General features: G+C 37.5%; 2 protein-coding genes across 2 annotated transcripts in view; one reads left to right on the top strand and one right to left on the bottom strand.

The window, feature by feature from the left end:
- Nucleotides 1-9,431, top strand: part of LOC129370401 (dystroglycan 1-like) — a 15,054-nt gene extending 5,623 nt beyond the window's left edge. The window contains exons 2-3 of the mRNA XM_055046366.1: nt 2,501-3,064; nt 5,553-9,431. Coding sequence (XP_054902341.1) covers nt 2,645-3,064; nt 5,553-7,856 — 2,724 coding nt within the window. The 5' untranslated portion in view covers nt 2,501-2,644 and the 3' untranslated portion in view covers nt 7,857-9,431. The remainder of the gene's footprint in view (nt 1-2,500; nt 3,065-5,552) is intronic.
- A 25,124-nt stretch (nt 9,432-34,555) lies between these two features.
- Nucleotides 34,556-136,282, bottom strand: LOC129370374 (metabotropic glutamate receptor 7-like). Its single transcript, XM_055046331.1, has 10 exons — nt 135,103-136,282; nt 93,887-94,103; nt 78,142-78,277; nt 77,346-77,500; nt 75,660-75,797; nt 72,639-72,839; nt 60,896-61,035; nt 51,019-51,954; nt 40,808-41,060; nt 34,556-35,673 (listed from the first exon to the last, which is right to left on the bottom strand). Exons 1-10 carry the CDS (start codon nt 135,589-135,591, stop codon nt 35,624-35,626), a joined length of 2,715 nt encoding a protein of 904 aa, XP_054902306.1. The 5' UTR covers nt 135,592-136,282; the 3' UTR covers nt 34,556-35,623.
- Between the last annotated feature and the right edge of the window lie 7,897 nt (nt 136,283-144,179).

Here is a 144,179-nt window from a genome sequence, read left to right as displayed (position 1 = left end):
TTAAAGATAGTTTAGGCACATGGCCTATTTTCAGGTTAATGCTTGGGTTTATCATAAAGACAACAAACTAATTCATGTATAATGGCTGTTATTGGGTTTTTTTTCATCCTAATTGTTCTGCACCGTTAAAGAATCGGTCACTTAAATTTCTTTTATAAATTTTCAATAAAGTGAATAATGTTGTCTTTTTTGGACCGAGTTGAAATGCTGGGAAAGTAGAAGGGGTGAGAGACGATGAACTGTCTGAGATGAAAGGGGAAAAAAAATCTCAGATGCAGTACATGCCTCAGCTTGGTTAATGGGCTGGAAGAGTTGTGACTCATTGTTCTTTTTGTTTTAGTGAATAGATGGCAAATGGTGGAAAATCGCTTCCTTTGAGTTGTTTTGTTTTTTTAGTATGCCTTCCATGTATGGAAAGTTTGTACATCTGTTAGATGCACTTTGATGAGCTGCGAGGTTTATGCATTTATTTGACTTGATAACATCGCTTACTTGATAAAGTTTTTTTATTGATAGCTAGAAATGTTGACTGTCAACAATTGGAATAATAATTAAAGTGTTGATAGTATTTATGTTTTGAATATTTGCATTGTAAAATTACAAAAGGTAAGTAAACAGCAAAATCAATCTGGATTTTTCTATATTATTGGATTTATGTCCTTTTTTATTTGGAGGTATATTTTTTTCTGTCATAGTTTACAATTGTGCATGTCTTTTGTGGTTTTAATGTACAAACAGTTTTTAAAACAAAATTTTATGTAATGTTTTATTTCTGTTTAAAGTTATTGACCTATCTGAAAGGGTTTTGTTTGGCATAATCAGTCATAGCAGTGCAAAATCTTGGAGTCACAAACTGAATGAAGTTTTAAGTTGCGCTGAAGTTTCATGAGGATCAACAGTTTTTATTTTTTATTCGCAAATTTGCCTAAAGTTTGGTTTGTACTTTAAAGGATTTTAGATTAGGAAAAGACATTAATTGCATCACTTGATGTCACACTGTTGTGCCAAGGCAGACATTGTGATTCTAGGCAAATGGCTGACCCTCCTCTGCCCATTTGAGTGCTACAGGATTAAAACTGGCAAGGTCAGAGCATCAAGACTTTAATTCCAGGCCTGAGGTTTGCCTAATTAAAACTTTAACTGAGGAGGGGCAAGGAGAGGAAGAAAAAAATCTTGACTGCAGCAAAGAAGAATTGCTTTAAGACAAGTGTAACAAGAAATACAAAATAAAGTTGTAAATTATATAAGTGGTCTAACACAGTGATTTCCAAAGTGGAGTAGGTGGGGCTCTAAAGATCATTTTCAGAATTCATTGTGATGTATGAAGATTAATCATGTCAGTATTTTAGATGAATTAAAATAATTGTATTTTCTGGCGGTTACATGCTGAAATGTTTGGAAATTAACTTTAACAAATTACTAAAAATATGGATGTTTATTTCTGATTTCTGTTGTAAGGCTTTGGCCAATTGAATCACAGACAGTAACTACAACATGCACTGTTTGTAGTATGTTATATTGGTTTTAAATGGCCATTGATATGTGTTTGAAACACAGGAGGGCCTTGATTGTCCAACTTTCACAGGTGTCTGTACTTAACCACACCTGACTCAAATAATTTGGTCTGAATTAAAGGCAGTATATGTACATGGTCTGTTTTAATGTTTATTCTTGTGTTTTACATTTAGAGAAAAAATAACTGCGTGATTCACATGTCGTTTTCTCAGCCTACATATTCTGCACTGTTGCAAAATCTTTTCAGTAAAATTAATGTTTTTTCTTTTGGACTGTGTTGAAGAAATGATGGGGAAAGGGATTGAGAGACGGTGAAGCAGAGATGAAAGAAAAAAAAACTCTGATGTGGTGCACTTCTCAACTAATGGACTCAAAGGACTCTGACCCATTGTTTTTGTTTTAGTGAATAGATGACAAGTTATGACATTTCTATAAAATTTATTTCACATTTCCTCCAAATAATTCCTCTGAGGTGTTATTGGGGTGCATTTGCAAAAATAATCCTTTGACCCAGATTCTTGTTCTCAGCTTTAATCAATGCAACAATACAGTGCTTTATGCTAGAACAAAAACACTTATCGCCTAAGGTCATTACTGCCAGGCTTTTGTTAAAATGTGAAACAGTTGGGAATAGCTTTCCATGATAAACGTATTTGTTTAATAACTGTTGTCTCTAGCTGCTCGAAACAAAGTACATTTTCTCAACGAAGGTTTTGTTCGTAGTTTCCTTGAACCAACTCTCTTCTTGACAAAAACACAAAATTGTAGCTGCTGATACGGTATCAGGCCATCAAAAAGTAGAGCATGACATTACATCATGTCCTGCTGAATCATCATTTGATGCAGTCTAAATGTTGCCATTTTAAATAAAGCAATTGCCATGTAAGCAATGAATTTCATGCATTTTTGCACTGATGGCTTTATGTGCCAAAGCAGGTTCCTACTTATGTTTACTCTTCCATTTTTCTGTGTGTATCTCTTGCAGCGGGCTGACATGGATGTCTGACAGGCTGTCAAAGATATCTTCATGGATCACAGAGGACAGGAAAGAGAAACTGCTGCATTTGTGAGCATAGCCAATCACTAAAGATTCTGATCCATAAGCATATCATTGAAGAGACTTCAGTGCATGTGGCCTTCTCAGTTGTTCACTGACATCTGCTGTGCAGCCCAAAGGCCTCTTGATATGCACTATATACTTAGAGACATGAGCTGCAGGGATGCGGGGAGGAGCAGGTTTCGTTCATGCAGGACTGTCCCTGTTGTAATATGGCTTCTGGCTACTCTGGCCCATGGCGCTGTGCCAGATCAGCAAGAAACACTGGTGGACATGATATCTGTGGAACTAGAGGCCTCTATGCAGTCCTCTGTGATGTCTGAGCTCCAGACTGCAGCATCCTCAGTTGGTGAAGGCCCCCCTACAGCTATACCAGATTCTTCTGTGGGGAATGGAGTCCACACAAACATCCCAGATTGCTCAGCAATCGTAGGCCAGGTGTTCCAATTGAAGGTTCCTCCTGGACCTGACCATGCAAGCTGCAACGTTCAGGTACGTAAAGCTAAATCTTGGCGTCTCTGAAGCCCATGATCTCAAAAATGCTGGTGTTCAGTCAAGATGTCTTAACATGTTAGCAAATCTTTGTTTTTAAGACATCTTCAAGAACTGTTATTCAGGTGTAGCTCAATAAATTTGAATATTATGAAAAAGGGTGACATTCAGTTAAAAAAAATTGACAGAATTCATAAGTTATTCTTTTGATGATCATAGCTTACTGGTAATGAAAATCCAAAACTTAAAAAAAAAAAAAAAACATTAAAACAATAAAAAAACAGAAGTGTCAGTCGACTAGGAAGCGGGAAGCATCACATGCTCTGACAATTTACATGATTCTACAAATCATTACTGACCAAAACTTTTCACTGAACCTGAAGTCACTTGGATATTATTTTTGGTATACATTCCCTCTACATTCTTCCTCCAGATTCTGAAACTTTGTTTCTGAATCTGGAGAGGCTTAATCAAGGAATGCAACTTTCTGGTACATGTGTTGTGGCTCTTAAAATATTGGTTGCTGCCACTGCTGTGCCCAAACTATTAACATTTTCTTTACCTCTCAAGACTGCAGGTATCTCCTGTCTGTGTAGTTTTTTTCTTTCACTCAAATCTCCATTAAGTTGCCTACATGCAACACAATAAGTAGCCATCATCTCTATGTGACCTTAGCTTCCACACCTCCTCTGTGTAACTGTTTACATAATTGTGTTGACCATTATATGGGAAAAACATTACTATATTGTCAAATAAAGTAATTGGTGAAACTAATTTCTGTGTTTTCAATAGCTCGAAGCCAAAATGGTTAAAATTAACAAAACTTTATGTGAAACGTAGCACTGTTTGTGATTAATCTGTGAATGTGTTTAAACTTAAGATGCGACTGTATCCCTAAAGATTAACCAGATATATGAATTTAGATGTAGCTAAAATAGTTTTTCAGTTCTTGGGTGGAAATAAAATCGTTATAAAACTTTACAGAAGGATGAACTGATAGTTCAATTGAATTATAGCTCAAGGAAGTAATAAAATGTGTCTTTGAAAATGTGTGCTTGTCAAAAATAATGTTTTCTTGTATTCATTTATCTCCCGTGTCTTAGAGTTGCCATATTGCCTAGAGTTTTCTGTCATTATAAAACACATTTAATGCACTACATAGCATTTATCCCATCATTTTTGATCACTGTATCATTGCTCATTGAGGCAGACTCTACTGCAATTTGTTCCAGTCAGACTTATGAGTGACATAAGATTATTATTGGCCTGAGTGGTGATACAGAATGATATCCTGTCACAGTGTAATAACTCAAAATGATGAGTGATGACTCACACAGTTATTATGAATAGGGGCTCACTCTGCTTCCTGTTCGTCTTTGGCAAGATATGATAAACTGAAAGGAATGAAAGAAGTGTGATTGTGGCAGATGATGGGGTTCCTTTTGCCCTACATATTTCAATTTTACATTCATTATAATTCAGTGTGACTTATCAGAGTTCCCCATCATTGGCTGATGGCTCGGCATGAAACAGCAGACAGAATTAAATGGTTAATTTATGATAATTTATTCTGTACATTTTATATGAAACCATTAATTTCAGTTATTAAAACATTTGTTCCTTTTTTTTTTTTTTTTTTTTTTTTTTTTGGAAATTGAACTGGTAATTGTTTTTTTTGTAATGAAAGAAAATCATCTGGGTTTGTATAGACAGATGTTGGTTATTTTGAACATCTACTGGGGCAAATATAGATGCACTCTAACATACTAACATACAAGTCCTTCTGAGCCACCACTGACAAACAATGTCAATTATTGTCAAGTAGACATTAGTGTATATGTTTTTGGAAGCTTTTTGCCATGTGGTAGTGGTTTCACTGTGTTGAAAGGCAATATGCATATAAGCCTATAATATATGTGCAACATATTATTCACTCATGAACAGATGTTTTCAAGCCTGTATTTATGTTAACTGTGATGATTTTCTGCTTGCGTTACTTTTCCCTCCAACATTTTTGATTCAGAAAACTGGTGTAGTTTTGGGCACAAGCATCAGAGAAGTCCCACATGTCTTCCATAAAACACTAACAGTTCAAGTGTGTAAGAAAATTGTGGTTGATTGTTGCAGTCGGAAAGAATAAAAATATATAAATTGATAACCATGGCCCTGGTTAATCATGATTTCAGTAACCTCTCATAGCATTTGCTACACAAATGAACAAAAGGCAGTAAAGTGATAACTCCACAACAGAGAATTAATGATGAGCCACATGACGCAAACAAAACCTGATGATATATTTCCATTCTCTATTTTTTTTTCCAATGTTGTTATTTGCAACAAGAACTCTTTTTTTTTTGTATAAAACTGTTACTATATTGATATTAAATGTGAGGTGACAGTTATTAGATATGTTTATACTTCAGACCTGGCTTATATCAGATTGGCTCATACTGTACAAAATGCTAATAGTCTTTCTCTTTTCTCTTAGCTCACTGAGATGGGAAGAGAGACCTTACCCTCCTGGCTCTACTGGGACAAAGAGAGATGCACTCTAAGAGGATTGGCTCTGGAGCAAGATAAAGGTGTATATCATATCTTGGTGTCAGGGGAGCAGATAACTGAAGGGACAAGTAGCCAAGTGTATCCCAGTACAGTCTTCACAGTTGAAGTGTACCCAGAAGAACGGGCTGACACTGAGCCGACTCTGCTCACTCTGCAGTCTGATATCAGTGGCCTGCAGCCTTTCGCCTGTGGTTCAGAGGAGCCTGTCACAGTCCTTACTGTCATCTTGGATGCTGATTTGACAAAGATGGTTGCTGAACAGAGGGTCAGCTTATTGGGACTGATGAGGAAATTCTCTCATGTGCCTGTGGAGCACATGAGAGTGGTGCCTGTTGTAAACAATCGCTTATTTGACATGTCTGCTTTCATGGCTGGACCAGGAAATGCAAAGAAAGTTGTGGAGAATGGAGCCCTGCTGTCATGGAAAGTTGGATGTGCACTTGATCAGCCCAGCATTCCTGACATCAGCAGTGTGCAGTCCTCTGCAAAAGATGGGACAATGTCAGCCAGATTGGGTTACCCGGTGGTTGGCTGGCATATTGTCAACAAAAAGCCCCATGTAGTGAAACGTATCAGGCGTCAGTTGTACAACACTCCTACTCCAGTGCCATCCCTACTTCCCCCCACTGTCAACCAAGAGCCTCTTTCTCGTGTTGTTCCTACCCCAACTTCACCTTCTATTGCCCCAGCAACAGATGACTCTACAATCCCTGTCCGAGGCCCTTTACCTTTACCAGTGAAGCCCACTTTGAGGGTCAAAGATCAAATAGCTCATACACCTGTTTTTGGACCTCCTCAACCTACCAGAGTATTGGGAACTACGAGTACCATTCCAATCATGCCTACCATGACTCGACCGACAATTTTAGGGCCCACTGCTTCGCCAACGCCACCAGGTGCCAGCAAAAAACCAAAACCTTCAAAGAAGACCAATAGACCCAAAAAAACCACCCCTGCTCCCCGTGAACCAAAGTCCACCACTCCTAAAACAACCATACGTACAACTACTCTTTCTCTGACCACAGACTTGAATCAAACCCCGGAAATCCGCAACCCGATTGATCAAGTTACAGCATGGGTTGGCACCTACTTCGAGGTCAAAATAGCTTCGGATGCTTTTTATGACCGAGAAGATGGTACCACTGACAAGTTGCGTTTGACTTTGAAGAAGACCCCAAAAGAAGCCGTGAGTGAAACCTCATGGATCCAGTTCAACAGCAGCATCCAGCTTTTGTATGGCCTTCCTGATGAGGAACATGCAGGGGATCATGAATACTTCATGCTGTCCACTGATAAGGGTGGGAAGAGCATCATGGATGCATTTGAGGTTCGAGTCAACCGCTGGACTAGCAATGACAAACCATCAGTGGTGTTTGCTGCTCGTTTTCACGGTGACCCCAAAACTTTAAGTGAAAATGTTCACAATAAGATTCTTTTGACTAAAAAACTGGCCTATGCCCTGGGGGACCGAAATACCAGCACAGTGACTCTCAGGAGCATCACTGAAGGATCCATTGTGGTTGAATGGACCAACAACAGTATTCCGCAGACTTTCTGTCCAAAAGAACAGATCACTGCTCTCACCAAAAGAATCTCAGATTCCCAAGGAACACCTTCGCCAGCCTTCATCAAGGCCATGGAGCCTGAATTTAAACCCATAAACATCTCAGTCCGTGGTACCAATAAATGTCAGAGCTACACATTCATTCCACCAGGAGAAGTGCCAATGCCTGCCCTTCCCACAGCCTCTCCGTCTCCTGGTACAAGTCAAAGAAGTAGCGATGATGTTTACCTCCACACAGTGATCCCTGCTGTTGTGGTGGCAGCCTTGTTGCTCATAGCTGGGATCATTGCAATGGTCTGCTACCGCAAGAAGCGCAAAGGGAAAATGACAATAGAAGAACAGGCCACTTTCATAAAGAAGGGTGTTCCCATAATATTTGCTGATGAACTGGATGATTCCAAGTCTCCACCGTCCTCCAGCATCCCTCTAATCCTGCAGGAGGAAAAACCTCCTCTTCCTCCTCCTGAGTACCCCAACATGGCCGGGCCCCACAGTACCCTGCTCAATCAGGATTTGCTGGAGGAGTATTCACTCTACCAGGATGACGATCCCAATGCTCCACCTTATCAGCCCCCACCCCCTTTCACCGTTCCGATTGAAGGAAAAGGCTCACGCCCCAAGAACATGACATCCTACAGGTCACCACCTCCTTATGTACCTCCCTAACGCACACATCTGAGCTTTCAGTTTGAAAAGCTGGTCCGATTTAGGGATGCTTCTCAGAAACTACAACAGGAGTACATTTATTTGTTTTCAATGAACTGGCTTTGACTTTATAGAAGAGCAAGCAACAGCATATATCTGACCGTCATGAATAAAACATTCTGTTACTGTCCCTGGACAAACAGATAGAGGACAATTTGTAATTCTTTTTCCTTCCTGTAATTCAGATCTGCTTTTGACTTCTTGCATCTTATTTTTTTGTCTGTTTTTGCCAAGAAGAGCCAGTTTTATCTTCAATAATCTTCTATTTCTATTGTATAGAAAATAATAAAGCAGCAGGAAAGACTGAGGTCCTTTGGGCCTTTTGTGGCAATGTCACCATGACAGCAGACTCGAGGCTCTCCCTCCCGATGTTAATCTTTATGAGTTCTAAATCATTCTTATCTGCCCTTGAGCTAGGTTTAGTAAGATTTTGCACTTGTTATTTCTTGAGGGGATGAAAAGCAAAATGGCAAATTGAACGCATGATGTATTTTATTCACACATAAATTGATTTGTTTATCAGATATTGATCTTCCCTGTTCTTCTTCTTAGTTCCCTCTGGATAATAACATGCAGCCCTAGCACTTATGCAAATTCTTGTTAAACCTTGCACTATGTGTCTTTAGCATAATTGAAATGGTTTAGTGTTTGACTGATAAGAAGGTGCAAGAATTTCAGATCCTTGAACTTGCCATATGACTGAGATTCCTCTGGTACTTGACCACAAAGGACACAACTGTAATCATGCCTGTTGTAGATGTAGCTTAAACATGATTTATGTTTTCCTCTCTTTAATGTGTGCCACTAAAGCTGCCTGTGAGATAACTGGGCTTGCTGTTGCCAAGGTGATGTCTGTGGACACAGTGCAATTCTTATGGAGTTGCTACAACAATAACAAAGGGGCCTGTGGAATGCTGGGATTCACAGCAGGCAGAATATATGTCAATAAGGTGGATCCATTGTCTTTTATTCAGCTTTTTTTTTTGTGTGTGTGTTTTTTTTTTTTTTAATCTGTGAGGGGCGGGTGGGTGTAGACTACTGTAATACCACTGCTCTGACACAAGGGTTTGCACTACTAGTGCAGTGCCTGTTGTCAGTTCAGGTGAGGCAGGGGGTAGAAGGGGATGTACATATTTGTGTGCCTGTGAAATAAATCGACTCCATAATGTTGTTTTATCAGTAAACCTGGTTGGGAACTGGCACCCCTCCTCCCCCAAGTGGGACATTTTTATTTTTTAATTGTATGTCTAGATTTATGATCAGTCATTTCAGAAAAATATATATATAAGTTTGTAGTTTGAGGGTAGAAAAGATTGTTTACGTGCCCATCACATTAAAACATAAATAAAAATAAAGCATTATCTCGATGTGATGGGGAATAAAGGAACCACGACAATATGTGAATTATGTACAGTTCATATCACCATTAGAATAATGGTTAAAAAAAATCTAATGTTTTTACTGAGTTTTTGATACAGTCTTAAACTTGTTTTATGAAAATATATTAATAAAATGTAATACTATTTGTAAAACCTCCTACGTTGTATGGGCTCCTTTATTTAAGAAACATTTTTTTAATTTATTTTGTTAGTTTGTCAAATTTCTATTCAAATACAGCAACAGTACAGTTACAATAGAATGTTAAACCTATTTCAATAATTTAAAAATAATATTCATTCCCCACATAAAGTGTTTATTCCTGTTCATTTTGATGATATTTTACTCCTTTGCAGTGAAGCGTATTATAAAATCAGGTACTTGTGCTTTTTGTTGAGTGGGGAAGTCCTATGTCCTGTCGGAAAATGAAGAAGCATCCTTATAAAGCCTAAAAACACAGGATAACTAAAGTTATCTTAAAATTTTCTGGTGGACTGGAGAAGTATTTTGCTGGACCTTAAAAACTTGCATTCTGTGCACCTACACTCTGTCTCCCAGATCAGAAACCTTAATATCCAAAAATTTGTTTTGACGAGGAGTTTGAACAACCAATGCCTTTTCTCCTCAGCCCAGGTAAGATACTTCTGTTATCTTTGGTTAACAAGTGGCTTTTCACCAGACAAGTCTCATAGACGCGTCTTTTGTGTTAGCTCTTTAATCTCCAACTCAATCCACAGTCCAGGCCTTGTCAACCTCTTCTTAAACTCCTGAATGGGTTTTGCCTTATGATCCTCTAAAGTCTCAGATTTTCTCTGTTCTTTGTGTACCTCATTTCATTCTTCCACACACCATTCCATTTCTGAGCTATTGTGGCTTACCTGGCATTTATAGGATGTTAAAACATTTTATTTAACTTTCAGAAGACATTTCTTTGCTAGTAGATAAAATATATTAGAACACGTTTGTAGTATTTCAATATATTCCTGCTACATTGAGCTTTAAAGGTTGGTGATGTTAGATATGGCTGAAATTTTATTGCTGCCTACTCTCATTATGGTAATCAAGTCCAGAATAGGCAGCTTCTCCATACAGTATTTCAGGAGAAGTCTTCCCTTACTGGGCCATGTTTCTTTCTTTGGCTCTCTTCTCATGCATCTCAGGAGTAATCTTGATGCCAAAGGCATATTCTTGTTAACATAGCATGCAGTAATAACTGAGATTCAAAGTGCTAAACATAAAACTTGTATACTAACAAAACGCATTGGTGCATAAAGCTAAAAATTGCAAACATCTTGACCTGGATCTTTACAGGACCACTTGGCTGAATTGTCAGTGCGATCTTGGATTAATTTTGGTAGGCCAGCTACTCATTGAAAAGGTCACCACTTTCCCATGGTTTATCCTTTGTGAATAAGGGCAATTACTGGGGTTTGCTGGAGCCCCAATGGCTTAGAAAAGGTTTTATTACAATGAATGGCCCTCTCATATGTCTTGTTAAATTTCTTTAGATCAAAACATTGTGTGTTTCTTTTTAACATTTTTTAACCTATGTCATATTTTCAAGTTCTCTGTTTATTGTTTTTGTTTTTTGACTTGTTTTTTGATTGTATAGATCAGGCAGTGGCTTGTAAAACTTAACCTTCCTAAAAGAAATTTAAAAAAGGATTAAACAATTTAGCAATGAGGCAATTTATTTCTCCTCATACATTAGTTTGAATAGTTTTTTTTTTTTTTTAATTGTCAGTTTTTGAAAACTGCAAAAATTTGTAAGGGGCCAAATACCTTTTTCTCACCACTGTTTGTGTTTCGGAATTAATTTCATTTTCAAAATAATTGTATTAATTGAAGTTCAAAAATTGCCAACGACTGAGAGCCAGGGAATTGTTTGTGTTGTTAATATTGTGAATTCTTAGAGATATGAAAAATGTCATATTTAAAGTTGTGAAAATGTAATTCATTGTGCTGGACTGTGTGCTTGGAGCCCAGAAAACACCCAACATTAATCATGGACAAAAACAAAATGAGAGCGGTGGAAGCATCTGAGACTGGGAGAAAATCGGAAACTTAATGGGATCACATGGGACCTGAGAACAATGAATGAGGATATTATTACAGAAACAAAGAATTTCTCCTGATTTTCTTTTTTTTTCTGCATATTGTCTGTAATCTAACAGTACTTTATACATCCAACCACAGATACACATGTGGGATTATCGCGCTCCTTGTCAGTGCTGCAGTAATTCTGGCTGGCCTTCTCTCATTTCCTTGCTGTTGGTCGTTACAGCACATAATTGATAACTAGAAGGTGGATGATATTGCAAAGTGAAGGCAATAATCATCTATCAGCTGGCCAACAACCATCTAACAGTGGGCGGCTGATTCGTTTATAGGAGTCAGTCGCCCACTGACAGGGTAATTAGATCCAGCATGTTTTGCTAATGAACAGACAAGTTACTGTTGTGACATTTCACCCCTAGTTGCGGATGTTTCACAAGTTTCACTGAACGTGTTGCAAAGCAAATACGTATTTCAAGATAAATATTCAGTCCTTTTGGTGATGGCATCTTGCAGATCGCTCTCAAAATTGGCTTAAAAAGCCTTATTTTCAGAAATATTGAGAAATGGCAGACATTTATGTGAAATTACCAACACCCACATGAGGAGATATCAGGCGTTTGTTCAGCACTGCCACAGACTCTATAGAATGTTGTAGAAAGAAATACTCAGGAAAAACAAATATGCTTCCATTTACTGGAAGAGTTACTCCTGCTTATGTTGCTGTTCGGTTGACAGCAGCTCTGCGGAAGAAAGACAACACATTATGATAAACGGTACCTGTGTGTGCTGTTATCTTGCTGTTTAAAGACCACAATTATGCCAACATCTTACAAGTCAATTTATTGTTGCAAAAGGTGGTTACAATTTGCAATAAAGACTGCTTTCTGGAAAAACATTTTTAAAAATCTGTTACTTTATTGGAAATAAACGCAATGTGTCATGTTTTAGTCTCCAAATAAGGTTAAGCTGATCAGGCCTCTGACATGAGGAGAGTGCATAAAAAACTCATGACCGTCCAGTCGGTCTCTTGATTCATCTCCAGACTCATTAATAATGAACGGAGAATTGAACATCATATATGTGATGAAAAATATATAACCTGATGAAAACCTATAAGGTGTGCTGACCTTTACTCGGCTGCGAGTGCTTGAAGCTCCAGAAAAGTTACTGCACTGGTTTCTTTGCATCTGTAAGCTTCAAGCACTACTAGCTTCATCTGCTCACGACTCGTGACATGGGCCATGAGATCATAGAAGAAAATAGTGATGATTTCAGTCAGATGAACCCAGACAAACCAGAGCCTTGATTCAAACACATGTTAGGTCAGTGAGTTAGGAATTTTTATAGTTTAAAGAAATAATCCTCTGACCAAGTTCTTAGAGTAGACAGGGGTTTAATTATTTCTGATCAATAGCATTAATGATGGAAGATTTTCTCTTTAAAAATGTATTACCATGTACCTCAAGGGATCTGGAAGCAGTTAGACAAGCTGCTTTGTCGTGATGGAATTAGAAGTGAAGAGACCTTAATAATGGTGGGCAGCTGCATATTATATGGGCATCCCCAGTCATATGACTCACTACTCTATAGAAATATAGCACTTTGTCTCCCATTAAGCCAGAAGCACAATAAACATAACTTAATAATGAGGATGTCTGTCAGGGTATTGAGCATGTACTTTAGATAATATTACATGAACTCTTGCATAATACTTTCTGTGGCATCAAAGAATCTATTTTGACTACATTGGCTTGTTAAACTATTAACTTAAACATTTCTTCTGTGCTTTATTGCTGTTCAACCTTGAATTGATATGGATGCCTCTCTGTGAACACCGTGAAATTTCAGACTGATTTAAATTCTTTGTTTCTTCTTAGAACTTTACATTTTCTAATTTGATGGTGACTCTGTTCTAGTGCCATGTATGGTAATGTTCATAAATAGAGTGTTCTGTTTAATGGGAGAATTAAATATTATTTTCAGACTTGTCAGAGCAAAATGACAAGTCATTAATAAAGCATCACTTGCTGCTTTCTTATTGATGAAGAGTATGATATCATCAAACACCACCACAGCCTAATGTGGTTTCCACAGAACCATATTTTGGTTCTTGATACATTAAGATGTTAATTTCAGTTTTATACTTTTGGGATTTTTCTTGAGAGCGAAGTTGTTCATTTATTTATTTTTCGTATCACCACATGGCTCGTTAGGTCATGATGACAAAAGAGAGACACTATTTTAGCAACTAACTTTCTTTTCTTAATAAGACCAATTTAAGGCAAAAGAAACAACCATTAAGATTGAAAATAAATTCTAAGATATAGCTAACATCAATCATTTTTGTTTGGTGTGAATGTTTTTGAAAACTGAATGTGTACATGTCAAAATAGTGTGAAACAAAACCAAAGTAAACCAACACTGTCCTTGTGGACAGTGGTGTCCAAAAGGACAGCTGCTGGTATGAGATGCAGGCAGTTTTAAATAGACTGGGAACTCTGGTAACACTGGCCCCAGGTGTTCCCAGTCAGTAGCTAAATCCAAACCACCCGCATTTCACCCATGAAACAAATACGTAAAATATTAAGACAGGCAATGACAGGAGTTGTCACATTTGTTTGCTTTCTTTTTTTTTTTTTTAGGTTTTTTTGCTTGCTTATATTTTTCCCCATTTTAGAAAAGACTCACCCATTGCTGCCTGGAATCTGCTTTTCAACATTCACTGGAATTTAAAGTATGTATGAAAAATGTATTTTATACCGAAGCCCTCGCCTGTTCCTGAGCTGAAAAGCCTCCCTGTGTCTTAAAAAAAACAGTTTTGTTTAAGACATTTAACTGAAAAATGACAAATGTGGGAGCAATCCAATCTTTTAAATTCACAAGTAAGATTTTTCTTTTTTTTTGTTTTTAGAGATAAGTGTCAAGTCAAATCTATGGTTTTACCTCCCGGGGACGTACCTAATCGTATTTATTTTCAGAACAATCTCTGGGAAGGAAACCAGCAGCTTATGTGGAAGTTTTAGAAAGCAGTGAGCTTTGGAAAGTGGTGGAAATCTCCAGGAAAATATCCATCATGTTCTGGTAAAGTTGTGGGAGTGTAACTAGGAAGTAGCTATGAAGTTCCAGGAAAGTCCTCATTATTAGGGACAACTTCAAGAAAGTAATCTGTTTGGTACAATAACATTTCCAGCAAAATAGCCAGTAAGTTTCAGGAACATAACTGACAAAGTAAAAGAAAGGACCCTGGAAATTATTCAAATAGTCTCTTGTCATTATTAAGTAATTAACAATTAATCTACAAACTAACAATTTGTAGATAAATTGTAGTCAGTTTCACTTTGATTCTTTCTTGATAAAGTATAGCAAAGATAGCAGTATGTCAACAAAGCAATACATCCAAAGAATGTCAACCGATGAACCAGATTACTACTGTGTTCACAAAAAAATAAAAATCATGCAGATATCGAACTGCATCTTTCGATCTAAAATGCCAGCAGCGCCACCTGGTGAAAGAAAAAAATAAATCAATTTGAATGCTGCAACATGGTAAGAAAACTTGCGCTCAGTGGTGAGGAGGTCTAGTCAAAATAACGTTTTCTTATCTCTAAGTACTGATCGTTCAATCTGATACAAGATATTAAGTGGAAAAGCTCTGATGTAGGAAGAAAACAGTCATTACTGCAGTATCAGCAGATGGCAGTAGAGTCACACAAAGAGGCGTCCTGATTACTGCCTGATTAATGTGATCCTCATCTTCTTCCTACAGCTAATAAATAACCTTTGGCCACACGACAGAAGATGTAAAAACACAATTATTGTTTATCAGACAATGTCCTATTTAAAGATGTTGTTTTTATTTCACTTCATTACCCTCCCAGAAGGGTTACCAAAACATGCATTTGGAAGGTATTCCAAATGCAAGTGATGCTATTGATTAATCTAGTTATTTATTTGCATTGAAATGTGTTAAGTTCATTGACTCATTCTCGGAAAACCAGAGAAAATAGCAATTAAATTCTCATTCGGTCACAGATTTAGAAAAGCAAAGTAATGTTATTTTGCACCTTATTTTGATATACCCAGTAGAATCCAGGGCTGCAATGGAAATGTGAGAAATGTTTATGCAAAAATCATGTGTATACGGAAGCATGGCAACGCTAGAAAATATTGAATTTATAAATAAGCAAGTGTTGTTTCACAGCAGCAAAAACAGTGTTAGCAGCGTTTTAAGGTGAGGCTGACTGCATGGGATGCATACACCTGACAAGTGATAGGTCATTAAAAACATTTACTGTGTATCTGTGGAGCAAATGCTACAGCATTTAGGTCAGGTGGAAAGAGGAATATGCCCACTCACATTTTATAGCTCAAGGTGTTTCTGCACAGATACATAACTTAGGAGAGAAAACTGTTGGTTTATGTACTGAGCAGTACATTGCTTTTGTTTTAAACATTTTGCTGGAAGGTTTCTGCTCCTGGTCTTAATGATCTGCTTATTTTGCATAATATGTCATAAAAAGCTGAATTTAGAGATGCAGAACACAACTACAACTAGACAGAACATTTGCTATGTACATCAAGTTTATAAAACAGGTGTGGAAAAACTTCTATCAGCTACTGGTTTTTCAGATGTGTTCTACAAACAATGATTTTTATTGGAAAAATGGAGACAGAACATTCCTTCCTACTTTTTACAGCCAACATTCATTGCACCAAAAGCTTTCATCTATGTCACTATAAAAGCTGAGGCAACAAATAGTAAACTCATTTTATGACACCACATGGATATGCACAATATGTCATTGCATATAAAGCTCACAAGTCTGAAAAACAGAAACATTTTCTTGAATCACACAACAAAAGTCGAATCATCAATCATGTTGGACAGCAATTAATTCCCTTTAAATGTTTAAAATATCTTAGTCTGCATGCATTAAATGTTGTAGGAGAGCAATCCTGGAAAAGTCTTCTGTAGCTTCTAATATGTTTTCACATCTTTACAGTACCCAATACAAAATGATGTGATATTTCTTGTCGAACACACAAGCTGCACGTGTTGATCTTGTGCAGTACAAACCTCTCCTAGAGTATTTGAGCAGCAAATCTGTACTAGTAATGTCACAAAATTCTGCTTCAAACCAACGGGGAGGATCATTCCTTCGTTCACTCATTCAAGTTTTAAGAATCACTATTAGTACTTGCTTTGGCATAAGTAGACTGTGTAATTAATAATCAATTGTAATTAAGCCCTTCTCCCCTTAAACATCACAGGTATCCTTTACCAAATAGAAAAGTGAATTTCTTTCATGAAACCAATTTTTGATTTCGCAGACCTCAGTTCTGTTCTACTGTAATGACTCACAGACTGTTTTGAAGGCATTGTCTGGCATTGGTAAATTACATTTCTATTCACTACTTTACCTAGAGATAAGTCTGAATATTAAAGTAAATGCAATGGATGTAAATTTAATGGGACTATACCTTTGTATAAAAATTCAAACACTAATTTGAAAAAGTGTGCACGTTATAAATTTGCCAAAACAACAATCAGTCAATCAGAATAAATAAAGTTAGAAGATGAAACTGTGAAATATGAGCATAGTTTCTATAGATGTGAAGCAGCAAACACATAAAAAAAACAGCACTAAGGGCAAAGGGTTATAGTACAAATAACAGTCAAGTCTGCCACAGCAGGGGATCATTAAGGAGGCGGCATGGATTGTAAATGATGAAGGGCGGTTTGGTATGAGACCGCCTGCTCATCACTATCTCAAACATCTCCAGGTTCTGTCCAATGATCATTGCCTGCTTTCTTATTGGGTTCATTAAACCCACACATCTGTCGCAGTATGGTGTTACCCCTGCAAGCCACAGCACAGTGCGACTGCAACTAGAATGGTAAAAGATCCCCAGTGCATTATTGCATACACTGAGGAATCTGAGTCTTCTCAGAAACTCGTCTGCTCATCCACTTTAGAAACTGAAGGACTTAAAACAATCAATTTATTCTTTGCTGCGAGCCCGTCACAATCCAGCACAGACACAGAGAACAAACAACTATGCACTCACACCTAAAGACGATTTCGAGAGACAAGTTAATCTAGAATGGATAATTTTTCAAAATGCAGAAGCAATCTTCTCAGGGTAATTTATAATGATCAATTACAACAATATTTACACTCATATTCAATAAAGTGGACTATTATTGCTATGTTTATTATTATTTACAGTCTGATGCTTTCAAGCCTTTACTTCTGTTAATTATGATGATTTTTCACTGATGCAAACATGACATTTTAGATTGGAATATCACACAAGACCAAAAAAAACAAAAAACATTTTAAGACACAAATGTAGGCATGATAAAATATGTGTTTTATACCTACTTGAATAGTACATGCCTTACTACAACAAACAAACCTTTAAAAGGATTTTCAAATGTATTAGATATGACTGTATCTGTGTTTCAATAGAGCACAGAAACGGAGGAGATTGGTTCTGTTACTGATCACCCCAGTACACAACGTGCTCCCCAGTTTTATACTAGTGCAATGCATTACATTCATCAGCCTATTTATTTACTTTAAATCTAAAATCCATGTTATTCTTTTGTCGTTTATTATTATAACACAATAAATTATTTAGTACAAAAGTGAAGTTGGATTCATGAACGTAAACTTGCAGGTACCCTGCAAAGTAGCAAACATGTAAAGGCTATGTTTAGTCTGCATTCTCAAACTCATGCATAGTCTCATCCATCAAAGGGAGTGCAATGAAAAATTAAGGGTACATGAAATATGCACAAAGCCAAACCTGTGTCTGTTTAAAGAAACACGAAGCACCCTGCTCTGTCTGCAAATTAGCTCAGCCATTACTCAGTTGTAGTGTATGTAAAACAAGAGAGCTCCTCTTAATGTCCTAATGAGTGTTTGACTGAAACACAGAAACTGCACTGTGAGGCAGCCATTGAGCAACAGACCACATACAAGTTACTGAAAGACTTTTCTTGGCTGAGATGAAGCAGAAATGTCTGGTCAAATGTAGTCTAAGCTAACACATAAATTAAAAAAAAATTCTTAAGTCCACAAAAAGAAAATTGTCAATGGATTCTATGAAATCTATCTATCAAACATTTGAATTGATTTCAAATGTTTCCACAATTTTTGCTAATGCTATGATGCTTACGAGTTCAGGATCAGTAATTGTTTTTTTAACTCCTTTCACAAAAGACTGAAGACAAAATGCATCCTTTCCTGGCATCTCCATTTTGTTCTTTGTAAAAGGACCAACACAGCAAGGGAGTGTTGATGTCAGTCCATTCATCGGTTTTGCCCGACTTGCCAAGCAAGCACAGCCCTGTGTCAGCTGACTGGTATGGGGCAAACACAAGGGAGTGATGTAATGATTAATTATGTTTGTGTGACCAACCAGCAGTAGGATTTAAGTGAAAGCAAGAGTCAGAAATAATTTTAGATGGGAAGAGTAAGACAGTGATAAATGTAATGTAAATGTTAAGTATTTGCTCTGTCAATACAAGGAAGGTCAAACTGAGTTGGTCCCCTAATACTGTTTTGAAGAAATGATGTATGGAGACATCAATGTCTGACACCTCCTGTTGTCCCAAAACTCAGAAAAGGAACTTGTGATTAATGAATGGCAGGAGTAGTTCAGAGGTGTGGGTTTCTGATAGGAATGTTTTAAAGAGGTTGTTGACATTTCTCTGTAAAATGCAAGAGCAGAGAGCCAATGGACAAAATTCAATTGGTAATCCTAGTTATTTTGCATAAATCAATGTAATGTTGTTCCACTGCACTTTTCTACATTGAGGTAAACAGCCTGTCTTAGCCATTGGAATTGTAAAAATTTACAACAGATAGCAAATTATAAAAATCTGTGTTGTAACATGTTTGGCTCCGTCACTACTGCTCCTTTGACTTGTCCCAGAGGAAGATGTGACAGCAGGAAGGACAGGTATTGACATCTCCCCTGGTGGAATGACTGAGTAACTCTGACATTTATAGGTGCCCCGAACAGAGGCAGTAATGGGTTTAAATCTGGGCTCCATGGCTTTGATGATGGTCTGGTCAGGGCTTCCATGGGGAGTCTGAGATCCTGCTGGAGAATCTGTTATAGACTTTGATCGGCCTGTCAAATAGAAATTGATCTCCCTATTGATGTGCCTCAGGGCCACTGTGTTGCTGTTTTGATCACTGAGAGCAACAGCCACTTGTCAGAGAGAAAGAGAGAGAAAAAACCTTTCTAGAAACCTTTATTTTTTTAAAGTTTTAGACCATTAATTAACCTTTTTTAAATGCTGAGGATTCTCTACAAACCATTCCAAAGCCAGATGCCCCTCTTGGACAGGTCTGTAGCATTTCCCTCACAGCTTCTGGAAGAGTTATTTTTAAAGCCGAACTTTTCATCTGCAGCACTGATTCACACACTTAGTGTTTATTGACTCACCACTCACACTTCTTATGAGGACAGACAATTGCAGTACACCTACCAGTTTGTAATGATCCCAGATTATTTATATGTTGGAGTTTTATATTTTCCTGTGTTCTGACTAGAATCACTTACCTTTCACTCACCTGTGGTTGTACCAGAGCTTCAAGTAATATCTCTCACACATTTCTGAACTGGTCCTCAAATTAAAATTTAGTGGGTTTACAAAAATACCAGAGTGAAATTAGATGCATAACTTGCACTATTCAATATTTTTTTAAAATCGTAGCAGTCTGATGCTTTCCATTTCATAAGCCTCCTTCTTTGCTAAACATTGACTTTGTTTAGCTCTTCCAAATTGGTCTTTCTTATGATGCAACCCGGACAGACAATTACAGATGAGAATGCACTCTTAACAATACTCTAGTAGAAAATTTGTCATATCTAACAACTGTTCAATAAAGGCCACTAGTGCCGAAAAAAATCTTTAAAAAAGAAAATTCTTTGAAAGTCTTCAGGTCATTTTGTAGTGATGCAGCAATGTTCAAGCTGTCACCTTGTACCTTTCCAAGTACATATTCAGAAATTTGCACAGGCGACCCCTTAGTGTGGAACAATCAAAGGATCATCTGCACCATAATAATGAACATCATCATGCTTTAGGCTAGAGTGTAAAGAGCAATAGGAGTGTGAAAAAGGCAAAATATATCATTCATAACCTTATGTAACTATAGTTACATGATAAATGCAAATATATTGTTCTGAATTATTTCTTTGGCCAGATTAGAGTAAATAACTGAAAAAGCCTCAAATAAATCTTCAAATCTTCTATATAGCCTGGGTACAAGCTAAACTGTAACAAAGTAATTTAGAGCAGTTGAAATATTCTTTTGTTTCTGGACCTACTGTGTAAATGACAACTGGGTGTTTGATAATGTTTGAAACGGCACAGGCTGACTGAAGCTGAATAAATCAAGCTATAAATTACTGCCAATCCGATGTTTCCTCTACCTCCCAAAGACAAGCTCTGGCCGTACCATTCAGCTTATGAAATATCACCAAGTATAACCAAAGTGAGTTTCTATTCATAATAACAGCTGGGTAATTCATCACTCGTTTTACTCCATGGCAACATAACATACTCTGTCATTGTTGAAGCCAAGAATAATAACAGAGCAATCAAATCTGCAAAAATAACAGCTTTGGTTTTTTTTTTTGTATTTCTGCAGTGACATAACAATCCTTTGATCTATGTCAGCAGCACACAATTAAGGGTTATAAAACAAAACACAAGCAGATAAAAAACTTATTACATCGGAAAAATAAAGAAGTAGTAATTATGTTTAATGAATATGGGTTTTTCTTAGCATGTTAACCTAAAATCAATAAATATTCGTTATTTTGCAAGCACTAAGAAACCCAAAGTATGGCTTTCACTTTTTTTATATGCATAGTTCAATGACATATATTCTTATAACTGACTTCTCAGTTTGTTAAAATCTATTTCCGCAAAACATAAACCTTCCAAAGAAATGAGGTGAGAAATTTTCAAAAATTGTTGCCTTCCAAAACCACCGGTTATTTACTACCTCTGGAACATTGTAACCTAATTAATCAATTGGCAGATATCTGTAGAATTTAACCAACTATAACTCTGATAGAAGGTCTGTGCAGTTCTTTGAAATATTTTATGTCAGTGCTGGTAGCTTTAAATTTGGATCATAGTGGCAACAATTTGACAGAATTAGGCTCAGGCCTGCTTGACATTTTAATGTTAAAGTAAGAATATAATAAAATATGAACGAGTGAGAAACAGGTTTCTTTATCTTTATGATGTAATCTTTTATAGTCTTATCATAATGTCACACTAAAGAATTTTGCTGCAGGTATATTACAATTTACATGCTGTTTGTTGGTGGCTGAACAGACAAGTTTCATTTTTGTTGTTTCCCATAATTTTATTTATGTAAATATTGAAAATTACCTTTGCAGAAGATTTAAGATAAATACCTTAGTGTAAAAATCTTTAGATTTTCTTTTGCGGCAACTGTTATGCAAAGTTTAGATGCATAACCAAGATGAGTGTGGGACATTGTAACCTAATTACAAGGACCTATACAAAGAGTATATTTAATGTACTTGGGTCAAAAAGGGAAAAAAAAAAATCATAATATGGAGGCCTTATCTGACCTCAGCAACAACATCTGCAGCGCCATCTTGTGAAGTCCCAGTGATTCACTTTGATCCGACATTAGGGCCACACAGGGAGCTTGCTCACCCCGAACAGGAAGTCTATTCAGAAGTGCATTTTGTCATCTGCCACTTCTGATAGTGCTTTTCCTACAGTCTGAGACAGGACAGTGAGACTATAAGGCTCTAAGGTATGAATAAAACACAAAATGGATATTTGTGCACTTTCAATAGATGGCAGTAGTATCACACAGAACAAGCAACCAATATATATATATATATATATATATATATATATATATATATATATATATATATATATATATATATATATATATATATATATATATATATATATATATATTATTTTTATTTATTTTTTTTGTACCAAATCTTCATGTTTTGCTGTGAACAAATAATAACTATCCTTTAGCCACAGTAAAGAAAAGATAGAACTGCAATTATCACTCATCAGATCCTTCATGTTCAGGTAACAAGATCTTATTATAAGATATTTGTGTTTATTTCAATTCATTACCTTTCAGACGGGTTACCAAAACAACGACACAGAATTCAATTAAGGTGTCAGTGATGCATGTGATGTTATATGCTAACCAGTGCATCATCGGAGAGATGATCCTCATTCAATTACCTGTCATGAAAAAAAAAAAAAAATATATATATATGTGGGTTCTCTGAAGTTACACTGTAAATAAGAAATAAGCCAGAACCACATTGAGACTCTCCTTCTGTCGCAAATGTAGAGAGTAATTGCATTTTGCATCCTATGTCATAAATTAGATCCACTCTGGGGCTGCTGGAAAAGGCCTGATCATGAGAAAACTGTAGGGGGAGTTTTGAGGCATGATGAAGCCAAGAGGTTTGTATATTTTCACAGCTAACCAGGGGAGAAAAACATGACACATTTTCCCTCTTGCTGACATTAATGGGGTGAGCAGCGTTTTCAGCAGAGCCTTACTGCAGCAGACACTTGTTATATGAGAGGTCATTAGCGGCATCAACATGGATGTGCATGTTATAGGACAGAAGACATGGCGGCATTGGGGTCAGGTTACAACCCGCTGTCTTATTATGTGACAATGAACAAACCTCCCATTCATTCTGAAAGCTAATCGTGGAATTGACATGTTGTTTATGTTGTAAATTATGTACAGCAGAGCAGCAGGAAAACTGCCACTCATATTCCTCTCTCTGTGTGCAGTCAGTCTGGACCACATCCCAAAATATGCTCTGTATGTTGTTTGTGGCTTTAAAAGACACCGTGTGAGCCGCCAGGCTAATACTAGAGCTGGATGTCTGTAAAGAGCTTTGGTCTCTGCATCCTTCGCACTCCCTGCCAGCCTGATGAGCAGATGGGTCAGTGATTGTGTAGAGACTTGTGATTGTGTAGTTGAGACTTGGTTGGCCCCTTCTGTTCTCTGTGAGGGTCCACTCATGGGATCAAAACCCAGGAGACTTGAATTAGAGTCGCTGGGTCACAAGGTTCACAGTCTACAAGCTGAACAGAGACTTTCCTTCAAATCCAGAATGTACAAACAAACCCCACACCGGTACGTCACTATGCAGCAATCTTTTCCTCATGTTTTGCTTCAAAGAACGAGTGCTTCCTGGTCTGAAACATTATTTCTATAGGATTCTGAAAGTTAAAAAAGTTTCACTGTATTTGTGAAAACAAGATTGATCACTTGTGCTAAAGGAAATGTTTTTTTAATCATAACTTATCTTTATTTGAATCTTAGCTTATATTTTTATTTCCTCATTTTACAACCACAGTAATACTTTATTGGAATTTGATGTGATAGGCCAACATAAAAGAAAACAAAATATAGCCAGTCAAGAGGATATGTCAAATGCTTTTTAATGTTTTACCAATAGAAATCTAAAAGCGTTTATTTATCTATTTTGGTATTTGTCAAATGTTTTTACAAACTTATTACATCCACAGATAAAATGTTTTGTCCTTTTCTTGTGCAAAATGTCCCTCAAACTCAGGGAGGCTACATGCAATTGTTGGTAATTTTCTTGATTATTTAAAGAATGCTTTTTTGCACAATGCTGTCCAGATGTTCCAGGGAAGTCAACATTTAGGCTGTATAGTCTTCTTAACTGTCTGACTTCTGCCAACAGATGGTGGCCAAAGGTGTTTCACTCTCCACAACAGACTTACAGAATAGATGCAGCATCTTGTTGCAAACGTTTAAGGACCTGAGCTTAATCAAGAAGCAAAATCAGCTCTGTCCCTTCTTGTGAACATCATCAATGTTGCATCTGCAGTTCAGTTTGTTGTCCAGGTGAATGATGATGTATATGAGATGACTCTCCATCATATCCATTTCTTCTCCCATGATGGAAATATGGTTTGCTCAAACCTTGTTCCCCTTTAAATCTACATAATAGAATATATTTCTAATTTACTGAGTTACAAATTCAGTAAAGTAGAATTTACTCCTGATGAGTTTTATCAGATTAAAACCTTTTTTTAAGATGATCTTTAAACAAGTATTAAACATATTTTTCAGTAACACCACATTTCTGCTTTCAAAAATATTTTTTATTGGTTGAATGTAATATTCTAACCTGAAATATAATAATTAGTTGTCATAATAAACAAGAGAACAAGATGTTAAAACATCAATATTTAACTAATTAATTAATATAATATGTCTCACTTGGTGTTTTGTTCACATTCAGGATGAAAATATTTCCACACCATAACACATAGAGATTCACCCTGGGAAATCACCAATCAGGTGTTGCACAATAATGTTTCATTGACTGGATCATGCATGGCAAAATGGACTGAATGTGTTGGATTCTGCAATTTCCTCGAGGGCGGACATAAGGCAGCATGATGTGTCCCTCATTAACAGGAAAATTAACAAAAGAGTTTCCACTCATCTTTAATAAGCTGGAAGCAGACCTGATCTTTTATCATTCCAGACAAGCTGTTCTGGAGGGTTACATTATTGAAGTGATATTTTTCTTGCCACATCATGTGGAAATTTAGTCAAATCATCTTCAGCTGCTATTGCAGTCCATTAACTCCATTGTGAAGATACATAATTGATGCAGCCTTTGGCTAGAGCTTAATCAAATGGAGAGTGCTCCACACTCCACCACCACCACCTGAGAAATGAGAGACACAATGCTCCACAATGTAGTTTGCATGGCGAGACTATAATTCACACTTTGAATTGATTTATCACCCTTTGACTTTACCGCATAGTGTCCAGAGAAAGACTTACAGTATTTAAGTACTTCGGAGTGGAGTTGTGTGACAGAGTTGTGGAATCAACCTGAATTGGAATCAATTCTCAGAAGGAAAAGACCCATGAATCATTCTAGATCGAAGTATTTCTGAGACATCTCCATCCTTAACAAATGTAATACTTTCCTTAAAAACTGACTTCACTGAAACAGTGCTGTTGAAACCAGATATTTACATTGTAGGTACAAAAGACTGGGATGCACAGCAGCACAGCTGGTAACCGTGTGCCGTGCAGCAAGAGGGTCCAGGGTCCAAATTCAATGTTTGTCCTACATGCCTTTGTGATGCCCTGTCATGGACTGGTTGGGCATCTAATATTTACTAACATTGCTATGCCTTTAAATAATTTGGGAAAGACTAATGTCTCAGCTTCTGATATTGTATTTGTGTTAAATGCATGCACATCTATTTTTGTTTTTTCAAGGTACCATGCACTCCACATATACAGCTTGCTTTTGTGGTATGAAGGAAAAATCAAAAGAAATCAATCAAGATCGCAGGAAAAAAAAAAGAATAACTTCCACATATATACATATATGCACAACATTTGGGGAAGGAAGGAGCTTGATAGTTGCAAAAATAGACCAATTTAGGGCAAATCACTCTAAAATCACCCTAAAAAGGAAAAAAACAGACTGTGGAAGTTATCGATATCCACAGTCCAACAAGTGTCAATGAAGAAGGCATCCCTCCAAATGCAACACAAAAAGCAAGATTTCAGTTTACAGATACATTTTAGGACAAAGACATGTCCTCTGATCTGATAACAGATGAAACAAAAAAAAAAGCATGTTTTGCGATAACGACCATCATTTCAGGGGTGGCAGCATCGTGTTGTTTGGCTGGAGGGACAAAATAGAATATGTAATCAGAAAACGACGTTATTTGAAGCAGCCTGTCATGATGTCAGCCACAAAGACAAAGCTTGGGCACAAATGGTTCTTCCAAATAAACAACAACTCAAATCATACAGTCAAGTTATTTACAAAGTGGCTTAGGGAAAACAAAGTCAATGTTTTGGAGTGCCCATCAAATGGTTCTAATCTGAATCATTAAGAAAATAAGTGGGCTAAAATGGCAACCTTCAGAAACAGGAGTTCTGTTAGGAAGAATGACACATTTCTGTAAACTATTATGAGAAATTTATATCTAATACCTACCTCCAATTATATGTTGCTAAATGTAATTTACATTATTTCTAAAAATGCAACACACATGCAGAAAATGTTTGTCTTAGTTAAAAGAAGAACAGTATATGACCCTTAAAGCACAATGTAAAACAGAAAATACTACTGTATATGAATAGTTTAATTTCTAAAAATCTTAATGTTTACCACTTACCTTTGGCATCCTACTTAAAAGAGTTGAAGTACTACCACAAGCACATAATACGGCTGCTGGTTCTACCTACCAATTTAAAGCTTTTTTCTCTCTGAATCCTTTTGAGAATACATTTTTTTCCCTTCTCCCCAACCTGACGTGCAAATTTGTGATTGTAAGTCAATCATTTATTCATCTCTGTGTACTTTGCTTTTCCTTTGCTTTAGGAATTTGCTTTGTTGGGAAATAACAGTGGAAGGGATGTGGGATGTGTGTGATTGCAATTGCTATGCCGCTTGAAATAAAAGACTCGGCTCTCAGGTTACATTTCAAAGCCAGACACCACTTAGACATCTCTCCCTGCTCGGGTTAAAGCCAATGGTGAGATGCCGCGGCTTAAATGCTCCTGGCTTTTGTTTGTGCTCTCAACCTGAGCTTTGATTCACCTGAAAAAAAAAAAAAAAAAAGAAAAAGAAATATGCTGCTTATTTTTCTTACAAGTACAGGTTTTTGATCCTCTGTGCAGCCAAGGCAAAACAGATTTGCAACATATTTACAAGGTGTACACCAGTCTCGTGCATATTTTCTTCATGGATGCATTTCGGTGATGGGTGAAGTTTGGGGAAAATGTAAAAACAATTAGAGTTCCTCCTCGGCTGAAAATATTTAAGAGGTGTATTCATACCCCAGCAGTCGATTAAACCCACATATTCAGACTTGCACATTTCCAGTAATTATTGACATTAACTCGAATTTTGCACACGGTGGAGAAAAAGGACGGAGGAAACGGGGTGGGAAAAGACTTGAAAATCCCTCAGCCAGTGATGTCTCAGATGAGTGAAGATAAAGGAGGTGACTGAGCTAATTGTGAACTGTCAGAATTCATCTCTCTAATGACTGTCAAATGAGCAAATTTTCAAATGTATTCTCTCCTCCCACCCAGCTCCCTCGTCACAGGGGTGAACATGCCGAGATAGGAATAAATACCAGGAGACACTAATGTGATGAGAATGATGCCTGGTCTCTTCCGCTGATTAAAAATGCAGTAACACACACAGACACACACACACGCACACACACGTACGCAGACACAGGCAGAGGGATCAGCCTACAAACAGGGCAAGGTGCAGCTCTGAGTAGCAACAGATAAGAATTCAAACCCAGTGATGCCAGGGGACATGAGTTTTAAAGACGTCAACATTTTCCTGGGAAATATACAGTTAGGGCCAGAAATATTTGGACAGTAAGACAATTTTCGTGAGTTGGGCTCTGCATGCCACCGCATTGGATTTGAAATGAAACCTCTACAACAGAATTCAAGTGCAAATTGTAACGTTTAATTTAAAGGGTTGAACAAAAATATCTGATAGAAAATGTAGGAATTGTACACATTTGTTTACAAACACTCCACATTTTAGGAGCTCAAAAGTAATTGGACATATAAACATAACCCAAACAAAAAAGTTTTTTCTCAATATTTTGTTGCGAATCCTTTGGAGGCAATCGCTGCCTTAAGTCTGGAACCCATGGACATCACCAAACGCTGGGTTTCCTCCTTCTTAATGCTTTGCCAGGCCTTTACAGCCGCAGCCTTCAGGTCTTGCTTGTTAGTGGGTCTTTCCGTCTGAAGTCTGGATTTGAGCAAGTAAAATGCATGCTCAATTGGGTTAAGATCTGGTGATTGACTTGGCCATTGCAGAATATTCCACCTTTTTGCTCTCATGAACTCCTGGGTAGCTTTGGCTGTATGCTTGGGGTCATTATCCATCTGTACTGTGAAGCGCCGTCCAATCAACTTTGCAGCATTTGGCTGAATCTGGGCTGACAGTATATCCCGGTACACTTCAGAATTCATCCGGCTACTCTTGTCTGCTGTTATGTCATCAATAAACACAAGTCACCCAGTGCCATTGAAAGCCATGCATGCCCATGCCATCACGTTGCCTCCACCATGTTTTACAGAGGATGTGGTGTGCCTTGGATCATGTGCCGTTCCCTTTCTTCTCCAAACTTTTTTCTTCCCATCATTCTGGTACAGGTTGATCTTTGTCTCATTTGTCCATAGAATACTTTTCCAGAACTGGGCTGGCTTCTTGAGGTGTTTTTGGGCAAATTTAACTCTGGCCTGTCTATTTTTGGAATTGATGAATGGTTTGCATCTACATGTGAACCCTTTGTATTTGCTTTCATGGAGTCTTCTCTTTACTGTTGACTTAGAGACAGATACACCTACTTCTCTGAGAGTGTTCTGGACCTCAGTTGATGTTGTGAACGGGTCCTTCTTCACCAAAGAAAGTATGCGGCGATCATCCACCACCGTTGTCTTCCGTGGACGCCCAGGCCTTTTTGAGTTCCCAAGCTCACCAGTCAATTCCTTTTTCCTCACAATGTACCCGACTGTTGATTTTGCTACTCCAAGCATGTCTGCTATCTCTCTGATGGATTTTTTTCCTTTTTTTCAGCCTCAGGATGTTCTGCTTCACCTCAATTGAGAGCTCCTTTGACCGCATGTTGTCTGGTCACAGCAACAGCTTCCAAATGCAAAACCACACACCTGGAAACAACCCCAGACCTTTTAACTACTTACTTGATTACAGGTTAACGAGGGAAAGGCCTTCTGAGTTACTTGCAGCCTTTGGAGTCCATTGTCCAATTACTTTTGGTCCCTTGAAAAAGAGGAGGCTCTGCATTACAGAGCTATGATTCCTAAACCCTTTCTCCGATTTGGATGTGGAAACTCTCATATTGCAGCTGGGAGTGTGCACTTTCAGCCCATATTATATATAAATTGTATTTCTGAACATATTTTTGTCAACAGCTAAAATAACAAAACCTGTGTCACTGTCCAAATATTTCTGGCCCTAACTGTATTTCTGATGAACTAATTGTTATAAAATTAGCTCATAAATTAAACTGGGTATAATAAATTGGAGTTAAAATAAGAACTATTGAACACATGCAGGACAAACAACCATAAAAGTGCATAGCTTGCCCAGAAAATAATTGAATTTTTACTATAGTTAGAAAGCCTTCCTGCATCTCCAAATATATAGAAAAAAATATTTCTCATTTGTAAGGTACCACATAAGAAGCAATCCACGATTGTTAAGAGCAAAGACATTTGCAATTGCATTGCAAAACACTCCAGATGGTCCTGTGAAGATTTTTTACAGAGTTGTCAAAAAGACAATCAAAAGTTGTTCAAGAGCTGTGGGCTCTTGAACCCATGGCTCTTGGGTTCAAGAGCCTTTATGGTTTGTTACAACAGATGACTCCACTTAAGAAGGAAAAATCAGGTTGTAGCGCATTTAAAGTTTGATGCTGAACATTGTGATGAATTAGTAAAATGCTAAAAGTACATAGTCTGGTCAGATGAAGCCAAAAATGATTTCTGCATATCACCACAAAACCACCACCCAACGGATATAAGTGTGGATGGATAGATTGTGGTTTGGGTCTATGTTTCAATATATTGTTCATGAAATAAAAAAAAAAATAATAATGATAATAAAAAATGATTGACTGGGAAATTGAACCAAATATCTCCAAACTAATCTAAAGAAGAAACAAGGCTAGATTTTTGTTAGACAGACAGTGATGCCAAACAAACAGTCAAGAAGCAGGAGGCAAATAAAGATGCTATAGTTGCCTAAACAACCATCTGTCCTGAAGTGAAAACATATCAAAAGGACTGTAAAGTGCATACAATGTGCCACCAGAACATTCAGGATCGAAGAATGGTAAAGGAATGGCCTGCATCCCACCTGAGGAACAGAAGGGAGGAGACGTGTTGAAGTTGCTATGACCACAAAAAGCCTTTTCTAAGTACTGAATACATTTCAAATGTGTTTGTCAAAATGGTCTGGTAAAACTAACTGGCCTGTTTTCTTGAGATCAGAAAAGGAGAAAAATGCTGCAAATTATAAAAGCCTCATGGCGAGCTTTAGAGTACAAGATACAACAGAGAAGGAAAATAAGAGAACTGAAGAGTGCCTTCATGCACCCCATGTTACATCAGGCTTCTGCTGGTCACTGACGGGAAGCAGATAAGGTTTCACTCAGGCTGCACTTGGATAATTGGACATTTATGGAGAGATAGGAGAGTCTGAGGCCCAGGAGCCATGAAACAGGGCTAATCTAGACTCAGCATCAGTAAATTGTCTGTGAAAGAGCACATCAGGAGCCCTGACAAGATAAAGAAGGCTTTCCTGAAAGGCGGAGCCGGACCAAAGTGACATGAAACTCAGACAGAAGAAAGCCTGAGCCTTTGGAGCCGGGACTTTTACATGTCACACGAGACACACGTTGAAATGTGCCTTCCGCAGAGCAGCAGTGTCACCTTGTCATCAAAATTAGGTCATGCAGTCCTGTAATTCTTTTGACAGTGAGGACAGATGTGTGAGTAGACAGCGCTTAAGAGCAAGAACGTTTCGTCAAGGCGGCTTACATTTTTAAACAGTCAGTAAAACCTATTGTTCACATCAAATGGAGTAAAAATACAGCAGACCATGCTAACATGTAATTAAACCACGGCACTGCCCACAATACTCTTAGTCAAAAATAATAGTCGAAATTTGTCTTAAATATATTTCAAATAATAACTGAAGTACTAAAACATATTTCTATATTTCCTAAAATACAGAAAGACGTCTAAGAAATTTAAAGGTTAAGTAATTTAGTAGGTTGAACATACATTGCAGTTGAGGTATCTAACCAATCAATTCTTTGTAGTCAAAGATTAAATTTGAGATATTTTTACTGGCCTGGAAGGAGGGATTGAAAAATAATCCAATCTCACAAGACGATTGTTTTGAGGTTGCTTGTTTCCAAAGTTACTCTAAATAAAGAAAGGATGTGTGGGAAAAGTGTTACATGCCCATTATTAACAGAAGTTAATGCTCCATATGTGGGTCTTGCAAACTTGCAAAAAAATAAAAATAAAACCTACCAGGAGATTTTAAATAGAAAAACCTGTGACTCCACTAGAAAACAAAAGCTGAGTCGTCTCTGGGGTCTCATCATTTGGTCAAGTTTACACAGAAATGTTTCACCGGACACAATCAACCATTTCATTACTTCCACTTTTGCTCTGAATCCAAAGGAAGATCTGTAGAGCGATATATAAGAGTGGACTCTGGATGATCTTGTGAGTCGTAAAAGGAAAGGTTATAAGTACCTTTCTCTGCAAGCTTGTATCACAGGAAATGTGGGAGAAGAATAAGGCTTCTTTGCTTAAAACGGATCTTTAAAAGGGGGTTGGTGCAAAATGTGAGCAGCAGGCTTACAAATAAGTAGCACCAGTGATCTTGTTAAAATTATTACTTAAAATAAAGGCTTTATTTTTTTTATGTTTCAAAGCGGAATGATGAAATTGTAATAAAAGACAGGTTTATTTTAAATCCTTTACTCATCCTGCCAGGGCTGCAAAAAAGTGTGGGAGGTGCTGTATTTGTTACTCATCATTGATTTCATGTTCAAATGTATTCTGCTAAATTCTTAATAAGCACCCAAAATTTTCCCATGCATTTGTATTTAGATTGTTTAGTCTCTAAAGCTGTTACTCAGTAAATAGATAATGAGTCTTCATCGTGGCCTTATACTTGATGTTTTGAGAACAGTTTTTCTTTGATTTTTCAAATAAAATGGGGACACTCGAGTCATTTTTTATTCAGAGGCTCTAGCACAGCCATTAGGTGATAAATTGGTTTACCGTGGCCACATAATCGGAGATAATAGTTTCAAAAGAAAGACTGACAGTTAAAAACATAAGTTCTCCTGCTTGCTCGCTGTCCTGTGATTAGCTATAATTTCTTTGATGTATTTCCCATTTGATTCACCCAGGAAACTGCTGCCTCCAGAGCAGGTGCACACTGAGCAGGTGGACTATTACGTAGGAGCCTTGAGAGACTTGGGCTGATGGAGTCCATGCTTCATTTTATTTTAGGTGGATGAAAACCGTTCTTGGATCAGCCTTTCTAATATCTCTCTGTTTTTATTTCATACCCACATTCCAAGAGCCATTGCTTGAGCTGTTTAGCAGTTCTGTTCTTTTTGCTGAGCTGCAAATCTAAACTCTGCTCAGCCCCCACTGATTACTTGCACACAGACTCTGACACAGGCGATTAATTTGCCAGGGGAGAGGCTAGTCTTAATTGGGTATAAGTGGGATTTTTCTTGGCTGTGTGCAACAAAAAATGACAGACTGTGTGCATGAGAAGTGAAGACCATCTGGTCCCTCAGGAGGTTCGAGAGATGCCAGACAAATGGAAAGAGAAACAACAGAAAACCCGTGTGGGTACGGAAAATGTTCCTTCCCTCCTCTTCGCTTGTTCTCTCTCTTTGAGTCTCACAAACACACAATAAAGGAGTCACAGTCATTTGGTCATATTTCATGTGCCTGTGTAACAGCCTCAAGGGGTCGTATAGAAGCTGAATAAACTAAAGTGTTTCAATCGTGGCATATTTATACATGATCAATACTGAAAATACCAACAAAATGCTAAAAGGCACAAACAGATGAAAAAAAGTGGTTAATGTGTATGAAATGTATGACGGCCTGATAATACACAGAGATAATTATTTCGCACACTGTGACTTGCAAAAGTAGTCAGATGCTTTCGTATTTTTCAGTTATTCATGTTACAATCACAGTTACCAATGTATATTATTGGGATTTTACGTGATAAAGCAACACAAAGTATAATGCATAACTGGGAAGTAGAAGGGAGAGGATATATGGTTTCCAAGATGTTCATCTAATTAGTAAATAATACGATCCACCTGTGTGTAGTTTAACCTCAGAATAAATCCGTCTGGCATGTGAAGGCCTCAGAGAACATAAGGGAACAGAACACATCATAAAGACCAAGGACAAGTCAGGAAGAAAATTGGAGAGAATTTTAAAACAGCCTTGGGTAGAAAATAAAAGCTATATCCTGGTATTTTATAAAATTTCACAGAGCAAAATTTCAATCCATTTGTCGAAAATGGAAAATATATGGCACTAACTGAAAACCCGAATGACTGTCCCCCCGGAAATGACATGCAAGCAGAGGTTTATTTAGAAACATGACCACATTGCTCATTATAACTGGGGAGGAGCAACATCCATCGATGCAGCTAATAGTTCTGATGTTGACGGAAAACCTTAAAACGTCAATTTGCTGTTTGCCATAGGAAATGGAAAACACTGAGAAAAGCATGTATGGGTCAAATGAGACCATAACTCTCTGGCCGACAAGCAAATGTTATGAGTGGCAAAAAATACTGAAAACAGCATCCCCAAACGTAGTGGTGGTAGCGTCATGCTGAGGGGATGCAGGAGGCGGAAGCCAATAAATTTTCATCAAAATAAGCATGTATTATCAAAATATGGATGGAACTGCTGTATTTAAAAGAATAGACTATGTTAAAGTGACATAAAACAAAACAAAAAAAAGACTTGCAGGTATAATTGCATCAGAGAGACTGCATTTTTTTCTGAGTTTTTTTCTTGTAAAACTTTATGGAAACCATGAATCACTTTCCTTCCACCTCACAGATTTGTACTTGTTGGTCTATCGCATAATGTCCCAAAAACCAAATTCAGAGTTTGTGTCTGACATGACAAAATCTGATAAAAGATTGAGGGCTTTTCAAGGTACCGTAGTTGATACCTTAAAGAAGAGCATTTGATAAAGATGGATGAGGATGCACAAAAAAGATAGGGGTAAAAAGATTGTGCAGAGAACCTCTTCTCGTCAGGTTTGGTTTCTGCTCAGTGAGCTCACTAATATGTCCCACTGTGAGCTGAGACTGTCAAGCAGCATGTAGGATATCCATCAGCTTTCAGAAACAAACACCACAGCTCCTGCTTGTACTTATCCATTCCCTAGTTTAAACCATTTTGCAAGATGTCCAGCTAACACACAGCAGAGTAGGTCCACGGGGACTGTCCTATGCACATGCATAAAAAAGATTATGATGTTGTCCAATATGATTGTATAAACAATAACAAAATGATTTTATTACATGTTGGTAATTTGACAGACATCACAACATACTTGCATGATTGCTCCGATGTAACTGTTTCCCACACTTTAATTAGGCAAAATAAACCCAGTACAAAACTATATAAAACAAACATGCTTCCAGTTACACTTTAAAGCCATATTCCATAATCTAACGAAATTCACATCTGGTAAAGATAAAAAAAAAAAAAAAAAAAAAAACTGCAGAAGGATGCAGAAGCTCATCATCATTTTCTGAATTTATTTTTCTTCTGATTTTTTTGTTTTTTTTTGTTTTGTTTTGTTTACATCAAATAGAACAGACATACATTGGCACATGCAAAGTGGACACTTTGTGGTGCTTTTTAGTTACCATCCAAATCCAACTGAACAAAGACTGGATATCTATTTCTGTGCTCTTCAAACATGAAAATACTCTCAAATATTTACAAAAAAAATATACTCACAATGCCCATCACTCGGTAAAAATCATCTGGGACTGAATGGAGTTGAAGTTGATAAATCAAAAATACTGTGTGTGGCAGAGATCGCTGTTCAAGGTAATGAAATCAACTCCAAGAGAAAAAAGAGGCACAGAAGAAAATCACTTAAACAATACAAAACAGAAATCAGATAATGGACACCCCAAGAGAATATGGCTTTAATGACATTTCAAAAGAAAATTTCTTGAAGCAGATCAACGGTTCATCTTTATGTGTTTGTCCTCTTTCACAGTGACCCCCTTTTTCAGCAGGCAATGCGTTCCCCCTCAGACAAAGAGAAGAGGGCCACATCACAAGTTTACAACCCGTGGTTAGGTTCTGAGGGGCCGACATAGTCACACAGGCCCAGCGCTCTTTTCGTATCTGTTAGGACTCATGCATCATGTCTGAATGAAGGTTGGATGCTATCCACAGTCCTGGAGTGCATAGGTACCGCAGGATGTGCTGGGATGCCTGCACCCTCTGTCTGTCTTTCTTTCTTGGAACCTACAGCTTTCCTTGCTTTTTTTTTTTTTTTTTTGCTGATCACAAACAGAGGACAAAGTGTTTCTAAGCAGATCAGATCCTGAGGTTGTTGTAGCTCACATACGTTTTCTTTGTGGCTTGACCTGCGAAAAGAACATAAAATAATTGATTTATTTTGGGACGTTCTCACATGAAACAAAAAGCAGAAAGTAATGGCGCTCGCAATCGTAAACAGACATCATTCACTTTGGCGAACTCTTTCTGCTGTGCAGTGAATTCTTATCACCAGCTGTGTGCAATCAGTTGCAATATTTTCTGGACTAGCATATCATTTCAGCGTGCACTCCCCGCATGGAAAGATTCGGCTTCTATTTTCAGATGTTAACTAGTGATAGAAATCACAAACAACACTAAAGTGGGCACCAAACAAATGCTAGGGCATGCAATGTGATCCCAGTCTCCATTACCATGGAAACGTATCAGAACATGGCTGAGCGCCCAGATGCCGTTTGTGTTTGTGTGTCCTACTGCACAGCTTTCATAATGAGAACCAATTTGAGGTTTAGCCCTAGAGAGTGGAAGCATGTTTTGTTTTATTGTTGCAGGTCATTCAACCTCATTCTGACCTTTTTAATAAATTAGAATTAGAATTCTGTAGAAGTTAATTCTGAGGCTACGGATTGTTTCCAGTTTAAGCTCATATATCCCCCTTGATGCTGTACAACAGTGATTCACAAGCTGCAGGTTGTAAGTGAGGGAGTTTTTCATCAGAAGTTGAAGGTGAGCTTATGGAGACCAATTACCATTCAAAATGTTGTTGTGAGCAGCATGTTTAAAACTACTGGTTCTGTTTTTATCTTAAGTCAAAGAGTTTATAAAAATGTAATTGCTGTGCTTCTATGTTTATTTATTTATTTTCATTTTTGTTTTTTATCATGTCCTATCTTGACACTCCAGACATAACACATGGAGAAACTGCTCATTTAGATTTGCCATGGTAGCTTAGCACTACAAAAAGGATATCTCAAGAAATAATTTTAACTGCAATATTGATTTTATTAAATCAAGATTGCAGCATCGGAGGAGGCAACCATATTGAGGATATAGTAACCAGTGTTTGCACTGGTTACTATAAACCATTTGATTTATTTGTGTATAAGGCCATATCCTAATAAGTGAGCTAATACTTTAATGCAATTGAACAATGCTAAAGCAGACACAGCAGCATTTTACAAGTTGTTCTGTTTCTGCAATTAAAAGTATTTTACAAATTAACTATTACTTTGTACATTTTTATCAAAAGGTGCTGACTCTGAGAACCCACAGTGGCAATCAACAAGCACATTCATTATTTGAAATCTGTAACACAACAAACAAAAATGGGTTGCCTGTTTTATTAATTGGTAACAAGTACATTTATACCTAAAAGTAGTATAACACCTTAGATTTATGCAGAGAACATAAGATTCCTCAGACGCGATAAACTTGCCTGTCTTCAAGCTGATTTAATATGGAAGACAAACTTCTAGGAGGTTGACAACAAAAGGTTTTTAACTGTCAAAGGAGCAAAGCCATACTCAAAGTGATCAAACGTAGTAGCGCTTCAGCTTCGTCTTTCTTACAGTACACGTACATGCAGTAGTCTTCAGCTCCTTGTCAGAATAAAAGCAAAAGCCTGTAACCAGTTGCTACAAGAGAAACTGACATTTAATTCCTGGAAATAGACGTGGAAGATCAAGGTGGCTTTTAGTTTTTATGAAAGGCAAATGTCAACTTAAAAATATTTAAAATAAATAAATGATAAATCAGAATTATTCTTCCGTTGTTGCATCTTGAAGATGTTTGATTGTGTGTTAGGAAAGGGATGTGGGAGCAGGAGCCCAGACTGAAGTTTGAGAAAACTGGTGTAGAATCTATTATTCATGTGAGGAAATTGACTGTAAATCTAATCAGCAGGTCAACATTGCAAAGATACAAAACCTTTAAAAATTTTCAGATTCATATATATATATATATATATATATATATATATATATATATATATATATATATATATATATATATATATATATATATATATATATATATGGAGAGAGTGAAAGAGAGAGTCTGAAAAGTGTGGCTTGTATTCAATAGTTTGCTAGCACCACTTTTTGTCTCTCGATATGTTTTACTTTGCACAACTGGAGATTGAATGTTTTGAAGTCCATCAGACTGGATGGGGAGTTTTGGTGAACATCCATTTTCAAATCTTTATGTAGAATCTCAATTGGATTGAAGTTTGGACTTTGACTGAGACATTCAAACATATAAATATATTTTTAACTAAACCTTTCCAGAGCTGAGGTTGTATGTTTTTGGCTATTGTTTTGCTGGGAGGTGAACCTTCATCCAAGTCTAAAGTCTTTTACAGCCTCAAAAGTGTTTGTTTCCAGGACTGGCCTCTATTTAGTGCCGTCCATTTTGACCTAACCCCACTTGAAGCATTCTCAACAGTTTTCTACCAAACCTGCCAGTTGTGTTTCTTGGTTTTCATAATTATTTTTATTCACCAATTTCCTCTAACAAATCTCTGCGGCTGTATCAATTTTGAGATGAAGTTACACACGGATGAACGCGTCCTCAGTTTTATTCCAGGGTGTCAGAGTAATTGGGGTTTTAAATAGAAACATACACCTCACATTCAGATCTGTGTGCGTGGAGCAATTATTTTTATAAATCACAATTGTGCCCTACGCTGTTGTTTTATCATATCTAATCTCAGTAAAGAAACAGGAAAGTTCAAAGCGTGCAAATACTTTTGCAAGGCACAATATGTTTCTGCTTGTTCAGTGAAGTGAGTCTGTGGCAGGTCACTCAGTATGTAAACCTTCATCACACTCGTTCCTCTTAATTCCCATTCTGCTGTGTCAATGTTGCTATGGAAACCAGTCCCCAGGAGCTACACAATTAAAGTCTCACCATTTCTTTACAGCTGGATTTTGTAGTCTCAGCCTGCAAGTATGATGAATAAAACATTAGCAAGTGTACAACAGGCTCTCGCTGGTTACCATTAAAACTGTTCAAGACGATTTTTGGAGGGGGAGACATTTTAGCCCGTGTTTACAGGTCCAGGACTGATTCATTTGCCTTTACAATCCCATAATTTTTTAATTTTTTTTTACATTTGAAAGCTTATTATGTTGTCTCACCATGCACCTTCTATTATGTATGATTTTGGCTTTTGTTACACAGTTTTATTACAGCGTTATTCCTTGCTGAATAAATTCAATCTAAAAAGAATTAAGGCCTCCACACACATGCACATACACAAAGACACACATCCCCATTGGGAAAAATTGTGCTCGACACAGAATCAATTCAGCAGAATTACAGAGCAAATGCTTCTGTTTGAGAGCCGTAATCATGAAGATATTACACCTTATCAATACCAATGTAAATCTGAAAAACTGCTAATGCTCTGAATCCTATAAATCACTCTGAGTCATCTCGTGCCGGCCTGATGGGGGCTGGAGGGGAGGTGGTTGGCACTCTGACGGTTACAGGAACTGACGGACAGTCTCCTGGGATGGTCGAGGCACAGTTCAGGTTTCAGGGCGGTCATGCACATAAATTCGCCATTAATGAATGTCACTTCCACTGTTGCTAAAAAAGAAGGGTGAAAAGAAGGAGAGATTGCGCAGGGTAGGGGGACGAGGTGAGGAAATATTCATGCAGCAGAGGCAGAAGGTTAGAGACGCACAGAACAGATGACATTGTGTACTTTTGGGACTTCCCTCCAGAGGTTACACGTCCTGCTCGGGGACTTTTTAATGTGCTACTGCAACAGATGTTATGATTTTACCCTCGGTTCAGGGTTTGTATCCAGTCAATGAGCCACATGTGTGAAATGCGGGGATCTGTTCTCCTTCCATTGACACACTCGCCCAGTTCCCTGACTTACATGTGTTCACCTCGCACATTCCGCTTGGCACCGAGACACGCACCCTCGCAGTTGCACAGACACACCCGAACGCGTTGTGCTCATAACAGATGAGTATGACAACTGCTTGGAGAAATTCCCTGAAAAAATCTTTTACCTCAGAAGCATAATTCAAAAGAGGGGGTGAGAGAACGGCGCACCTGTGGGTGCCATGATTGCTTGACGTGATTAGAGGCGTCGAGGGGAAAGGGAGACCTTGAAAGCCATGATGTGAGATTTGCATGGGCTGTCAATCTTCTCTGTCTCCGTCCCTGACAGTTAAAGATGAGCAAACGGCTTCCTCTGCGAAGTGTGTCTGAAATGCAGGTTTTAAGTTTTCTTTGAAACTCTTTCTAGTATTTTTTTTCCTGTTTCTCATCCAAAACAAATGCTGCACCATCCAAATAAGGGAATACGAAGGCTGCCTTGCTCACCTACAAATACCCAGTATTATCTTTGCTAATAGGATCATGCTTACTGTTTCAGTTGAAGGTTGGCATGAGTAACACACAGCAACAGAAACAGATTATCTGGCTCATTTTTAAGTGACAGGGTCTAGTTTCTTTTTTTAAAATTATTTTAAATCCTCCTCGGAGCAAGGCCGTCATCTTCTCCCACGCTCGCTGTCATGAACTTGGGCAAAACGTCTTGCCATTTATCAGGATTTAAGATAACTTGGCTCTCTGCAAAGGATATGGAATATGATTCCAGCATCCAATTAAGTCAGAGGAATTGATTTTCTAGTGAAGAAAAGGAAATATGGAGAAAATCTGAGGTAGGATTTAAAAGAAAAGAAAAACAAATGCACATCTAATCCATATCTACAGCTCAGATCTGAACTCTTGGGGATTCGTGTTTGGTATCATTTCCTGCTATCACTGTCTTCATTAACTCTTTCAGGACAAACAAGAAGCTGCAATATAAATAATGTGAAGCGGATGTACAAATTATTTTGATTATATCAAACTAACATTGGTATTGACTGGAATTGGTATTTTTTGGGTGGATATTTTATCACTCCAATACTTAAACCTGGGCTGATGTCATTAAGCACCCGGAGCACGTTCAGCTCATGGTGGAAGATGTCAATATTAATGGTCATGGCAATTACCTGATATCAATCAAATGCTCATAACTTTCATATTATGCTTTTTTTCTACACACTCACGCCATTCATTGGTGGAAGTAATCTTTTATCAATCTGCATTATAAAGCATTGAGGAAAAGTTTTGTTATAAATTTTAGGTAAATATAAACTTAAGAAAACTTGTGTGTCTTCAAGTCTTTACAGAGTGACCTTTATGTTGTGTACTCACTCATGGGGTCAGCAGCGGGGTTCTCACACAGCTCAGTCTTGGCCTCGCCGTTGGGCCTCTCACTGGGTTTCTGAGACAGACGGGATGACATTGTGGCAGCGGTGACCACAGCCTTGAAGCTACGCTTCCTCTTCTGCACGTTCAGCTCAGGGTGGAAGATAATGATGTACACCTTGGGCATGTAGAGCATGCCCAGTGCGACTGAGGCACTGAGGTTCATGGAGACGGTCAGGGTGGTTGTCTGAATGTACAGCTGGAAGGAAAAACAGATAAGAGAAAAATACATGAAACATAATTTGTTACTCTTCTGTGAAGTGTGCAACATTAATCAAATTTTGATTGGCTACTCTTTGCGGTAGGTGAAGTGTCAAATCTAAACCGTAAAAATGTCAAATCAAAACATCAGTGGATGCTGTACATCTGCAGATTCATTCCTGAGTATCTTCAAGAGATAAAATTCAAAAACAGCATTCAGTCCACATCATGTGTAAACATGGAAGGGTTGCAGCAAAGGAGAATCTTATTGGTTTGTTTCTTTCTTAACTGTAGAAGGTAATTTCTTTTAGAAATGTAAATATATTAGAAAATAAATATTTTTTTCTGTGACTCAATTGAAATAATTTAACTTATGTATTTCATAGATTCATTACAACTTTTTATACAACACATGCACATCTTTTTTCTTCATTTCTTTTCTTTTCTTTCCTTTTCTTCCACTAAGCCTTATATTGTTATAATTTTCTGAAGAAATGAACTATGGACTGAAAGTCATAATGATCTAAATAAACACTTCAAATGTATTGCTCTGAAATCAATTAATCTATAATTACTTTGAATTAGAATCCTCTTATTAATTTTGATATTCTTATTTATTGATCCTCACCTGCAAATAAGGTACCATTTTTGATATTATAAGAAGTGTTATACTTGTAATAAAGTTCTGTTTTTTTATATGCTGTCATGGTTATTATTTGTGTGTCACACGGGAGCAGTGATGCATTCAGTAGAGATGCAGAAGCCTTTATTAAAGTCTGACCTGCAGCTACTCACTCACGACTGAGAAGACCGAGGGCTTTAAAAGCCAATAGCAGTAGCACTGCCATGACTGTATGAAAAATGCCCTTACATGACCTCTGTCGAATCATTCTGTTTCCTTTTGACTTGATTGATGGACCACACTGTCAGATAAAGATCCTTTTCTGTCAGGATGCACACTCTTTTCCTTTTCCCATGTTCTATTTTGCAACAGTGACTCCTCAGCCAGCAGCTTTTGCTGCTGGCTGCCTGTTAATGAATATTCTTGTGCTGTACAATAAAAGGCTAAATCGGACCTAGGGAAGCTGATTCTGCAGTTCACAGCAGGTCAACATTTGTTTTCTTCTGTTGCTTTCAACAAACCGACTGCAGCATTCTGAAAAAAACACTCCACAGTTAATCAAAACCAGATTATTTATAAGGTTTCCAGATATGTGATATGGGATGCTCCCAGCACAACCTTCTTATAAAGGGCTCACGTGATAGTTTTATATACAAATGTATATGTATAGTTTACAATGGTAACTTGTAGTTGCGGGATTGCATAACCCATATCAGCTCCATATCTCGAATTTTAAACTTCAACTTCATTAAAATATGTCGATTCTAGAGAGCCTGTAGAGACCTTGCATCGGCAGTCATGCAAGATCCCTCTCCTTACTTTTAAGTGTCCTAGAGGAGGATGAATAACATCAAGAAGAGGGCATTATTGTTTCAAGAGCTTCCTCACTAATCTACTGCACTTGAAAGCAGCAGATATCATTTATACACCGCCTCTCTGTCAGTCAACGAAAATGGGATGAGCGTACAATTGTAAACACATTATCCACCACCGCGTATTTGCAGAGGCAACATGCTCATTGAATCAGCAAGAGAGGGGGAGAAATGTCACCATTTGCATACATTCTATTTTGGTAGATATCATTAATGATAATTTTTTGATCACACTAGTCTCATTTATGTGTGAGGCATGCTCTTGTCTTTTAATCTAAAAAAAAAAAAGAAAAAAGAAAGAAACTTCCTCAGATGCTTAACATCAACATGCTGGTGCAATGAATTTCTCGCATTTCCTTTCACAGTCTCCCCGCCTGGCTGTGGAGCACTTTCAGAGGCAGTGATCTGCCTGGTATACCATGCATTTATAACTGTATAAATATCACAGTTCTGCACTCTGTTCTGCTGCTCTTAAGCTGAAAGGATGCAATGTCTTAGCTTTAAATTGGTTTTACTTATGGTTAAATTTTAGAGCACACACAAGCTATCAAGCAGAGAATCATCTTGTTTTTGTTTTGTATGCTTGGCAGCAGGTAATCGTAGAACCTGCGCTGCTGAACCTATCAGATCTGAGTTTGTGATCGAACTAAATCCAAACAGTACGAAACAATAAGTGTGTGTTTTCTCTCATTGCTCAAGCTAAAATGTGTAAACAGCAGCAAACTAAAAAAAATAAATTAAAATGTGAGAATATGGGCTTTCACCCTTGTTAATACTGCTACACATGAGCAGGCACACACACAGACATGTAAACATATCAGCGCAAATCCTTTTTTCTCACCGTCTCTAATCACACAGACAGGATTTCTTTTTTTAAGCGCTCCTTCTGTGAGCTTGACCCAAATTCATAGCCTCCTCTCTGCTACCACTCCAATGTTTAGCTTGTCACAGAACATTTATAATTAATTCCTTTTGCTTTAACATAAATAATTACATGAAGTCATTTTCATGACTCCTCGGCAACACTCTATTTATAGACGGCATAATGATTTATTAAAGTCCTCATCAGGAATCAAACGCCTGCTTTTAAATTTTACATCTCATTGACAAACCAAATGCCAACATTGAGCCGCAACAAAGCGTGCATCTTCCATCTCTGCAAAAAGCTGATGAGGGTGTTTCTCATAATTAGACCCACCCGGGACCCAAGCACTGCAAAGGCAATTTAGTTGAGTATGGTTTAGTACTATAAATGCACACAGTGATAACGACTTGATTCAGTAAGTGACAATTAGGATGCTCTCTGGCCCGTCAGAGCATGCTTAAATAATGAATCCAGGGGATTTGCAGTCTCCACTCAGCTACCTGGATGTCTCTGGTTGTTTTGGGTGGCCTACTTTTTAAAAACCAGCTCATGTCATGAATAACTCTTGGTGGCTTTTGTGCTGCAAAGCCCCGTCACATATTGCAGACAATGCTTTTTGTGTGAATGGGCTCTCCTGGGTTTGAACCCTCATCTCTGTCTTTTAGGAGCAGTGCTTTAAAGGATTGTGACAGATTAACTCCCTGAACACTTGTTGGTGTAGGTCAGTAAAAGTCAAAACAAGCTGAGTAAGTCGCCTGAGAGGGATAGTTAACGATCTTTCAAGAGAGGTGCTGATTAAAGGTTATACAACAAGCAGTGAATGTTTTCCTCCCATTAGATAATGCTCTTTGAGTCTTCATTGGTGTAATTTCGATAGAATGGACCCAGAGGCTGAAGTTAATAACTAGAGCAAAAGGGGCCAGACTTATAAAATCTTGAAACTACTCAAAATGTAAGTATCACAAGTCTTTCCATTCAGAGTGACTACCTAATAGAAAGGAAAGACAGTGTAAATATCAATGGCATAGAGTTCACTTAATCCTCTTGAATTTTTTATTTATTTCATGTATTTATTTTGCTTTTTTACATCACTGGGTATTTAAATTAGACAGTCATGTTAAAAGAAAATGGTTTGCATGCTCTGAAGTTTATGTTTGTGTTTCCAGTAGTGTTTTTTTATATGGACAAAAGTTGCCCGGGGCAGCATTTGAAGAGGGACACACACACACACAAAAGTGCCTTTTTTCACTTAGTTACACACTGAAAGAGTTTTGTATTGCTTTCTTGGAGCCATAAACAAGGGCTATAAACTTTTAAAATTTTAACGAGAAAAGGACAAAGGTGATGTTTTTATTTTTTGTGGTACCACTTACACCCTCACCTCCAAGGAGATGCTGAATATATCATTCGTATTTATTTTTTTATGCTGTTTTCTAATTGTTGAAATTGCATAGCTCTTTTATGTCTCTAAATCTCTTGTATTTTACTCTTTTATTTTGATTTTGATTTTCTGAACAGCACTTTAGTCCACTGTGGTTGTTAAACTGCATTATAAATACAGTTGGTTGGATCAGATTGGCAGCAGCAGCCGGTGAGGATTTGGCACGCCCTGTGTTGAGGAGGCACCTGCTGTTTGCTGCTTACGGTTACCTACATGTTTGGGTACTTTTCTCAGCCCGATCTGAGAAAGTACTTCCCAGATATCGATGATGTCGATCAAACAGAGCTAAAGTTCACAGAACCAGAGGTGTTTCTGTGAGCATTATTGTCCTGGAAATTGCATTGAAAATTTTTAATACACTGATGGCAATATCAGAACATAGTCTGTGATCGTTATCCTGTCAATTTACATTGATTGGGAGCTCAACTACAACTCAACCACTACTGAAAAAAAAAAAACATCAGACTTATTTTTCTGTCCATTAAATGCCTGAAAGATTAAACCTGCTACTTTTTCAAAATGTGACTGTATCAAGAGGGAGACAGCAAAGTCTTTAAAGTGGCTTATTTTTAATGTAATATTGATTAGGTACAATTTAAGGACATATGCTAATAATCAAATGGTAGTACATTTGTAATTTTAATTAGTTTACTTGTATTGTTTGTTTTATTGTAATTACCAGTTTAAACAAAGTAATTTGTATATTTTGCAGAAAGGTTATTGAAAAAAAAAACTTAAATCAGACAAAATTGTAGATGGCAGGACACGGATAATCAGTAATAGTCAATCAAATCCTTGAACATCAAGTTCAAGGACGTTTAATAAAGGAACGCTGATTAAAATACAATGCTTTGGAGAAAACAAAATCCTTTTTAAAACGGATTTTGTACTGGTGCAGCAGAGGAGGAAGCTATCCATCTATATGGAAGCAAATGTCCTCCAAAAGCTGACACTCTATTGAAATGAGAATACTGCAAGATTGCAAAGCTGAGGATTACATCCAAACCAACAACCCTGATAATCAATCAGTTTGATCAAGTGCTATTAGTTTCATGCAGCGTGGGAAGGCAGCACAGCCTCTCTGGGTGGATAATGACTAAATACCTTCTCACATTGAAGTTTACCTCAAAGAGACTACTACCGTTTAATTAAATAACACTTTAGGGCTTGAATTTGACTTTCTAAAGGAGGGAGTTTTATTGATGCAGCACATAAATTACCATTCACTTTACAAGAAAGCAACATTGCATGGTTATATACAAGTTGTATCACATAGCAAATCCAACTGATTCACCTGAATGTTTGGGTACCCGCTGACTTATAAAGCATTTCTTTTGCATTCTTAAAATAAAATGTTACTGTCCATTCCACTTTTCAGCTAGACACTAAACGCTGCAATAAAATTGTGGTGGTCATCGCAATTTGAGTTCACAGCTGTAAAACCCAATGTCACTCTCTCCTGTCCTAAATAAATAAATAAGGACTCAGGTTAAAATCAAACCTACTAACTTTCTCTCTCTCCATTACTTTAAACATTTGGCTTTTTTGCTCGCAGTTAGCTCAGGGTTTCATGCATAAATCAAGTGACAGACAGGGAAATTTCATACAGAAAGACTGGAAAGCTCTGAAGGAACTGTCAAGTCTTGCACTTAAGTGCAGTTGTTTGCAGAGAGAATGAGGAATTTGTGAGCCCTTCGTAGCTGAAGAAACACAAACAGTTTTATGGAAGTATAACAGTGTTCATGACAAATTAACTTTGATGCAAATATAGAATAGAGTTGTTGGAGGTGTTTGTATTTGAGTGTCTCTATGCTTCGGGGAAAAAAAAATTATTATACCACCCGACTCTTCCAAATCCCGTTTTGACACAGTGGCTTTAAAGGCTTGAATAAATATATTTATGCTTATTTTGAGAAGTTTGTTTTAAAGCGTGTCAGAAAAGTACAACATAAGTCTAATTTCTTTTTAGGAAAAAAAGAACGCAATGGCTCTCACAGTTGAAAACAGAAAGTAACTGACTGAGCATAAGTAGGTCCAAAAAGACTGAAGGCAAGCTATCCATGAGTAAAACTGTTTATGTGTTCTAGAAATAGGGATTGAACTCTGTCTTTCATTGGAAAGACAGAGTTCATATGATCAGGTCATGAAACAAGGTAATACACAATATTGGGTTCATGACAATGAAATTTTGCAATATCTTTGGGGAAACTGGGTTTACTTACTATTTGCTTCCACAAAGAAGTAAAGCTTTCCAATAAAACAATAGTGTTTTAAGAATATATTAGTGTACAGTTGTGTAGTCCAGTTCTTACTAGTCCATATCTCAAGGTTTTAAGGTTGGCAAATTACAAGGAGTCTAATGCCAAAATGCATTTAAATAATAACATTCTGTGTTTTAAAAAAGGTGAAATCTGCAACCATTCAGATCAGGTTTGGTCAGAATAAAGGTTTTAGGTTTGAAACTGGAAATGAAAAAAAAAAGATTTTTAAACTCATTTAAGAAAAAGTTAAATTGGACCTGTAAGTTCAATGACTTTCAGAATCCCAGGAGATATCAATGTCAGCCTGGTTAGCCAGCGAATGTTTAGTCATGGGGTCTGTAACTCCAGTCTTGAATGGCACTGCTGTGCAACTTTTCGATGCATCCTTGCTTCATCAAACATGAATCAAATAAATGATTTATGACTCGGATTTTTCAAAGCTTGCTGATATGCTGAGGGGGTAACTCATCCTTTTCATTCAGGTGCGGTGGAGAAGAGATGCATGCAAAATGTGCAGTATTCTGACAGTGTTTCCAAATTAATTAATTTGTCTGTCAGTCACCATTTCTGTTTTCAAGAGGGAATCCAAAAGGTTTAAATGTTGTGGATGCTTCTATTATGCTGCTTTAATCTATTGTTGTCAGTCAGTCTTAGATGTCTTTTTCAGCTTGATCTGTGCTAACAGGGAAATTCAAGAAACAGTTTCTGTCTTTGCAGTAAGAGTTTTCAATAGAGTGTCAAGACCTAATAACCAAAACTCTTATATAAAGACATGCCAAACTGTAACTTCAGAACTGAGAAATGCGCCAAACTCAGATTTGATGTACACCCCTTAACCTATGTGTTCTTTTGTAAGCGTTTCAGAACATTTCTCTTCGTTTAAAGTTAATGAGGTAATCAAAGTCAGGGAAAAAGTATGTTAAAAATGGACATCAGCATAGTATGTTTACAGGAGAAAATGTATAAATACATTTAGTGGCATTAAATGTTTATAAATGTATTTGTTTGCAAACAACAATATCTGCCTCTACTCATATAGCAAAAATCGTATGTTTCAGACAGAAAAAAGTACTTTCATATTCTCAAGGCAAGAACTGTTGTTACAAAGATTGGATAACAAAAAAATCTAAAAATTAAAAAGTTATCATTTTTATCTTTCATTAAAGGGATACATCATTCCACTGACATGAATTATGAAGTATATTGATTCATAACCACCATTCTGACATCATTATTCCAATCAGATGTTTTTTCTGACACTTTTGAGAATTACCTCACCAGCTCAGAACCTGCACTGATAAAACAAAAGTAGAATAGTTATCTTTTTCTTTTGAAGAACTTTTATGTCTAATGTTTATGTTTAATGTTGTAGAAAAAATGCTTTGTGAATTTATCCATCTGGTTGGTTGGATCTTTGGTTACAACATAGTGCTTGGGCAATTAGGAGTGGCTGAAAAGTAGGGGCTGCCAGAGGCAGCTGGCATGGTGAGTTTTGGGTTTTATAAATCATTTGATATTAGACAGCCTGGTGTGAGTGAGATTACTCATGTCTGAGTGGGTGTTGATTCACATCTGCACATAAAAATACAACACAGGCAAGAGACTTACAGAGCAAGACCACCGTCAAATGCGCAACATTAATTTGTGCAAGTTTACACACTAACAAATGCACACATCATCAATCGAATCTAACCTCTAATTAGACTAATTCTTTACTCTCACAATTAAGAAGAGGGATAATTTGGGAACTTATGAAGCAGAGAATACTTTCAAAACAAAAGGCATGTTAAAAATGCACATTGAAAACTTTAGCACATGTAGACTGAAACGAGAATATACAAAATCTCTTAAGACCTCAGTGGGTTTGGCTGTTAACATGTGCAAAGGCACTTCTCACTATCAGTGGCTGAGAATGACACTCACTGAAGACCTAGCGATACTCAGAGATACTGTGCTGTGATCCAGATCAGCATGTGAAGAAAGAGTTAACTGCATAAAGGGGAAAGATAAACACATTACTGCTTCACTAGTTGCCGTGAGTAACATAATGAACTCCTAATCGCTGCTGAGGGTGTAATTCATCTATGAAATCAGCCACAAATTGAGATGAGGAAAATCAGTTTCTGATCTATCTCAAGCGGGAGCTTAGCAGGAAGGATATTGAGCGGTGTGTCTCTCAAAAGGTTAGGAGTAACACTTTCCTGTCTGCATTGATATTCTACCGGTGGAAAACTTCCCTTTGGCTCCGTCATGTAACTATGAATTTCGCCAAGCGGCACGCGAGTCAAAGCAGATGAATGCATCTGTATGCTGCTCAGCCACAGCCCGGATAAGCAGTGACTAACACAGAAGGTCAGAATGTCATCCTCTCAATCAACTGCAGCAGCACACTATGTCAAATGCTTCGTTGAGTGCAGTTGTCAAAAGACGGACTGTGTTCACCCTCCCAACTCCACCCCCATTCTCCACATTTTCCTTCTCCTCTAGGTCCTCATCATCCTCCTCTTCCACCTCCATTTGCCTGTCTGCCTCTCCCGATGAAAGCAATAATAGTATATGCTGAGCCCTGGGCCTAAGCACGAGGCTAATGGCACCTCAGGCGCTCCAAGAATTTGGTGTTTGACATCCTCTCCTCCACCACTTTCACAGACCCCCTTCATACAGTCGAGAATCAAGTGTGGGTTGCTGCACCGGTCAGAGCAGTCATCATCCATGTAGACTCTACTGTGTCCCACAAAGGATCTATATGGCTGAACCTTTGTCACAATGACAATTGTGTAAAACGAAGAAATGCACATGTTGTATACTGGAAGAAAAATTATGCATCTTTTGTCAAATTTCTTGATAAATAAAATGCAATGTGTTTATTGAATTTATATCCGGTCACCGTGAGCTAATACTTAGTAAAACCAACTACAGTGACCAAATTTTGGGGGTACCGGTATGTCAATTTGAACATGTGAACACTTTACTTTTCTTTCACAAAATTCAAGCTTGTTCAAATTAGACGGAGAGTGTCTGTGAACATCAATTATCAGATTTAACATCGGTCTAGGTCATTCTGTCACTTGGCATTCTGAAAATCCACTGTTTTTTTTTTTTTTTTTTGTAAATATAAAAACTATGAGATCTTAGCTTTAATTGTTTTTGTTCCGTTGGTGAGACCAAATTAAAATGCAAACTTTATTTTATTATATTTGTTTACATTTCCTTAGATGCAAACAAACCATTTAGAAACATTTTGGTGGAAAATAAGTATTTTAGAATAATCAATACACCAAAACATTAGTCACTCGATCAATAAAACATAATCATTAATGGGAAATGACTTTTTAGGCTTTCTTTACACAAGTTAACATCCAAATCATTGTACCATAAAGCTCAGAGTTGTTGAGTGAACAATTGACAAATTTATCCTATTAAATTCTTTAGTCTGAGCCATCAATGTTGTTTCTCCATAGTTGTTGTGGGTCATGCGGGTGTGTCTCATTTTTTTGCCACATTTGCCATAACCTTAGTCTCATTTCATATATCTCATTTCAAATGCTATTTTTGGCGGTAGGAATACTTTCGTGCATACATGTATGTGTGACACACTGCAGATTTTCTTCAGCTTTCTTTCACTTCACACTTGTGTGCTAAAATACATTAAAGTGTGACTGCTCTGCAACAAGATGAGAAAAGGTTGAAACAGTATTAATTTTTCTGCGAGGCAACTGTAAATGTGTGTCAGTGTGTTTTCAGGTTGTTTCATCTTTTGCATGCTCTTATGTTTGGACACAACATAACGAGTCCTGTCAGAAATCAAAAGAAAAATTGTGAAAGAAAGAAGGGAGAGATACAAAGGGACGGGTAGTGACAGAGTGAGAAAGCACAACAGAAAGAAATGACTCACCTTCTCCGCTGACTGGGCTGTGCCAAAGAAAATTGGGATGAAAGCCAGCCAAACTATGCAAGTAGTGTACATGGTGAATCCGATGGGTTTGGCTTCATTGAAGTCTTCTGGCACATCTCTGGTCTTGATAGCATAGATGGTGCAGGTGACCATCAATAGGATGCTGTAGCCTAAAGAGCAGATTATTTGCAGGTCTGTGATGTCACACTTAAGGACTCCTCGAGCCAGCATGGGGTTTATTGTCTTTTGCTCGTCGTAGTCAACAATTGTGTTTGGCGGATCAACGGCAAACCACACCAGCACCCCTAGAAGCTGCACGGAGATGAGGCTGGAGGTGATGGCGATCTGTGAGGTTGGGCTGATGAAGCGAGGGGCTGTGACTGTCTGCTTGCCTTGCTCAAAGATGCGATAGATCCGGTTGGTCTTGGTGAGGAGGGCGGCGTAGCTGATGCACATGCCAAGGCCCAGGAAGATCCTCCTGAAGGCGCACACGGCTACATCAGGCTTGGCGATCATGAGAAAGGTGATGATGTAACAGAGGAAAATGCCAGTTAGCAGCACGTAGCTCAGTTCTCTGCCAGATGCCCGCACTATGGGGGTGTCATTGTAGCGCACGAATGTGGCCATCACAAAGATGGTTGCGATGATTCCAAGCATGGCCAGAAAGACGGGGATTATTGCCCAAGGAGAGTGCCACTCCAGCTTAATGATGGGGATGGGCTGGCACGCCGTTCTGTTGGAATTGGGTCTCATGTAGTACGCGCATAATCTGCAGGAGGTCTCGTCATACTGGTACTGGTAGCCATCACACAGCTCACAGATCCAGCAACACGGCATGCCCTTCACTTTCTTCTTCCTCTCTCCGGTTTTGCAAGGCAGGCTGCACACGGAGTTGGGCACCTCCTGCTCCCCATCTGGCCACTGAAGCTCCTCCAGCTGGGAGAGATGTGACACAGGATGAGGAGTTAGTGACTGTGAGATATGCAAGAGATTGAAAAAGGTATCTAAAACTTTCTGGACACATGGCATCGATATGCAGCTCAAACACAACACATTAACCTCCCACTGCTAAAAGAAAGGATTAATACAGTACAAGATCTCTCCTGCCAATTTATTCAGGGGATTGCCTTTTCTAATACTTGAAAGTAATTGAAATCACCATAGCAACAGAGAATACCTTTGTTCAGCGAAGTAAAAATAAATGTGAAATGCAAAAGACATTAAGGTTTAATACAAGACCCGGTGAGGTATGAAATACGTGATGAGGAGGAAGGAGAATGGGATTTGGTTTTGTAAAATGCTACCATTCAACTATACGTCATTTCTATTCAGAATCTTGTCATGAAAAGGAAAATGCAGGAAACATTAGCAGCAAACACTGTGAGAATGTCATAAACACAAAGGGCTTGAGGTGTTTTATGATTTAAGATCACGCCAGAGTTGAAACATACAAGTCAAACTAAAACGCAACAGAGGGGTGGATTTACATATTTTGCAAAGGCATTAATAAATTTATACCACTCTGAGCAGATCTTTTGATTTATTTTGAACATGCTTCAAACTTTGGCTTTAAAAGCACCAGGAGGATAAAAGCTCTCTCAATGAGCTTCACAGCAATTCAGAACATCAACAGAATTAAGCAAAAATCTAACATCAACAGTAAGATATGTGATACTAAAATAAATTGCTTGATCTCCAACAGACTGGGGACCTGCTTACATTTGACACCAACATGACTGATTCAACATTTTTAACTGAAAGTGTCGCAAATACTCCAGATCCCCTCATGATCGGTACAACCATAGTTTTCGATACTGTGGTAAAAGGTTTCACCAGCGGTACTTAGGCTGCCTTTGGAGCACTCACAAGAAATTCTGGTATCAGTTATTAGCTCGATAAATGAGAAGAAATTAGCTATGTTGTGAAGCTAAAAGAGAGCAATAGCACAAACACTGAGTCATTGTAGCACATTGATCTTTGCTTCTGCAGAAATTTCTTGAAAGAGAAGTGCAGTAATTAACATAAAAAAACTCTCCAGTTAAACAAAAGCTGATGACAGCGAATAAGGAACAAGCACTGCTGACTTCAGCCAAACTCATATTCGCATAACAGTGTATTTATCTGGCTTTTTGATATTATGCAAACACTGTCACCTCATTTTCACAGAATGAAGTTATGTGAAAAATTGAATGAGAGAAAAATTGTTGATGTATTCTCTATTTTCTCTTTCAATGAACGACAGTCATAGTGAGTGATAAATCTCACATTTTGATTCTAGAAATTTCAACTTTACAAAGCTTTTTTTTTTTTTTTTTTACAGGTTTTTACAACTCCCTTTGTTTTTATTAGATAACACACACAGCAAAAGTCCAAGTTGGAATGCACTGCAGTTTTAAAACTCCTGCTGATACAGTGGTATTGTGACTGTTTTTATTCACCAAGATTGTTCTCGTGCTGCATCTGATTAATCTCAGAGGTTGGAGAATGATGCTGACAACGAAGTCACACTAAATGAGATAATTCTGAATGAATGAAGCAATCAATGAATGAATTAACAAATTAATGAATGCCTTTTTGAACATATGAACCACAAATGTCCAACTGGTTGATGTAATGAAGACACCATGTGTGTCTATCTGCACACGGATGAAGAACTGTCAGAAGAGAAGATTAATGCCTATTAAATTCAACACTTATTTGAATAATCTATTAATGCCATAATGTAGAAACTCCACAATTGATAAATAGAGTTCCAGTTCAGAAATCAACACTAAATGTGCAGCAGTGATTGCTAAAAGAAAATGTAGCTACATTTGCCAAACTGGTGGCCGTGAGAGTCTTCGGTAGTACATTTCTGAAACACAATGTTCACACATACTGCAGATTTTTATCTATTTAGTTGTAGGGATTGTATTTATATTGTATTTATAAAGTATATAAATAAAGTATATTTATAAAGTATATTTTACACTATACTTTAAAAATCATAGATAACATTACTTACAACACATTACAGATGTTGTTGCTGTGGTTACAGCTTCTAAAGAGGACAGTGATATGCCTGACAGTAATAAGTCTGATGATGATGGTGATGATGATGATGATGATGATTGTTGTTAGAGCATTGAGACCAACTCCAGGAAATTAGAAGACTACTGTTGTTCTAATTTCAGTGTCTTCTTTGACTAAGAAATTATGGTACCTTCATACGATTTAAACTTTAATCTAATACAAGTATTTAATGCCATTAAAATTAAGTTGAGGTCACACTTACGTCTTATGAGTATCGCTACAATGATCTGCTTAAATATTTGGAAAACAAAATGTGATTTCTTAATGTGGTTTCATTTTCTATTATGAGGTTTGAACAGTCATTCTGCTTTGAGAAATAATAAACCATCTCAAACTAGGTCACTTCATTAATCCCTCCTGTTGAGAAAGTTTTATGTGGATATTTTTAATGAATAAAAAATAGCTTCAATTAGTCAGAAGAATTTGTTGTGTTTTAATTATTTATTTTTCTGTCAGTCTTTGACCTTCATGTTATAAGTCACTCACTTGGATGAAGTGTTTCTTTTTGCCAACACTTTCAATAGAACACGTCAATAATGTTGAATTCACAATAATTTGCTGTTTTTTTTAGGACATGCCCCATTAGTTTTGCTGTGATATCAGTGTCCTGCTCACTTTTTTTATTTTTATATTTTAAACCCAACTGTCTGGGAAAGTAATTTTAATGTTCTGTGAGTGCCCATCAGTTTTGACAGATAATTATTAACTGATTCAACCAGAAAGTAGGTCATACTATCAGCTTTGCTTTCAGTTCAAAGAATCTGGTACGTTAAGGTGAGGCAAGTGTCTACATTGTGCAGAGTGAGATTAAATACTGTTTTTGTTGCTGCAATATTCAGGTGAGTGTGTAGCACTGGCACATAGGGCAGATATACATGGCTTTTTGTGAAAGTAACAATGTCCATGTCCAGAAAACTCACAGCAACTCAGGTTATTATTAAATTTAGCATGCTTCAATGCTTTGTCCATAGTGTGATGGACGTATTCTTATTTTACTTTAAAAAGTTTGAGCACCACAGACATGAATTTTATTGAGACGTGAATGCAATATTAGTTTCTTGGTTTACACTGATTGACCACCTACTTAACTGATGCTCTGTAAATTGGATTATAAGACACATACAAAGGAGGCATTTCTATGGCTTAAATTTAACTGCACAACACAAGAAAGCAAACCTCTTACATGTAGCTTTAGCAAAAAACAAAAAAAAAAAAACAAAACAAATAAAAAACTTAAAATGTCTTCCCTCAAGTTCTGGGTTGACTTAATATTCCTTTTACATTTCTTGGATAATTGAAAATAGCAAATCTTTGATCTTCAAAAATGCATTTCAGCAGAATTATAATTAAAAAAAAGCTAAATGACTAAAATTAACAAGGCATCCTTATCTTTGGTTTCAAAACAAGTATGGTTCAACATGTCAGACTTTTAATTACTTCTACTCAGGTGGTAAGATTTAGTCAAGTTTTTAATCAAGTAATTACAGTCATCATGAAAATATAAGCAATAAAATTCATACTTCAAGAATATGCACAAACAACTTCTGTGAGAGAGAATTTAAGACTACATCCTTCGACTTGCCTATCACCTTGATGTTGTTACACCTGAATTGCCTTGCTGATGGGCCATGCAAGTCATTTCTATTATATTCTAATTTGAACAATAACAATTCATATTCATTCAGCACAATGCCAGAAAAAAGTATGTAAATAACACTTTGTCAAACGATTAAAAAAAAAAAAAAATCTACTCTCAAGCTATTTAAAGAATGCACAGTCAAAAGTAGGATTCTAGGGAAAAGTTTGACTGAGTTTTAAATCTGCCTGAAATGATTTACTCAGCTTTCTGACACCTACAATGTCAGAATTTAAGAAGGGCTCAAAATCCTTGCTGCCTATCTGTTGGAGAAATTGTAATATTATTCATCAAATATTTGTTATTCTCATATTATCTTATAGTATTATCTTTCTTCTGCCTTTATTAATTGATCTCATTATAGAATTAAGAATGTTTCCAGTATTATTGATTTACTCTGATTCCTTTCTCAGAAGGCCTCACTGACGAAAAAGCAGAGACAACAGTCTTCCTGCAGGGTTATCTCTTGGTGGAAGAGCTCTGCTTCATTTGAGTTGCTGGATTGCTACAAAACTGTCACTGTGAAGATTGACTACATATTCTGTTTAACTTTGTGCCTGGAAGGAGATTATCTAGTGCAGAATAATTGTGTTTAGTGAATGACATTTGACGCTGTAGCTGTGTGATGAGTTGTTTCCCCTCCCCTTAGAGCTACAGCGTCCTTGTGATTAGGGATCCTGAAAACAATAAAAAGAGAGGAGCAGCCAAATGTGTTTCAGAGCGGTAGGAGATTGTAACTGAAAGCACATCTCTGTCTGTTCTCCTCAAGAGTGAGCAAGAATCGAACTCTTTTGTCTTCCCTGTCTTTGTTAATGTATGTTCAACAGGTGTTAACCCTAACACTATCACTTTTTCATAAATTTTTTAAGAAGCAGGAGGGCAATTTTTAAAAACGATCTGATAGTACAATGAAAAAATGTAAGTATACATTTATATTTGTTCAGAGCTCTACTGAACAAAAGGTCAGATTCTTCAAAATTGTACTGCCACAACTGAAAAGAATATGAATACAGCTCTTAGACATTCAGACAGTGAGGCAAAGATTTTAAGTGGCATTATAGTTTCAGTAACTGCTTCATGGAATTTTTGGTTGTGTATTTTTTATTTTTATTTTTTTATAAAATAATAATTGTGTTTTCTATGGCAATTTTAATTCTTCCACAATCTCACAATCTGTACCTGTGAACAAACCTTTTCATACCAATGCACTTAACTACTGTGTATCTTTGTTATTAAGTGTTCAAAAGAATTCTGAAAATTAATGACCAGAAAATGTTACTATCTAATCTCATTTCTTCTAGACTGAGGCAATGTTTTTCAACCAGAAGCAGGTGGATTGCTCCTGCTGGACCATCACTCAGTCTCTGCCTCAAGTGTAGCATAGAGCCAGAGAAGGATAAATGATTTGGTGTCTTGTTTTTCTGTATCATGAGCAGCTTAGTAAATAATGAAAAATTAAATTGCTGGTTCTCAAAGCGCATCCAAGTTGAAACTTGGTTAAAAAATATTCTGTAGTTTATTTTTTACACTGTATCCTCTAAATTGAAATAGCACATATTACTCAACGGAAACACTGACTCTTACATCTCTTCATATTAGCGTTATCTGAACCTAGGGACAATCGACTGAGAATCGTAATCCTTTCGTCGTGCAGATAACATGCTTGGTTTGATCTTCCTGTGTTCAACCCCATCTCTCTCTAGGGTTAAAGTTTTTGCTCTCTCTTTTATCCCATAGATTTTATAACTGGATAGGATCTTAGATATTTAGCTGTATTGTCCCCAAAATGGAGCCACTAGAGGAGCTACTGTTGCCTTTACCGCTTTACTTTCTTTGTGAATAAAACAAGAAAAGACTTCTCACACTCAGTTAATTTTTGATAAAGGTTTGTTCCAATTAAAAGAGAGTCTTTCCTTTCCACTCTTCCCTTATGCACGCCAAGTATGAGGGATTTTTGCAAAGCCAGTCCCTCCTTGCAATCGGCTGGATTTTCTTAAATAAATTAACTTTTTTACAAATTCTCATGCGGTCTGATTAGAATCAAGTTGGAATATATGTAGTTGACTTTGAATCAATTCATTTGACTGGACTGAATTTACAGTATATTTCTGTTTATAAACTGGATCTTCTTTTGTAAAGATGCTATGCAAAACAATTACACTGAATTGGAATCAGGAGAGTTGAATCAAGTTTTGAAGGCGTTCATTTGAGATCAAACATTTAACACAATTATCCGAAACAATCAATGATCTCAAACAATATATTACTTTGTTAAAAGACCTGAACAAACAAACTTTTAACACTCACTGAAGTGGTTGCTTTGGAAGTCCCAGGATTTTCCCCCTCATGTTTCAGCTGCTAATTTGGTTGTAATTTCAATGTCACTGTGACCAACACAAATGCTTGGTTTGTGCAGAGGTATAAATTGAACTAATGGTGGTTAATATGAAGATGTGTTCATTTATTTTTAATTACTTGCTGATTAAAATTCAAAATTAGTTCTGTAATGTGTCAAAATTATTGACTGCTTCAGAGCAATCAAATTAACCTATTAATAGAAATAAAAAGAGAAAAGAAAAAAAAGAAATCAAACAATTTCATGTGAATAAGAATGTCCAGGTTGAGGTGCTCTGCTATCGTCAGATATCACTGACTGAATTTTAACATGGATTTTGTTATATAATAAAAAAAAATGTTTTACCCATCACTGACATTTTAATTGAACTTGATTTAAGACACACAAACACACAGCATGGTGTAATTAATTTCCACCACCTGTTGCTGCACTGAAAGTGCATTTAAAATAAATAATATCAGGTGAAGCAGTACACAACACGGGCATTCACAGTAGGATGAAACATATGTCCAGGTAGGAAACAGGATGCCTCCTCCATATGTAGCCAGTGATTACAGTTACTGACATACACCTAGGTAGCACTCACACACACACACTCCCCCCCCCCATACACACACACACACACCCACTCACACCTGCAGTCTGTCTGTGATGTGTGTCTGTGTGACAAATGTATTATTTCTCAGCTGTCCGAATAGATTATCATCTGTCATTTATCAGGGGCTATGAAGGTGCCATTTGTTATTTGGACGATGAATGGTGGTGTGTGGGAAAACCTCCTGAACGCACACAATGTGCAAGCAGTAATGAGACCAGTAGCCATGTTGCCATGGAGGCCAGAAACAAGGTTTTTTGACACTTTGAACTGGTAGCGTTTTTTGGGGGGGGTTGCTTCATTTTTACAGATAATTTGAGCTTTTCCATGAGCAAAAACAGGATTATCCTGACCTATGAGCTCTAAACTCTGAACTCTGAACTCAGTGATTGGTCATGTTGCAGAGAAGGCATGTTTATTTATCTTGTAATGAAATATATTTTTAAGAGAATATAAATTAAATATATGAAATTACACTTTTTCAAATTACAAAACACATTTTTTAATAATACATACCATACTATGAAAAAAAAAAAAATCTATTTTTCATTAATGAGACAAACAAAATTCCATCCAAACCAATGTCACCATATGTGATGAAGTTATTGCTGCTCCTTGGTAAGCCATTCAATTAATTGTCAAAAAAAGAGCTCAGAATACAAAACTTGTTGCAGAGTGGCCTGCTCAAATCTGGACTTAAATCTGATTTAGATATTTTATTATAACCTTCAACTTCAGCAAGCTGTCCATGCTGAAAAAAAAAAAAAAGCTCCATCTGCAAAAAATGACTGGATGAAAATGTGCTTTGGCAGTTATTGATAACATCCTATAGAGGTATTATAGAGGTGTTTTTTTCGGGGCTTTTTCCTACATACACACATATCTGTAGGTTTACATTGTCGGCCTCCATCTCATAAACATTTAATAAGAAATAACAAAACAACAGGAGAAAATATGATTTATTTCTTGTTGGCTATGAAGATAAACTGTCGCATTTAAAAATCTTAAAATAATTTAACAAATCTACTTTTGCATTCAATGCAAAAATGAATGACTGGAAATGGATTTTGTTGTTCTGGCAGCAACTCATTTGGGTTTAATTCCAAACATACCATTTTTAAAAGCATCCTATTTCCAGGTCGAAACATGAATCTATACAATGGTATGTTTATTGGTTAAATAAATGTACTCTGTATTTTAATATCTTCAATACCTTCAAGGTTTTTTGAGTTTATATATGTAAAACTATGTTTTTTTCCCGAGCTTCCAAACAATTTTATCCTGGCAGTGTAATTTCATCTGCCAGAATGCAATCAGAGCACCCTACTATAAGCCGTAAAGTCTGAAGGAAGTTAATGAGCTGCACAAGCAGCATAGAAGGTGTGTGCAATATTTTAGATTTCAATTTCAAACAACATCAACATCTTCAGTAACTCTCCTGACTAAAAAAAACTGAAGGTATAGTGCATGGACTGGCATCTTTGTTGAAAATAGGCCCTTTCTTTTTCCTTACTCTTTTGCAGTTAGTTTTTGACAGATGCAGCGTAAGCATAACGAAACCCTCCTCTCACCGTTACCTTGCTTCCACTTTTTAGAGTCAATCACTGTTATCAACGTCCTACTGAAGTCTTTGCCAAAGATTCCTTTTTGTGGTCAAAACGCATCAGAACTTTTATATAACATGCTGAATGTAACCAACTGAAATCCTTTTATCCCTTTTCACACATTAATTTTGAAATGGCCAAGTTTCACATCGTGTTTCTTTCCCCTCTTCCTTTTTTTTTCTCTTAAAAGCTGCAGATAACATTAAAAATTAAATTATGCGTGGAAACATTTTCTTTAAAGTCTGGACTCTGTAGGATTTGGCCTTTGGCACATCTCAAGACAACATGTGAACCAAAACATTTCTGTTAAGATTTCTGGGTTCATATGTCAAGAAAACAACAGAGGCTAAAATTTCAACCCCAAAATATTTATCTGCTGGGTAAATTTATTCAAATAGGTTGGAGAATGTCTTTCTCTCTTACTGGATTGCTCATTTTCTGCATCTAAGAACACACAGACTGCAAACAAAGTCGGAAATGTAAATAGTGTACGCATATTGTCAAACTGGATGCTTCAGTTTTTTACATGAGCAACCTATGTGTCTTGATTAAACAGAAACATTAGAAACTATTTGTCAGTCTCCTGCTTTATGAGCCTCGGTGAATCACCATACCCTGAGTTGAAGGGTGTCCGCCCACTGTCCCACCACCTTGTACTCTGGGCCGGAGGAGTTGGTCACCTGGAACTGGAACAGGTCGTAGCGTCCTGGAGCGTCGCCGTTCTTGTTAAACACAACAGATGTGCCTGCGCTACCTGAACAGGGTAAGAAAAGGGAATGGAGCAAAATAAACTAAATGAAAAAGAAAATCACACGCAGAGATCAGAGGAAGCAGTATTTCTTCTCACTGCAGATAAGATGCCTTAACCTTTCGATTTAAACTACAAAGTGACCTCAAAGGAGGTTTGTTCCTGCTGCACAACAACGGCTGAAAAATAAGTCGTCACATTCATGCCATGGTTAAATAATGCATGTTTTCAGCTCTGCACATTCCACCCCTTCCCCATGTTTGGCACCTTTTATCAGATTTGTTAAAGACTTTAAAACAAATTCATCTGTACTTCAGTGGCATAAAAAATTAAAGCTTGGATTTGCATATACTTATTCTACTTGAAAACCCCTCGCAGCTGTGAGATTCATTCAACATTTGTTTGGTATGAATTGTGGTGGGCCATCAGATGTTAAAGCCACTCTAGTGGTTTGGTGTTTTCAGCTGAGCAGAAATCTGTGTATGCCTGTCTGCAGCTCCAAAGAAGATGATGACTTTTGAGATCTTTTTATGCATAAATCTTGGATATTTTTTAAATAAAAAATTTGTGTTGTCACTAAAGTCCTGTGGTTAGAGTTTGATGTAATGCCAAGCAAACCACAAAGACTGGGTGGCTTTCTTAAAATGTTTAAATTTTCATATGTCTAGTGATAAGTCGGATTTTTGCTGAATAGCTGAAAGTATAATTCTCTCAAAAATCACTTCGCTTTCATAAGTCACTGTTCTGTGCTATTCTAAGGAATATGGTTACACTTGAAGAAGTGAGGGAGAAATACTGAAACCTTAAGTAGTTGGATTAAAAATACATAAGTAAAATTGATATCCAAGTCTTCATGATGTTGCGTTTATATCAAATATATTGTATTGCTTATGAAACTATCAGTTCAGTTTTCACATGAGTGCATTGTGTGCTAACATTTTAACCTAGATATAGAAAATTTGAGCGTTTCAGTATGTATTTAAACATGTACCACAATTTTAGGTATGGATGTAAAATAAAAGCAAAACTCTACTGTTTAAATTTCAGTCTACATTTTAGTCTTTGGTCAACAACGGGAGACGTTGGGAGGGTAAACAGGTCAGCCAAAGCATCATATGGTCCCCATCTGTTCTCGGTGTGCACCGGCTTTCTCTCCATCCCAGTCCAGAATATTTCACTAATTAGTTTAGTGAGGACTGTGGAAAACCTAACAGGTTCTGTATGTTAAAACATGTCTTTGAATTTCATTTCTCAGCCAAACAGAACGACTCAGTCCTTGTCGGGGCATATGCACATTTTGCCATTATACAAGCCTCATGAGAGCGCATGAGGTAACATGCCGTGGCAGTGATGTCATTCAACATGAAATTTCTTGTAATGGCATTAACATAAAAATGTCTGCACTTTCTTTTAGCCATGAGCTCTGCATTGCTGAAGAGGTCATTCTATGTGTTTCACAATGCAGGGTGAAAATGAAAAAAAAGTATGTTCACCTTGGCGAACAGATACAAACAGAGCAACCATCTTTTAAGTGGGACAGAGTAGCCTAATGACTCTTGGCAGGGGAATTAGGCACTTTTAATAGCTCTGGCTATAAAAAAAAGTGTAGCGAATGGACCACAAGCATATGTTGAAAACACTTTGGGAACACACAGTGTTATTTGAAGAGCAGATTGTTTGGCTTTTGGACAGAAGGTTAATGCACCTCACCCTTCATCTTTAGACTTGTTTTTTTTTTTTTTTAAGCTCAAGGACATTTGACCACTAAATATTCAACAACAATTTCAGACCTAACATCTACTGGAATCTGTGAGAGACAGAGATAGCATGAGCTAAAGACAGCAAAATAAGATGCCAACCAAAATGTCACAACAAATTACCACCACTCATAATTTGGGTGTCACACCTCCACCCAAATTTGAAATTGTAACATTAAGTGCTTATTTCCATGTTGACACAGAGCCACCAATCAGTGAAAGCCTGCGGTTATGTAAGGTGACAGCACATTCTGTATGTTCCATGTCAGCATTACAGTTACAGCGCCGTCTGACCCAAGCCACTTAAGGCGGATCACTAATTTGTGAGTTTCAATTTGTCAGCACAGAAAATGAATCTGGACTGAACTATTGATACCTGTTCTGAACGCTGCTGATATGAAAGCCGAGCTAAAGCTCTGTGGGTGGCAGTCGCATTCCTGTCACTTCGGCTTCCAGCATGTAGACTGAAAACTTGTTGACATGGTGTATAAAGATGTTGACAAAGTATTGACTTCTGTAAGAAAAAGTGATGCCAGTGTTGCCGTTCTTGCTCCTTGCCTCAGCACAATTCTGCATTGAGCCCAGAACGGCTCTGTCACTCAGCCGAGCGCCATGGATGACTGGATGCCGGGCGCTCCTCAGGTTTAGAGCAAATAATTAAGTAGTGTTTCTGTGGGTGCACATGAAAAAAAAAAAAAAAAAAAAACTACCTGAAATTTATTTCTTTTCTTTTATTAGCTGATATTTTCAGGGGAACAAAATGGTCTTTGCAGACTTCTTAGCAAAAGCGCCGTCTAAGATGAAAGATTTATGCATTTGAATGTGGCTGTGAACTAAGACATGACAAAAGTGCACTGCTGCTGAGCTGTGCAAAGCAGCGTGGGTGGACCAGGGATCCACTGCTGTGTTTTTCTCGCATCATTATTCTTTCCTGTTTTTTTTTTTTTTGTTTTTTGTTTCTCTGCCTCTCACTCCTCAGCTCTGTGACTCCAGCACAGTGGGGAGATTAGCTAAGAAGGTTTACACTCCTTCGCTCTCAAACATACATTAGCAGGGGCACATACACAAGATAATTCACATGGTTCCCGTCCAAATGCAATAAGGGGCACTGAGAGATGCCTGATGGAGCACCAGCGGAGTAAAAAGGTTTGAGTTAGAACATTGAGACAGGAAGAGAGCTGCAGGAAGCTTATTTTTGGCTGAGGTGAAATGAGTGTGTCGCTGTGATGCTTATGTAAATGTTTTTAAGAAAAACCAGAGAAGTCAGCCAAGTCCAGATTGTTACTGACACCGGAAACTTGACTCTGGAACCAGTGCATGAATCTGCACTTAGAGCCTCCAACAAATATCGGCTTGAATGCAGGCAACTGCCTACGTTCAGTTTGCTTGGTTCCACTTTAAAATAGGTCTTCGCGCCTGCTGGAACTCTGCACTGCTGCCATAGCGACCATGGTAGAGAAAGGCAAGCAGCTTGTTGGGCTTTAGTTCAAGTTTTTTTTTTTTATGACTGTTTATGAATTAGCCAGACACATTACTTGATTATTTAGTGCGTGATGAAATCTAGATAAATGACAAATAAAATGCTTCTTTATAAATCCTTATGGAACCATGTGGCAATTTATAAAATAGGCTAAGTGCTGACACAATACGAGGTATTGTTTGCATCCTATATCAATAGACTATTACACTTAACGGATCTTCTTCTTCACTATGCTTCAGTGCGACTGCTCCTGCCCTAATGCATACCAGCCTGCCACCGTAAATGCGTAACCTGCTGGACCAGATGGTCTGCTACACAGAACCATCTGGGAAGTCATCATTGGTAGGCATTTGGGAAGCGAGTAGCCACTTTGGAAAAACACAACAAAAAATTTGGCACGTGATTGAATGTAGCATCCATCGCAGGCAACACCAGCTAAACTGAGCCGGTTAGTCCAATCAGGCTCTTGCAGAAGCTGCTGGGAAAAGATTTACAACACAGAAAAAAAGCCTCATCATTGTTCTTTTCTCTGCTTTCAGTGAAGAAGAATTGGTGGAATAAAACAGCTGCAGGAAATGTTTTTTTAAATTTGCATTAATGCCCAACGTGGCTAAGAATCTGCAATTTATAATTGTCCTAATGTTGGAGAATGAATAAGGGCAAAATACCGGAATGAAGTTTTGCCACATTAAATTAAACACTGACAACATATTTTTGTATGGTCTTACCCTGAGGAACTAAATGTGATCTGATGAGGAACAACACTGGGACTAATTACTGATCACATTTTGTTAAGTAGGCGTAAGTTAATGACTGGTTCCTAATGACAAACTCTTGATCATCCTGACCACACTGTTAAATAGCCACAGACGCTATTGTTTGGTTGTTTAAATAAGAAAGCATTAAATTGGAGACTAATTGCAAGTTAAGCAGTAACCAATTAATAATTGCTATCCAAAGTGTAGAAGAGTGTTTTTTTAAGGTTGATAAAGAAATCTAGAAAATCTTAGGATATTTGTCTTTTAATGGCTCTCTCCAGATTCAGCTCAATTCAATAAAATGTTATGTGTTCCTCAGAGGCAATTTAAAGGCACAGTGAAGCAGCAAACATATAAGCACCCTCACAATTAACACAGAAAAATACACAATTCGCAATAGATTGGTTAAAATCTTTTGGTTTTCAGTCATCTAGCCTGCAATGTAAGAACTGATAATTAAAATGCTTCTGAATGATAATGTGTCAGTTTTTCCTCACAAGCATTTATAAATTATAGTCAAGTACAGATGGTTGAGAAAGCATTAACTACTCTGTATGAGGTTTGGCATTAAGCAAATGAAAGAAGGATAATTACCAATCATCTTTTTTTTTTTTTCATCAGGTAATAGTTAAGATTTTTATAACCCTCTTGTGTATTGGCCTTTAGTTTTAATGGTATAGGAGGGCATGGGGGAAAATAATTCTCCTACATGCTTTGCTACACATTTATGATTAAAGTATAAACAATTTGATAACCACACCAACCAGCGTGCCTTTGAGCATGTCACCACATTTTTTCTACAGAAATAACACATCTATGGAAGATTACAGCAATCCACAATGAAGTAAAACACTTTTTTCATTCTGGCACCTTATTTGCAAATGTTTCACAAATACATTTAAGTGACAATGGCACTTAAAACAGACATCGCAGGATGTGATGTTCTGCAAAATCTTTTTGTTTCATCATAATTAGATCAACTTAAATTGTTTTTTAAATAAACTATATACATGGGAGGACAGGAAACAGTTTGACATTTGATAACTTTGTGTTAGCAAAACCTGATGAGGAATACATAGTACACAACTTGTATGTGGATCTTTCTCAAAAGATAAGAACATTGTTACATTGTATGAGACAGTTTTGTGATTATTAATACCAATATTTTTTTAATGTCAATCTTTGCTTTTATTTTACATTGTGTATGAGTAATCTCTGCAACAAACCAAAACTCTCAGATTTATGCAAAAGCAACATAATTTAGAAATACTCAGCAACAGCCAAGTTGCAGATTGCAAACAAACCCCTCCTGTACCCTTGTCTTCCAAATGTGTAGGAGAAAAATAGAGTGGCCTGTAAAACCTCAAACAGCCCCCAGAAGAGCCAGTGTTTCACTGTTTCATGGTCACTGCAGAAAAGCAGCAGTGCAGTATTGCGAAATCTAAAGAAAAGGACCCAGACTGCCTATATGTATATATGCTGCAAGGTTGGGAAATTACTTCCAGCATTTTGAATAAGATGCATTGGGGAAAAAAATCAGTAATAGTTTAACCAGACCAATTTCTCTGGTACAGGGTTGTTTGAAGGTTGCAGCCTATTCCACTGGTTGCCAATCCATCACATTACTATTATAGAAAAATGCAATTGATCACATATATCTTCTGTCCTACTGACATGCCAACAGCAACAGGAAGAACATGAAAACCCTCCACCACCAAGATTCAAACCTGAAACTTTCTTGTTGTGAGACACATTTACTGAAAATTGGTTCCTACAGTGGCTTAAAATAACACATTACATAATGTCTGTAGATTACCAGTTTACACTTAAACTTAAAAATTTTATTTTTCATTTCAAATGAACAAACAGCATGCACTAAGAACTGTACAGATGGGCTGAGTGCAATAGCATACAGTTTAGAAGTTGTCATTGAAGCAAGAACATTGGATATTTTCAGTTTCATTTAAAAAAAAATAAAATAATAATTAGTTGTTAGAAAAGAATTCAAATTAAACCTATTTTTGACTAAAAGTGGTAACACCTTATTTGACGTGTTGTCAATATGACTGACATGACACTGTCATAAACATGACATAACACCTGTCATGAACATGAAAGTCTTCATGAATATTTATGACTGTTGTCATAAAGTGTCATTCGGTAAATCATGACACTTTTAATACAAAGTTGACATTATTCAAAACTTAACATTCTCTTTCAGATTTCATGATAGTCTGGTAATTACTAAAAAAAATAAACAGACAAGTCACACTGAAAATTCCCACCTAAAAATGTGGCTTCAAATCAACAGGCAGATGGCTTTGTTGTATTACAGTTTCAAGACAGTTCTCCATTGTGTGCAATCATTTGATTTTCATAAGAACAGTTTAACTCATTTCTAAGATTGCTCCTGCAAGGTTTTAGTTCAGACTGTAAGGGATAACTGTGGGGTTAATATTTGAACTGAACAAAACCTCCTCCAACTGTTTATTTCTGATGAAAAAAAAAAAAACAGACACACAATGGAAACTTAGCCTGATTGGCATGCCTCTCAATTTCCTTAAGTTATGCTATTTGAATTATTAATGGAAATACAGAAATATTAGAGGATCAGGATAAACAGTATGACTCATTCTCTTCTGCCTTCAGGTCTCCTTTAAGCAACAGACGGCATCAAACTGTGACAAAAACACATAAAAAAAGGTTTTATTCGTTTGTGACCAAAATATCAGCATTTTGTTAATTTCTCAAACCAGGCAAGTAGCCAAATTTTATAATTCCCCCTCTTTAGTCATAGGATGTGTGTGTAATTTTCAGGCTAGGTCTATAATTTCTGAAAAAAATACCAGGTTAAAAATATTCAGTGATATTAGCCCCAAAAAGAAGAACACTCCTAAATATGTACCGACGCATACATATCTGGCACATAACCAATCAAATCCTACATTTTAAACAGCGGAGAGTTAATTTTGATAAAGACGACAGAAAGAACTAGGTTCACCTCTTTAAGTCGAGATGTTCTGAAAAGATTACAGTGATGTATAATTTAATAAACGGCAGAATTGTCTTTAGAAAGCTCTCTAAAAACCCAGAGTACTTCAAAGGACCCTTTAATGATCACTGTCAGACATACATAGCGGAAAATTTGTAGTGACAAAGGTTCCCCTTGTTTTAAACGTATCTCCCTGCTGGGTCTTCTTCTCTTTTCACTTCTGAATTTTAAAGCAGCTGTCATTATGAACTATCTTATGCTGTCTGTACAAGGCTAAATAATGTAGTAGTTCAGCTCAAGGCACAGCCAACATACATTTTGCTCAAAATGTCTAAAAATGTTACTTTGACGTTTAAATGGAAGTGAATGTAAAGTTAAATTGTGTCTTGTACTCATGAGACTGTATATCATGTTGTGTTTTTTAGGTTTTCTACTATTAACTTGGATTTTTTTTTTTTGTTCCTTTCCTTTTCCCAACATTAATTTGTGTTTTGTTTTATGTTTGTGTCTAGCATCCATCCATTGCCATCTATTATCCCCAGTGGGGCACCAGGGGTAACCTCAGGGGTAACCTCCTCTATCTCCTGAGGGCAACAGTTCACTGTTTTAACAGTTAATAGAAAGTTATCAATCTCTGCCTAACTCTGGTTTTCAGATCAAGTCGTTGAGCCAAGCATGTTTAAGAGTTTGGCTCAGCGTTTTGTTGCACCTCACCAACACCACATTAGGTCACCAGGTCAATGCTATCCTGAGAAACCCAGTAACAAATGCCTCAGCCTTCAAGGGGTGTGTCCTCCATACCTATTGCCAACCAAATTGTGAAAAAAATAGCATTCTTTACTGGAGTAGAATAATATTGCACTGAAAAGTGTTGAAATTCAAATCTTTTTATGTGACTGATTTCATTTTGTGAAGCCAGATTCTACAAATTAATGTCTCAATTTCATCCTGAATTCATTCTGAAGCGTCAGGCAAACAGTCAAATCTCAACATGATGTTGATGCTGTTGAGCACAAATCATCAACCACCAAGACTTTTAAAGTCTTCAAGATAAAGTTATTTACATACTTCTCCTGTGAAGCAGAACAGTACTAATTAAACAAACTTTTGAAAAGAATGCACTGATAACAGAACCACTGGCCTGTTAATACTTTTTGCAATGTATAGGTCATTGCCCTACTGTTCGCCATTTCCTGTAACAATTTAAATTCCTTTCTTCCCACTCCTCTGATTTATTTTAATGTTGTGGCAGGCCGCTTCCAAAGTTAACAAGGAGCCAAAATGTGCCGAAAGATTTGTATGTAATAGACCAACTCAAAGTAACACATAATGGTGTGGGGTAACAACAAGGATACTTCTTCTTTTTATAGAAATCTTAAAAGTATGGATGGTGTAGGGAAGGGGGAGGGGAGGGCGCCCTACATTAAGTAGTGAAAATACTACTTTTTTTTTTTTTTACAAAAATACCAAAGTCACTCTTATCTACACCACTGCTATTGGTACTTTTCTCCTTTGCCAGTAGGTCAGCACTTCATTTTTTCCTGTAACATTTTCTGTGGTGGAAGCACACAGAGAGAAAGATTTTTGACCATTTCTCTGTTCACAGTCTTTCTTTTCCAAAGTATATGACACTTTCATATGATCTCTTCTCTTCAGTAAACCCCTCAGGCTTTCTATAGGAGTTAGTACTGGTGACAGTCACGGCCATGACAGAGGATTTGTTTTCTCTTCTTTGAACCATTTTTGTCTTGATTTTGCTGTGGATCTTGGATCACTGTCATGCAGTAAGACTTGTTGAAGACCCATTTTGAGTTTTCTGGCAGAAAACCACATCTGTTTATTTAAACTTAAGGTATCCTTTTATTTTATAGAGTTCGTGTGGCAAATTACTCAAACAAGCTTTCACAGGTATTAGACTAGAAATCACAGTCAGTATCACAGATCCTCTGTTTTGCTTAAGAGTGCGTATCAGTGCTAATGGTTTCCGTTCCACCACAGTGTTGGTGTTAGAAGGATTAGTCTCATTTGACAATAAATCACATTTCCACATAAAAATCCCAATAATGTTTCCCAAAGTTCAAGATATTTTCTCAGGGGGCTCTCCAAAAATGCATTTGGCACGTACATAATGTCTGAAGATGGTTATGAAGACCCGAGGATGCTACTAATCACAGCAGTGAGCCATGGGATTTTTTTTATTTCTTTTACATCCCTCATAATCTTCCTGGGCGAGGAAAGATTGTGGAACATTTTCATTCAGCTGTTTTTGTCTCAGTTCCACTTTAGTTTTTGCTTTGACTGTAAATACGGGCAACTGTCATAAATTAACACGTTAAGACGAACTCAAAAAAAATCCATCTATAAATTGAAAATATGATTTCTTTATCTATTTATTAGGGATAATTATGGGTGGTAATAAGTTTGCCATAAGGAAACTTTTAATAAACATGATCTTTACTGAAAGGCCTTTTGCATTTCTCTACCATAGGCGACCTGATTTTGTCTCCCAAAAAACATTAATTTCTAAAGGGCTCTGCAGTTGTTAAGTCCAGTTGGTTCTGTAAATGCTGAAATGCAGGAATTGGGCTAAATGGTATGGGATCCATCTCTGTCGGATTTTTTCGTGGTCTTTTTTGCCTTCATCATCATATTCTGACTCCTGCTGATGTTCCTGTTGCTGAGGAAATTTTGAACTGCTTTGCTCATCTGGCGTGCCCCACGGCTACTTCCCTGAACTGCTTATCTTTTCTTTACCGTTGTTTCCAGTTGGGCTCTTTATTCCATTAACCTCATTTCATCCACTTTTGGCTGGACTCATTTTTCTTTATCCAGACATCTGGGAGCCGTCCCTTAGAGGGGGTGCTGTTACGGTTCTTTCGTTTTCTAGAACTTTTTTGTTCTGCTGTCTCTGAATAATGCTATTTTTGGTTTCTCATTTGTTTGTATCATTTTTATTTTTTGTTTGCATCGCATCTGTTTCCTTGTCTGTTTTGCTTTGCGTTCTCTGAGTCACATCTGTCCTGAATTTATTATCAGGACACCAGTTCCTCATGTTCACTGTTTCTCTATGTGTGAATGTTGTCCATGTTGTCCTTTGTGAATGTTCCAGATACTCATGTTGTCACTGCTGCGGTTCTTTTTTTTAGTTTTTATTTTTGTTATGATTTCTTTTAGGTTGGGTTTTTCTTTTTTTTTATGTTCATGCAAACGTGGCTATTTGAATTCCTGCTCGTATAAAAGCGTTGTTTTTTGAGGAACATGTCATAGACTACTGTCTGCAAGTGTTCTCTTTGCTTCGCCTTGACTGGTCTTTATGGCATGTTGAACATAAAACATGACGGATGTTGAATTTTATTTCCTGGTTTTTATCATCTCACACTGCTCTGGCCCTTATGTGCATTCTTTTGTCTTTTTGGTTTCCCCTGAAATGAATGATGATGCAGCAATGAACAAGTGTGCAGGATATAATGGTAGATGAAACAGTATATTACCAGTTTTAGAAATACTGCCTCTTGCAAAGTTACTTCCATCAAACATTTTAACCTCTTTTCACATTACAACCATGATTTTCATTGACTAAAATAGCTACCAAGTGACTGTGTGGAGTACTTGTCTATTCAGACCTCTTGACTCAATACTTTTTAAAACCACATTTTGCTGCAGCTGCAGCTTTTGGCTTGGATTTCCATATCTACACACAATTTTTCACTCAGACATTTGTGAACATCAGGGAATTTATGTCTGGATTTTGAGTATATTATTTTGAAATATGACTTGATCGAAAGCATCCATTATAACTCAGGCTGTGTGTGTAGGAGTCATATTCTCCTGGAAGTGGAAATTCGCTCTGCCCCGGACTCTAACATGTTGTCTCACATCCAGTTTCCTTTGTCCAACTTTAAAAACATTGTTGCCACCACAATGTTTTCTCCATAGTGATGTGATCAAGTGATTCTACTCCTTCATCTGTGAATCTCTGCAGCTCCTCTAGGGTCACCTAGAGGAGTCTGACAAATGCTCATCTTGCCTGGCCTGCCAACTTAGGTAGATGGACAATAGACATGTCTTTGTAGCTTTTGGTCCTTTATTTTTTTCCATTTTCTGGTGACAGATGGAACAGTGCTCTTAGAGATGTTGAAAACTTCAAATATTGTTTTCTATCAAGCCCTGATTCAAACTTGTCCACAGTTTTATTCTTGACTTGCCTTATGTTTTCCTTGGATGTACTCTAACAGTAAATGGTAAAAATGTATTTTATTTAGTTGTATCACAGTAAAAACCAGATATTTTTCAAATTATAATAAGAAAAAAAATCTATTCTGTTCCCCTTTTCACAATTATGTACTACTTTGTGTTCGTCCATCACATAAAATCCTAATGAAACACATAGGAGTTTGTTGATTTGTTGATATTTTTTATTATCAATAAAAACTGAAGTTCAATTACAGTGGTCATATTAAAAGCTGGGTAGATAAAATTTTCATTTTAACTTGGTTATTATAGTGGACATGCAGTTTAAATGTCATCAAAACCTTAATTACTTAAATAAAAGCAAGTGATTTTTGTTCTTCCACACAGTCTGTGCACATCTGATGAGTAAACTTTTACAATTTGTCACTCACCGTTGAAGCTGGCGTTGCGTATGTACTTGAGCAGCATCTTCCCATCTGTGGACTCCATTTGTGGACAAACGCCAGGATGATTGGGACATAAGTCTCTGTGCATGTTGTGCAGAGCGTGGGCCATAGCATACACGGCGTCAATCACAAACTGCACCTTCCCTTCCTGCTCATACTTGGAGTCGATCCCAATCCGCTCCTGGCCTGTGGGAAGAAAACGCCGGCTTTTAGCCGAATGCATCGAGAAGCTGTTAAACTTTACATTCTATCAGCTATGACAGCTTCTGTGCTTCTGTTTTTATCCAGCTCCTCATTAACTATTTGCTGCTGTTTGTTCAGTTTAGATTCTGAGGGAATTACAGCTAAAGGGGACAATGTGTTATAGGAAATAAGAAGACGTGTTTAATTCCCCAGTGGGATATATGAGCTCTGAAGCAGAGCTGTGAGCGGAAAAAAGTGTTTGTGAAAAAATTCAGCAGAGTTAGACTGAATTACTGGGGTGTGCTTCAAAGTAATAGGCAGGCAACAATGAAGCTCATTTGTCCCATCTGAAAGGAGATGAAGATCACCATGAACTTTAGTTACAGACTCTGCAACACTAGTTTTCTGCTCCTTTATATCCTCCTGGCCGCACGCTGCCCTTTCACTATGGGCTGCTGTAAAGGTTTTGCCTTATTCTGCTGGAACACTTTTTGAATACCTAATGCACAACCTCTCCTCTTGTTTTTGTTGCAAGTTGAACTTTCTAGGGGATAAGATCTGGTTTTCAAAGGCTGCCTAAAAGTTATAGCAACAAATATACCCCCCTTACATTTTATGGTGATTTTTATTATCATCATTGTAATTATGATTTTCAAGCTCCCACTTACCAAAAGAATGCATCATCAAGAAAACAGAATATAAAAAGATTATTTTCTCAGTGGTAGCTGTCCGCAGGAGCTCAGTAATCATGTTAATAAGAAAAGCAGAGTAATGTTGGAGACTTTTTTTGGAGACTTTTTTTTTTAAAGAAATGAGCTTGAAAGCAATCTGCGCTGACATTTCAGTTCATTTTTTCAGATCTTAACATACATCTCAGCCCACACATAACCTTTTTGATTTTTCTAAGCTTCACATGAGGAGTTCGGTGAACAGACCTCGAATGAAAATCCCTCGTGCTAGAGTTTTCATATTCTGGATTACTGGTTTCTTTCAATAAATGAGAATATGCTAAGAAATATGATTTATTTCCTTGATTCAAATACAAAACTGAACTGCACAGATTACAGAGATTTAACTTAGATCTTGCTCAAAGATCTACGTGGCTTATTTTCCAAGCCACGTATTCAGTGGCTTGGAAAATAAAAAAATATTATATGGTCAGGATGAAGAGTTCTGACTATAACTGTCTAGCAGAAACTATCTGTACCTTCCAGAAGAAAGGTAAGCCACAAAAGGTAATTGATAAAAAAAAAAAGAAAGAAAAAACTCTTAGTTCACAAGAATTTCATAGAAAGTTAAGTGGAAGGAAAAAGACACACAAAGAACAAGGATAAATGTAGCCTTTGAGTCGGTTGTGCACTAAACCTTAAAGAGTTTGGTTGGAGACCCATAAAATATGGAGTATATAACGAGTCAGTATTTTAAGAACCTCAGGACATGGCCTACAACTATTGATTTCTCTGTGTTAGGCCACTCTCGAGCCAGAAGAGCGTCCTTCATGGGCAAAAAAGCCTGTGGCTATTGGACATTAAACCACAGTCCTATTTTCAGATTACAATCATTTTTAAAAATCTCATTTGGAAACTAAGGTTCCAGAGTTCCGAGGCGCATTTGAGGGAAACTGTAACCCTCTTGATTGAGGTCCAGTGTAAAATTTTAACAGTAAGTGTTTATTTGCATACTTTTAAGAATGCCAACATGTAATGTTGAAATTTTCTAAGTCACTGCAAGCTTTCATTTGTGGCCAACTGCAGCTCGGTGAGAAGAGTAGTTTTCTTATAACCAGAAACCGATTTACCAATCTGCACATCAATATGTGAAAGTAACTATAATGTAAAGTACTTTGAATGTATGTGTAACTCCAAAAGTACATACATATTCTTTGAAATTGATATAAAAAACAAAAAAAACTATTGAAATAGCATTAGCTCTGTGTATCAAACGGTATATAATAAAAAAAAGTTTTATTTTTTTAAATTAATCTGTGAAATATGCCAACTTTTAGATTAGGTTCTGGTTTATTAAAAAGCATGCATTTCAGCTTGAGTGCAAGTTAAAAAAGCAGCACCTATTTCTGCATTTGTGCATCTGTGTGCAGAGCAATCTATGGAAAAACAATTGAAAAGTGTTTCACTCTCATTTTGCAAGAAGGCTTCTTGGAGTTCAGCTGGCGGAAAAGCATCTATTGTCTTTGACACATGATGAAAGACACCATACAAGAGATTTTAAAGGAAACAAAATCCCTCAGCAAACTGTAATTTGTGTCAAGGCGCTATTGCCGTCATCAGGTATGGAAGGAAGATTAATACAGCATCCCACATTGCCGGCCGTCATCCACGCAGATAATTCATGCAGTGAAATGCCTGTCACACCATTGGCAGGTGCAGTTTAGGTAACATGAGAATGCATCACCACTGGAAACAACACTATCATTAATAAAACACAAAGACACTGCAGGAGCAGGTTTTGTGAAGAAAATTTATTCAGATTTGGGAAGATTCTCCTGTAATTTCAGCTTTGAATAAAATGTACTCCGACTCTGTGTGTGCTGAGATGTCAAGGTTACGGGGGAACAGAGAGACATGAAACCCAGGAGCAGACGGTCTGCTACAGCAGTGTGACAAATACATGTAGAGCACTAATTATTTTAATCATACAACTTAACTGTCCAGCACACGCAGGGTATCAACACCTGGTCTTAGACAAGATGATCAAAATCAAACCACAACAGCCCCCAGCGTTTGTGGTGTTGAATTTGCTCATCATCTTCATGCCAACACCGATTCATTTCCCTAATTGCTCCATGCCATTAAACACATGTACCTGTACACTTGCGGCTGCTGTCCTCTCTTTTGGAAGCACTGAGCAGCCGGCAGTCAAAGTTTTCCTCCCAGAACTCCGCAAACCACACATTCCTGCGATTGTTCTCCAGGGTGAGGCCCGTAAAGTATTCATCAAATCCTGGAGTAGAGGAAAGACGGGAAAGACTCAGTTCCGGACCAATTATCAGTCATATCTGACCTGCAGGAAATGAAGTAAAAGCTGTGGTGGTAGCAGAGATGCACAGCTCGCCGCTAGGTGTTGGAAAAAACCCTTGTAAGCACTTCCTCATCAAATTTTGACCATGGTGGATCCTTTTCCTCTGAAGCCCCATAGAACTTTAATCACAACTTTCATCTAGGAAATTACATTAATTAAGAAACAGGATGCATTATAAATAACGCAGACTTTCTAAGTAGTGCCTCAGCCTGTGCCTGAAGCTTGAAGGTGCTGAACAGGTTTTCCTACTTTGTAAAATTCACCTAAACAGACAGCTTTTTTGTGAAATTACAACCAACGTAGTTCAGCAAAAATATTCAGCACACCTCACAGCTAAATGTGCTACAATGTGTTTTTGTGGCCATCGTTCTTTATTCTTTATCTGCGCAACCAACAATTTTCAAAGTGAAAAGTAATCTGAATTTCACTCTTGTCCAGTCAAACCAGCTGGTGGAAAAGTGGAAATGGTTCACTGAAGCTAAATGATTCTGCTGATGTTAATTTCAACAGTCCATCAATGATGCATGGCGGATAACTAACGTCTTCCTTGCCTACACAGGGAATATTTTCTCATTTTGCGTTTGGCTAGACGTCTCCTAATGACCAAATGCTTCATAAAAATTAGGCTTCCTTTTGTGATTACGAGCCTCTTTATGGACAGTGACACAGATCAGAGCTTAAAATAGATAGAACAGGCCGGGAATGTTCCATTTAAGCTTTGAATTTTGCATAATCCCTGAAAATGCAGATCTACAATATCCTCATATGCTTCATTTTGCATGTGGGTAGAAATTTAGTCTACAAAAAAAAAAAAAAAACTGTTAAGAATATGATAGCAAAAAAATAAAATATAGAAATTAAAGCCTTTATAGACTTTTATTATGCACCTGTTTTGGCAGTCTAAATCCATCACCAATGTTGCTTTTTAAGAAAGTAAAATAAGTCTCTCACACTAAGCCATTTAAATTGTCTGGTTTTATGGTTAAATATAAAAAGGAGAGCTCCTCTTATCCAAAGTGGTTTTTAGTCTTATCACTTCAAACCCATCAAGCTTATAATTTTTTTATCTGAGGACTGTCAAGAGTTATTGGGATATGTATATATATATCTCTATATATATATATTCTATATAAAATACAACCACTCACACCACTATATGCTGCATAATACAACATATACAGTGCAATGTTTGCACCATAAATATGTTGCTCACTCTGATTTTTTTTTTAATTAAAAAGTAATTCTGATGTCTTAATATCAGACAGTGGGAAAAATAAATCTTTTTTACACAGTATATGTAAATATCAAGTTTTATATGTATAATCCATCATATTATGTTTATTTTGTATATTTTTTTTTGGTTACAGATATAACCCACAGGAAATATTTGAAAGGCATAGATTTAAAAATCATAGAACCCACAGGAAATATTTGAAAGGCATAGATCTGTGGTGTTCAAGATGCAGATACCTTCAATGGAGGAGCGTTTAGGCAGAATTGTGACTGCTCCCACTGCTACGTCCTCCAGCTGGTGGATCGGGCTGCTCTTGGACCCCCAGCTGTCAGATCCAATCCACAGGAAATGGCCCACCTGGTTGGCCCTCTTGGTGGCATTGAGAACACCTCTGCAAGAACATCCATATGGTTATTAGCAGAGAAAAAAGAGGGAGAGAGAAAGAAAGGTGCGCAATCATATGTTTATTATTGCGCACACAGCTGAGGCACACAGCTAGCCTTAAGCAGCTCTTTGGACATAAAAGGCCTCTGATGGGTTTTTTCTCATTAGAGCACAAGCCAAAAGAAGGTTATTACTGTTCTTATTTTGCAGTATGTGTTCTGGGGAAAGCAGAGATGGTAACGTTTAAATAATACAGCATATGTCTGCAGGGAGTCACGCTTATTCTCTTATCATTCGCACTTCACCTCTGGATTCTTTATTCTGAATTTACATGTGTTAAATGTTTGATTCTGAGCTTCAACATATAAACATTACTCAGGGGCTATTGTAAATGAAACAATATCTCCTCTGCTTTGTTCCGACCCGAATTCCCTGCTTCCTCTCAGAGCCATGTTTGTCTTGTTGCAGGTATGTTTGTGCAGCCAGACACAGAGTGTGCTCTTGTTAAAACTGCACTTCTAGCCTTTTTCTTTTCTTTCTCTTTTTTTAGAAGCTGCTGCTCAGAGATTAAAACACCCCAATGTGGCGAGTCAGCGGCACGCCACAAGAAACACGTATGACTCCAGATTCTGCCGCTGTGCCCCTCACCGTATGTCTTCTTCACTGGCGAAGATGATGATTGCCCGTGCGTTGTGGGTTTCCAGCAATTGTTGGATGATTTTGTCGTAATCCTCCGTCTTCGGGTTGTGGGGAATTTTCAAAGACTGGGCAATGCAGATTCCACCTTTATAATGGGGAAAGAAGGTACAAATGAGTAGGCTCCACGGATTCACATTATGCACAGTTTCTCAAAGCTTCAGGTCACAATAGCTGTGGCTTTTTCATGGAAATCTCTCCCAAAGGGAAAGAAAAAGAAGTCTAAACACAGAAGGACTTTGATAAAGCTGCTCTGCTTTCTACAGAGTCTAAACAACATCCTTGCAGTGTATACATTTACATTTTGGCAACAATCTCCAAACCACAGAAGCCTGCAGTCGAACACTTACTGTATGGTGAACCTTCCTGCTGAGAGCCGCCATCATTTCACAGACAGAGACAGTAACGAACACATCTGCTATTACAAATCCAATAATCCACACCCACTGGGACGCAAAGCTACAGATTTAATATTATGGATTTGAGAAGAAAACACCAGCTCGGCATTGAATTTTCATTTTACGTCATTATCAAACATCTCTTACTGAAACCTGAACCGATCAGATAGCACAGCTGGCAATAACAAACAAAGAGGATATTAATACAGACGATAAATCACTCTCAGACAGGTCACCGCTGATGAGCCTGTACAGGATGGAAAGCGCTGATTGCCACACGCCGCTCTCAACACGGTACATATTTCCACATTTTGATTTAAGCAGATCATCAGATGTCGCGACACTCAACAGCTCATTATTGGGTAGAGGAGTGAAATCCTCTCTTTCAGAAAAATAACCTGAAACTGTGTTCTGTTCCTGTGTGATGTGGTAATTATAGACGTGGAGGACGAGCTAACCTTTCGAGCGCCGGAGATAAACAAATAATATGATAACCTGTACAGAAGGATGTTCAAACTACTGCAGGCCTACACTGAAGCAGCAGCTCGTCCCGAGTCAACAGCAAAGCTTTACCCAAACCAATTAAATTTCTCCCACTCAAGCATTTTAATAGTCTACCCAATAACCTCTCAGTTTGAGTTTCCCTGAATAGACGGGGATATGGAAGGGATCTCCTAATTGCCACTCTCCTCAGGCTCATTACTTTGATATAAACAGCTTTTAGCTGGCAGATCAAACATCTACAGTCACGAATATTCTGTGGCATTTCTTAAGGCAGGAGAAAACCAAACGATAACTGTTGAACATTTTCTTAGATGTTTTTTTCTAGCATCAGCAAGCAAAGACACAGCAAGTGTCAAAAGGCTTCTCAGATGGTTGCTGTTATCCAGCTGGAATGAACTGAACATAAAGATGGATATCCTGCCAGCGGTTATGTCACTGCTTAAGGGTTTGTGGTAACTTGTTTTGAGGAAAATGTGCTCTGTGTCATTTGTGCAGGGAAGGCCAAGCTGAAGGTCTCCGAGGATGAACACTAAGGCTCTGTTTCAGCTCAGAGAGTTCAGATAATTTAAGCCAGAGTGCACACTATATGAGACTGCACTTTCAGGTTCCTGTTTTCAGAGCCATGCAGAGAATTAAGCAGCGACTTCCACTTCTGGGCTGATTGTTTTCTGTTTGTAGATTTAATTCACAAGTACTACATACAAAAAGAAAACTGTTCTGAAATATGATCTCTTACAGTTTCTAATATTTCATCTCAAGATAGCCACAAATTCCAGTTTGTTTTATTGGTAGACGGACCCAAAAGTAGAGCATAGCTGTGAAGGTGAAGTAAAATAATGTCTGTTCTAAAAATAACTTTTGAAATAGAAATCGTAAAGATGTGGCATGGATTTGTAATTTTACCCTATGATAAAGTGCTTTCACTGAAGTTTCAGCTACAACGTGGCAGTATGTTGGAGTATCTCTGTAATATTCACTCATATTTTTCTTTTTTTTACTTTTGTTTCTGTGTTTCTGGTGGGAAAAATGTTTATTTTTCCTTTTGTTTTTTACACTATAGTTTTCTCTGGTTTTTGATGTGCAGCTGGAAGGGTTTTTGCTAACACTTTTTATGCTTTGCTCATTTATTATGATGCAACCATAGCATCAAGGTGGTTTACAACAGGAGAAGCTGATTAACATTGCAAAAGCTGAAATGATGCCACAACTTCAAGCCACAAATCCCAAAGGGGGTTGAAAATGAGGCATTGTGGGTTTTGAGTAGGAGCAAAGAGGAGAGAGAAAAGGAGGAAGTTCAAGCCATCTCTTCCATCATTGGAAATATGAGATCATCAGTTAGCAAGGTGGATGAACATGCAAGTAGTGACAGTGGAGAGGTAAACTCCCCTCTAACAGGAAGAGCCTCCAGCAAATTCTGGGTCATTGTGAGTGGCTGCCATACAAAAAGAAACAACTGAAGAACTGATGTAGGGTTATTGTCTATGTTAATAAAAAGTAAAAAGCTAAAAACAGGAGCTGGACAACGTTTAATTGATGACAGATTAACTAACCTGAATTCTGGGTCTCTGCAGCTCATCCAGAGTAAACTTGTTGCTTCTCTGATGTTCTCCTTGAAAGTTATTTTAGTAGGTTTGAAGTTTCATAGAAAACTGTTCTTTAACAGCTTTAATAACTCAAAGAAAATTGAAGCTTGAACATAAAGGTACAGTTGTAGGACCAAACCCTCCACAAACCTTAAAATGTTTTTCATAATATGTCTGCTGTGGACTATCTGTAGTCTGTTTGTAGTTCTCTAGCAAACTACTCAGGTCTCTATAGCACATGTGGGATTAAATTACACACAGCTAGAAATGTACAAATTAAGTAACTTCTGAAGGGAGTTCAGATTGCCTTCTGAAGTTCATTTAGAGAATTTAGTGGAAGTGGATTTCATTTAGCAGTAAAGGGGATGAATGTACATGAAGACCACACTATTTATTAGCAAAGAATTTTGTTAAAATCACATTGTTTTTCAAATTTCACAATCATGGGTCGTTATCTTGCTCCATCACATAAAATCCTTGCTGTTACATTGGACGTTTGTTTTTTTATTTTATTTATTTTTATTGATCAGTCAATAAAAAGTAAAAGCAGAAAGGAAAAAAAGTAAGAAAAATAGCCATGCCAACTGATATGCAATTTTAGACAATTTGCTTGAAACGGAGCAGGTTTTAAAGTGAAATATGTGAGAAGGTCAACGGGTACAGATACTTTTACAAGACACTGTAAATATTATCTATTTGAATTGCAGTCTTGTGAAAATACATCCTCACCAAACCCGGCTGAATCGTGTAAAGCGTTGCAAGATCTTGAACAAAGACGAATTGCAGGTCACAACAGTTAATATAGGGACCACCCAAGCCACTGATGAAGATAAAAAGCATTTGGAGCAAAGCCCATCTTCACTGAGAAATGTGCTGTGAGCTTAAAACTACCCCGGTGGTTGTGCAAAAGGGGCTAAATTATTGAATACCTGCGGAATACCTCATCTGTCAGTCAGTCAGATGGTCGAGCAGAGAGAGGCAGGGAGGCTACCATGATGAAAATGCAAGTGTAGTGTCAGTAGTTTCAGAGTGCTGCGCAGTATGCCGGGCCGCCTTCTGCTGTCGCTGGAATGGAAATGGACTTGAAAGAGTCTTCATCTCAGAGAATAGATTTAAGGGAGTTCTGCGGGCCTGTTCTGGTTGCTGATGTCCAATGCGAGGCAGTGAAATGTCAGGCTCTTTGAGATAAAAGTGTGTCAGAAAAGCCAAGTACACAAGAACCCCTGGTCCCAAGATGCTTTAAAGGCCTGTGTTTAAAACAATATGTTATTTTTAAAATGTTTGTCTCTTTTATGAATTTAACATTACATGCACTATGTAGACTTTCCATTACCATTTTAGCCTCACTTTATCTCAAAAGTGAAAAAAGAAACTCTTTAAAAAAAACCCGCAAACCTGGCTTTTTCTTTTTGGAACAATGATCCGTTCAGAGTTGGAAGGCACTGGTATGTCACAGCTTATAGAAGAAAACAATGCTAAATATGTTTGCTTATTCCTCATTTGTTTGATTTTTTTTTTCTTTGAGGGGTGCCTTGAACATTTTTCTTGTCGCTTTCCTAATGTCTATAGGTGTACAAGTGTCATCAAACGAGTTCAGTTTTTACTCAGGTGAATGTTTACTTCAGGCAACCATACATCTTCCTCGAGACAATTGTGAGCCCTTTTTACTCTGATACCGCTGAGGTTTGTTAGAAAACATCAGAAAATCGCGTAAAGCGCTAGCGGCTGAAAGTGATGCTGCTTTGACAATTTACAAGAGAAGAAAAATCACAGAATGAATCAAATTGTAACAATTTCCAGAAGACTGTGCTCCATTTTCAAAAGTGTAACAGGAAAAAGAAACCAACTTTTGCCCCATCAGGTTTCTGATATGGAACTTGCCAAAACCTATTTGCTATAAAACAGACAAAAAGTAGTTCTTTTTTTTTTTCTGTTTCTTCAATCGTATTGGTCTGGTTTATGGAAAATATCTGCTGGGGAAATGTTTGGTCACAAAAGTTATTTTTGAGTAACAGTTCTACCCAACTAAACACTACCTTCTGAGAAAAAAGCAGGCAATAATAGGAAATGTACATCTTGTGAAACCTATGGTTCACTTGTCCTGGATCTTTTCTTTCACAAGACATCCCTGGTGTGCATCGTTTCTTATTTTATTTCTGATCATGTGTACCCTAACTTTTTCTAATGCTTAAAGAATGTCTTGTTTCGTAACACAAATATTAAGAGTAAACTAAATTCTCACTGCCATGTTACTAACATGCATCTTGTACTGATCAAATGTCATATCTAAGTGTAAAGCACATTTTGTGAAAACAATGTCAACTGTAGCTTCTACACCGATTCTGTACAGCATATTTTATCAACAATCAACATCAAGAAAAAAAAATGACTTAAAGATATGTGATTAAATATTTTAATACATTTTACAGCTAACATTTCAGAAATGGTATGTGTTAAAGCGATTTGAAACCCCTAGCATTTGGTGATCATGGTATACTCAGATTGCATTCTTCATACACTTTTCTTGTTTTTATCAACTTGAAATGTGTCATGATCTGTTTTCTTCTTAATAAAGAATTTAGATTTTGAAAATTCAACCTACCTACAGATCTCTGTGAATGACAGTGAATTAATTTCCAGAGTCCCAACGAGTGATGGCTTATCTTTCCAATATGTACTTTGAAGTAAAAAAGTTCGCTGGTTGTTGCTGTTGTTGAAAGCTGAAGTTAGCATATAATTTGTAGCTTCTTAAATAACTCCCTTTACTAATTTAACATTGGATTTGAAAGCTACAAATCAGAGGTTAACTTCAACATTGTGTTTTTCAGCTGAAATGGCATTGAACTGTTGCTAAAGTAGCTTGCAAGTTTACCTGTTGAATGGTTGTGATGGCAGTATTTCCTCTGTACAAGAGAAAATACATAATAAGAGAATAACATATTTTATTTTATTATGTCCATTAAAATGGATAGTTTACATCCTTGTTGTCCAAAACACCAAACATTTTCACTTTGATTTTCAATTTATGTGAAGCCACACACATAAAGTTTCTGTGCTCTGCCTCTGAAAGAAATGGGAACACTGTATTCTCATTTAAAGTAGTTGGAATGGAAAATGTGATGCTTTTCCTCTTCAGTCTTATTGTTACATTTCTCATAATACATTTATAATACATTAATTATCATGTTCTTAGTGGTAATGGGTCAGGATAACAAAGCTTTGAGACATTCTTCAAAAAATAGTTGGCAGATTAAATTATTGGTTGCCTCGTAATGTTACAGCCAGTTCTTTAGCTGCTGTGCAACTATATTAGAGTGTTGCAATGCCTTTTATTTAATATTCTCTTTATTTCATATTCTCTATAAAAAATGCTATGTTGAACAAATCAAGTAGTATGTCTGTTCCAGCTGCATATATTGCTTGTGCTATTCAACAAGAGGTAAATCTAATCTAGAGCTGTCCTGGACAGGTGCACTGATGTTTATTTATTTATTTTTATTTTTTTGCTACATCTGTCTATGCATAATTGCTCTAAAAGTACATTTTTCCTGTGCCAATGAAATCACGAAGCCTTTAAAGCGTTCTAAACTTCCATACAGAAATCAATATGGACTGTATTTTCCACACTGATTCAAATTTTCTTTTTAACACAGATGTGCCACATATTCAACCTTCTCCAAAGGACACAATCTTAGAAAACGAACAGTATCTATAAATATTAGGCTCAAGGTTGTGAAATAAAATATATGGAGTACATAATGTGAATATTAATACCAATGCAAGTTTGTCGAGGTAACATAATAAAGCTTGACTATCCTGTTAATATAATTGAACCTTTAAATTATACAGTTGATTTCTAAGAACCAACATTTTATTTGAATGTTCAATATGGATAGGCTGTTTAAAGCTGTATCATTTGCAAACTCTTCTATAACATCTAAAAATATAAAATTGATGCAAGACTTGATGTATTTGTGTGTTCTTTATGTGCGTATGTGACATGTGTATTTATGATTACACATTCATTCTTATCTTTCTATTTTTTTTTACTTCCATCTATCAAGATTTGTTCAAAGACAATAAAGAAGGAAATTGTGATTTAAATCAAAATACTACTTTGGTGGTATGGTTAAAGTTAAATTCCAGACCTAAATCAAGAGAATCTGTCACTACACTTGAAAATCAATCTCCACACACTTTCTCCTTCCAGTCTGACACAAAATGAGCTGTTTTTCAAAGAAGGTGCAGATATCTTTGTGTCTACTTGTGCAAAGCTAGTAGAAACCAGAAAATGTTTATAAGACATTTTTGCAAGTCTGATGAACAAGAAAGCAAGATCTCGCTAGAAAAAAATACAATTTCTTATCAAATACATATCTATGTCAAGTCTACTGTGTGCTGGGAATCCAAACCTGTAATGCATATCTCTAAGCCTAAATCATATCACAAAAATTGTAGGATTACATTTCAAATTTCTAATATTTATAAACAATTATTTGATCTTCCATCCAAAAAATTGCAAAAGTCTACTTTATACTGTTTTTATTTAGATATTTTCAGCCAGACGTGTGCTTGAACTATAGCAGTTAGCTTAACAGAGGGACTCTAAGGTAAGTTATGTTTATTTAGTTTTCTAAATAATGCAGTCACTTAAAACAGCATTCAGTTTTAAGTGACTACCTAAAATCTTTCATTATTACAACTAAAGTGCAACTTGAGTCTCAAACTAGAGTGGCCGTCTCTCGTAGAAGCATTGCCTGAATGTGTCACAGCTTAAACTGCAGGGAAAGATGGTTCTGACTGAGGGGGACTGAACACAAATCCACACATCAATTTTCACTTTATTTGTAAAAAGACAAAGAAAACCACATATCCTTTTCCTTCCAATGCATACCTGCGCTCTGCTTTCTGTGTTTCTTTTATTCAAAATCCTTCATTAGTGTATTGACGTTTGCAGTTGTGAAGTGGAAAACACAAAGAGGATCAAAGTGTAGAAATACTTTTGCAAGATGATGTATACCCTTCAATGGCTTTTTAATAGTTTGACTTTGAGTCAATGTTTCTGTTTTGTTTCATAAACCAGGCCATTTAAGGCCGTGCCCCCAAAGCGCTCCAAATTCTCCTGTGTGCTAGTTTGAGCTTGTGTGGGAAACAAAGGCTCTACAAGCTGATAACTATGTGCTTCGGGAGTTTCGAGTCTATTCTGTTTTTTGTGCAACTGATGTCAATATTGATGAGAGGGAGAAAAAAAAGGAAGATCTTATTCATTTTTTTTTCTTCTTTTTGCATTGATCATATATCTGCTTTACAGTGCAAATGTAAAATCATACAGAAAAGTTGCATTTTGCTCTTGTTAGTCGTAGTTCGGATCTTCCCATAAGGAGGACTTGGAGTAAATTTCCACCTCTTAGCTTTACATAAACCTAGAAGCAACCAATGTAGAGCAACTTGACGATTATCCGATTTAATAGCGAACCAAATACAGACTTCAAGGTTTTAAAAAATGCAGCTTCTAGAAGATCTAAACTCTCCAAACTCCTCTTATCTTTTGAGACAAATGAACCCATACCACTCTGCTAGATAATCAGTAGAAATTAAGCCCTAGCTTTTATTTGATTTATACTGAACCTGGTTCTGCTGCTGGAGTTTTTTTTTTTTTTTCTCTCAAAAGCAAATGATTCTTCTGCAGTGTTGCCATTTGTACTGAAATCTCCTGTAAAGAAAGTTTTAAAACCTAGAATCTTCTTCCCCCCCTCTCACTTATGAGGTTCTACATCATTCAGAAGGAGTTATCTAAGCCAATGAAGACAATGTGACATAACCAGGTCTCTGAATTCGCAGAAGAGCCATTAAAAGATCGCTAAAATTGGTTTATAGTTCTTTGTCTTAGATCATTCTGTGCATGATCCAGTTGGTGAAGTCATCCAGCCTGCTTTCTGCTTCTATATAGAAAATGTTCATCAACTTCATGCATTTGCAATCATCTGCTTTTATAACAGAAAAGGCATGAGATTCCATGGTCAGTATAAATTTTATTATGATGCATGAAAGTTATAAATTTATGTGCTGTGGCCACAAACAATTTTATGATTCTGTTGGAGAGATAGGGTATAACTCTTTACATGGGGTAGAAATTTGTTGTGTAATTTTGCATATGAGTGTGTGGTTGTTATGCGCCATATAAAATCCCCATCACATAAAAAAAAAAAAATTCTTGCAGTGTAAAAAAGGAGGAAATAGAGTAAAATTATGCATTGTTGAAATAAAGCCCTGTAATACCCGTTGGAATGGGAGAGAATGCTTTCAGTAAGCAATATAGTGAAATTCACTTTGGTCTTTATTTAAATTGACTACCAATTTATACATATATTTCACTTTTGTGGTAAAGATAAGGCTTTGGTAAAACCACTGAAAGCCAAAAATAAACAAAAGTATCAATTAAGAAAAAGTTTAGAAATTTACAAAATTTGCTTACTCACATGTACACGTTTTCACACTTTCACATCAAATGATTCTTTATGGATTTACTCCATAAATTTTTTAAGAGCCACTATTGTTCTGACAAATGTTGCACATTATGTCAAGTCACACTGGAGAACCTATATTTCTCAGCTGGCCTGGGGATGCCTAGGGATCATTTGTATCATTATTGCCATTCTACTGTATAAATCTCAAATGCAACATAGAAAGATAGAAAGATATTTCAAAATATTTAATTTCATTAATGTTCTATTTAAAAACTCTCCTCAGTTCTTTATTAGTTTGTATCAAGGTTAAAAGAGTAACCAGTGCAACCAACGCTGGCAAATCGCTGCTTTAGCCAAAGAAATTATTTTTGTTTTGATTAATGAAAGATTGAACTCAACAGCCTGAATTGTAAACATGGGCATAGTGATATATAAAAGTGCTTTCAAAAGGTAAATGAAAAAATAATTATAAAATTATCCTATGTCCTTATAGAGCCCATTTTAAAAAGTCAACCTTAAAGTGACTTTTATTAAAATAACTTTAATAAAAGAATAATAAAAATGAAAGGAAGTTAAAAATTCAGAAGATGCTAATGGAAGGGACTATCCTGGATCATTTTCCTTGAAAAGCAGAGATCTAACTATTATACAAAATTCATAAAACCCCCAAATGAACGTGGTTCTTGGAAGTAGGAGCTTTTTCGTAGCAGAAAAGGAGAACAAATTCCAAAGAGGAACTAGATGCTATTGCAAGGCCATTTTTTTCAAAAATGTAATGACCAATCAGATGTCATGTCAATATATTTTTACATTAACAAAAAGGACTGTTGTACACTGCTTTGTTTTGCTCCCACTATAAAGTGATTTGCGGAACATAAAATTATGCACTTTCTTTCACAAAAAAACAAAATTGAGTGGGAATGCAGGTACCACTACACCCCTAATATCTGTAAACAGTTGATCTTACAGCTATAAAAGCAGCAATCGTAACAGAAAACCCCAACATATGTTATGCTTTGCTGTGTGTACATTGTGTAAAGGTGCATTTATGTTGTGTCTGCATGTTTCTGTAGACATATATCCACCCAAGTGAAGTGAGAAGTTTTCTAAAGTCAAAATGCGGAGGTAGTCACAGAGGAGAGAGTTACTTCCACCACGCACACTAACAGCCCCCTGGAGTCCATCAATGTGGAGAGAAGCTGCACAACGAAGCATAGATGGGCCCAGAGCACAATGTGGAATGTGGGTGGACAGGGGCCAAGACCCTGCAAAGTGCATGAGCCATCCCCCAAACACCTATAAGACTAGGTAAGGAAAACTGTTAGGTTCTGTTGAAGCTCATGGTGCTTGTGAAGTTGGATGATGCCAAGGTGGTTCTGATTAGGGATGGGCAGCACAGACGTAGATTTTCATCATGATAGATTGTGGTGCTTTCATGATAATGGTGAACAACTATTTGTCAATTCTTTTCTGTCTTTTTCTGGGCTACTGTATGACTGTGACAGCATGGCACAACAATTGTTGGCCCACAAACCCAAATACTGCTCTGGAAAAATATTACCATTTTGAATTTGGCTTCATCAGGACACCACTTTCATAAATAAGTGCATTTTTTCCCCTTATATTACACACAGTAACTGTACTTAATTATATTTTGGAATTTATTGATGCTTTCTTGGAACAAAGGGTGAAGAAACTATAAGAAAAAAAAACAACTAAGTCAGTTTTTGAACATTTCAAACATGGCACATTTGTCATTGTAACAATAATGACAAATGTCATTAAATCTCAGAAATATATTTTTTTACATTAATGATACAATAAATCTCCAACTATAGTTAAGACTGAAAATTATTATTATTATTTTTTAAACTTGCACCTCAATAAATCCAAACACTTTTAAAGGTTTGTAGGTGTTTAATCTGTTAATTTTTTCAAAGTAATAATCCAAACTTAGTGAATTATTTTATTTTTAGTCTAAGATTTACATCATATATTTTCTTAGACATTTAATAAATATTAAATGATGTTCGTCATTCTGTAAACGTTCATATATTTTAACTGAAAAAAAAAGGTGTTGACTTGAAATATACATTTTTCCACTTGTCCCAAATCAACCTTAAAATTCAGGTTGACATCTTGTAATGTAATAAAGTTCACTCATCGATTGCCTCTTACAACTGATTTCTGAGGATTTATGTAAAAAAAAAAAAAAAAAAAAAAATCTTTATGCATAACAAAGTAATTTAATTTTGATTTTTTAGTTACTGTGATGTTTTGTATACACTGTTTTATCAAAACTTCATCTTTGTGTTCTCAAAAGCCAAGCCAGGGAACATCTGCTTTGTGTTATATTTATTATGTAAAACAATATTTACTGAATCTCTGTTCAATAAACTAATTAATTAATTAAACAGTGGAGGTCATATTCTTGTCCTGATTTAGACCTAATCTATTAGTTCCTCTTCTCAAACAAGTTTGCCATCAACTCACATACTTATTCCTTGTAATAAATATTTTGATTAGCAGTATGTTTTAACTGTGATTTAAAGTCTGCCAAGAAAGCAAGAGCAGAAAGTGAGGCTATTTGCACATTTATACACAGTTACTCTAAATGTTGAATTTCTCCCTGCAGCAGATGGGTGTGATGCTAGTTTGTGACAGTAATAGCTGCTCATTATTCACTTACTTCTGGTAATACAAAACAAAGCGCAGTATGAACCTGTGACCTTTGCTCTGCATTAGATTAAAATGTCAAAGAGAGTTTCAATAATGATCATTGCTAATTTCATTGGACTCCTGGAAGTTCTCAGCTTATCTGATTGCCACAGGTCATGCACCGCATTAACTTCTTCAATTATTCATCTTCAGTGCCCTCGGATCTAAGAATGCACCGCAGGATGAGAGACCCGGCACTCCCATTTCGCTTGGTAATATACAAATCCCTTTAAATTAGGAGCAGTTGATGGTTTCAGCTATCCAGCTTTCCCGCCTACTCACCAGTACCCTCCAAACCAGAACCTCCAGGGTGTCCATAATGCTGCAATTATATTTATCACCTCGACAGTCAAATGGCAGACTTAATCCCTCTGGTCTGCCTGCCTGAACACTTGGGAGCACATCAAATTGGGCTGACATGCAGCCTATATTCACGTTCTACATCTCGGTGCCCTTTCATATTCCGCTTGCCTTTTCCACTGCTGGCCTGGGACACGTCAATGTCGGAAGGTCCCAGCAGAAGGATCGCGGTCTATTTTCCAGATGCGTCATACCTTTCCCCTCCACTGCTACATATGAGCTTAATATGTTTTCAGGCGGATCCGTCTCTCGTCATTGTTAAGGACAGATCTGAGAAAGGCTTAGTGTTGGAAAGGTTCTGCAATCAATTCCACAGTAATACTTTGTGGGAGGTTTTCCTCGAATGCAGGCTATTATTTATTTTTATTTTTTTTGTGTACCTGATGGGAAAAACTGAACTCCATCTCTCTGGCCTGAAACCAGACAGACACAGAAAAGTACAAACAAGATTTATCTCTGCCAGATTCACCTCGAGCCAGATGGAAGGTGCGGAATGCAAGAAGAGACAGTGGAGCAAAAATAAAATAAAAAGGATGGAAAAAAACCCCGGAAAAGATCAATACAGGCTGACCATCACTCTAGTCTCAGCTTGGGGTAATGGGCACCCATATTGCATTAGCACGCGAGATGGTTCTCCTTGAAGTGGTGAAGCGAGAATCCTAATGCATCTGACATTTGGACGCAAGAGAACAAGCAGCTGCGCAGAAATGTCTCAGGGCCTTAAGGATGAGCTTGCAAGGATCCTGTAGTGTCAACCAAACAATGCTGCTCTACTTTCTACATTGATTTACAACAGAAATGTTGAAATAAATGTGCTGTCTTTCCATAATAACAAAGATGGCTTTTTTTTTATTCACTTCAGTCCATTTCAGTCATTTCAAATGCAGATCCCCTGCCACTGAATGAATCCTGTGACTGTTGTCCTATTACATAATTAATGTGTTCATTAAAGATAAATCCTAGGGTACTGAAAATGTTCCTTCAGAGCATCTAATTCTCATTTGTGTATGAATACAAAATAATGTGGCGACTGGAGCTCGGCTTGAGCAGGAGGAGAGCAAAACAACAATAGTCATAATGCCATACCTCTCGCGTTGTTGTTTGGGAATCATAATTATATCACTCTGTTTACGGGTCTTTGCATAAGAAAGAATGAAACATTAGCAGCAATGCGTCTGAGAAGCCCAGCTGTTGGAAGCTGTGTTTATTTCAGGATGTGAGAAGAACTGAGACAAAACAAGCCTTCAATCAGGACTTTTCCTAATTTGCTACAACACTGCGCTCTTCATTTCTCTCTTCTTTCACCATGCCCTCTCCCTCTATCGATGCAAATTGCACAGCCGCAAACAGCTTCTTAAAGTTTTAGTGAGTGATCACACTGGAATGAATGCACACAGATAAAATATTCATGCATGCTGGACCTCTGATCGAGGGCTTGTGAGATATCATTAGCTTTCCATATTTTTGAGGGTTGTCCACGTTAGTCTACTCAAAAAAAATATAGAAAAAAAAAAAAATAGACAGAGCTTGCTCCTAGCAAATGCGCAAGAATTAGACTGGGATCCACAGATGTGTAGGTGAGAGAAAGCATCGGCGATGTTTGGTTAATCATCCAATACTTTGTAATGAGGCATCTTTGGCTTCATGTTGCATACAAACTGCAGCAGCCACTGTGGAAAGTCTCTGCAGACTCATGTATGAAGACCTCTGAACCATATGATTTGATAAAGCCAGCTGACCCATCGAACTGTATAAGCAGAGTTTATTCTGCCGATAGCAGTAACTGTTGACTGACACAACTACATGCCGTCGGCAACACCGGCCTTGGAAAAACAGGTGAATAGAGCGTGTGCACAATTGTCAGGTTGCTTTCCGAACAAAAACATGTGAATGTCTGAATACAAATCACTTATCTTCCAAACCGCTTCAGACATAACAATAAACTTGTTCAATCTCAAATAGAATAATTTCCTCTTAGAAAATCTCTATTATTCTTCTATTGCATATTTAGACAAGTGAAGCAAATGTTTAAAGGCTTTTTTCTTCAAAACCCCTGAATTTGATCATGTTTAATGCATTTTCTAAAAGAAAAAGCTCTTTCTTATGATGGACCATCAGCATAATTTTGTTTTCATGCACATGTTCACCACCAAATTAGTAATAAATGAATTATTTTATATTGTTGAATCCAGAGTAATAACTACTGAATAGCACATCATGTCTAATGTGAGAATAAGTTTAGTGACTCTATTAAGTCTGCTTCAAAATAAAAAGTAAAAATTAACAGTGCACATTTGATGTCTTTAAACAACTTCACACAGCCTGATCTAGGAACTTTTTTACTGAGGCGGGGTGCTGAGGATGGCTACAAGCTCTCGAACAGCGTCTGGAGATGTTACCTAATGAAGGGTTTACACAGAAAGTTAACAGGGAAATTAAACAGATTAAAAACAAACAAAACTGTCTTACTGACTAATGTCTGCATCAAGTGACTACATGGGCCTATTTTTTTTCTTTTCAAGAGATGATAAACACTTGATTTCTTGATAAACCTCAGTACTTATTTACATGTAAAACAACATGTCGATATTAACATTTTTTTACATAAATTTCTAATATTTTGTCTAAGTGTCACGGCCTGCAGTAAAGCAGTAGGGTGGACTTTTAGTGAATCAGATGAAAACAAGTGGAGATCGCGGTCATGACTTTACACTGCACAAAAATGTTGAGCTTCAGTTGAAGTCTACCATTGAGATGGCCATGAAAAATTGCTAATTTTGTGTCTGATGATCTGTTACTGAGTTCAGTAAATTATCTGTTTGGGGTCACTGTTCTGCAGATATCCAATTTTCAATTTCTGATAGAGTCCATCGGATCTTTCAGTTAAATCTCCTCAAATTTAAAAGGGATCTTAATGTCATGCGCTCCAGCATGCTTCCTAAGGCTGAGGAAAGAACAACACCATCAAAGACCCCCCATCATGCTAAGCAGTGGGATGTGCTTTACCCACATAGCCTCTACTTTTTAATGGCATCTCTTCAATTTAAGTTTCATCTGATCAAAACGTATAGTTTCTGTTAACATCTGATTTTGGAAGGAGTACCAACACTTAAACCTTTATTTCTGATCATTTATGTTTTAGGCTTTTAGTGAATGTACGTAAACTAAATGTTGCTTTTTCTGTCTTTTAGTGTGAGACTATGTTACTGCAATGAAAAATTCATTTCTGTTACGGTTTTTAGACATGTTTACCAGCGACACCAATAAATGTGGCAATGTACGTCCTCGACTGAAGCATGAAAGAAGAATTTAAAGTTAAACACCCCCATCAGCCAGCATTTACTGTTCTGCCTCCTCTCTTCCATATCTCATCTGTATCTTCATTTTGGGGAAAAAAAAAAAAAAAGTGTAAAATGACTACAAGAAATTCTCATTACAGAGATTTTCTGTGCCACATGTTTCTCCATCTACATTTCCAGTAACACTCTACAACTCACTCAGAAGCTAAACAGATCAATAATTCATGCACCCAAAACAGATTTTATGACCAACAGGAACCTCAGCTTGAGTCAGTAAAGTGCAAATGTAATTTTTAATCAAAAAAAGACATTTTCGGAATAAGTATTTCATTCTCTGCATTGCCTATCGCAAGACTCCCATGGCTTACCTGCTTCCTTGGAGAGCTGGGTGAAAGCCTCCACTCCCTTCTCCCCATAGCTGCCTTCTGAAGCAACAGTGGAGACATAGGTCCAGTTTAAGGCTTGGATGATGTCCACCATGGCCTGGGCCTGGAATGAGTCTGGAGGAACCACCCGTGAGAAGAAGTCGTAACGCCTGTCGTCGCTCAGCTCCGGGGCTGTTGACGCGTAGCTGATCTGAGGGATCTAGAGGACAAGATAAGCAGGTGGAGAAGGGAAGAGGAAGGTTACAGATGTGATTTTGCTGCTCTGATGCAGCGTCACCACAGTTGCTATGGTCCTCGCTCTGACAAATCACATTCTTGAAAGGTTGTGTTAAAATTCTTTTCTGTTTGTTGTGTGGTGTACTGCGCCAGCACTAGTTCCCATTTTATTAAAGCGTTCTCAGATTAGTATCTTTAGTCAGATATTTATATACTCCATAACCTCAGCTCACTGCTCATGGAAATGCCCTCGGTTGAACGAAAAAAGTATTTTCCACTTCCAGTCCCACAATGCACACTGCCTCATTTTACAGTTGCAGTCAGGGTCAGCTATATACTTAAAGGCTAAAGAAACTGTGCAGCACAACAGACTCTCTTGGAGAGAGTTAGATAAGAATGCTGATTCACTCTGAATACCAATTACAAAGCTGCTTTTAGAGACCTAAATTGGAAGCAGGAAAACTAAACTTTTAGCTGTCAAAAAAGGGAAGAAGATCTTCAAGGTAAAAGCAATAAAAAGAAGATATTACTTACATATTTTTAACCATTCTGGAAACACCCATGCATGCAGACAAAACAGAGTGCTAGAGAGCAGGAGAATCACATTACCAAATAAAATGACCAAAAAATCATCCAACCTTTCAGAGTTTGTTTTCACTCGGTGAAACACATATAGATTAACTACACAGACTATTGACAATCCTTTGCGATTGTTAATTATTGTTATTAATAAAAACATGACATTCAAAATGAAAATATCACAGACAAAAAAGTATACACAAATGTGGGCAGAACAAAAAAAAACTGTTTAACCTTAGGCTCAGTTTCCAAAATGTACATTTAATCTGACACTACGCATATTATACTTTTTGAATGACTTTACAGTTACACCTAAAATAATTCGAACAGCCAGTGCCAATATTTCTGCTCACAGAAAAAGATGAATGTTTCAACAAAGATATCATAAAATTGTCTTCAACATAAAGACTGCTGCAAAGTGCAAATGTTTAAAGTCCCTGATGTGCAACACATCTTATCCAAATACATGGGGGCAGGTCAGCTCCAAGTCGCTCACAACTGAACAAATCATTTTGGGTTCCTCTTCTGTGAATCCGCACTGGAACTTTTGTAAGCATTTGCTGTCAGGAGGAGGACAAGTGAACCATACACTAAAAGGGACACCCCTCACCAACAGTAATGCATGGTGGTGGATCAGTGATCCTTTGTGACTGCTTTACTTTCTCTGGCACCAGAAGCCCACAGCATGTGGAGGGCGAAATGGATTCTGTCAACTATCAGCGAATGCTGGGAGGAAATGTCATGCTGCCTTTGCAGAAGCTGAAGTTTGGGGATCAGTGGTCCTTCAAACAGGAAAAAGATTTTCAGTATATCTGAAAGTGCCCCATGGCTGGAGTTCAGAAGTCCTTGAAGGTTCTAGAATTGCCAACACAATTGCCTGGCTTGAACTGTGTTGAAAATCCCTGGTGGGATTCAAAAAGTAGAAATTTACAGTAAGGGTACTAAAGCCTATTCATGAACTGGAACCCTTTGCCCATAAGGACTGGATCAGGATTCATCAGAAACACTGCCAGAAGCTGGTGTCTGCCTGGGTAAGAATCCCATTTGCAGCAGGCCATAAAAGCAAAAGAGCACTTTACTCAGTACTAAAGATGTTTGTCCTGAATCAGTTCACTGCAGTAGTCACTAAAATGGCCATTTTGTGTTCATGTACATGTAGAACATGCAGCAATCACTTGTAACATTTGTTGTAATGCACAACTTAAATAGGTCAATTTGTTGCAAGCTGTAGTTATTTTGTAAATTTTACCAATAAATCCAATTTGCAATGACGGATGTATAATTTCAGATGCAACTGTATGAGCAGGAAATGTATTTGCATTACTTTTTATGAACTGGCAGCACAGAACAGTTAAGTGCTCCATCAGAGTTACCCCCTGATGAGACCTTAATCTGTGTTAAGAGCGGAAAATTTCGTTTTACACCTCTGCTACTTACCTCACTTATGCTCATACATACAGTAGACGAGACATGTTGTAAAACAATACTTTGTATATATTGCATAATATATATATACACATATATAGTTAGTGTGTTTCATTCCTGCTCCACTGGTTCAGAGTCCATTTGCTAGCCTTTATACTGCATGGATATTTTCAGATGTTGCCAAGTTCATGTGATCTATTTGATCCCTCAGATGAGCAGGATAATTAGATTTCTTTTGCCAACCAAACTTTTACAGTTTAGTTTAGTGGGCACCTACGTTAATAAATGAGTCTCAAGTGGATATAAAAGCTCTCCTTTCAGTAAAGCTGTGAAAAAATAGTGCATGGTCGTCACTTTTCCTAATGTCCTGTCCTGTTAATAGTGTGCAGGTGCTCTTCCAAGACTCTAGTCCCTTATTGGATTGACAGCCATAAAATTTGGTGCTATTATGAAGAGCATGGCTCGCCTTCGCTTTGAGCAGGCCTCACCATCAAGTGTAAAATTGGAACTGCGCAGCATTCTTAATCAGAAACTTTCACACTGATGATTAAAACTCGGAAAAGCAGCACGGCCGTGAGTGATTGTTGAAATGATAAACACGCATATTTCCTGAAGAGACAAAGTTCCACCTGGGAAAAAAAAAGGCAACAACAACAACAAAAAAAAAAAAACTGTCAATGTCCACTGAATTTCAAGCAAGAAAAACAAACTCATGCAGACACAAAAGAAGTGGATCACAGCCATAACAATTAACCGCTCATCCATCAAAACAATTTCAGATGAAAGTCTGCCACACCTGCAATTATAAAAATGCCTTTACTCTTATAAACTTGATGTCCTTGACCAAAGCTCAGCTGGTAGTGCGTATGCATAATTTAGTTTCTATTCTACCTGATTTAAACTTCCAATAAGCAGGGCGGCAATGATACATGTATCAATCCTCACAGTACAATTGGCACTCTGAGCACTGGGCAGTCAGTTAAAGAATAAATCAGTCACAGGTAACCAACGCTCACGTACTTTAATTAGTCTGTGTTGACAGCTCCACTAGAAAATTACTGAAGCTACTTTCCGAAGCTATACAAAATAACAGAATGGCATAAAACACCAGCTTTTTGTTTTTAATCAGCATGATCATTATCAGCATTATTTCAGGTGACATCTTGGTATCAGTGGAAATTTAGAGGGGAATATATTAATATATATGCCATATATATTCAAACTTTATGACACCTTATTGAATTGAATTAATTTAGTTAAGCATTCAACCAGGGATTTAATAATCTGACAAGACACTAAATAAATGTCACCACCTGTGGGGGTCCACCAGAAAAATGGGAAGTGTTGAATATTTTGTATCTCTGAGGAAAAGTTAAATCATTCTCTTTTTCATTTTAATCTATGTGACATTAAGGCTGGATTAGAAATAAAACAAAAATCTCAGTTTATACCCAAGAACGGACCTTGTTTCTTTTCATCATTGTACTGTAGCTAAATTGATTCAGTGCTCATGATATTCCCTCTGCTGGTTCCATGTTGGTTCTGTTAGATCTTTTGACACGCATAACTAAAAAAAATAAATATTTTTTTTTTTTTCACTTGAAAATATCTAGATCAAGAAGTTGTTTGTGGTCTCAAAAAATCCGAAGAATCTTTCAGTCATGCAGTCATTTCGGAAGAAATTTTCTCTATACAAAGAATCTGGGACCAGTAAATTTTCAATCTCAATAACACAGGTCAGCAAAACAGCAATCTTTATCTTTGTAAAATAAAGAACATATTCTTTCAAAAGTGAATAACTGCTTCATGCTTTTCTCGCTTGCAAACTACTCCAAAGTAACACCATATTACATGGATGAACAGTTGCTTAAAAATGTTACTACTAATCACGATTCCTGCAGCCACACTCCCTAATGCAACTCCAAAGTGGGAGCGCTTTACTTCCCGTTCTGGTATCTCTTTGTTGAAAACCTGAATATCTTTAGATCCATAACAAAATACTATCTAACATAAACAATGACATAAAATTGTCCCCTAGACAATTGACATAAAATTAGCCTCACATCTTCCTGTTCAGTTTATTATCCTTCACCTATTTTTGATTCTTTTTTTGTTCAGTTTTCAGCTTTATTTTTAAATTCATTTTTATGCTCATCTATTCTTTGTAAAACTGTGCTTGGTCTGTTTCAGATGTAAAATAAAAATAGACTTTAGATTTACAATGCCTGCAGGGCATTGTTTTGTAGAGGTGGAAAATATGGAGTTATTCTTCAGTGACATATGTTGCGACACTGATTAAAGTAACAATAAAAAATATTGTTAAAACAATCACAATGCTCTTTTGGTTTTAAATCGATTTCTGCATACAGTCAGAACCTTCCAGGCAGAAATCGTCCTATAAAATAACTCCATTACGGAATAGGCTACTTCATCACAACACTTTGTAATAGCTGCATCTTTGTGTTTAAACTGCACCTGCAAGTTTTTTGAGCTATATTTTTTCCTCGACAAGAGACTGACATTTTCACTCATCATTTCATGTAAAAAAAAGACAATGATCAATCTTATTGCTGTACATGTTGAACATATTTCTAAGACTTGCCAGTTGCTGCATATTCTAAATCAGGTTTAGGCTTTGACATTTTAAAACATGACAATGTTTCAATTGATAACACTTTATTGACGGGTTGTCAATAACACTGACATGACACTGTCATAAACATGACATAACACCTGCCATGAATATTGTCATTTGATAAATTGTGACACTTTTAATGATTAAACTTATAATTATGTAGCTTTGTGTTATTAAAGCTAAAGTTTAATCAGTCAGACTTTTAGAACAAATTTATGTGAGACCATGATTTCTTGGTTAATGACAAGTTGTCATAACAAAGACATTTTGAATACTGTCAACTTTGTATTAAAAGTGTCACGATTTACCAAATGACACTTTATAACAGCCAAATATTCATGAAGACTAAGGTGTTATGTCATGTCTATAATGTCTCATGATGGTCTTATTAACAACCCATCAAATAAAGTGTTATCTTTCAATCTAAACCATTTCACTGTAGCTCTGACTGTTCTTCTCAGACAGAGACGAACAGTCTCCAGACCCACAAGTAGCAGTTTGAACCTCCCACAGTGTCTCTTAATCACTTAGACTGAAAATAACAAAGTCATAGATATTTTAAAACATACATATAATTACAAACTGTTTTTAAACTGCTTTACTTTTTTTCATGGAAAAGTAACATTGAATTTCAACAACAGAATAGTTCTAAAAAGTTAGACATATTTTTATTTTTTTCCTTGAAAGTTGAAAACTTTTCATTTACAAAATTCAACATTACATGCATCCTCTTTTAGTCAAATGTTTTGTTTTCTTCATCTAAATACATGGAATTGGAAATAAAATGGCGATTCTTCACAAATGACAACTAATTTTCAATGGAAGATATTGATCAAAAGTTAGTATTGTTCTTCTAATCACATTTGGCCAGCTGCCTTGTCTCTGCTAATGAAATCCACCCAGCATGATAGTACCAACACCACGTTTCACTGTGTGGATGCTGTATTCAACATAACATGTAGAATTGGTGTTCTGCCCAAAATATTTGGAGGCTCAAAAAATGAATCTCATCTCATCTGACCTTGGCACCTTTTCCCGCATGTTAGCAGTGCTTTTTACATTGCTTTCAGGGTTGAAAATGGTCACCTTCTATTGAGTCGGAGGACATACTAGCAAAAAGATCATTTTCTCTTCAACCTGGCACAGCACCCCATCTCTGAGTCTAATCTGAGCACTGTATGAATGCCATCCATTTCTGTTGGCGAGATCAAAAGCAGCTGGACACAGGAGAAACACTGGAATGAGGACAGTGACATGCTGATGGGATTGCTTCAACTCACAGAGTGGGAGTTATAGCTTTGACCCACAACCGAAAAGGGGTCAATTGCACAAAGCTGACAAACTGGGAAGCGGACAATGAGGTCAAGATCACTCACCTAGCTTCATGTCACAGAACATGAAAAAAAAAAAATATATATATATATATGAAAAAATATCAAAATAAAAATCAGCAAACAGCAATTAGTGCTGCGAACAAGCCAATTTATAAGTGAAAATGCAAAACAAGTCAAATCCCTTCAGCCTTGCTTAGATTACACATACTGGGTCAAAGATGGAGGATGGCAGAGTGCCGCAAAAGCAGAAGCAAAAGCAAGAGCAGAAGTGATTTGAATTTAAAAAGACTGCATCCTTCAGAAATGCGAAGCACCTATTCGGAACATGTGCTCGGGTTCTGTCTATCAGCCCTGCCGTTGTACTACAGTGAAGTCAAAAGGTGTTAAAGTTTTGTTGTATCACGTCCTATCTCAGCCACAGCTGCGACACAAAGCTCCATGAACATTTGTCTCTCAAGAGCTTTTTGCTGCAGGGAAACGATTAAGAAAGGAATGTCTTTTTACTTTGTCCTAGGCCTGTGCCCTGTTAATACGATTTCTCTGTGCTCTATTCCCCAGGAATCCACACTCTTTTTTTTTTGCAGTGCAAACATTAATTTTATTTTTCTGGTCTGTTCTTTTTTTTTAATTATCAATTTGACCTCCAGGTACAACAACGGTGATAGAGAAAATGCTGAGGATTAAACCTGCTGAATTAATCATACATGGAGACGCTGACTAAATGAACTGATTAGAATCTGACTTGTCCACACCTCTCTCTCCTTCCTTCTCTCTCTCTGACAGTTAAGTGAATTATATAAGAATGAGCAGAGCCTGATTATTATTATTTTTTTCTTGGTAGATCAGGCATGGAAAAGTTTAGCTTTTTAATGCTGTTTTTTTAACACAGCTGCACAACTAATTGTTAAACCCATCAGCAAAATATGCACCTGTTAGCAGCTAATTTAAATGATTTAGAGAGGCTGATAATGAAGGAAGCATACACTGAAGCGAATAGATTTTCTATCAATGTTTCAAAACAATTTTTGCAAGTGATAAGATTGAAATGAAGCCCTTCCCTATTTTCTTTTGTTGCTTCTGGTTGCAGAAGCTGTCAGCCTGGAGAACGACAATATGTTGCACTAGACTGGCCAGTCATAGGGTGACAAAAACAATCATTTTATGCCATTATTGGGAATTTTGTCATTTTCAAAGTTTTGTGACGGTGAGACAGGTGCATATAAGTTTTAATTTCACAGATTCTAGATGGATCAGGGTGTCACATAGAGAAAATAAAGGCATGAGGTAAAGTCTGTGTCAGGACAAAAACCCAAGACAGCAGATTGAGGAATGACAACCAGTGCATAGCACACCTACGAAAATCAACCAACAATCAAAATGACAACCTGGAATTTTCTCTCCAGCGACACCTTATGTTTGGAGGAATGCCAACATTGAGAGTTAGAAATCACATGCTGTGGAACTGAGAGTCACTTGCTATGATCCCAATGCCAACTCTGTTCTGCCATTAATCTGTTTATTTTGTATGTCAGATTAAATATATCCATCCACAGAAATTCTACGAATTCTCTAAACAGAATGCATCAAACCAGAATCGGCTACTGCATTTACAGTATTGTTACACTTTAATAACGTTAATGTAATGTTACGTCTAACCCTAACCCATACATCGATATGCTAATATAAAAGGCAGTGTCTTTGAATCAACAAAAGAACAGTTGTTCAATAGCTGCTTTTACTGAAGGATAACCAAAAATCAAGATTTAGGAGTTGTTTTGTCAAGGTGGGCACACTCCCTTCTGTCTTTGTCAAAGAGAGGAGTTCAGCTATCTTATCTTGCTCATGAGTGATAATAGAACAAAGTGAGGGATAGATTTGTCCTTGGTCCCACAGGGACCTTCTCGGGTCTTTCATGGTGAGGGAAAAGTCAAGCCAAATCTGTTTACAGTATGACTCTCGTCACGTTTTCAAAATTACATGAGGATGATGTAAACAGCCTGTTCTCAAAATTACTATGTTGGCTTTTTATAGCATGACTCAATTTTTTTGACATAACGTAGCATTCAGTTTCCTGCTGTTTTGTAAAAACTATTTGCTGCCAGCAAAAATAAACTATGTAAATTAGTTTGTTTTGGGGGAAAAACCGGAAGCATGGTGTTTTCTTCAGCTATTCCCACAGTTCCTATGAAAACAAGTCATATGATGTGTTATGAATTTAATAATGCATTTGTTGGTGGACCCCAAATTCAGACAGGAGCTGTGATTGTGGATAATAGTGAATGTTATTTAATTTAAAAAACAAAACAAAAAAAGAAAAAGCGGAAAACTTCCAAAAATTAAAGGGTAGGAGGGAGCCAGAGCAGAACAAAAGCAAGCAGGATATTGTTGGGGAACTAACCAGACTATCAGACTGTGACAAGAATTAGCAGGAGAAACCAGCAAGGACAGTAAATACTTTGAGGGAGAATGCTGGAACCGAAGAAATGGGCTGATTAGCTAACAAGTTGCAGGTGTGAGATGAGACTGTAGAAGTGGACTGAGGAGGACGAGAGAGGAACCAATAGAGCCAGGAAGGGAGGCTTAATGAGATAAATGACTAGCAGCTGGGGAAGGGGAGTAAATGATAGCCTAACACAAGGCAGCCAGGGAGGACAAACAGGGGAAGAAATTAATCTGTTATGTTTTTGTACTATAAAACATGATGAGACTGACCCGATAAAAATAACTAACAGAGAAAACAAACATGGATGAAGGAAAAAAGAAATCAATACAGGGAAAAAACAGAAGTAAAGAGTTCTGTATGGGATATGACAATTATGGGAAAACATCAGATATTTGTTATGCTCAAACTATCCTTTACTTTTCATTGAGTACACTTCCCTTCCTGCTGCTGTGTTTCTGAAACGTTTCTATTTCCTGGGATCTTTCATTCAGAAAGTATTCTCTGAATTGTTGCTAATAATTATCCCACATTTGATACAATTTAACAGACATTTATATACAAGTACCACACCTGTATGTATAGGCCATCATGATAGTCTAAATATATGAGAAGTGTCTTAAGGAAGTAGAACATCAACAAAAGTAAACTTATTTCGCTAATTCATAAAAAAGTGAATATTACGCTGATACAGTTTGCTGGATGCAGAGTAAAGTATGTCTGGTGTTTATGTTTGTTCATTTTGGTTATCGTAGCTTATAACTAATGAAGATCCCATATTCCAATATTCAGCATATTCCAATATTCAGCAGATAAGAACATTACATAAGACAAATAATGATGAATTTAGTTATAAATTATGTCCTACTGAATAGCATGTCCATGCTCGTGTGCTCAGCACTTGATTGGGAAACAATTTGCATCAATTACTGAATCAATGCAGTGTGGCATTGAGGTGATCTGCCTTTGATTCTGCTGAGAGGTTATGGAAGCTCAGATTGATCTGATTGTGATCTTAAGCTCATATGAATTGTTGACTGTGGCATTTCTCGTCTTTCGCATGACAATACTCCATGTATGCTACAATAAGTTTAGATCAGGTGACTTTGCTGGCCAGGCAAGTACAGTGAGGCCATCATCAATAGAACATTTATCAGTACTTTCTGCAGTGGCAGAAAAAGCTGCTGGAAAATGAAAACTCATCAGTAGGGACAAGCATGAAGTGTTCGACAACATCCCAGGAGATGGATGCACTCTCTTTGGTGTTGATGAAAATCATTGGACCTACAGATGACAGGGCTCCTCAGATCATCACTGACTTTGGAAACACTGGACCTCAAGCATTACGGTATTATGAATTGTTGATTAAAAAAAAAAAATACTAAAATTACTTTGCCCTAAAAAGTGGACTTTGGCCTATCAAGTTCTGTCACTCCCTTTTCTCTGTAGTACAGATAAGACGGTTCTGATGTTGACTCTGGTCGAAGGGAAACTTAGCCCAAGGAATGCTGCGGTTTTAGCTCATGTCCTGGATGTTCCTCCTGCTGTTTTCACTGCCTTGTGAATCTTCTACAAACTATTGAATGTGTTCTGTTATGTAATCCAATCAATGCTGTGATCATCCTTGTTGTTTGTGCACCTTTTTGTACCACACTTTTTCCTTCTCCTTGAACATACTTGCATCCAGCACTTTGTTACCATCTTCCTTAGCCATTGCCTTTTGTGAATTTCTCTCCAGGTGGAGGATGCAAATGGATGTTAACTGTCAAGTAAGCAGCCATCCTCCATGATTTTATAGGCATCAGTGGTACAATTCTGAAATTCATAAGCTGTAGGCCATAACCAGCAAAAGAAACAGAAATTAAAACCTCAAGTGTATATATGAATTTTCCTTTTTAAAATGCATTAGTGAAATTGGTAAGTTTTTCAATTATCTATATACATGTTTATTCTGAAACTGTATCACTGCAGCATTTGAATAAGCACTTGAAATATAATACCCTAACAAATATTGCGTCAAAGCTGTTCTTTGTGATTGCAAGATTGCACTCAAGAATAGTGCCATGACAATTGCAATTCGATATATTGTGCAGCTCTAATTACAAAAAGGGAGAAATGTGGAGAAAAAAAAAACTGTGGAAAAACGTTGCCTTAAATTGGCTCAAATACCTAAGGGCAGATTGTCTGGGTTTGAGGGACATGGGGGATATTGGCAGCTTCAGGACTTCTCTGGGCAGTAATTGTCTGCTGATCATCTGTGTGGGCGTGTCAGAGCACAGACAGATGACAAGGAAGGAAGCAGAGAAACGGAGGGAGACGAGCGTCAGCCATTCCCATCCCATGGGGCTGAGACCCACAGATGGGCGGGGAACAGAAGAGAGAAGCCGAAAGTCACAGGTTGCGTGAGGGCGCACTGATGAAACACAGCCTTCACAAAAGAAAAATCTGAGTGAGAATGAGAGACGCAGATGGACAGGAAAAGAGGGGGAGAAAGTGACAAAGAGAGAGGGACGGGTAGCTGTCATTTCCCCCCACCCTGCCTTCCTGCCTCCTCGGCTGTGTTGGCTATGCCACGCTCTGGTAAAGAGAGATTACCAAAGCTCAGCCCGAGGTGGCGTGTAGGGACACAGTCATTACCTCTGCCCTGCTAACAAATGGCTTTGCTGTTTGGATACAAAGCCATGAATCCAAACAGCTGTCTGATGCAAACTATGAAACAGAGCCTTGATTTAGCAGAAAAGTTGTAAAATTTGATAGCTGCTCAATATCTTTATGGGCCTGATTTTAGAATCATATTACTCTTTTTTTATGGATTATCAACTGTTGGTGTTTTACAAGGCCAAGCTGCAGAGTTCTGAATGAATCTCCTGAAAAGGGGCATATTTTTCAAAGCAAATTTTTATTTCTTCATAGTTGGGGTGTCCAGAATTGCTTTCAAACTAACTCCATAGTCAGCTCATGGGGTCATGCCAACAGTGTGTGTGTTTTTGTGTGCCATTGTGTTGGTGCTGTGCGTCTTCGCTCTGGCGTTCAGCCAGACAGCACGGGGTTATAGTTGAATCTGTCAGAACCTGCTGTCATTTCCGCCCATCAAGGAGGCGAAATGTTGCAAACGGCCAAGTGGAGCTGACTGATGTCAAGATATACTTAGAAGCTAATCATGCAGCAAATAGAGGCGCGGGGATTCCTGCAAGAAGAAACTGCCTGGCTGCCCCCGCTCCAGCTAGAGCCTTTCATGGGAAACATTTCTACCCTGCCAGTCACAGCTCATGTTTCTAAGGGTCCCCTTATGGGGGCTTGGACAGAAACCAAGACATCATCCGGTTTTTGGTGCAGAAATTTTGACAATGACGGTGTCCACTTATTTAAGTGTTTTCTTTATTCCAAGATGTTAAATTTAAAAAATGTTATTCATAGTGCCATGAAAAAGTATTTGCAACTCTTACAGATTTTTGTTGGCTTTCTTTTTTGTCAGATTTCTCATTTTCATTTCAAATGTTTATTATGGACAACATAATCAAGATTCGATTAATTTCACTGGCCGGATCACAACCGTAGAATCTAGAAATCACTTAATACGAACTCCTCAGACAGTGAAGTAGGATAAAAAGTCTCAAAACGGAAGACATTGAGCTACAATTAGTCAGGAACAGACAGGAAAACATCATGATTGATGATTCCTCATCAATCAGTTTATGATTGATGAGGAAAATATCAATCACAAAATGGTCTGCAATCATTTTATGATTGTAGATTTGCATCAAACTGCATTGAGAGCCACTATCCGCAACAGAGAAAACACGAAGCAATGGTCAAACTTCCTATGAGAGGAAGGCCTATCAAAATTACTCCTAGAGCACATCAATAACTTATCCACGAGGTTACAAAAGAAACAAGAAAACATTTAAAGTAGAGTTCCATGGCAAACCCCCCCCCAAAAAAAACATGGCTCAAAATTAAATTAAAACAAAGCTCTTTTTGTTTGCTAAAACCATCTGATGATCCCCAAAACTTGCATAGTAATTTTCCATGGATCTTATTGTTACTCAAACATGTCGGTGGCAGTCTGGTGTCTGTGTTCCCTTAACTGATGGTACCCTGAATTCTGTTCTCGAGCATTTAATCCTGAAGGAGAATATCCTGTCATCAGTTTGTGACTTTAAGCTGAAGTACACTTGGGCTATGCAGCCAGGCAATGATCCAAAGTGTGCCATAAAGTCACTGATGCATAATGCTGGTTTTAGAGAGGCTTGCCTTTAACAGACCATTAAAACCCCAATACTCTCCAGGGTTTTTGATTTCTTAAAAATAGTTCTGCAAAGATGATTGGGTCAAAACTCTTCCTTTCCTACAGAAATGCAAGTGTGTGATGATGGCAGTCATTGCCTTTAATAGAAATGATTGCCAACATTGGGCCAAGTTGGTTTGCATCACTTTTCCCAAATGTAGTTCAAATATTGAAGTTAACACAGTTTCTTTACTTGCCCATGATAAGGAGCTGATATTAACATTGTGTTGATCTGAAAAACTTAGCCAAAATTAAACAAATGAGAAATGAGGCAAAAGCTTTTTTCACAACACTGAGCATACAGCCACAGCTTTTCTTGTCTCTGATGACTAGAAGGATAGATGATTGCCATCACTCTGACTGAGAGCTGTGCTCTGCCATATGCTACACACTGCTCCTCTGGTGACGTTTATTTTTACGTGGGGCAAATGAGAGAGAACAGACCCTGCTGAATGTGCAAAACTTGCTCTGAGCTCATCCAGATCATCACCTTCACATTAGCAGAACGGCACAGTTAAAGCACAAACATTACTGTCTCTCACCTTTATTTAGAGCTGCCTGCGGCTTGCGCACCGCTAAATATGAGAATCCATCCAAAAGGCCATGGCTCTCTAATTAACTTCACCTGGCATTCCAACTAACTGTGAACACATCTTAACCTTGACACAACCACGCTCAGTCATCTCTCCTCTTAAACACTCAGGTTGAAATTCTCAATTAATGTCAGTAAGCAGATTACCACACTCTTTTTCCTTCCACGTCTTTTTTTTTTTTTTCTCAGCCTTACCCAGTCTTCAGAGTCTTCAGAGTTCAGCAGCAGATTTTTATTCAGACCGGCCACAGCACTTTGTGCTGGTAAATCAATAAAGCAGTGTCCCCTATAACAGACCCCTGTGTTTTTCCTCCATTGATTCTGTCAGCTCAGATACATTCAAGAGCAGGCCAGGCGATTACCCTCAGCAATCCTAACTTTGATCCACATCATAGATGGCAGGTGCCAGACATGAGCTTTGGGTAATTGTAGTGCTGAAATGGGGAAACGTTAATCATCGTCTCTTGGCTCAACTCATCATCTGTTCGTGGTCCATCACCATCAGTGCAGGCTGCATTCAGGCGTCTACGTCACCTGCCTTTTTGCTTCAGACGTCTAACAAAGGGATGGACTGTGACCCCTTCTTAAATAACATCAAGCAGCAAAAGACATGTAAACATATGATCGTGCTGTCGCCCTGCGCAGACTTATGTGTTAGTAATAGTGACATCCATAAGTATTTGGTCATTGATTTCTTATATCTGTTTTTATTAGACGGGTTGGCACCAATTTTTGTTTATTCAAAATAATTTTTCAGAACAATTTTAAAAGAAATGAAAAGACTGTTGAAATATTCTTTCTAACCCTCCAGCAGGTGTGTTAGCAAACTTCAAGTTTTGCATAGAAAAAAAAAAAAAAACTCCACTTTCCTCTGAATAAGCATTAAGACAAAGATCAAACAACACCTGTATAAGGTTTGTAGTTTTGACTTTATGATACTTACAATTGTTTAGGAGCTAATTATTTGAATCAGGAAAAGTTGTAATTACAAAATACAGTTGACGCATTGTATTCGCAGGGGTTAACACTGCTATTGTCATAGTTTAAACACCAAATACATGAAAACGCACAGTGGAAACCGTCTTGGCACCGTCTTGAAACTGATTATCTTGTTGGGTATAAATAATCAGCATCAAGGAATATAAAGGGTACTCCTATATTAACTACCTTGGAAACACCATCCAGTAGCATGTCAAGCATTATTGCGCCTAGGTACTACAGATTCCTAAGCTGCATTTTTTAAATATATTTTAGAAATAGATATCGAGTTGCATTCCTCAGAGAGTGGAGTGTGGCTGTTATGACAGATGAAAAAGAAAACAAAAAAACAGCAGTCTTGGTTAGATTGTGGTCAGAATGAAAACCAACTAGTTGAACTGTAACGCCCCCTTTTAATAAGCAGAAATATCTTGTCCATGACAGCATAAGATATTATTATCATCATCAACAGCGTTAAAAAATAGAATGCCTTGAGACAAAAAAATTAAGCACAGATTATTTGAATGCTTATGATGTATGAGCTCACATAACTAATGGTTAGAATTTTTTGCATACAAGTACCTAAATATATTATTTTACAGAATATTTGGTTTATTTTTTCAAAAAGTCCTCATTTAGCGTTGGTTTATTGTGACTACTGGGAATGATATTTTGACTTTGTTTATTTTATATCGTCATAAAAAATATGCAAAACTGCAATAACAAACAAAAAGCAGTTTTAGAGGGGAGGTTGCAGCTGGTCACACAACAACAAAGCAAGCAGCTGGAGAACAAACACCAAATGCAGACTTCTAGAGTCTGATGAGCCGCCGAACAATTAGCTCAGGTCATTTGGCTAAGACGACTACAGTTCTCTGTGTATTTGCTTAAAGATCTTTACAATAACTGGCACATTTAGAAAAGCCTACCAACATATCCACAGGGAGAATGTTCAGCCTTCCTGTTATCTGCTTCTCACATTTTTCAGTGTCCCAGACTGAATGATTAGCAAACTTACAAAATATAGGTGCCTTTTTAATGGCTTTTTAACATATTTTTCTTACATCTGGTTTAATTTTAAACACCTAACGAATACATTAAAATAGCAAAGTCTTCTTGACTCAGCGACAGCATCCCTGCCAAACAGTGTTGTTGTCAGTGTGACTTGGTAGTGCGTGAGTTTGGTGCATTGCTACTGACTGGAAAACGATCATATTTTACATTTTCAAACCGGCTGGGCACGGTTCATGGCTAATTAGGCTGAAAATTGCCCTATTCCAGTCACTAACTCCTTTTTCCGTGCATTTTTTTAATCATAACTGCATGTAATGTAGGGCTTTTAGACCGTTTTCATTAATTTAGCACCATATTTCCTAACATTAAATGCATTACAAAAAACATAACTTTTTTTTAATTGACATCAACCACGGAAATCATATTTGCAAGTGTTTAAAAGAAAACTTTCAAACATGGTAATTGCTTATTCTCTTAGCATGTCAGCTCTATGGGTTGTGTTTATAATAGGACTGAACAGAAATATTCTTGCCGATAATCTGACCAAAAGTCACAAAATCATTGAATTTTCCCAATAATCAGTCAGCTCAGCTTTTCTTTCACTGCACTGTTTTCCTCTTAGTCACATTTCTGGCAGAGAAACACAGAAAGAGCCAGTATTTTCACATTTTATTGCAATGAACGAGAGGCTCTTTCCAACAGCCTGCTACCTCTACTTGTAGTAACTTAATAATTGGAATTTATCATGACAACAAAATACTCAAATTCTTATTTTTCACAATACATGGTAAATGCCCATCCCTACTTCCAGTAATGGGTGCCTAGTGTTTGGACGTCACTTGAAAACACAAACTGAAAGAAAAAATATTTTTTTAGCCCACAACAAATCTTAAGAAAAATAAATATCACTCTAATGATTAAACAGCTTGTTTAGCATTTCTGCCCTCGAAAGCAAAAAATCAGTCATAACTTTATTTAGTTTAGTTTTTGAAGAATAAACAAAAAACAGGATTCAAGCTCCTGTTTTCTCCCTTCTTTAATCAGCAATGCTACCTTCCGCTGCATCTCTCTCCACCTTTATACTGACATTTTATTTTTCAATTTTTGTTCAGGTACTCTGGATGTTTATTGTTGCAGAATCTTCTTGATGTGAAAATCACACTAAGCCATTTCTGAGTTGCCTTCACTGCTGAGCTACCCTCAGTGTTACGTGACACAAAAGTTAGGCTTTTATAATCTTTTATCTAACCTTCTACCGTCTCCCTCTTTCAGCCCACTCGTCGTTTTTTCCCAGCCGAATCCCTCACCCTCCGTCTCTGCCGCTCACTCCATGCCGGTCCCCTGGGCGGCTCCAGTGCTCCACGTCGGCCCTGGAAGCTCTTGCATGGCTGCCCTGTCAGAGTGTATTTTAAGACAACCAGCAGGCTTCTACATGGGTGCAGAAGCAAGGTATGACTCACAAGTCAGATATTTGACCAGGAGAGCCACACAGTGGAGTAAAGCTGAACGTGGGAGGAAAGTGTGGATAGCTCACAAAAGGGAACCTAACCGAACTCCATCTTTCCATCTGGTAAACAGACTGCTATTTCAGATCTATTGGTATTTCAAATTGTTTCCCAACGCCAAATAGCTCTCCAAGCTTCATCAGAGGAGCGCGTGCACTGAGGACAGACCCAGCATTTATGTAGTGCAGTGTAAAAGGTGTTTCAATGACAAAAACACAACACAAATGGAGCCCACTGACTTAAGGATCACGCTTTTAAAGCTGAAATAACAGTAGAGCGTTTAAGGTGTCAATCATGAGCACTATTGTGTAAAGCCACAGTACTTCTTTAAATGATTCCATAAAGCTTCTTTTGAATTAGCCCTCACACAAAGCATAGCTTGTTCATTGAACGCTGTGGTTCAGCAGAGCAGCAGATAACCGTGAACACGCTCTGCACGCTCTTCAGGTGTGACAGATACTCAGCTCTGCAAGGTTACAACATAGCCTGCAGGTTTATGACTAAGTGTTATCAAATGCATTCCTTGAAATTTGCAGAATCTCACATTACAACCAGCTGTATTGATTTTTCTTGCCCGCAAAGCGTACTGGACTGCGTAGCATTGTGATCTTTATAGCCTGCATAACAACATTATTTTAGTGCTGGAGGGAAAACCATGTGAAATAAAAAAAACACCAGTGAAATCTATATATTTTTGTGTGCTTGGGAAGAGAAGAAAAATACATAAAAGGCAAAGTATATGCACATGTTTGGGAACATATGCTGCATATTTACCTCACTCCTCTGCATCTTGCCCTGTCCGGCCCTAATATGCTAGTGACATATTATTTATCAAAGAGCAAGTACGGCACGTTTTTTTTATGCGCGATCTTATACCTGGATCGCGCTGAGTTTGACACATTCATTGTGAGCCGTGCACCTGCAGCACCCTGACCTGCATCCCAATGACTATGACTGTACTATCTTTGCTCTCCCTGTGCAGCTCTCTCTTCAGACTAGACAGAATCTCATCCACAGGCCCATTTCTCTCCTAATAGTGCAGACAATGCGGGCGAGCCTCCTCAATTTTATCTTTCCTTTCGGCTCCTCACAAAGAATTATTTAGCAGGGGCCATGTAATTACAGACTCATCTCGGCAGTGGGAAATTTCACAGATATCCCATTCCTTCTGTTAGTGTGTCTGATGCCGTGCACTTGAGACATACAGTATGTACGGGTTAGGAATGAGAGCAGAGCATTAAGCGCATTAGGCAGCTGTACTATTTCGGCATGGCTTGCTGTGCAGCCTTGAATCTCTAACCGACATTATTTTATGTTACCGTGAGCACCTGCAGTCGTAGCATGCATCCAGGCGACCATCAGACCCCGTGCTGTGATTCAGTGAAGGCGTAAATGTGTAGCTGAATCAAATTTTCTGCAGAATGTCCCACACATGATTATTTAGGGCACTAAAACTGATGAAATCCCTGTGGTTCATTTTTTCTTTCTTCACCAAAACACTGTGCATTGTTGTTGCAGTATTTCTTTCCGGTAGGAAATGTGCTGTGATAAATGAACACAGTTCCAATGTATTGTACAACTTATGCAGAGGCAGTATTTTGTGCTGAACAAATACAAGAAGAATGGGCTTCTTAAACTGCTCCTCAGAGTGGGATATATGGAGCAGGAGAAATGTTTACTCTCACGAATGTCACAACAAATTAGATTTTAATTATCTATTTGAAGAATAAATTTTTTGAGGTTAAATATCAAGACAACAAAGCCTCTCTGACTGCAAAAGCTTGAATAGATTTTGGATCTCTAATTGATGAATACAAACACTGCTACTAATATTAGTCAAATATACCTTGTCATATTGCTGTGAAACCACACACATTTTTCTGACATCAACAAGCTTTTGTCACAAATCTGTCTGAATTTTTGCTAATACTCTTATTAGAACATAATTGATTTGTTGGTTTTCTGGTGGTTTGGTCAAAAGATTGTGTCATAATGTGAGGTCAGAATTATTCCAGAAACTTTATTAAAGTGTATTATTCTTTCAAAGAGGCAAGTTTGGAGTCGTGATCGGCTGGCAAACTAACTATTTTTATATATTTATATACAATATATTGTTACCGCCCCCTATCACAGTATATATTGTGATATCAATTTTATGCAATCCCTAGAACCAATTTAAAGCAAACCTTAGAACAAAGGTAAAATATCTACTTAGAAATTTGTTTATGTATACAACATGCATTCAGTCGTGGGTGCAACTTCGTAAGAGACATTTGGGGAAATGTAATTTGGGGTGTATGCATATATTTCAGCATTGTATGTCTCATAACCATCTCATCAGAATGGCTCAAATAAATCACCGAACGGCCTCCATTAATGATATTTATGAATTTTACAAACTTAAAGAAATTTACAAACTTACAAATTTACAGAAATCAGAACTGCATAAATCATTACTATCAAATTATTGAAAAGGGGAAAACGATAAATAAATAACATAAGTCTGAGTCAGCAAACCAATGAAATAGTCACAAAACTGAGGAAAAAAGATAATGCAATGCTGCTTCAGACAACACTGAGTTCAAGTTGAAAAATTTTATTGCTGACTGACAAAAGTTATTACCCTTTGTTTCAGTGACGCATGCACCATGACCTTCCAGTCTGCCTTTATGAACAAATATCACCCCCTTTAAAGCCGCTGTCAGAGTCTACTTCACCTGAAACTCATCTATCCATCACATGAAGTATCCTTTATCGGGAAAGTACACATTCTACAAAGAACAATTCAGGTCAATGAAGTAAAGTTTCTTCCCTCCAGCAGTCTGGTTCCCAGTGGCAAAAGCCCAGTCACCTTTCCTTTTCTGTCGTAAGGGGGACAACCAGAACCGCCTCAGGATGTCAGGTTGCATCTGACTTACAAGGAACTAAATATTCTGATGGGAGTCGGGTCGCGGCTCCATGCTTACAATTTGACTAGGATGACAGAAACCCAATATTGCTTCATCTTACGAGCCAGTGAGTTGATGCTAGGAGTTTATGATGTAAAATACTGATGCATTCTGATGCATTGGAAGGTCAAGGTGAGTGGGGTGAAAAAAAGTCTCTTGAAACCTCCTTTTTTTAACTGTAATATGTACACTGTGCTGTGAACAGCAGTGAAATAGAGCAAAGCTTCAGTATACTTAAAATGTTTCAAAGTGATGGATCAAAGCATGATTGTGAAGTGGAAGGAAAATAATAAATTGTTGTCAAAATATTTAAGAAATCTGTAAAGTGTGCTATAAATTTATAACCCTGAAGCATTGTTTTGTAGAAACACTGAAAGTAAAATGCAGACTTCAAAAGATTGAGAAACTGTTTTATTATAAAAAAAACCTCCAAAAAAATAATTATATCACAAATATAATTGTTTTATAATTGTTTTTCTTCTTTATCACTTTTACGTTGTGATGATTCCAATGAAATTCTAATAAAATATTACGCACTTTGTAGTTCTAACATACAATAAAATTGGATAATTCACATGAATGTTTCTAAAATTGGGCTGCACAGTGATGCTGTTGCAACAAGACGGTCCTGGGTTCAATTCCTGGCCCGCAGTCTTTCTGAATGGAGTTTGCATGTTCTCCCTGAGCATGTGTGGGTTCTCTCCGGGTACTCTGGCTTCCTCCCACAGTCCTGTGTGTCTCTGTGTTGCCCTGCGACAGGCTGGTGACCTGTCCAGGGTGACCGTGCCTCTCGCATAAAACGTTCGCTGGAGATAGACACCAAACAGCTCTCCCAACCCCACTAAGGACAAGGGTGTACAGAAAATGTATGGATGTTTCCAAAACATTAAATTTCAAATGAATGTACATATAGATGTAATTTCTTCCATGTAACATGAACAACTTACTGGGCTAAATTACGTTGATATTTGCTGTTCTAAAAATATTGGCCATCAACCGTGACTTTACATGCTTTTCAATAACCAAGAAGTAATTTAGCAACTTCAAGTATGAAGAAAATAGTTTGTCTAAATGTTCTTCAAACATTTAGTTTCCACGGTTTGGGACCAAGCAGAATACTTGTGGAAGACGAATGTGACTGACATTTGAGTACTCTGTGATCTTAATCATTCTTTTTGGATGTTTTGTTTTTGTTTCTTATTAAATCCAGGCTTCAAATTCATTCAGGTGCATTTTAGTGAAAAATAAATATTTCTCCCCAAGACAACTGTTATATTTTGTGGCTTGTTTTGAATTATTTCATGTTCCCGATAGATATGTAATTAGCATGCTACAGTGCAGCCAAATGTTTTTTTTTATGAAGTTGTACTTTCTTGTGTCAATTAAAATGGTGACTTACTTTGAGTTTCATCTTACTAATTAGTTTCAGAAATTGCACTGATTTTTTTTTTCAACACCACAAATTGATTTCAGAAACAAATTTAATTTTGCACACATCATGTTTTGCTGAATTTAACACCAATATTAGTCAACTGATGGGCTCTACAATAAAAACCTTTGATTGTCTGTTTGAATATTTTGTAGAATTTAAGATTTAAGGTCTGTGTGGCTTTAGTTATTATTTTCCTGAAAATGTCAGGAAAATAATTCTCCTTTACTTGGACTAATCATATTTACTAGATGTTGGACATGTAACTAAGAAAACTAACTGCTGAAATGGTGGTAAGCTCAATCTTACCACCATTTGCAGCAGCTCTGTTCCCAATTAGAAATAAAAAGCAGCCTGATAATTAAGTCTGCCAGATATTTTCTTAAGAATCTATAATTCTGAAAAAAAATGAATAAAAGCAACATTCTTCACACCCGTTTTAACTAAACTGATTAGAAAATGGTGATTAGCAAACTCATTATTTAACTAAATACATACTAAATAGATAAAAGACGATGAAGAATTTGAAATGATGAAAAGCTTGAACTTTTGAAAACACTGTACTGGTGCCTTTTTTTGTGTGTTGACAGGGTTCAGATAGAGAGCAACTTATCAACTCATTTCATTTTAGATACTGCAAGTGAATAAGTGAAATTAATAACCGGCAACAAAGTAAAGCAGGGATTCACACTCTCTTTGCAATTAACATTAATTCACAAGAAATGCTGGTTGTTAAGGCACCTAGAGATCATAAAGTGATTTCAATAATGGCTCTCATCTTGAGTAAATTTGCTTTTATTAGAAATTATGTATTTATTATTATTATTTAGTTACTTTTTGAACTACTAAATGTCTACTACAGACAAAAACTGTAAATAAACACCTAAAGGACTCCTTCAGGTGTAAATCACATAAATAAAGACAGCATCAGGTTTGAATTCCACATTTCACTTAAAAAAATGTTTAAAAAAACTTTAATGGAATAATTGCATTGGATTTCAACAACACATCTGCTAAAAGTCAGTGATAATTATTTCTTTTTACATTGAAAATCATGTGGTTTTAATTTTCTATCGATATCAATATTCCACAGAAGAAAATTTATCCATCCTATTAATGCTTTATTAAGTTTGATTTTTTTCTTCTTAATTTTAAAACCTATCATTTCAAATAAAATAGGGTTTTGTTAAAAATGACAAAAGTAGATATTTATTAAAAAAAATATTTCTAGCTCTGTAACTAACTCCCTGAAAACCTGAGATGAGCAGAACATTTTTTGGCTTGCTCAAATCAGGACCGAAAACATACTTGTGACTGCCATAGCAATGCACAGCCTCCAACAAATTGTTGTTTACAGTGGCTTTATTAAAAAAGTAAAGCATATTGGTTTATTTTATTAGATCAGCATTTTCTTATTTTGTAGTGTGCAAATTATGAAATCTTTCTTTTTTGATATTTCTTCTGTGAACCACTGAATTCCCTGTATATGAATGGTGCTGCAAAATAAACTTGGCTTCCTGTGCCGTCTCCTATGCACTGCTAGAAAGTATCTTCTGTTCACTTTTGCCCTTGCATCCCACACACACCTTTTCTTCTCACATCTGCAGGTATAGTGCATCACTGAGGACATCTGACCTTGGAGTCGTGTCAGCAACACCATAGCATCACAGTCAAGCCAGAACAATGAACAATTGCCCACTCAGTGAGCACAAAAAGCATTTTCCAGTGTTGCACCGAACAACCTGCCAACTCTGGGAGAAGTGGACACAGTCTTCGAGACGCAGCTATTCTGTATACACAGACTCCCATTTAAACTCACATCATGATTCATAAAAGCCAGCGTCTTGACTAATGGAGCAAGAAAGATTTATGTAGAATGCTTTTTTTGTGACACGTATTTCACATAACTTCCACTCGCAGAGAGACAAAGTGTAAAAAGGCGAACTGCACGCTACCATGCATCTCAGCGCATGAATCAAAGATTTGGAACAGACACCAGATCAGACAATTACCCTCAGACAAGTTAACCAGGCGAAACGGGAAGAAGCCCAGTCATGTACAATAGAACTGTCACACATCACCACATCAAAGCTTATCTTTTGTTTTCGACAAGAGCAGAAACAGGCACCTTTTGCAAAACATCTCAAGTGAATCCAAACTTTGCTAATAATACAATCTGTCAAATGAATGAAGCAGCCCAAAGCGTATGCCGCAAACATTTACACAAAATGAAAACAAGGGTTCGTTGATTCTTTAAAGCCAAACATGAAGGAGAGATTCAACATTTGCGAGAACTTCCGAACATCGATCCGGAGCCCAATGTGTAAATGAGAATCTGAATCATGAATAGAGGATTTCTCAGTTGCATTCTCAAAAATGCTAAACCTTTTTTTCAGAATGCAAAATTCTCAATAAATCCTTTGCTTCACTGCTGAATAGAGCAAAGGATTATTTGAGCAGCACATGGCAGAAACATGAAGCGTTTACGCTGGAATATAGTGTGAGTGGGAGAAAAAAGTGTTAAAGCCTCTGTGGTACCCCTGCCAGTGTGTATCTATCACCAGCAGAAAGAGATTTGAAAACCCTGTGATTCTTCTTACTTTTATTCACTTTGGTTACTTAAAATGCATTCAAGTCAAACTTCAGAAAGGATAATCTCAGGTGAGATGCGCATCTAGCTGCACAGAAATGAAAGGAGACAATTAATGAGCCTACAAGCACACAGACGTATTTTGAAATTTAGGAAAGCGTCATATTGATGCATGCAAACTCCTTGTTTGCTGTTACCACAGTCACCCCAGTCACAAGTTCACTTACAACAGAATCTTAGTCCTGCTCCAGCTTTTGTCTAAATATTGCAGATGCTGCAAGCAAAATAAATGCAGTGGTTTAACTTGAGTAGACCCACATTCTTCTTTTTTTGTTATTGTTCTTGGCTTTTTTGGTACTCTGATTCTGTAAGACATACTTTCAAGTAGCAGCATTATTTGCTATACAGTGGACTCCCAGTATTTAGGAGGTTTTTAACCATCCATGAATACTTGATATTTTCTCTAAAAGAAATTATAACTGCCTGTTTCGATAGTTCAAACACTCCAAAATGTGACGTAGAGACGGGCATGACATAGAAGCTAACATCTATAATCTTACTTATTTTAAGTCTTGCTGCTATTTCTCTCAGCCAAAAAGCATCAAAGAAAATCAATTGTGCTCCTGGATTGTTTCCTTTGCAAAGGCCGGTCAATATTCTGTCAAGTGACATTGCACAAAGGTATTTTAGCTTCTCAAGCTGCATTTCTTTTTGGATATTTTAGATGCTCTATGAAGAGGTGAATCTACAAATACTGAACTGCAAAAAGGTGGGGATCCACTCTAGTCACCTGAAGAGGAAATAAGCATTCATGGCAATTCTCGCTCCGTCACAAATCACATAAGACATAAACATATTATTATCACGTGGAATGAAACATATAAAGGATTGTATCTTACATATTTGTAAATATGCAAGACATAATTATGTCTAAATATGTCTTACATTTTTGTAGCAGGTAAATCATTTTGACTTTGTAATTTTTTACAAAGGCATTTTCTTGTGCTGAAAATGCGTGAGTACCATTGATCTAGACTAGAGTATTTCTTATTTCTTCTGTTGGGGAAACAGCCAATCACCACCAAGAAAAGTAAATAGCCCTCTGGATTGGCTGCTGTATGATATCCCATCTTCCCATGTAGCAACCTTCCTCAGATAAATACACATATAGAAAATATGCAAAAATTGAACTATGAGTATATGGTAGTTCTGTATTCTGGTTGTTAAATGAACACAAAAAGTATTACTGCATAGCTATAGGCAGATCTTTATACACACTATCTAATTTCTCATAAAATCAGAAAACAGACATCAACCACATAAAATAAATCTCCAGTCTTGATTGTAGGAAGAATGTGATTGCAGTGTGTCCTTTTGTTTTTTGCTAAATTTTATTTTATTTTTTTTTACATGTGTATCTATTTCTGGAGTATTTTGTTTACCTGATATGGGACCACAGATAGAAATAAGCCAGCGGATTAATCCGATCCAACACATCTGTTCTCTTATGAGATTAATGTTCTTGTTTAGGTCCCTGACAAATAAATGAACAAAAATACTGACTGTGAATCCTGACTTTGTATTATGAGGGCCAAAGCAGTTTTATACCAGACGTAACACGTTCTTATATACAGATCACCTGTATACATAAGCTTTCCAACCTAAATATCACATTTAATAAAGTAAATTAAGAAGAAACTGTTTATAGGCCATTCATCAATTAGCCTACTCATCATATCAGGTTTCTATTCAGCTTTGTGAATCTTTTTGCATTTCCTCTCATCTTGGTGCTCTCATACGCTTTAAGTAACACAGTATAACTGCCTATAAAGCTGCTCTTATTCACTTTCTTTTTCTATTGTCACACCATGAAATGAGTTTAATTAAAAAAAAAACAGGCCATTAAAGGCATTGTGTCAGCCGAAGCCACTTTCAAACCACTGAAAGGCTGATTAAAAAGAAAAAACTTGAGTCAGTGTCATCTGACAGCACGCTATTCACACACATATAATACAATAACTGCGCTTTAATTTCAAATAGCAGATAAAACAATCAGTCATAGAGGAAGTTAAGATTATGTTGCTGCTCCTTTCGGGTATTAATTTTTTAACACCAAGCTCTGAACACACCAAATGTGAACAGATTACACGTGCATGATTAAGTTAGTGTGAGCTTTTAGTTTTAGAGGTTAGATTTAAAGCAAGGAGGAGAGGAACGCTCCGTCAATAACGACTGTCTACAAGCCAGATGTGTAACACCTGAGGAGCAGAATGAATCAGCCTGCTACTGCTCACTTCCTCTGCGTAGACAATTACATCCCGTCTTTCACATACAGTCTCTTAGGCTTGTCCTGAAAGTCTTTTATTTCACACCAGCTGTTCACGCCTCACAATAATTAATTCGATGCTGCAAGAGACAAAATGTATGCTTGTCAGTTAAAGTTAATTTTTTTGTTAAAATTAGGAAAGCTGCTTTTTTAGATTTACATAGTGATTCACGGTAATTGCTAAAGAACCCATATTTACTCTGTACTGAGTCTGTTTTAATATTCTGCATAGCCAATCTATAACTGTTAATGCTAAACTAAACATTGTTAGCCTACTTAAATCAAGTGGCCTCCATATAAGCAAATTTCTGATGAATTCCTCTTTTATTCCAGCGCAATAATATTAAAGAAAAATTGCACCAGCAAGGCTCAAGGATATTTTTAACTCCTCTTCCATCCTCCTCCCTGTGCGTGGTGGCAGGATGAACTTGAGTCCTCATTCAGCCTTTTTTTGTCCCAGTTCCAGTTGTTCTAAAGTTTTTTAATTATTGTTTTGGCTCAAAACACAAAAAAGCTTAGGTAAGTAAGATATTAGTCATTTCTTAACCATTTATATTTATTTATACCGTGGAAGGAAGAAAAAAAGCCATACTCTTAGGAATAACTGCTTTGAACAAAATCATTCCCATAAAATAGATCTAACTTAAGTATTATTATATTGTATGCTTTGATTATTGATCAGCATGTTTCTATCTGGTGACCAATATTTCCTGTTTTTCCAGGGCACAGTTAGCACGACACACAAACATCCACTTCTACTAGTCACTCTTCAAAAGCATAAAGACAAGAGAACATACCATCCAAATCCAAACAAATGTGTGTTGATCTTCATTATTCAGGACAATAATGTGGAGAAAAGAGGAACTACTCTAGAACTACCCAACTCTACAGTCAGAACATTAATTAATAAGTTTAAAACAACCAGAGCTGTGGCAAACGTGGCTTACTACCACAACAGAGACAGAGTCTCAAGTTCAGAACTGAAACTTGAGTCAAACTCAAGTTGCAAAACAGAGACTTACACGATAAAAACTGGAGTTTTGTCTTAACTTGACACCATGGTAACTTTACGCACAAGATGTCAGTTTTCTCTAATGTTTTCAACAGAAAAGTAAGAGGAGTGGACAGCATCTTCCAAGTCTGTTTTTATTTAATGCAGCCTTGGATCAAGTGTTTACAGAAGGTAAGCCACAGACTGCAGCTTGATGAAGACGTTAAGAAAGGAAAAAATAAAACCTTCAGTGCTCATTGTTGCGTGTGGAGTGTGAAATTATGCAACTGCAGTGATATGAGACTTTATTTCCACACCTTTTCTAGTCAAGGGTGGTGTCTAATACATAGATCGGAAATTTCAACACAATATGCCATAATGATGCACTACACACAGTAAAGCACACTGGATTTGGAGTTTGGTCCTCAAAAAAAAAGAAAGATAAGAAATACAAAACGAACACCGATACGTCACTAAAAGGAGAACAGGAAGTGATATGTTGGAGGGTAAACGATGGATCGACATGTTGAGGTTATACAACATCATTCTGATATTGTTTAAATAATTGTTTTCAGGGGTGGTTTTGCAGTGAAACAGTTTTTTACTGAATGATGCAAGATTGATGACTTTGGCTTACAGACAACTGCAGAAATTTACAGCAAAGTATCAAATCTGATTGGCTTTCAACCACGGGGTAGAAGGTGAGTGACAGCTCTCTGCAAAATCCACTGAAGAACAACTTTCTATCAATCTTCCTGGCCTCGTTAGGGCCGACATGTGAGTGCTTTGGTTCAGATAAGGCAGTTAAAAAACATTATATTGTGCCATCAATAGCTTTTGGCCCTCTGTCAATGGCAGTTTAAGCAACCTTATTTGAAAGGACCGAGGTTGTCTACTTTGCAAAATGTCAATTGTGATTGAAGATTTCCTAGGAATCAATGCAACATTCAGAATGCTGCTGTTCTCAGAGAGCACTTGAAATCCCACAGGATTTGCATCTGAACACAGTAATCCCGTCAGCTGATTTTTCTTTTTCTTTTCTTTTTTTTTGCCAATGCTCTGGCGGTTGAAGCATACAATAGTTTTTCAAGCACAAAAACTCTTAACTGCACTCACACACGACCCTCCCAGAGAGAAACGGGGGGTGAGGGGGGGATATCATTCGACAAGCATTTTCTCGAGGGAAATTCACAGAAAATGAAATTGAAGCTAATAAAACTCTGAAGTTGCGCTCTTCCATTTTCAAATGCAAAATCAACAAGTATTTTAGCTTAACTACCCGAGGCCCATGCTGCACTTTAATAATTTAGCCTCCGTGTACATGGCCCGCATTGTACTGGCTGATATATTGGTTATATATTACTGCCTGTTGTTTGAAAATGTTCTGATGCGCCCTGAAGCCCTGCTGCAATAACACAACATAGTCACAACAGTGAGTCCAGGTGGCGGTTTATTATGTATTCTGAGAAACGAAGCACAGTGGACTCCAACGTGTTGGAACGGCACACACAAGTACAATTTCTTGGGGAGAACATGAACTTATTTGGTCTAATTTGTTTTCTCCTATTTTATTAACCATCTATTATTTCTTTCAAAGAGCAAGTAATCATTTAAACTACTTTCAGCAGGGCTGCACTAGAGGAACATTTTGAACAATTACTCTTATTTTTTGTTACTATATTTCATAGTAAAAAAAGTATTTCTTTTCCCCTCACATTTATATGACAGCTTTAGTACATAGTTGTATATTTTTTGCACATACATCATATTTAATAAATATTCTATAGTGGCATGGATTCAAATCTAAATCTCTAAAAACATTCATTTCAAAACAAGATGTAGCTAATTATGCTATAATCATATTTGCAGTTAGCAGTAGGAACAGATATGAATATTGGTACAAGTCAGAAAATAGGAGAAACATCAAACTGATGCCTTTATATTTGCATGACTCGAAACCACCAGAGAAAACTGAGAATATATAAAATCACTCTAGCAGAAGGAACAATGTAAGTTTGTTTCACTCTCTTGCAGCTCTCGCAGCCATGTGGCGTGTCTCTGTCTCATTCTTGCTGCTCTTCATGCCTACATTAGAGTTCTCATATCAGCCTGCAGTCGAAGCAGAGCCTCGTGCCATAAAGCTCAAGGGACAGCAAGACATCTATGTGAAGAGTTGCCCCTTCTTTTCATTTCATGTGTGAGACATGACACACAGAATTTACTATCTTAAGTGCATTGTTGCATTAGCGTTCCTCCATGAGCATAGCTGCAATGGAAACAATGAAGGACCGTTTCGAGCCTGACAACCATGAAATCTGGCGTAGACATTCTCAGTCCTGGGTGGTTGAATCCTAATGACATCTGTGATCCCACGGCAGTTTTTTTTTATGACTGATTTTTGGATAAATGTCTCACAATCTCCTCGGGGTGGACAGTCGTGAAAATGGCCGCAGTCAATCATCCCCTGCAGTTCAAATGCTGTGACTTCCGTCCCTACTGTGTCCTGATGGATTACACAGTTTACACTGTTGTCTTCAACCAATATTATGTGAGTAGTTAAAAAGTCAAGCGGAGATGTCTGCATTCCTATAAGACTCAAATATTATTTTGTACCAAGTAGAAAGTCATTTGATAATGCAGATATTCATAATGGGAATATCTTGCTACCTGCTATCATTTACTGATATTATCATTTACTGATATTAAAATGGCTCAGTGTATTTTGAGCTTTAATCTTCATCTGATAAAGCTATTCTTTTCCAGATTTTGAAGTCTTGTTTTTTGGGGGGGAGGTGTGGAAATCCAGTATTGTTTATGTCTCAAACATCACTTTTGCACACATAGGCAACAAACTATTTCATTTTTTTTCAGGGGCCTTAGACCTTTTATGTCTACTGAACACTTCATCAGTTGCTAATACTATATAATTTACTCTTTATGCTAGAAGCTGCTATTAGTGATGTTTTATGATATGTTTACAAGTATAAACCTTCATTTATGAACTCCCTCAGACAACAGTAATTACATAATGTGTAACACATAGTGCTGTAACAAAGAAAGTTGTAATGCTGTTTGATTCTTTAAACATTTTTTTTAATATAGTTATTTTAACAGCTTTGCTACACATACATACAAGACGGTAGCAAAAACAGTCAATATGCTGCTCATTAAATCTTTTTAAAAAGGAGATTTCTGAATGTGACATAGCTCTACCAGACACAATCAGATGGTTTCCAATTGTTTCTCATCACAAGAAAAACAAAAAGTCAGAATTATGAGAATGAAGCCAGACTTTTTTTTTCCAGTGGCCCTAATCCTCTTCCATAGTTAATCACCTATCTGACAAACATAATATCATGTCATCCTCCCTCAGCAATCCCAATGCACTATAGGCTTGTTACATGGCTTAGCTCTGCTGCATTCAGGTCCCCAGCAAAAATTGGACTTTTAAGAGTCAGCTTGAATGTTTGGTTGCCAAGTCAATCAAGCTGAACATGTGTTAATTATTAGTCCTGTTGCATCTTGACATGAAAAAAATAAAAAGCTCAAGAGACAGAACAGTGAGACTCTCCGTTGTGTTCGGCTGAGAGCTTTATCCAACTGTCTTTGCTGTGACTAAAGCGGCAAGCTTGTCAAGTTGAAGTCTAAGATTTGACTGTGCCATGCTAATGCATAGCACGCCTTTATCTAAACCATTTCATTCTGGCTGTATATTTAGACTTAATATCCTGCTGGGAGGTAAACCTCATCCTTAGTTTCAAATCGTGGGCCTGACAAGTTTCTGTTTCATGGCATAATGCTGCCACCACCATATTTCATCATAGTGTTGGGACATAGCTTGCGCCAAACTGAGCTTTCTTTCTTTACAATTCTGACACAATGTACAAGTAGGCCACAACGTTTCAGGTGGGGATTCATGAGAGTGACTCTATGCATGTTTCTTGTTACTAAGATATGTTACTGCATTGGTTTCAAAAGTTATGTTTTTTCTAAAATAATGAGATACAGAAATGCGTCCCATTTGTTATTTCATGAAGATTTAAAAATGCCAGAATTTTTTCTTTCTTTATTTTTTTCTTTTCTGATAACATGACATCAACTGCTCAGTTCTTGAGTATTTTCATAAAATACTGTTTATTTTTAGTCAAGCAAGATTTTAAACTTAAAGTAAAGTTTCAACTCAAGAGTAAAGTTTTAGGCTGTTGTGCCAACCTTTGGAAGTGACACACAATTTAAATCTATTCATTATCTAGATTATTTCTCCTAGAAATTATTTTTTACTGGATTTCACTCAAAGGTGTTGGAGTAAAGAGGAACTGAATACATACATAAGGCAATCTTTCCCAGTATTCATTTGGACATAAATCAGTGAACATGTGAAACTACTCAAGCTTTAGGGATACTTTAGCAGGGAGCTAGAAATTAATCAATTTTAGACACAAAAGTTGCAAGGAGTCTATTGTCTAATGTCTCTACATTTTAAAATTGTCTGTATACACATGAGTCATTCATTTACTTAGTATTTAGCTTTACGCTGGGTATACACTATGTGACTTTTGGCTCAGTAGCAGACGACTTTCTAGTAGTGTGACAGTTTTTGCTATCTGGTGGAGTTTCAGCCAAACTATTTGTCATGCATTGTGAATTACAAAGTGTAACGAGAAGCGATTAACACCTCACAACCAGCTCCCAATCAGCAATCATTTGGCTGCATAAAAATCAAGTCTGTTTGAAATTCTGGTCGCCACTTCGAGGGTATTGCACTGTTGAATATAATGTATATTATATTATTATCATTATTATTAAATGTTTCTTGACTAAAAGTAGACATGTCAGCAAAAACGATAGGCAGAAATTTGAATACTGGAGTTTATGAACTTCAGAAGTCTTCAGAGATGCATAAAAAAATATATAAATATATATATAATTTTTTTTTCCCAAAGCATTTATCCTTCCATATTTAATTTAAGGCTCCCTCATCTCCCTCAAATTAGCATAAATTGAGATGTTTTCAAACACAAAACAACTGCAGTAAAGGAATGCAGCTAACTATAATGAAGTTAAAGTTGAAGTTTCTCCACACAGAATGGGATGGGAGGCCAAGGAAGCATGTTTGCTTTTGTTGAGCATTCTTTTATTCTCAGGCGAGCATCTCCTCACCTCATTTATCTTTTTCTTCTTTGTAACTGTGAATTCAAGGTTATATGTAGTGAATGCACAGACAGTGTGAGCAGTCAGGTCACATCCGGGCATCAGGTCGTAGGGTGCGAGGACATGACTTGTGAGCTGTGAATTATTGAACTCTGCAATGTAGTCCTATAGATCAAACAACGACGACCGTGCATTGTATGCCCAGACCTAGCTTTTTTTTTTTTTTTTTTTTAAATGATGCTTCATACAAGTTTGACTGATGAAAAACATCAGGCCTGTTTTTATGATCCAGGATTCTGTTGCCAAAATGTATATTTTTCTTGTTTTTTTAAATCAATTGATTTCACTTATTTACCCCCACCACTTCCTTTAGCCACTTTTGTGTGACTGAATATTTACCCAATGACGCAAGTGTGTCTGAAAATTTTCATTAAAGACTTTTATATTGCTTAGGAATGTGGTAAACATTCTCGTGTGTTTCTCTTTTTTTTCATACCTTATTGGCCTTTTCCCTTTCATGTCCCAAGAGGGAATTCTCTGTGACAAGTAAATGCACCATATTAGTCTTAAGTGCAGTATAATTTCTAGTGTGCCTTTTGATTTCAGAGCTGGATGTAGAAAGTGTTCAGAGATTGATAAAATAGAGAACAAAGTACAGAAAAGGAAACTCAATGCTGCGTTTTGAAGCTCCAGACACACTGAAAGGAGGCACTAAAAGCAGCCTTTTAGCAAATTTACTTGACTCATTTACGCAGATTTGTGGGACTGCGAGATAAGTGCTTGTAAAAAAAAAAACAAAAAACAGGAGAAGATCATATTTAGAAGGCAAACTTCTTACTCATTTCTACAGACCTTTTGTACTTACATAAGAGCTGGATGTTATTTAGTCATGCAGAAGATAAAACCACAACAGCTGAGAGGCTTTGAAACTGATGCCCTGCACTGAATGTTGCGCAGGTCACAGATGATGCTGTTTGAACGGACTACAATGGGATCCACGGTGGTGCCTTTCACTCCACACTGGATGGATTTCTGCAGAACCAAGTTTTCAAATCAAGTTTTACTTTTCAGAGGAATGACTGAGAGGAGAAGCAGCAGCAGGCAGAGACCTCCTTGTGCCTTTCCACTCATCCCCGTAAGAGGATGCGACGTAATGGGGTTTCCTCTCCTCTGGCTCCTTCTGCTCAGTAGAGAAAAAAAAAAAAGCTCCACAAAACTTCCAACGAAGTCTGATACTCCTATATTCTTGTCACATTTTACAGCGACTGAGACGATCGGTTCCGAGTGGTTGGGCTGTGACCTCAATGTGAGTTTATAGCGGCATTTGTTGTGATCTCAAATGCAGCACAACAGAGTACGACCTTATAGAGAGTCGAATTGTTGAGAACATCCAACCAAATGCCTAAATTGATGTAGAAGTCAGGCATGGTACTTATTAAAGACAGCAAAACAACATTTATTAGCTGTAAGCCACACAAAAGAGCAATAAACAAACTCCTATGTGTTAAAAAAAGAAGACCAGAATACAAATGTATTCTCTTTTGTTAGAGAATATATTTTTCATATAGCAAGCTATTACTTTGCTGCATAATAAAGCTAACCCTGCCCCCCAGGCCATAGGGAATAACATTAATATTACTTGTTCACAAATTCATCTTAGCAGGCGGCTGACCCAACAGCTTTGTGTCAACAGCAATGACAACTTGTCTAACGGCGGCTGAATTTATTCATTTTATTAACACCGCACCAGCAGCTCAAGCTATTCACCTATATGTCCATATAACTTTATATATAGCTGCAACATTTTATCATTGGAGTTTTCTTATGAAAATACTAAAATTCAAACTCCCAAATATAATTTAAACATAAAATTAACTGTTGGCATTGGTTGATATATGCCTTACTCTGAGGGCCACATAGAACAGTTGAGTTATGTTGAAAATACAATTACAGAGATGATATTTGCTAATAAGGTGACAACTAGATTTTATGAAAGGGTGTCAGAGTATGTGGATAAGTCCAAATGCATGTGGCCCTTTTCAGATTTAGACTTGTAAATACTCCTGAAAACAAAGTGCTGTTTTGCTTTGGTTCATGAAATACATCAATGCTTTTGTTTGTAATGTGATAAAATGCAAGAATGTTCTTAAGGCAATGTGTTTGTGTCCTAGCATCCAAATAAATATCCCTAAAAACAAATCTTTCACCTGCATCCTCCAGTCATCCTCGAGCATTTCACCCTCAGAGCCAGAATGCTTTTGCTTCGGGACATAAACCGTTCTCTCCTTGCTGACTTCTTCAAAAGTTCAATGTGTTTGAACTCTGCCCTCAGAAAACAGCAATACTCACCGACACACCAGCAAATTTGAAGGAGCAGGTGGCAGTGACCTTTCCTTAAGTAAGTATTGATTGTTTGCTTTCCTGTTTGTATAACTGCATGCTTGAAGAACACAAGTAATTCCAGGGAGGAACGGGGGCGGGAAGGAACTGATGTTGTGCAGCTCACCATGACTCCATGGACATTGAGCTGCAAAAGTAGAAGCGTTTAAGCATTAAGTACCAAACAAAAGGCGTGTTACTGTCATCTTGTAGAATGCCATTGTTAGCATACTTGCAGCTCCACTTCTCATGACGTCCTTGTTACTTGCTTCAGTGTATGTGTCAACTCCTCTTTGACAATTCGAGTTTATTTTGGTCAAAATACCTAAAGGGTTCAAATTATGACCAGTAGAAGGAGTCACTGAACTGAAGGTAATAGTGTCCTAAAATATCAGCTTTGTATGCCACGGCCCACTGATTTCTATTCAAATGCTTATGTTGTTATATGTTTACTCATATTTTCCAATAATTCTGAAAGGAATACAAGACAAATAAGCAGTAAAATGTCTCCTAAACAACACTTTGCATGATATCAGTGATATCACTAAAGTGATACGCAGTGTTGTTTGTGTGTTTTGCCAACACTAAGCCACCACACCAACCCCATTCAACAATGCTGAACAAGATCAACCAGCTATAGAAGCTGTTTAACCCGGTTAATGGGTAAATCTTAGGTTTTGGAAAAGTTAAATATCAATTTATCATGAACATGAAGTCAACAGCAAAACCTCCTGTGAGGCAGATGAATTATGAATCTGTCTATCTAGCTATCGATCCTAGTCTGTTTGTGATAACTTATTTTGTAATCCATTCCTGCTTGTTTTTTGGGGGCTGTGAATGCAGTGTGACATAGAGGGAAATTCAATTAAGCTTCCTTTTAAAAAAGCAAGACAGAAAAACCTGCAGATACGACAGATGTCTGTTAATCTTTGGGAGTTATGTTCTATTTTTCTATTCATACAGAAGCAAAAACAGGCAAGGTTTAAAAATATAAAGTGACTCCACGATCCATCCCAACATCATCTGTCTGCTGCCCGTTGAAGCACAAAACTCTCAAACGCTCACAGAAGTCAAGGAAATAGTAAGAACAAATAATTCCCTACCAACACTTACAATCAGAGCGATCTTTTACGGTTTAAATCAGTGAGCAGGAAGATAAAAATACTAAAAGAAAATTAAAACACTCCAGAGCTCCAGCAAACGGTTGTGTCTTGGGATGGCCAAGTCTTCATAACAAGCACAAAATGTTAAACAGTACAGGAACTTTGAGTTAAAACTATGCTCACTGTTAGTCAAACAAGACTACAGGTAGATGTGCATGGATGAATGCGAGGTCAGAGACCTTTTATAACTCTGGAGTATGAAGGGAAAAATGCTGTGGATCTACTTTCCTTCCAAAAACCCTAGGAAAGTTGTTAAAGTGTGTTGCATTATTAACTCTCTGAAATGCTGTGGTATTTTAATAGAAGTACAGTTGGGCTCTGCCAGAGTTCTGAAAATAACTCTTCTCTGGATCTATCAACAGGTTAATGATCCGAAACAACGCAGGAAAAGTGAGTGAACCGCAGAAGGATCCAGAGAGACGAAGAGACAGAAAAAGGACAATTATAAACTTAAGTTTTGACCTCTAGGAAGAATTAGATTATCAAAAGTAATGACTGAAAGTTCTAAAAAGGTCTGATGACAGCAGTGACTTTATAATAAACATTTATTTCTGTAGCATTAGTTATGTATTAGCTTTTACTAGTGAATAAAGAAACTTAAATTAACAATCAGATTTTCTAAAAGTTGATTAAATTTGTACTTCTGAAATGAAATTTGTTTATTTTAATTTAATTCCTTAAAGTATATTTAAAGTGTAGCACCCTAGTTGTCTTACATAATAAAGTGTCACAGGTTTTAACAACTGTGTTCATACCAGAATGTATTAAGGTTTAACCTTTTTTTCCCTCTCATCTAAAAAGAGTTGAAGCTTTACTAGTGAAACACAAAATCATCTACTTGTTCTTCTGTTCACTTATTGCTTTTTGATGCAACATTTATTTATTTTTGACTCGAACTGAGCACTAAACAGAGTAGCTCTTTGCTGCAAATAAAAGAAGTGTGCTGGATATTTAAAAGAATATAAGTTAAAGGATTATTTTAAAATTCTATGAAGAATAATTTCCTTCCCATAACCATCAGGACTTTATGACTTTAAGAAGCAAGAAATGTAACTCAATACATTATTTATCTGACTGCACTGCCCTACAGATGGGTTGAACATTATGATTCATGTTTTAATTCTCTTGAATAAGCCACCCTGCTAATGAATGCCTGGCCATGATTGGTCCTGTTTGGTAGCTTATTGTAGTCATCCATATCCCAACACGGCTTTAATATCAGTCCACAGGGTAGATCGTGCAGAATTTCCTTATGGGAGCTTTTAAAAATATCCAAACAATATTTCTTGTATGTTCCAGCTAATAGTGTTAGAAACATTTGCAGTTCCACTTCCCTCATATCCCACAGGGACATGTGCACAATAGCAAGGCAACAGACTTTTCTATTGAATGGTATGTACAATAATGTGAACAGAAATAATTCCTTTTACTTTCAATATTTTACAGAGTTGTAAAAGTTAAACTGTACTTGGGCAAGACTGTGTTTAATGGCACGAGAAGCAGCCCATTAGCAAAGATGGAGAGGAAACACAAAAGCTGAAATCAGTGATTTGGTTTATTAAACGTCCACACGACGCTTTTGTCTTCTGTCCTTCAGCAATTTTATTATAGCAGTTTGTGAGCATGTAGAGGACTTTCCACAACTTTTTCGCAGTCTGTTGTATTAAACTGCAATTATAAAGTGTTTCACTGGGGTTTTGTTTGATATACTGACAAAAAGGTATTCGTGACTTTTTTTTTCAACGCGTGCACAACTCGGTGTACATTTATATTCAGCTTCTATTAATCCAGTATCCCAAATTACAGCCATGTAAAATTCAATGCAAACAACTATGCTCGGATGGTAGCCAATTGATATACAGTCCTTCGGAGTGTACTTTCATTTGCTAAACTTTAAAAAAAAACATGTATCATTCACCTTTCACTTCATGATTTAGACTGCTATGTGATGGTCTGACACATAAAATTACAGCAAATTACACAGCATATCTTAGCATAGTAGCTTTTGGCTGTGAGGTGACAAAATGTGAAAATGTGCTTTCTGCAAGGCTCTGCACTATATGTGCCTACTTATGCATGATTACCCACTCATAATCCTGCATATTTGACACACCATCTGCGTTTTTTTTTATCATTTATCATCTGGCTGAATATTATAGCAGGGTTATGACTAATTGCCTAAAGCAAAAGTCCACAAAAAACTTACTTTACTTAACCTCTGGTATTTAGTGTCATATTTGGAGCTTGTAGTGTCACTCGCACACACACGGACACAACGAGCCTTTCTTATTCCTCTGGTGTCCATCTCCTCCACTGTCAGCTGAATGGATCACACTGCAAGTCTTCCATCTCCTTCAAATCAGTCACAGCGATGATTCTGTGAAAAAGGAGAGCCGACTGGAGCCTGTCAGTGCTTTGAGAGCAGAGGACATCAATGCCTCACTTAGACAGCTATTCTAAGGGGGCTTCTTCCCCCGACAGGAGGACAAGACGGAGTTCACCTGGATTCAATACAAGGTTTTTCCCTCAGCCTCCAGCAGAAAAGATGCAATGCCAAACAGCAGATCGCACTCCCTGATGTTAAATGTCATCTTGATAAAAATCAATTTCATGATTCATTCAAGAGGCTAAAACTAACAAATGGACAAAAGTTGCCTTGTCCTTTGAACTGTGTTGTCATCCTTCTTCTCCTTATGATCGAGAGCAGAAAACAAGGGTTTGGGAATTTTTTTTTTTTTTTTCGAAAAGGTGCAAAACATCATAGCTGCTGATAACAATTCCTGAGTTCTGCAGATTGATTTCTTTTCCTCGTGTGGCATTGTTGCTTCTCATTTCCAACGCAGCATGAAAGGCACAGAAATAAAAACATCTTAGCAGCAAATCGGCCTCACCATGGCAACAGTATTGATCAACCCTCCTGGGTCCTCAGAAAAATCTATCCCTCATGTCAATTTCCCAGCATTAACAGTTCAGCAGCCACTCATGTCTTGAATAGACGGCCCATGATATTTGGAATCTGGCAATAAAATCTGCGATCATTATTTAGCTTCCCTGATGATTCATTTATCACAGGAGTGAGACACCAAATGACCTATTGATATTCAGGGAGAACAATGAGGTAAGTAGGCCAGCAGGGCAACTTCAGGAGTACTCACTCTGCTTTAGCATCTAGATTGAGCTGCTGTGATTTCGCTCAAGAAATCAATATTTTTTTTATTTTTTTTTTGTCTAAAACAACGCATAAGTAGTTCAATTTGGTGTTGGTCAAAAGGCTTGAAGGGGACACAGCAAACAAGCACTGATCAATTAAAACCAAGATTTAAATTTTCATAACTTTAAATAACTTTGTTGACATCATGAAATCAAAACAGAAACATTGAAGTTTTTGGTTGTATAATGTCACAGTCTATGAATATTTAAGGTGTGTAAATAGTTTGTCAAGGCACCAAAAGTTGCATTTCTATCAGTTCCACCTAGTACATTGAATTATTAAAAGCAGGATAATCCTAAGGTGAATATTTTCAAAGGAATGCTTAATTTCTCATCGCTCGGGTGTGGCAGTTTTGGCACAATGATTAAGTCTCGCTCTCTGCGAACAGTTTTGGGGAAGCAAGCGGGTGACGCAGAGTGATGGATGAAGCTGCATGACAACTGCTGTCACTCCAAAGAATCCTCAAGCTTGATTACGACAGCCGAGCTTCATCGCCACATTGCGCATGAACTACACCTACACTCTGACACCTTGACGCTTGCAGACGTGTGAATCCGACTTGTGGGAGGAGGAGAAACTGGAGGGAACAGGAGAGTGATCTGTCCTGCAGATTAATGAACAAAAACCGAACATTCATCTATAAATTAAATAAATAAAGTTAGAATAACGACTGAATGTGTGTGTGTGTTTTTTTTTTTGTGTGTGTGTGTTTTTTTTTTAACCAACTACTATCATGGAAATTTCCTACGCTATATTAACAAGTGAAGTGGCGGCAAGACTAAAAGCTGTGGTGGAGTCCATCTGTCCAGCCACTTGAGCCTCAAAACCCACAAAATAGCCGATAAATAAATAAATGATGGTATTATGTTTGTGGCACTTTCTCTATGTGCATATAAGAAGAGAAAATATGGAGGAGCTAAAAGCTTGTTAAGTATGTTGATGGTCTTCCAGTTGCAGTTTAACTGATACTTACTGTCAGGTCAATGCTCTGTCTAATTGAACTGAAACAAAACACTGCACGACAAGTCTGCGAGTTGCAATCTGCGACCGCAAATCATTAGCACAAACATCCCAGCTCCTGCTCTACTGTCCCCATGAACACAGGAAAGACTGCTCACAATTCTGCACACTTGCAAGAGTCGCTACGTTGTGTTTCAACCAATTACTTATTTTACCATGGAGCTGTGCTTTAAATATTTAATTTGGTGTATTGGTGCCCTGCTGCTGCTTCTTCCTGTTTGAATGCAGCACCAGCAGCTGACTGTAAGCAAGATAAAGAGATGTGACCACAAACACCTTTTTTTTAAAATAAAATAAAACATTCAATCTCTTTGACTTGCAGCCATCCAGTTCAATAAGGCTAAAAACAGTTTGAAAGCGAGGCCTTGTGGAGATAAAAGCAAGCCAACTCAACTGTAATCTAGGCTTTGAGTTTTAAAACAGTTTATATATATATATATATATATAAGCCTTCAAGAGGCTCCTATAATCATGTGCAATCACATGAAATAGGTCTGTTATTCTCAGGAGGGGGGCAGTTGAGTTTGGGTGTGATTGTGTCAGGCTGTCAATGCCCACTCATCCAGACTCTGGAGTGAGACTGGAACAGACGGGAACTGTTCTTTCAGCACCACCGGGGACGCGCAACAGCACACTCAGCTGTCGCAACCACACCGTGTAGTGGTTTGGAAAGCCATTCAAACTCACACCACCTGCCCTTCCAGAATCCCCGCGACTTATAAAGTGGACAGAATTCGCGACCAGAATATGAATGAAAACTTATGCAGGGGAAGTATATTCACTTTTATTATTTTTATCGTTATTATTATTTCTTCTTCTCACAGAGGGAAAGAGGAGGCGCACCATTTCCTCTGTCCACCCTGAAGCGCACAAATGCCGGGAGATTCTTCACAGTAGTGGGCAATAAATAATAAAATGCTGAAATAAATAATAAAATGAAAGCCACACACAAGAAAAATAAATAAATCTTGCTCAGAGACTTGCCTGAAACAGGCGTAGGATATTGGCAACCATAATCGACACCGAGCTCGCCGAGGCTCCGATCACTCCCACCACTTTCTCGGGCTTGACGAACACCGGCGGCTCCCCGTTCGTGCACCTCACGTCTGAAGTGTCCTTTGTGATAAGGGCTTGCACAAAAGTTAAGGACTGCTCCAGAGCGTACGTATCCCTCGAGCAAGTGTCAAGCACCCGTGCGCCAAGGGTGATGTTGGGTAAGAGTTGCTCGTCTTGGTTGATCTGGTCCAGCGCGTACATCATGGCCTCCAAGCGCTGGATCCCGTTCTCCTTTTTCAGGTCCCCGCACGGCGTGCCGTCGGGTCCCCTGGAGTGCACCGGGAAAAGCCCGCCGAGGGTCAAGTGCCCCTGTGTCCGTATGGAGTGTGGCGCGTAGGTCTCCTGGAGCAGCGCAAAATCCACCAAGGCGCTCAGGAGCCAAAACAGCCTCCAGACGCAAATACCCGGACGCGACATGCTCAACTTTTGTCGGGAAGATGGAGTCGACTGTTGATGATTTTTGAAGTTTGTTAGAAAATCTCCATTTTAGTCACCAAGGTGGAGATTCAACAAGCTGGGCCGAAGAAGCGAGACGGAATGAAAGGCTCAGGCAAACTGCGCCCATCGCTGTGCGGCCAGGAGGAGCGAGCAGCGCAGCTTGTTGAATGGTGAAGCCCCCGACAGTAATTCAGCTCCCCCCATCCATTAGACGGACAGTATCAGTGCTCACACTCCGAAGATTAACTGGCTGTTGGAAACACAGGCAAGCCGCGCTCTGCTCCAATCTGAAATACCTCAACAATCGCAATTCAAGAAAATTCCGTGGGGGGGACAAAAAAAAGGAGAGGGGTGGGAGGGCAGTGATTATCTCTCAAAATCTGCGCTCAAAATGAAAATTGTGCACAGGCAGAAGTGGGTGACATTCTTCCCGGCCATAACAACTCCACGGACGCGCAGTGAAGCTTGGCTCGGCTGTGGTGTATGTCTCCCATGGGTGCATAATCATCTCCACAGCCTCTAGAGAGAAAGAAAGGGAGAGCACAGGATAGAGCGAGAGAGAGACGGTAAGATAAAAAAAAGGAAAGATTAATACCCGCGCAAATGAGCGATCACTGAGCAGAGGACTGAGAGAACCCAGCTAATTAAATCCGCGGCTGTGTTTTTTTTTTTTTTTTTTTCCACCCCCCCGTCTCTGCAACCGGTCGCATTTAAGGGCGAAATGAATGAGAGGTTTCAGTGTGCGCGCCGAGTTTTCAGCTCCCCCTTTTTTCCTCTCCACGCGAGACGTCACTCAGCTGGCAGTGGGAGGGAGGGGGACGGGGTGAGGACGAGGGACTGGCACCACTACACAGCAAGGTTTCCAGGAAGTTGTCTCCAGACTCTTAAGAAGGGAAAGGCGACGAAAAGAAATCGCATATACGCTTAAATAATGAGGAAATGAAAAAGCGAGCGGCTGTCCCTGCTTCGCTCTATAGGCTATAATTCCCCCTCAAACACAGACACGCAAACAAACAAACACACACACACACACACACTGGAGAAAAAAAAAAGAGAAAAAAACTCAGCATTTCCTTTCTTTTGATGTTGACAATGGCAGGCTTGAAATCGAGATTGGTGGCATTATGAAAAACACAGAGAAGCGGCAGGTTTTATGAGGGGCTTCACCTCACCCACAGGACCGAGCCTTTCCTGAAATAGTTTTGGATGAATTACTGATGCACCTTTAAAACAGGGAGGAGGGAGGAAGAGGGGCTCCAGGCTGGTCTCCCAGGCAACCCTTCTTCTGAAGACTATCCTGTGCAACCTACACCCCGCCAATGCACACATGCACCCAGTGGAGATAAAAACTCTACAAGCCTCTGTTCAAATGCCAGTTTTTTGTGGTGTAAAAAAACGAGACCATTGTGTATCATTTCAACAAAGTTTTCACCTTTAATGAGGAAAAGATTTTGTGCAGTCCAACTTGAAAACAAAGAGAAATCAACTTAAAACATCTTCAGTATCTTTATAAGGTTTTTATCAACATCCTACTTATTTGTAAGTGCTTAACCAGATCAGTTTTTTTTTTCAGGTTTAGGTTTAGTTTTGCAGTGTAGCCCATTCCTAGCCTGCTAAAAACCATCTCCTTACTACACATTGTTCGTTCAGAGAGTCTGCACTCTCAGCTGTTGAGTAATGATTGCTTCACCGAGGCATGGACTGTGTTGAGGTTTTAAATTTTATTCCAATGGAAAAGTTTGCCCATGACAAACGGGAAGAAACTTACCAGCTATTGCCCGCGCTGGAAACAACCATTCACCACCGCAAATGGAGAAGTTCCAAGCTGAACGACCCGGCTGTTGAAGTTAATTTAATATTTGGAAGCGTGGCCAACGCGGACTAAATGACTTTGTTTACTTCCTCCACTGCCATTGTTAAAACTCCAGGCGGACTACAATTTTAAAACATCACATAAAATCAACGTCATTGGTCACAACTTCGCCTTGTGTTCGCTGATTGGCCTGGTCAAAAATCGACCAGAGACAATCAGAGTCAAGGGGATAAAGCTCAGACTGTGATGGAAGCCTTATTTTTTTATTTTATTTTTTTACTTTTCAAGTGGTATTCCACAGGAAGGTGATGGCCAAGATACTCCATTCCAAGTATTGTAGTTATACAATACATATATATTTATTCATATATTTATTCTTTTGCTGATTTGGGGGTATACTTGGACTCGTTTTGCTGAAAACTAAAATTACTCTTCAGTTTTCTAGCAAAAACTTGAAGTTTTCTTTTTATCAAAGATGAATGTTTTAATTTGTATTTTATTGTAGATATAATGCCAGACCATGCTGCTTCCACTGCCAAACGACAATGTGGGTCTGATGGTTGGCAGTGTCTCTCTGTGTTGCACTGTGATGGATGTCTGCTGGACATACCAACCCCTTGATGACCGTGCAAAGATAAGCAGATGGATGGATGGACGGATGGGTTGGTTTCTGCGTTTGTCTCCATACCTGACATTTTGCCTTGCAGTAGAATTGTTTGGTTGAATTGTACAGGATAAAAAGGAGAAAGTTCTAAATAAGTTATCATGTCATAATTTTGTTCACCACCAAAACCTGGCGTTTCAACAAAGGCATATAGACTTTTCTTATCCTCTGTGCACAGATGCATCATGGTGTTGGCCCACTCACTGATAATAACAAACCACACCTCCAGGAGCAAGGAAGCCTCACATCCCACTGACAGAACACTGCCATCAACAAACTATTTAATTGCACAGATGGTTGTTTTACCAAAAGCAGATTATGATAATTTGCATTAGCCAGGGACTCACTTGGCAATTTGAAGCAATAATTAAAAAAGGTACTTTCTTCTTGCTACTCAAAGTAAATCTAATATGCACAATGACAACAATAATCAATGCTGGGCTCTGCTAATGAGTACATGCTCAGTGGGTTATGTGAGAAAGTGCTAATTATATACTTGGTAAGTGCAATAGTTATGTTTAAGCTTTCAGTTCCAAGTAACTTTAGTAACTGAACACTTTTAAACCAGCTAGAGCACACAGTTATATTTACAAGGCTGTAGGTGTTAAAACATGCAGCATTATTGTAAAAAGATTGATTAAGAAGTATATAACACACTTATAAATAGTTGGACACTTTTGAAAAAAAATGAGGCTGGAATCCAATTCCATAATATGATGAACAAAATGTTTTAAAAAATATAGACTGATTAAAATAATACACTTTCCATATTTTTATGTGAAACTATTCAAACATTTCACAATTTTGTGCTACTTTATGCATGTACATCTAAGAGTGCTTTTACATACCACTGCATATGAAGTTAAAATGTTTACAGATTTTGTTCATACATGCTTGAGCTACAAATATTGGCCACTTACTATAAAAAACATAGATGTATTCATTTTTAAAGGACCAACACACTTTGCAATTCTGCACTTACAAAAGGCAGTCTAGACACCTGACCTTCCAAATTAGGCATTACATCAAGGGATGAACCTTGTTGCATGTGTGATCTGTTGCTATATTCACATTTGCTCTGGGTTCCATCTCTTTAATTCTCTACAGACTTGGAATTTAGGTCAAGTTAAAAGCGGTCACTATGAATTGGTGTATCACAAAAAATGATTACAAGGCATAGAATCCCTCTTTCTAAAAATGCTTGTTTCATTTTTGTTTTTTTGTGGGGTTTTTTTTTTGTTTTGTTTAATTAAAAGATTAGAAAGAGTGATGTTGCTGTAACTCAAACTTGTCCTGATGATATGACAAGCCCTGAATGGACACATTTTCTAATTAGTCAAATTGAATAGAAACTAATTCAAGACTAATCCATCCAAGTAGTGTATTTATCTCCATTAGCCACACTTGGTACATGGATATCGTTCAACAGGCTAGTTGTCCATGTGCAGCCTCAGGCATGATAAGATGCTTTTGGATGTAGATTTTGTGCACATTCGTGAGACCAGAAATACATTAAAGGTGTGGGAACTGCTCAGAAGGGAACGCTGAAGGAAGGAATCAGGGATATAAACGAGGAGTCAGGCAGATGGCCACCTCCACCGCAAGCACGCTGATAGAGACAGGCAGGGCAGGAAAAATGCAGCAACAGATTCCACAAATGACACCCTGAGAGAACGCGCGACACTAATTTCACTCCTCGGACTGTGCAGTGAGAGGCCGACTCCCACTTATTCTGTCAACGGAAAGGTTACTTTTGAAAAATGGGGCCCTCGCCATGATTTAATTCACTGACTAACCCTGGGAAGAAGGGCTTTTCCCCCTGGGAGACCGCGTGATTTAGACCAAGATTACACTTCGGTTTGGATCTTCTCACACTCTCCCACCTCACTTTTGTGTAGACAGTGTCACATGCGTGTGCTCGCAGATATTCAGAAAAATTCAATTTCACCTCATGCAGAAGGACAGGGAGGCAGGTCTCAGGGAAGTGTGAGGATGAATCGTGCAGGAGGTTTATTTTCACACAGCTGACCAAACAACACAAACACACTCAAGATTTGCAGATGCTGAAACGCAGACCGCCAGATAAATTATAGGCTCTTAGAAAGCAGACAAAGCTTTTGTTTGAAGCGTTCGCTAAAATGTGTGCTTGATGCTGTCTTTTTTAAATCAATTACCGGGCTGCCACTGCGTGATCCATTAAAGAAGCACGAATCAAAGAACAATAAAAAAGTCAACCATCGGGACAAGAGGCAATAAGGTTTTCTTTTGGGCTGACACTTGGCACAATGGGCTCTGTCTGTCAAATTAATTAACCCAGAAACCTGTTTAATTTCAAGAGCCAGATGAAAGTGTGGCCATATGACCGGGAAAGAAATAACTCTGGAGCAGGCGGTAATTGCATGTCGGGGTGATTTGTTCGAAAGCACGCGGGGGCCACCGGCCTGTTCAGAGTCATGCATATTCTGTTCGGGCAGGGGGGTTAACGCTGGATCAATGTTGGGGCAGTGTTAGATTAGCAACATGAAGGTCACCGAGCAGACAAGACCCCGTGTCTTTCTTTCTACCATCTGCTACGGAATAATAAAATCATACAAGTTTTTTTTTTTATCAATGTGAGCAGCGTCACGGCTGGCGAGGAGTAAAGGGGGGGGGGACTTTATTGTAATTCTACAGGCATTCTGCATGAGAAGACAAATTCCTACCTCGTCTGCTGTTTATGCCGAAGACAAAGCAGGTGCTTTGCAGCGAAGACGATACACTCTCCACACTCTCAGTTACGACTGTAATCCATCTGTCATAGCTTCTCCCTTCTAATTATGTCTCTGTAAAGCTGTCTCTCTGAGCCGAGTGCCCATTCACACTGTGAAATGTGAAAGATACACAGATAATGGACAAGTGACCACTGGAATACATAACGGCAGTGCACAGCATGGTAATGGGGGAAATATTTTTTTTCTCTTACCTTTGAAAGTCACGAGTTAAAGGCCACGCGGCCTGCATAGATAATAGTTTATACAAATATGACACCTTACGGACACGCAGGGGCTTAAAATGGGAAATTCAAAGAAAAATGTTGGCTCAGAGACAGCCATAACTACTTCTTTCTCACAGATATCACAAGTGCCAGCTTCAGGCTGGGAGCCAGGGTGGCAGTGATAATGATCAGAGGTATGATATGTGACAGTAAAGGAACCAAAGGTGCTGAACTCCCACCCACACAGTCTTGGAATGTTCCAGATACCCTTTCTAGGTGGCTGGCTGTTTGGACTGATGACTAACTTCATGCTTCACAGGACACACATAATAAGTAGGTGCAGCCGTGTTGGTTAGCCAGAAGGACTCTAACCACAAATTTAACTGTGAAAGCAAACACCTTTCCCCATCTGGCTGCTAATTAGGGGTGGGTTCTGCTGCTGGGATTTTTTTTGTCTTGCATCTTTTGTATTTTCTCGATTTGTTGTGATAGAGGAGACTTTATCCCAAGTCTTGGTGAATGACTCACTGCAGCCCCTCCTTAGGCTTGTTTCTGTGTAGGTGGGGATTATATGATGGTCCTGGGTGAAGGCAGAGGAGAAGAAGGTAATCTATAAAAAGTGTACAGGCTTGAATAAATAAATATATTTCCATCGGAAATAGCCATTCTGTAATAAAATGAATGATTGCCACCAACACACCTTTTGGCAGCTGGAGCAGCACGTTTTCAAGTCAGCTATGAATCTTTTAGTTCTATGAAAGGATTCTGGTTCTGTGAAAATCTCTCCTGCACTGCTACCTTGTTTCCATTATTTGGTCATCAGGTCACTTGCATTCACCATTGTTATGTCTTGAAGCAAATAATTTTACGCTCATCATTTCCCCAAAAGGAGTGGTGTTTCTTCTAGAAGTAAATTTAGTGTTCAATCAAGTTACTCACTGTCTTATTAGTGAAATGTGAACAACATAAGCAGTAGAACCATGCAGTGAAGATTAAAAACTCAATTTTATTCATTATCAAGATGTAAATTGATTTAACGTTTCAGTTAAATTTATTTGATTAATGAACAGATCTATTTTTATTGAATCAACCTGAAAACTCTAACAGTCTACTAAAATTTTAGAAGAAATACCATTAATCAACTGAAAACTACTTACTACAAATAAGAAAAATTAACTGAATTTCTATTGCAACTTTCCAGGCATTTCGATCACCAAAGTGCTTTCCTCACATTCACCCTCAGAAACACACACAGTGATACACCAATACCCAGATGGGTTGGCATCTTGGGGTTCAATGTCTTGCCCAGAGGCATGTAGAAATGTGACAGGAAGGCTGGATAACCTTCCAATCTCTCAATAACCTTCCAATTGAGTTTCACCTTTACACTGCTCTGCAATTAATTTTTTTCTACAACATCCCTTTAGTGGAGAAATTGAGGCTTACTTGCAGCAAAGTGACAGACAAGTCAAAGCAAGTAGATTAATGCCAAGGTAAACATATAAACACAAACACAGAAAGTAAGGAAGACTGTGCATTAAGGATAAATTAAAAGTGAGAAAATGCAGTGTCGTTACTGAAAAATAAAATACAGATTCAAGGAAATGTGCCACTGAGTCGTATAATTTCTAGAAATGTACTACATATGCCTGTGTATTTCTGCATAAAAAGACTACTTACAAATATTGAACAAAACTCCCCAAACAGCAGGTATATGAACATAAAATGATCTTTTGATCACTTTGTTGAGCGCAATTATGGTTATAAAGTGCCGCAGCTCCTTACAGGAAGGATCTGCGATGTCGCTCCTATGTGCATTTAGGATGCAGCAGTCACTTCAGGAGCTCTAAAGGAATGCAGCAGTTTAATGTCCCACGACAGAGGTGACCTTCATCATGAGTTTATCTAACTGCTTCCTCTCAGATGTTGATAAGCTGCTGCTCTAAGAGAAAACAAGAAATTGACTGATATCACCATATAGTTAAAGAAGGTCTTCAATAGAGCCTCCTGCACCCAAGAGCAAGCTATCTGCAGGATAGCTTGCTCTCCTGCAGGCTTTCCTGCAGGAGTGCAAAATCTGACTCCAGTAGATTTGCATTACAGCATTCTGCAATGCTTTTTTTTTTTCTTTTTTAAATGCTCTACTATCAAAATGACACATTATTTGAAAGGTCATGTGGGGATTTTGCTACACTTTTTCTGCACCCTTACAAGTCCAACTTGTTTGAAAAGCCCTACTCCCCTCAGGCAAAATGTTACTGCGAAGACATAAAGAAGACTTTGAACTTGGCCTTACATCGAAAGAGCACGTAAACACGGCTGAGAAGTGAAAGGTAAAAGAAACATGATGTTTGTTGATGCCTAAATGTCTTTGAAAAGTTGTCATGGCTGTAAGGGAATATTTCTGATCAAAAGATCTAACTAACCCTAACTTCTCAACACTTCTTTAGAGCAAATTTGCACATATATGGGTAAAAATGTCCAATTCCAAACGCACTTCTCGACTAAATAATGCCAAGGGCCATAACAGCTGGACATGTGGTGTTTGGAGCGTTGATCTGTGGAATAGGTGAAGCAGAAAAGCCTGATGCAGGAGTTGCAATCCCTCCCCCAATTAGCACAGTTAAAGACTGATGCAAGTCTTTCAGGCTTTGGGTCTTGTTTTTTCCTACTCAGTGTTTTTGCAGTGGAGTGCTGAGCAAACATCTCTTAAAAAAATTTTATGTGTCCTTTTTAATGATCCGAAACACTAAGACATTTGCTCTGAGACTATAGGATCTCTGGCCCTCAGGCCAACATTCTCTCATTCAGGTGTTCTGCTTATAGGAGGTTTCACCTTTAGTAATTCTCTATAAAGGGATTATTATGTCTACTCTCACTTTGCATCCACAGCACTGCATGCAGTACATAAAGCGCTAAGCTTTCAAGCTTAGTTTGAAAGAGTTGCTACCTAAAAATTGAAAAGATTTGAGTGTCAGCTTTCCCCCCTCACATGTCACAAGCAATATTGGGCAATACAGGGAAGGAAAAATTGCATACATCTTCAGGTATGAATGAATAGGTGTAGATGTAGAGCAATAGTGATTTGAGTAGTTCATAAGAGTAGAAAGATGTTA

Source organism: Poeciliopsis prolifica, unplaced genomic scaffold, assembly GCF_027474105.1.
Source record: "Poeciliopsis prolifica strain line A6 unplaced genomic scaffold, Auburn_PproV2 SCAFFOLD023, whole genome shotgun sequence".
NCBI classification, from domain to species: Eukaryota; Metazoa; Chordata; class Actinopteri; order Cyprinodontiformes; family Poeciliidae; genus Poeciliopsis; species Poeciliopsis prolifica.
Note: the sequence above shows the minus strand (reverse complement) of the source record. Positions and strands in the feature narration are given on the sequence as shown.

What these genes read in the sequence shown, in the direction of transcription:
- LOC129370374 (XM_055046331.1), bottom strand. Translation starts at nt 135,591, where the DNA reads ATGTCGCGTCCGGGTATTTGCGTCTGGAGGCTGTTTTGGCTCCTGAGC. An exon ending in ATATCCTACGCCTGTTTCAG is followed by an intron (nt 94,104 to 135,102) that starts GCAAGTCTCTGA and finishes CTTGTCCTCTAG; the next exon opens with ATCCCTCAGATCAGCTACGC. An exon ending in TAAACGCTCCTCCATTGAAG is followed by an intron (nt 75,798 to 77,345) that starts GTATCTGCATCT and finishes CCTCTACTCCAG; the next exon opens with GATTTGATGAATACTTTACG.